The sequence below is a fragment of the Miniopterus natalensis genome, chromosome 3, assembly GCF_054644295.1.
Source record: "Miniopterus natalensis isolate mMinNat1 chromosome 3, mMinNat1.hap1, whole genome shotgun sequence".
Taxonomy (NCBI): domain Eukaryota; kingdom Metazoa; phylum Chordata; class Mammalia; order Chiroptera; family Miniopteridae; genus Miniopterus; species Miniopterus natalensis.
The window spans coordinates 35,002,607-35,130,389 of NC_142083.1; the positions used below are offsets into that span (position 1 = coordinate 35,002,607).

The following is a 127,783-nucleotide window of genomic DNA, read 5'->3' on the forward strand; positions in this document are numbered from 1 at the left end:
TCACTGCGGACTCCAAAGGCTTCAGTAAACTTCTGCGTGCAGTGCCTTGGAGCGTCCGATAGGTGGTGCTGTGGGACAAGCCGAGACTCAGCAGAGGGCTGCTCTCCCCGGATTCCCCTGGGCCAAGATCGTGTCTGGGGTAATGCGTAACAACCAGCATGACTCTGAATTTTTAAAATCAGAAACCTGACCAATAGATTCACAACACCTAGGTACAGTAGTCCTTGTGACGCATGAGCCTTCGTATGCATTAATTCGTCACCCTTCTCAGCTCTGGCCTTCTGCCTTATTCATATCTCAGCTGTGACACTTGTCTTCAGCCTCTCTGTCATTGTCATTCTTGGGCGGCAAAATAAGCCACTTGCCAAAGCAACTGCTCCTTCGCACCCCAAGTGTCCTGCCTCATTATGCATACCCTTTGCCTCTGGACTCCTGGGCTTGGGGGGCTCTCCCTAAGCTTTATCTCCCTTGATTTAAATAGTAATAAATAAGAACAAAACCAATCAACTTTTTTTTCCTGCACAATTTTAGGCCAGAATCTCAAATACAATTGTCTCTGGCTCTCCTCCCTTTCCCACAGCTAAAGGAGATTTATATTTTGCTTCTTAAATGATAATTACTTTATAGCTAGCTCTTCCTGACAAATTTTGCCACTCACCGAAGCTGTAAGTTTTGGTTTCTTTATTTCTCTTACTGGCTGTAGATTTACAAGGTCCATAGGGAATTTTTGTTCCTCACCAAGGAATGCCTACACCAACTCCATAGATTCGGGTAACTCTGCTTCTACTGAATGTAATTCAGGTCTCAATTCCAGGAAAACTTTCTAACATTAGGAATTTATACACCTGTCACATCCACTCACTTTTGGCATAACTTGCCTCTTCCAAAACACTGTGTGGGGTTTTTTTCTAATGCTATTACTCCACCCAACAACCTGGGTTCCTTTTTTTAAGTTGGGTCTAGTCTAGCTGACAAAAAATGGGGGGTTGAGTGGGGGAAAAGCCACACTCATTCTTGCAGTGACTTGATTTTCAATAGGAATAGCATGCACCTGATTCCAAGTATACGCCCTACCTTGGTCCATTACATGCAGTTAAAGAACAAAAGTCAAAAAAATTAAAATTAAAATTAAATAAATAAATAAATAAATAAAAATAAATAAATAAAAAAAGAACAAAAGTCAACCAAGTAAATTTAAAGGCTTAATTGGCTTTATTAAACAATTCATGAATGGGGCAGAATCCCATCTAGTAAATAAAAAGGTGCTCTTAGGAGCTGCACAAAATGGAAGGTTTTTTATAGGTAGAAACTGGAACAAGAAGATTATTTCAGACATTACCTCCCCTTAGGGGAAAGCGGGTGTCTTATCAGGCAGGTTACCTCACTAGGGCCGACCAGGAAATTCCAGACTGAATGGTTTAAATTTCACTCCAGGAAAGAGGCTGAAACTCTGCTTGGGTTAGGTAATGAGTCTTGGTGGGACTTAGCATAAGTGACTCCTGTTTTGTGTCTGTTCTTTTCAGCAAGGCACAGGCCCCGCCAATATCTGATTTACTCTGGTCATTTTGTTTATTTGTGTGATTTTTCTAAAGTAGCCTCTGTCCTAACTTGATCTGCACTGAGAATAGGGGGTGGTGCCTCACAACACTTCCCATCTGTCCCAGTTCTTACACCAACTTTCTAGACTTCATCTTTCCGTCCTTTGAAGAAAACAGAAATAACTTACTTTATATTTAAAGTAACTAGTAAGCACTTATGGAAACATCTTTCAATTGTTTATCTCACAGAAGAAAGAGTAGCACCTGGCTAGTTAGCCCTCCAACAAAATCATTTCTATGGTTTCAAAAATGTTCTCAGCACTTCCATCATTTGTGTAAGTGAACACTCTTTCCACCCCATACCACAGAGTGGAAAACCTTCAAAGGAATACTATGCAATTGATTGGACATACAGATTCTGAAATGTTTATTTTAAATTTCTTATATTCATAGCACATAATTTCTTAAGTAGCTTATAAAAGCAGGGAGTGGTACTCTAGTGATCCTTGTAATCTATGGCTATCAGGCAAATTACAGAGCTTATTTGCTGAAAAGGGAAAAATTTAAACTTTGTGGATTCAAATTTCGCATTCCGGCCCCTATTCAAGCCAAATTTACTAACGCTGTGACGAAACTGTGTGCTGGGAGGCCCTCCAGATAAAACAAGTAAGTACCTCTGTTTCTAATTCATGCATTTTAAACATAGATGCAGCTTGTGTCACACCAGAATGAGAGAGAAGCTTCCAAAGCTGGTGAAATTGCTGCTTGAGAAAGCATAAAGGTGTTTGGTTTCAGGGGTAAAAATAAATAAATGAACACCTTGAGCCCAAACTTGCTTCAAGAAAATTTGCAGTGAGATTTAAAACAAACAGCAAACAAAAGCTGTATAACAGATGCTCCAGAGTTGGTTTCTCATTAGGGCACCAAGGGTGCTAGGTCTCTCCAAACATTCATTCAAAGAGGCCTATGAAGGCTTACCCAATTTGTGACTGCTAACGGTGCTCATCTCCTGATGTTTATAGTAAAAATAAGGCCAAGATTATAAAGATAAGGGCTTTGACTGGGGTTCTATGAGATTATATCATATAATCTTATAGAGAATTTTACTATGTTGACCTGCTTGGTCAACTTATAAATAAGTTGGAAAGCTTAATACTGTACAAATATAGTTTTTTGGTCTCTCATTAAAAAAAAAAAAAAAAAAAACCTCCCTATTTTACTTTTGTTCTTTGAGAAGCTAAAATTCAGCTTGCCTTACTTCAGCTTAACCAAGCATCTCTCCGCTCACACCCACCATGAGGAGTTAACTGATGTATTGTTAAAACACAATGCCCAGTGCACAAGAATATCTGTGTGTGTTTTCATGTCAAGGCAATGTCAGGTTACCTCAAGTACTAGGGGATTTACTGTAGGCTACATATGAGATTAAGAAAAAATCAGAATCTCAGCTACATAGCCAGGTATCATGGGGCACAGTCAAGCTGAACAGCGGGTGCCACAGAGCCTGGGATGCAGTTCCCAGGACCGGAAGGCACCAATGCAGCTGCAGGGACAAGGGACCCTAGGTTACCATGCTCGCTCCTCAGCAGCTGTACTCATTGACTCTCCATCACTATAGTGATTCCACAATTCTCTCTCTCTCTTTCCCAGCTCACTGCTATCAGCCAGCCAGCTCACTCTGAGTATCATTTCTCTACCTCATGACTCATGTTACTCACAGCTTCTGCTAGTTCATGGTCGTCCTCTTAGCATCTATGTACCTCTTAGCATCATCTGTCTGGGGAACCCAGATCTACTTCCATGACCAACTGCCTGTCTCTTTCTCTTTGTTGCCAGTATAAATTCTTCAGAGAGAAAACCTGATTGATTTAGCTAGTAACCATAGGCGGCCTCATTTGGCCTCTAGCCCAGTGGTTCTCAAACTTGGACACAAAATCACAGGGAAGGTTTACTAAAACACAGATTCCTCCAAGCTACCGCACAGTTGCTGATTCAGTATAGCTCCAGTAGGGTCCAATAGTTTGTATTTCTAACAAATCCCCAGGTGATTCTGATGCTTTTGATTTTGAGATCACACGTTGAAAATAACTGCTGTAACTTTAGGTTGATGGTCCTTAGCTAAGATAATAAGTTATATGATTTAGAATATGACCACCTATGAATAAGGAACTTTCAAGTGCCATTCTCCTCAGCAAGAGGACCTGGGCATAAAATGTTTCATGTGGACCATGGGCAGGCAAGCCACACTCTGACATTTTCCCTGTCCACTCTTTTTCTAAGTGAGGCTCAACAGCATTTGCTGAGTGCCTACCATGTGCCAAGCCTTCAATGTACTAAGCCCTGGAGATACAAAACCAGATAATAATCAAGGACTTATCTAGGCGATTTTAATAATTTGTGAAAATCAGGATAAATGTTTTGGTTCTCTTTTGAATATAAAGACACAGTAAAAAAAAAAAACTACAGAAATTCTCAAAAAGTCTCCACTCCAATCATATTGTGATGGAAACAGAGGAGCAAGCAAGAGAAGCACATTCAAAAATTAATTACTATAAAAGAATTAGTTATGAACTACTCAGAATGCCTAACTCTGAGTTAAACCAAAAAAATACTATAATGAAACACACTCGGCTCTGCACTCTGAAAATCCAGCTGCATGCAGAGGAGTAAAGTAAGCTTATCCGAACAGGAGGAGGTATTCAGCAGATCTGCTGGAGGCAGGACAAAGCCAAGCATATGGTGGCTTTAGGGAAACTCATACGGAACCAGCCTGTGAAGTGGGTTCTTGGAAGAACAGTGTGCACAATTTTTCCGCAGAAGAAAAAGGCCACAAACCTGCTCCTTCCTGAGTCGCCCCGGGTAGCAGCCCTCTGCCTTCCCTTTTCTGGCTTTGGCCACACGCTCTGCCCAAATTCATCGTGGATTGTGTTGTATTATATCGTCCTCTAGTGGTTTCAAAAATGTCTTGTCTTCCTTTTTTTAAGGCAGTATTTTATCAGAGGGCCACACAAACACATGGTGCTTAACAAATGCCTGTTAAGGGGACTGGAACAAATGACAGGTCCTCTGGGATGACTGTGACTGGGCAGGAGGACTTAGCGCTGCTTCCCCGGGAGGATGGGTAGTTATTGCAGGCTCGGGCTACTCAGGCCATCATCGACTTTCCTTAAAAGCAGATGATGCGATATAGTTCGCCATTGCCTCTTGCACAGTTTCAGGAAACCCAATGTAACTTTTTTGGGTACTATAACCTGGGAGCACAGAAGTTCTAAAAATGGTAACTATAGCCCTGGCCGGTGTGGCTCAGTTGGTTGAGCACCATCCCGTGCACCGAAAGGTCGCCAGTTCAATTCCTGAGCAGGGCACATGGCCAGATTCCAGGTTCAATTCCTGGTTGGGGTGCATGCAGGAAGCAACCGGTCAATGTTTCTCTCTCACATCAATGTTTCTCTCTCTCCCTCCCCCTCTCCCTTCCTCTCTCTGTAAAATCAATAAAATCATTTTAAAAAAATAAAATAAAAATAGCTACAAGTTCCCTACTGATAAGCACAAATACAGTGAGTTGAAGTGTTTAAAGCTGCTCTCTATTCCAGGGTATTGTGTGTAGTCACAACCTCAGTCATCTCCAAAATGCGAACACCTCATTACTGAGTAAGAAACTATGTAAGCTTATGGTTCCTTGGTCTTTCTTTGTATTAGCTTAGTATATTGTATGTTGGGGTTTTTTTCTTCTATGTATCCATTCAACAAGTGTTTGTTGCTTCTGCTATATGCAGTTTGGGAAGGGTCGGGGAAGAGGGATGAGTCATACGTTTACTCTCAAAGTGCTTACTGTGTAAGAAGAAACCAGAGTACACACAGTTTTTTAAAATAATACCTAAATGTAGCAAAAAGAAAAGTGTAAATGCTACAGAAACATGTATAGTGAAAACCAAGCTCTTTTATCTTTGACTTTCTCTCACTGCTACTTCTTTCCTTTTACCCTTTCAGACATGTTTTCTGTATACACACAAATCAATAAATCCTTATGTTCTTTACACACAAAAAGAAGCATAAAACAACACATTGTTTTATGTGTTTTTTGCCTCTAGCATTTCATTAACTACAAGTAGACCTCCTCATTTAATTGCAGTGTTCCATTGAGTGAATATCTCATTAATTATTAGGAAGAATCTCACTAGCTGTGTAATGTTGGGCAAGTTACTTATACTTTTCGTGCCTCAGTTTCCTCATCAGTAAAGAAGGGATAATAATAGTACTATCTCATAGAGTTGTTGTAAAGATTGAATTGTTATGTAAAAAGTTGCTTAAAGAATGCTTTAGACCTTATAAAAGCTAAATAAATGTTATTATTCTTATTAGCACATATTATAGTCTTTTGCTAACAATTATTGCTACAATTAATATCCCTATATTTATGTCTTTGCATATTTGTGCAATGTATCTATAGGTTAAATTCCTAGATCACATACATATTAAATTTTGATATTGCCAAGTTGCCCTTGAAAGAGATAATATGAATTCATAATTCTGCCAGCAATGCAAGAATCCTTGTTTTCCCACACACTTGACTATAATCTATCATGAATTTTATCATACATCTAATAAAATAAGTGATATTATTTTTGTGGGTAGATGTGTCAAGAACTGTGAAGGGACAAAGATTTTTCCCTGCTTGCAAGCTCACAATTACCTTGCCACCGTTTCCTGGAAGCTGACAGACGGTCCAAGACTCCTGGGTCAGAGATAAAGGATTTTGTCACTCATGAGTAGCATCAGTTTGCACCCTTCTGCCTTGCTTCCCTCACCCCCAAATCATGCATCCCATGGTGATGGCAGCCCAAGTAGATGATAAGCGGGCAATTGCATTTAGGAGACTCCCGTATTTTAAAGAAGCTGCTAGCAAACCGGCCCAACCTTTGTTCTAGAGGGAGGCATTCTAGAGAGAGAGACCTAGCCTTTCCCCTGGATAATCGGCAACCCTTGAGGCAGTAGAAGACAGTAGCCCAGGCCTGACCAATGGTCCCACGGTCTGGACCTCTGCAGCTAAAGATAACATCTTGACCTAAGTTATGCTTCAGTGCCTAAGCCCTAAAGCAGAATGACCTCCTGGCTACTTTCCCATGGGACCAGACAGAGGGACATTGGAAAACACCTCAGAGCTGTCCTCAAGACCTGAAGAAATGATTCATTACCCTTACTTCACCTCCAACCAATCAGCTCTCAGCATGAACCCAAACCTCTACCTACGGTATCTTGTGATTTTGCCCTATATAATTTGAAACCTACATGCCATCAGAAAGTTCAGGCTTTTGAGAGTTAGCTTCCTGTCCTCCTGGATTGTACCAGTCACAATAAAATAGCCAATATATCTCCACTGCGATTCTCGATGTCTAGCATTTGGCTCCGCTAGTACTGGTGGACAAACCCTGTTCTATAACATGATGAGTTTAGAGTAGCTTTCTCCACAAAAACGCAACATATTAGATGACTTCTTTGAACATTGTACTGCTCCTTAGTCTGAAATAAAATACATTTACAAAATCTATGAGCCACTTATTGTTACTCAAGGTTTGGAGCCATATCACCAGTACCATTCAGTGTTCTTAATTACAAACAATCTCCACTCTGACTAGTTCGTGCAGAAATTTATTAAGGGATATTCGGTAATTCACAGAATCTCATGGAGGACAAGAGAGCCGGGCTCTGAAGCTAAACAATCAGAAGCAAGGCCCAAACACACAATGGAGGCCTCTGCCCAAAATACAGCTGCCACTGCCACTTGGCACCACTGGTGCTCAGGAATGGGCACCAGAAGCTCTGTGACTGCTACTTGCAAAGTACTGCATGCCTCCTTCACAGTGGAAGTCCATGTCCCCATTTCCTGCAACCTTAGCGGAAGTCACACCTGGATGTGTCTGATTCGTCAAACCCAGGTCACATGTCAGGACTCTAGCTACATTCTGGGAATGTGAATTTTCTGGTTTCAGCCTTGGGAAGGTAGAAAACATAATGTGGAAAATGACCAAAATATACGCAGCCTTGCAGTGGACACTGTCAGTATGTCCTTTGCTCATATCCCCTTGGATCCCTTTCCCATTTTTACACCTGCCAGGAGCACTCCTAGCAGCAGCACCTTCTCCTCTTTGTGAGAGAACTGCGCCCAAAATACGCATATTCCCTTGTGCAACGGTCTAAATGTTTGTGCCCCTCCCCCAAGATTCATATGTTGAGATCCTATCCCCCAATGTGACAGTATTAGTGGTGAGTGGTGGGCCTTAAGAAGACTGTTAGGTCCTGCAGATAGAGCCCTCGTGACTGGGATTAGTGCCCTTATAAAAAAGACCCCAGGGAGTTAGCTTGACCCTGCTGCCACGTGAAGACACAGCAAAAAGGTGCTGAGAACCAGAAAGTAGGTCTTCACCTGACACCAAATATGCCTTCACCTTGATTTTAGACTTTCCAGCCTCCAGAACGGCGAGAAATAAATGTGTTTATAAGTCACCAGTTTGCAGTATTCTTTTACAGCAGCTCAGATGGCCTAAGACACCCTGCCACACCCTTGCTTGTCTTCCTTCCCATCCCATTTTCCCACTCTCCTACAGGTTTTTCCTGGGAACATTTACTAATAAACCACTTTCACAAAAATCCTTCTCTCAAAGTTTGCTTCTGGGAAACCCAACAAGTACCTAGAAAGGGACCTAACATATGGTACGCACTCGATAAATATTCATTGGAAGGAAGGAAGCCAGTGCAAAGTTGCCACTCATGACAATGTCCACCACACTCTCTGATCCAGATTCCTGGAGGTGGCTTAAGAGACAGGCCCTCCCCATCTGGTTCTCTTACATCACTGGAATCAGTAGTTGTTTATGCTGTCAGGAGGAGAGTCGCAAAACAGCTGACACTGAAGTGCGCTTTGCCCATCTCAAGGGTGATCTTGCCTTATTAGTTATATTGTATATGTATATACATATACATATATATACACATATACATACACACACACACACACACATACACACACACAACCCTTTTGAGAGTTAAACTGTAACAGAAAATAATGCCAACCTTGAAAGGATTTTCTAAAAATTAAACAAACAAGCCCGGCCGACAGGGCACAAACAGTACTTTTGTGTGTTGGCTGCTCCACTGTCCTCTGTCAGCCGACAGGAGGAAAAGCAAGGCTTCAGAGGATGCTCCTTCAGAAGGAAGCAGCCCTAAGAACACCCCAAACCAAGATGAGTGAGGAGAAGTCCCAATAAACATTTTGAATTAGAGGAGGAGGAGGAAGGGGAGAAGGGGGAGGAGGGGGAGGAGGGGCAGAGGGAGGAGGGAGAGGAGAGGGAGCAGGGGGAGGAGAGGGAGGAGAGGGAGGAGGAAGGAGAGGGGGAGGGGGAGGGGAGGAAGGGGGAGGGGGAGAAGGAGGGGGAGAGGGGAGGGGAGGGGAAGAAGAAGCCGACAGTCACTCTTCCGTGGGCCTTACTTGACCCATCCCACTCTGAACAATGCGTATCGTCTGATGCAGGCAAAAGATATGGACATTTTTGTACAAATTTAATAATGTTATGAAACATTCTAAATTTAGAACCTCAATATAGCTGGGGAGTATTGCATATTTGCTCTCATTTGCCTCAAATAGAAAAATACCCATCATTAGCTTTTAAAAGGCAGGCCTTCCTCTGCGTTGCACACGGGACTGGGCTTCCCACCACGCCAGGTCCAAAGCGTCGCCGAGCGCCAGGTCGGTTCCGCCCGCCGGTGAGCCTTCTCTGGCTCCACGCACCACACCTCCCTTGGGAAACCTTTAACGTGAAATGTTGCCAACCAGGCCTTGCTCTCAAATCGCTAAATACGTTCCCGAATAGATTAAGAAGCTCCAGCAGGTACAGACTGAGATTCTCATTCTTTTATATGTTACTAAGACCGCTTATGTATATTCAAATTGAGTACTGTAAACTAATCATAATTTACACTACTCCAAACCCCATTTTTTTTCCTAAATCTCAGTTCTCCAATTTCCCTATGAGTAATAACAATTTATAGATTACTATATACCATTCACTGCTCTAGGCAGTTTTCACATATTAGCAGATATAATCCTCCCAATTATCCTATGATACAGATATTACTACTGCTATTTTACAGATAAGAAAATTGAGGTACAGAAAGTGCAAGTGGCACAATTATTAAATGACGGGGTTCGGATTCAAACCAAGACAGACACAGGAAGCCACGTTCCCAGCATTTTAGCAACAGAAAAACCACCCTAATAAGGCCTCGTCCGCCCTCTGCGCTACAAGAACCCGCTGCACCCCCGAAGGCCCACAGGTGACGCTGCAGCGACAGGGAAGCGCGCGGACCCGGGCGGCGGGGAAGGTGGCCTGGGAACCGGGTTGTCACCGCAGGGGGAGGAGCCTAAGAGCCCGGACGGCGAGAGGCTCGCGCGCAGGCGCGGCGCGGGCGCTCCCGCGGGAGCGGAGGCTGCTGGGCCGGATGACGTGGCCTGGCAACGTCCGCCCCGTGCGCCTCCCGGGAGCCCGGCGCCGCCGGAACTGCCCGCGGCCTAGTCCCGACGCGCTCGTGCTCGTGAGGCGGTTCCGGGGCGGCGGCGGCCGGGCCAGCGGGGACCGGCTGGGCCACTGCCATGGGAGAGTGACGCGCCTGCGCCCGCGGTTCCGCGGCAGCGGCGAGACATGAGGAGACCCGGCGGCAGGGGCAGCGGCGGCTCCTGAGCCCCGGGATGGAGGACAAGTACGGCGGGGACGTGCTCGCCGGCCCCGGCGGCGGCGGCGGCCTGGGGCCGGTGGACGTGCCCAGCGCTCGGTAAGGGCCCGACGGCTCCCGCCTCCGGAGCCTGTCTCTCCACGTGCCTGCGCTCGCGGGCGCGCTCGCTCGCCGACCTGGACGGCAGCTCGGCCGCGCGGGACACGCCTTCCCCGGCCGCCGGCCGGGACGCCCCGGGTGCGCGGGGCCGGCGTCCCTTCCACCCGCGACAGCCCGGAACGCCCTCCAAGCCGAGCGCGTGCCCTAAAGCCTGCGTCCTCTCGGCTCCCAGGCTGCGTCCAGCTCCCGGGGGCCCCCCGGTTCGCCGCCGCGGAATGAATGGTCTAAGATCAGAAAGGTCCCGCTCGAACCCGTGGTCCTCCGGGCAGACCGTTAGCCTTAGAATCGCCGGTCGGCGCGGCGAGCGGTGTTTCTGATCGAAGAGAAGTGTTTCCGTTGGCTGTTTCTCCCTAAAACAGTAGCTTAGTGACTACTGAACCTTTCTGACGCCCTCCTGCGTAAATTAGGGAAGGTGTCACCCCCCAGTCTGCAGGGGAAGAAACCAAAGTACAGACAGGTGAACCTCGATGTTCAGGTTAACACTGCACATCAAGAATGCAGCCCGTCATCCCTTTTCCTTTTCCTTTCTTGCTTTATTTTATTGTTAAATAAGAGCTGTGTGCTCATTGTAAAAAAATCAGACAAATTAAGAGTAAAAAGCGACTATTCCTCTTTACCCTCCCGCCAGTGCCCCCACTGGCCCCCAAGAGGTGATTACAGTCACCACTTCTGAGTGTGTGTGACCTGTCCTGAGTTCCCAGGGAGTGTCAAAGATGCATGAAGTGTGGGCCAACAGTTGGGTGGAACCGTGTTGATTGCCTTCATTTCCATGAGGTTAAGGTTTTCTCGTTCTTGAGTACTTCTGGTAAATTCTTTGAAATCGTAGGAAAAGCTTTGCTAACAACTATTTTTTGTGAAAAGGAAAGAACACAAAATGCTGGAACAGAACTTAAGTCAACTGCATTTTTGTAGTACAAGTTTGATTTTCTCATCTGTTTTGAGCAACTCGTTTTGTAAATAGCATATTTGCTGTGACATGACAGCTAAATGCAGTAGGCGATTCTGGTCTGGATTTGGTACTAGAGGAGGAAAATGCTATAAAGGACAGGACTAGGGCAATTGACAAAATTGGACTATGGACAGTAGATTAAAGTATCATTGTTAAATTTGCTGAAGCTGATAACTGCTGATTTGATAAGAACGTCTCTTTTTGTATTAGGAAATACATAAAGGAGCATAAGGTATGTAACTTAAATAGTTCAGAAAAAATAATGTATTTAGAGAGAGCTGTAAGGGAAATGGGACAATATGTTAGAGAATCTAGGTAAAGGGCGTACTATTCTTGCAACTTTCCTGTAAACAGTTTAAAATTGTTATTTACTCAAGAGCTTATCGTCTTAGGTCGATGCCGAAAACAGTCCTTTGGTATCTTAGTTGCATTATTTACCTACCAGAGCTGCCCTTCTATCATAGTCATTGCAGAATCAAATTCAACTCAGGACTGGTGGGATTTTGAACAGATTCCAGGTTTTAAGAGTTTTCCTTTATAAAGACTAAAAAATCAAATACTGGTTATAATCTGCAACAAAAACTAATTGACAAATTCTTTAATTGTGGATTTTTTTATGCATGAATTCACAAATATGAATTGTTTTAAATGTTTCTATTTTGGTGTGAATAAGCCCTCTGCAGAAATGGGCAGAGGGTGACAGCCAACATTTGTTGAGCTACTCCTATGTTCCAGATGCTTTGAGTACAGCATCTCAACCCTTTCCACAGTGCTGCAGACTAAGTAGCAAACCAGGAAACGAAAATGAGAAGTTCACACACCTAATAACTAAACTGGGAGTCAGTTATCCCAAACCCCATGCATAGTGCTTCTACATAGTATACACTTGAATATTTATTGAACAAATTGTATTTGAATTACGCAGGTTTTTGTTTGTTTGTTTTTTAAACTGGAGAACTGTGAGTTATTTGCAGTGGTCAAAGCCCAAGGAACAGGTTTGAACCCTAGCCCAAATTTTAGTAATTCCAGGTTTACAGAACCAGAGATTTTTCTAATCTTTCACAGAAAAGACCAGTGATAACAAAGGCAAATAACTGTTTTTAAGTTGGGGAGGTGGATTGACTCCCCCTCAGTAGCCCAGAGAGTCAGTGAGTGGCTCAAGGGTCACTGCCCCTATTCAAGAGTCTCCCTTTCCTCTCCCCCCATCTCTTCCTTTTTTTAAAAAATATATTTTTACTGATTTCAGAGAGAGGAAGGGAGAGAGAGATAGAAACATCAATGATGAGAGAGAGTCATTGATCGGGTGCCTCCTAGACGCTCCCTGCTGGGGATAGAGCCCACAACCCAGGTATGTGCCCTGATGGGGAAGCAGCGGAGATCTCCTGGATCATAGGTCGATGCTCAACCACTGAGCCACGCCATGTGGGCTCATCTTCCCTTTCAGTATATGAAGCTGTATATTGTTTCCCTCTGCAATATAAACTAGGAATGTCTACTTAGCAGTGTATGTATGGTTACTTGGCCTTAGCTAGTGTGTCATCTTTAGCCCAACAGGAAGACTTTATTGAGACTTTAAAAATCAAATTATCCAACTTTTTAAATTAGAAAATAAAATTTCTAATTTAATATGGTAACAAGAGGTCTTCAATATATATTGTTAAAAGTCACATAGCAATATCAAAAAATGTGTACAATTGTGAATATGTGAATGTATTTGAAAGATATATGTCACCCTAGCCAGTTTGCTCAGTGGTTAGAGCATCAGCCCTTGGACTGAAGAGTCCAGGTTTGATTCCAGCCAAGGCATGTACCTTGGGTGCAGGCTCGATCCCCAGCCCAGGTTGGGTCACATGTGGGAGACAACCAATCGATGTTTCTCTCTCAGTTTCTCTCCTGCCTTTCCACTCTCTCTGAAAAGCAATGGAAAAAATATCCTCAGCCCGGCCATCGTGGCTCAGTGGTTGAGTGTTGACCTAAGAACCAGGAAGTCATGGTTCGATTCCTGCTGGGTTTTGGGCTCAATCCCCAGTAGGGGGCATGCAGGAGGCAGCTGATCAATGACACTCTCTCATCATGTTTCTATCTCTCTCCCTTCTTCTCTCTTTAAAATTATGTGTGTGTGTGTATCCCCTCAGGTGAGTATTTAAATAAATAAATAAATAAATAACGTGTGTCAATGCATGGATATGCGAAGGTAAAGGTTTGGAAGGATGTACATACCCAGCAGGTCACCTATGGGGAGGAAGTTGGAGATGACTTTAAAACTTGTAACAACCAGCTACTCTGGAATTGCTTTTGTAATCTCTGGGGGGGGGGGGTGTGTGTGTGTGTGTGTGTGTGTGTGTGTGTGTGTGTGTGTGTGTGTGTGTGTGTTTGTTAATTAAAAAGGGAATAAAGAAAATTAGTGTCAGATCATAACCAAGAAAAATATTTAATATTCTGTATGACTAAAACTTGCCATTAAAGTCCCAATTTTATTTTTTTACTTTATTGTTGAAAATATTACAGATGTCCTCTTTTTTCCCCTTGACCCCTTCTACCCTATACCCACTCCCCACCCCAGGCCTTCACCGCACTATTGTCTGTGTCCTTACTGACTTCTGGTCATTTTGAGCATAATCTGGTGAACTGAGCTTAAATACACTCATTTCTTCAACAGCTCCTTCCTAGTACTAGCATTTTCCATATGCTGCTCTCTGTACTTTGACGTACCCTTTCCTTTTCCTTGATTTGGAATTCCTACTTAATCCTTGTATGCACACTTACACATCTCAGACTCTGAAGGTGATCTTTGCTTCCCTAGCTAACAATTACATAGTTGCTTCTACATCTAGTCTTTTAAATTGTTGCTTACTTGGGTCACATAAATACTTATTTTCCTGCTTACCTTTCTAAGACCTCAACTCCCTGAGGACAGGGTCTCTTTTATGTATTTAGTGTCTTGGAATGACACTAAAATAGCACCTAGAAATGTAACCAGACTCAGAAAGCTTAAAACGGATAGGGACAGCCCAGCAGGCATGGTTCAGCGGTTGAGCATTGACCTATGATCTAGGAGACTGAGGTTCGATTCCCTGTCAGGGCACATGCCCAGGTTTCGGGCTGGATCCCCATTCAGGGGCGTGCAGGAGGCAGCCAATCACTGATCCTCTTATCATTGATGTTTCTATCTCTCTCCCTCTCCCTTCCTCTCTCTGAAATCAATAAAGACATATTTTTTAAAAAAAAACAAAAAACACAGATAGGGACATATCCTTAGGTCAGAGAAACCATGGGTTGCCCTGCCAGGTAGCTCAGTTAGTTCAAACCTCTTATATACTATACTGCACTATATATAATACTGTACTAGATATCACTGTATCTCATAAGTATAATTGTAAAGTTAGCACTCTTTCATTTGGTAAATGTTTGCTGAACACATATTATGCAAGTCCCTGTGTTAGGAGCTGAATAAACAAAAGATTTCTAGCTCAACTATTATTTTTATTGACTAATTATGAATTGCTACCATGACAAGAGTATTTAATTAGCGTTAATATAGTTAATTTATTTACATCTTTATGGCTTTTTTTCTCTAGCTTAAATGGGTCAATATCTAAATTAATCTTAGGTTTTAATATGCATTTTTATTTCATATTTAAGATTTTACTGTTAGGTAGACCAATGTGAATGTGTAATTAAAAACAGTTTAGAAAATGGGAACCTTCAAAGCCTTTGGATGAACTTTGGTTTTCTGTGTGACATATTAAAAAGAGCATACTTAAGAGACATGGGCTTGACCCTAGCTAACTCCGTGGGCTTCAGCTTCTTTGGATTTTTGTTTGTTTCATTTTTGGTTTATGTATGTTTATAATTTTTATAATGACCCCTTATATAATAAGAAAGAATAAAGATTGCAGACTTCCTTGTGATTTCAATAATAATGAAACTTGTTTTCTGCTTTATTTTTCAGATTCTCGAAATACATTGTGTTGCTATGTTTCACAAAGTTTTTGAAGGCAGTGGGACTTTTTGAATCATATGATCTCCTAAAAGCAGTTCATATTATACAGTTCATTTTTATATTAAAACTTGGGTGAGTGTGTATGGTTCTTTTTTTCATTAATTTTTTTTTATTTCTTTGAAAATCCTGTTTGAACTGAGTATCTTTAGGAAATTTTACATGGAATATTTTGAAATAGAATACCTAAGGTTAGCAGTACAAAGAGATTGATTTAGAAAAAAAAAAAAAAGGCCCTGGCTAGTGTGGCTCAGTTGGTAGGAGTGTTGTCCCATGGACTGAAAGGTTTCGGGTTCAATCCCCAGTCAGGGCACGTACGGAAGGCAACAGATCAATGTTCTCACATTGATGTTTCTCTCTCTCCCTCTCCTTCTCTCCCTTCCCCTCTCTCTAAAATCAGTAAGCATATCCTTGGGTCAGAATTTAAAGAAAAAAAAAGATTGTTGGATTGTTGTACTCTAATAGCTTTCCAAAACAGAGTTTACCTTAGCTTGTGTTAATGAGGTTTTTGCAAATTTCTGGCTTAATTTAAGACAGCTAGATCCTCATTTGACTTCAGCAACAATGTGTTGCAGTATTTTCAGGTCAGCTAGGCTCTGAGAAGCTCCGCTGTACACCCTGGAGGGAGTAAGAAGCAAGCAAATAATGTATAATAAAACAAAGTTTTTGTATAAAAATAGTTCTGACCTCACAGACTCTCTAAAAGGGTCTCAGGGGCCCTAGGGATTCCCAGACCATACCACTGGTGCAGTCCAACTTTCCAGCAGGTATAAAATGTTACCTGAGATTTGCCTTGGCACAGATGTTCCTTATTTTCTAAATTAAACCATGCTGGGCTATGTTCACATGTTTCCTTCACAGTACAGGGTCCTCATATAGTGTAAATTTTATATTATTCTGCATATAGTAAGAACTCTAAATAAAGATTTTTGGACCTTGAGATTGATAGTGATCACTCTCTTTGTTAATAAAAATCTGTTAAACACTCCTGGAAGTGTAAGTTTAGTAATAATTATGGAAAGTGATACTTGACTAGGAAATTCTAAGCACTCTTTGTATGCATTTTTATATAACTATTTTGGGAATGTGAAAGGTAAGGACATAATTAGTACTTTCTTCATTTATATTATTTCAAGATTTGTTACTGAATTTTGAAGAAGATTGGAATTATTTTCTTTGTTATCTCAAAGTATGAAAAAATATTGAGAATCCTTTTCTTTTGTGACTTGTGAACTGGTTCAGAAGGCAATTACAAAAAAAGAGTTCCCAAAATGATGTAGTGGAAGCCCTATTAAAATAAGTATTCTCCAGTATAATTTCTTTAGAGGCTATGTGCCTTTCAAGTTCTAGTATATGTATTTGTCTAAAATAAGTATCTTTACTTAAAATCACACCTTGTATTTAAGATTGATTAATATATTAATATTTCAATATTCACAGGACTGCATTTCTTATGGTTTTGTTTCAAAAGCCATTTTCTTCTGGAAAAGGTATTACCAAACACCAGGTGAGTTTTTTGAAGAATTTTTTTTTCCTAGCTACTTCCCATTCAGTGGGCCTGATGACAATGCTCTTTCCTTAATCAGGGTTACTTAATGAATAATTTAAGTACAAAGCAGAACATTTCCAGAGTTAGCTTGTCTATTCAGAATTGGAGCTTCTAGAATAAACTATGAAGTGCTAAGATAATGGAATGTTTAAAAATGCAGAAGGGAAGGCCTGGCTGGCACGGCTCAGCAGTTGAGCATCAACATGTGATCCAGGAGATCAAGGTTCGATTCCTAGTCAGGGCACATGCCCGGGTTTCGGGCTCAATCCCCAGTAGGCGTTCAGAGGCAGCCGATCAATGACTCATCATTGATATTTCTATCCCTCTCTCCCTCTCCCTTCCTCTTTCTGAAATCAATAAAGATATATAAATCAATATATATGTATATATCAATGTATATATATATATAAATTTTATATATATATTTATATATATATATATAAATTTTAAAGCATGCATATAATTATTTTCTGTATATGGGATCCTTATTCTGAAAGATTTACAAATTAGACATGGAGACATGACCTAGAGCCCATCACAATGTCACTGGGAGGCAGATAAAGCATAGGGGTTAAGAATGAGGCCTCTGGAGTTAGTTCATGTTCTGTCTGTCCTATTTACTAAATTTTATTTTCAGCAAGTTACTTAATTTCTCTACCATAGTTTTCTCATCTGTTAAGTGGAGATAATAATACCTCCCTTCCTTAGGAATAAATGAGTTAACATGTAAAGTTCTTAAAATAAAATAGTTCCTGGCATATAGTTATTATGCAGTACATATTAGCTGTCACCCTCATCATTGTTATCATTATTCCCTTAAGGCATCTGAGGTTCAAGATGCATACCAGAAATGTCCGTCATTCTGCACAATCATCTCACATTATCCAGTTATACCCTGCTACGTGTTTGCTTTATGCCACAACTTGGAAACCTGTGCCGTGATTTTTTATTAGAATGACAAACTTAAGTACCTCTGTTTTAGAGACCAAGGTTGTTTTTAAAAATAGGATTAATACTTTAAACCCCATCTTAACATTTTTTTCTCTTTTCAAATAAATGAAGCACTGAATATTCCTGATAGAAAAGAATTTAAAGACTAAAACATTAAGTGTTCCTGCAAACTACCAAGAAACTAATGGGGGTAGGGTGGGGAGGGCAGGAAATTGCACTGTAAAGAAAAAAGTGTCATGATTTAACAGACAGGAATATAGAAAATGGAATACAGAATACTGTCTTGCAAATTCAAATTTAGTCGAGGGATCTTAACATTTTCTATTTCATTTTAAAATGTGTAATTATTTAGCCTTTAAAATATTTGTATTACCATTATTATTTCCCTATGTGTATTACTTAAGATTTTCAGATATTTAGCAAAATATATATTACTGAAATTTTTAATGTTTTGTTTCCATTTATAGTGGATCAAAATATTTAAACATGCAGTTGCTGGGTGTATTATTTCACTCCTGTGGTTTTTTGGCCTCACTCTTTGTGGACCACTAAGGTAAATAAAATTCCATATTTTGAGTGCTTATTTATATTTCTTCATTTTGAATGTTTGTTTTGTTCAATTAGATTTTATGTCACATATTTGCATCAAATTCTGTACAAATGCTTCTGTGACTTCTATAGCACTGGGTACAACTCAACAAATATATGTAAATATATTGAGTACCTATTTAGTTTGTGGACTAGTTCTTTGGTGAGTGCTATTAACATTATGACTCACAATCTGTTATAGATATTTTACTAATTAGAATTCAGACAGTTTCAGAAAAATATTTAGCATAAGTGGATTTTTTTAATTTCATGGGTGCTCCCTTTTAGCCGCAGTTTTTAGAAACTAAAAGGTCTAAAGTGGTAAATAAAATCAACCAGTAAGGAAGAAAGCAAAAATCTTTAAAAACTTTTTTCAACACAACTCTGAAAGTACTTTAGTGCCCACAGAAAATTCTTGAAAGATATGATTGCAAACAAATGTCTTGGGAACAGTGTGTCAATAATTAGGTGAATTAACTCTTATTTCATATTCCCCTAGATCTATATAGAGTAAGCTTTTTATGTAAATAGGCCAATTCAGGGGTAAAAATGTTTAAGGGCCACTTAATAAGAATTATAACATGGGCAACTGCATAAGCATTCTTTTAGTATTTCTCCATCTTAAAGGGTTTTACTTATTGAGTAAAAGTATAAGAAAAAGTACCTTGCCATTGATGAGGGGGGACTATGAGGATGAGAGGTAAGGAGTAAGATGAAGGATGTTCTAAAGAATCTCACTCAGAATAGTGGCGTGACAGAGTAGAAAGTGACAGGTGGGAATAGTGCTTTCCCCTCTCCCAGCCACTAGAACCACCTCTGGGTTTGGTTGCCTTTGGCTTGTTTACCCTATACTTTGTCAGATGCAGAGTATGCATAATTCCAAATGTCACATCCCTGTCTATGACAGCACAGCATCCTGGAGTGGTGGGAATGCTGGCTGAAATTTCTCAACTTGGGGAGCGCCTTTTCAGTTTATGCTTGAGCATGATTGGTGGTGTTGCTTATCTTTTCTAATATCTTAAATTTCTTATCCATGATATATTGGTCCATATGTTACTAAATCACTGTCCCTATGTTAGAATAGGGAAGGAAGGGGGAAAATTCTTAAATTCTTACTTGCCTGCCCTTAAAACCTCTCACACCACTAGCTCCTCTGCCAACACTGCCCCTCTCATTCTTTCACTAAAATGATCACACAATTTCTTGATTAGAAAGATTCCTTTGGCATTTCATAGACAGTCTTAATTTAGGTTAGTATTCTTCTACTGATATATTTATTTTCTTGAATTGTAATCTCCCAAATATTAATAGGACTACAATTATCACTGCTATGTTCTCATTAGAGATTTTGGGGTAAAGAGGAAAAATGAAAAAAATTTTAATGAGCAACTAAAAATCTGTCACTATTTAGATTCTATAAGGTCCCTTTGATTGGTGATAATGTTTTTAAATTTTTTAAAACTATTTATACTTATAAAGGAGTAATATAAATAAATGTTTAAATAATAAAATGAATATTCATGCGTCCAACACCTAGACCTCAAAATAAAACCTTACCAATCAGTACCTTTGAAGCCTCCTGATTGTATCCCCCTCTCCCCCACCATTGGATGTAACCAGCCTCTTAAGTTTTGTTTTTTTATTCTCTTGGTTTTCTTTATAGTTTTACCACATATGTTCATATTTCTCTTTTTAATGTTTAACTTTGCAAGTTTTTTACTTGCATGTGTTTTTCTGTAGCATAGTTTTTCCATTCAATATTATGCTTGAGATTTGCCCTTTTTGATGCCTGTAATGTCTATGTGTATATATATGTGGTTCAATCATTTTTATGGCAATTTTTTGAAATATAATTCACATACCATGAAATTCACTCTTTTTGTCTTAGTCCATTTGGGCTGCTATAACAAAATACCATAGATTGAGTGTCTTATAAACAGCACATTTATTTCTCACAGTTCTGGAGGCTAAAAAGTTTAAGATCAAGGTGAGATAGATTCAGTGTCTGGTGAGGGACTGCTTCCTGATTCATAGGCAGCTGTCTTTTTGCTGTAGCCTCACATGGTAGAAGGAGCAAGGGAGCTCTCTGGGTCTCTTTTATAAAGGCACTAGTCCCGTTCATGAGGGCTCTACCTTTATGACCTAAGCACCTCCCAAAGGCCCTACTTCCAGATACATTAGGGATTGAGTTCATTGTATGAATGGGATGGGGAGAGCACACAAACATTCTTTCTGTAGCACTTTTAAAGTGTACAATTCTGTATTTCTTAGTATATTCATGGAACTCCATTCTTACTGCTGTATAATAGTTTGCTAATTGGATAATCTGATTTATATTATCTAATCAGTGGACATTTAGGTTGTTTCCAGTTTTAGGCTACTGCAAACAATGCTAATGTCTTATAACCGTTCCTGGGTACATAGATACAAGGGATCTGTATGATATAAGTCTATGAGTAGTAGTGTTGAGCATTTGTAGCTTCAGCCTTTCTAAGGTAGATAATGCCAAAATATTTTCCAGAACAGTTGTACCTATTTATTTTTCTCATGTTTTATGAAATCAAGGGGAAATGTTTCTTTTCTTTTACTCTAGTTGAATTAATGCTTTTTGATAAAGATCAGACACATTTCATGAATGACAATGTTTTATTTTTGTAGGACTTTGCTGCTATTCGAACACAGTGATATTGTTGTCATCTCACTACTCAGTGTTTTGTTCACTAGTTCTGGAGGAGGACCAGCAAAGGTAGAATTTTCCATTATTAGCTACTTGAAAATTGAAAGTATACATGTGAAATCTTATCCAAAGCAATAAAATAGTATCTTTTACCATTCAAAAGAAAGCAAGGGCTTTTTCTACTAATTTTAAATTTTTCTTACAACCTCTCTGTTTTTTTACTTTTTGTCATCGTTATGTGTTCCTAGGAAGTTGCATAAATAGTAGAGTGGTCTTTGTGCCCCTCCCTCAGTTTCAGTGGTAACTTCTCACCCAACTCAGTTATACTGTCAAAACCAGGAAGATGACATTGGTACAGTCATAGACTTAAAGTCTGATGAACATTTTTTTATGAATATTTATACAACATTTTGCCAACGAGGCATCCCTATTTGTCTTAAATAATTTAAATATTATCCATTTTTGGTAAATGAGTCTTCAATCTATAATTCCAGTTCTCACAACTACATTTTTATTTACCAATTAAATGTTTCCTGTGCGTGTGATAGTCCCTTAGGCTTTCAGGCTGAGTAACGGAGATGGGTGAATAAAACAAAGGGAGCAAAGTAATGTGCCAAGTAGAGCAACAAGGCCATAGAGGCCGTGTCGGATCACTAGTATTGAAGCCTATGTCTCTGTTCCAGCTTTTCCCTAACTCACAGTGTACGCCAAAGTAAATGGCAAGTGGGTTGAAAAGTTTGGTGGGAGATGTTTGTAAAAACATAAAATAAAATATAGGTGGATAATTACTCTGGGCAGAGAAGAACTTTCTAAGCATAAAAGCAGTGGAAAAAAATCACAAAGTCACTTCATAAGGTGTATTAATGTCTAATCACTATGTTGTACACCTGAAACTAATGTATTTTGTCAACTGTAACTGAAAAATAAATTTGAAAACTTAAATAATTTTAAAGATCACAAAGGGAAAATTCAGTACATTTACTTTCATAACAATTACAGGCTTCTGTATAAAAAAAATCATTGTGCAGATAACAAACTAACGGCAACAAACTGCCACAAATAAAAGCTTTACATTTCTTTAAAATATATATCAGTTAAGAAAAATGCTTTAAAAAAAGAGAGAGAAAAGTGCTTAACGTCCTCAACAAAAATGAGCATACCGGGAAAAACAACTCACAAAAGAAATACAGAGGACTCAAAACATTTAAAAAACAAATTTTGCTGCACCAATAATCAGAAATGAAAGTGTAGATCTTGCATATCTTCTCATTAGTGTGAGTAATGAGTCTCGGCATTTATCCAGGACTCAGTGTTTTTTCCCTTAGTTTTGACTAAACACTACAAAATTCTCAGTTACCCTCTTTGTTAATAAAAGATTAGATTACATTCTCCATATATGAGTGTTGTTGATGTTGCCATATGCTGATTCAATGAAAATTATGAAATTTAAATTGTGTGGTTTATGTATACTGACTTTTGTCAAAATATCTACCACAGTAATTTATTAAGTATAGTGGTAGCATGCAACAGACTGATGTATAGCAGATGGGAAGGGGAGAGCAGGAGTGCCTGAAGAGATTAACCAAAGAACTTATGTGCGTAACCCATGGACACAGACGATAGTATGGCAACAGCCTGGGGAGGGGCAGGAGAAGGGGAGAGGAGGGGGGTCAGTGGATGCGGAAGGGGGAAGTATAGTGGTAATCGCGTAATGAGTAGAATAGGGTCCTCACTTTTCATTTTAAATTTTTATTTAATGGAAGTATTTGGAATTAATACCTGTAAATTTGTAAATATAGAATGTATAATGAATAATGCTGTTTAAATTGCTTTTGTATAAACTGAAGTATTTGTATAAACTAAGATAGTATGTCCTTTCTATAATTTTCTTTTGTCAAAATCCTTTCCCTGGAATGAGAGCCTAAAAAGTTTATCAGCTTTTAAGTGGCTTACACCTTTACTAGATACTAGAAATAACTTTGCTAGTTTTCTTAACATGCCCCCTCAGTTCATTTCCCTAGTAGAGTGGTAACTAGAATATTGATATTATTGTAAATTTACTGTCTTCTCTATTACTTATAGGTTGTAGAATAAAATAAATCCTTACTAATTATTCTTTACCTACTTAGGCTTTTCAACCAGAAGCAAAGTAACATTTGCAAAGGTTAATTCTATAAACAATAACAGTTTGGGCATGGTAACATGGCTAGCCATATTAGTAAGCAGACAGTTTAAGTTATCATTATTATGTGTCTTAAATACCCTTAAAATATCCTGCAAAATTTGTTAGAGCTCTTTACTTTTACCTTATTGTTAATACTGTAAATTTATATTGTATAGTATAAGGGCTCTAATGTCAGGTGTTATTTTACTTTAAATGTTTATTTGCAAAAAAAACTTTTAGCATTTGTATAATCATGGTCTTAAAAATTAATTATTGAAAAAGCCATTTTTAGATTATTCTCTTTGTTTTCAGACAAGGGGGGCTGCTTTTTTCATTATTGCTGTGATCTGCCTACTGCTTTTCGACAATGATGATCTCATGGCTAAAATGGCTGAACACCGTATCCTTTTTCAATCGATCAGAGTTATTTATTGTTGTGGAAAAATAAAAGACTGGCAGAATGGGAATGGAGTGACTGAATTAAACTGTCAGAAATTTAGGGACAGTAAAAGTATTTTAGATTGTCCTCATGCTAAAAAAAAAAAAATGATTTGCCACTCAACAAAATCAATCTTTTTGCTTCCTTGTAATTTAACAGTTTAAATGGCTGTTTTAAAAGTCACTGGCAACTATTAAATACAAGCTTTTTGAGATTAAATGAAAAACATTTGGCATCTTCTTGCCAGAAAAAAAAGTTCAAATTCTTTAATTTGATATTCACTGTCTTGCTCTAAATTATTATTTCTAACTCAGCCCCCACTCTTTTCTTATGTAAAAACAACTTCTGAGTCAAATATGTCTATTCATTTTCCTCTACAGACATAACTTGATCTTTCTTATCCATACATATTTCTTTGTCCATTTAGCAGAACTCAGAACACCATTTTTTATTCTTCTGGTTACAGATACTCATTGCCCAAAAACTTCTTAGTTATCTAATACTGATTTACTTTGTTACAATGAAAGAGGGTGCCATGGCTTTGAAAAACTGCAAGTTGCTTGTTGAGACAGCTTTTCCCACCCCCACCCTACCCTCATCTGTTTTTTGCTTGCTTTGATGTGGTCAATGACTTAAAAATGGATTTAGGACTGATTTTAAAAGTCATTCTAAAAGAGCAGCCTTATTTCCATTGGATGGAAGTGCTCCAGGGAGGGCCCTTGCTCTTGTCCCTTTGTTCTACTTACAGTATGTATGTATGTATGTGTCTTTTGGAGGTTAAGTACTAAAATTTAACAGCTATATCCTAAGTACTATTATAACTGTTTCGGAGACAACAAAAGGAATACAGACCATCCAACTTATTAGTCATATCCTGAAATTAAATTATTTTTGTTTTGTTTTTAAAGGAAACTATCGAGGGTAGTCAGGTTTGGGGCCTCCAGACTAGTCTGTAGTTAACCTAAAATAATGTACCAAAAATTCCAGGAGGACTTCAGGGTAGTGAGCTAATATTTGCAATTTTTTCCTTTACTCCAACTCACTTAGCTGAAGGACATCATGACAGTGCTCTAACTCACATGCTTTACACAGCCATTGCCTTCTTAGGTGTGGCAGATCACAAGGTATGTTCTTTTCTTTGTTGCAAATGTGATCAAAGATTCTGAAAAGTTACAGCAACTGTAACTTTAAAAGTGTGTTTAAAATAAGTTACCAGTAACTTACAATACTGCCTGCTATTTAAGTAGTTCAGGAATTTGGGATATGGAAAAACATACTAGTTCATCTCTTCAAATATTATGTATTTAAGCATTGAATATTGGACTGTGTGTATTTCTAATGAGACTTATCTAATTTTGCTCATAGGGTGGAGTATTGTTGCTTGTACTGGCTTTGTGTTGTAAAGTTGGTTTTCATACAGCTTCCAGAAAGCTCTCTATAGATGTTGGAGGAGCCAAACGTCTTCAAGCTTTATCCCATCTTGTTTCTGTGCTTCTGTTGTGCCCGTGGGTCATTGTTCTTTCTGTGACAACTGAGGTAAGATCAGGAATTTATTGGTAATAAGAAAATGAATTGCTGTTACTTACAAATTTTAGTTTGGTACATTGTATTTTACTTCAATTTGAGGTTGCAAGTGACTTAAATTATCTTTGCTTTTTCTTTGTAGTTTTTGAAATTTTTTTAGAGTTAATTTTATTATTTATAGAAAAATCAGAGCAAGTACCATTACATTTATACATCCCTCCCATGCCTATGCCTCCAAGGAATCAGTTGAAACAGTTTAATACCCACCATGTGTTAGGCACCAAGATTATGGGTCACCTATTATTTATAAAATTATTAAACCATAATGCTTTTGTTTGTAATATTTTGGGGAATATTGGAGAAATGTGTCAGGATCTTATAGCTCTTATATTTGGTCATTTTACAAATCATATTGAATCATTAGAATATTGGTTTATACATAAAGGATTAACTTAAACATCTTAAAAGATGTGATCTTTATGCCTGTATAATATTGACCAAAAAAAATTTTTTTTTTAATTCCTAGAGTAAAGTCGAGTCTTGGTTTTCTCTCATTATGCCTTTCACAACGGTTATCTTTTTTGTCATGATCTTGGATTTCTATGTCGATTCCATTTGTTCAGTCAAAATAGAAGTTAACAAATGTGCCCGCTATGGATCCTTCACCATTTTTATTAGTGCTTTACTTTTTGGAAACTTTTGGACACATCCAATAACAGACCAGCTTCGGGCTATGAACAGAGCAGCACATCAGGAGAGCACGGAACATGTCCTGTCTGGAGGAGTAGTAGTGAGCGCTGTGTTCTTCATTTTGTGTAAGCATTTTTCTCCTTAGCAGATTTCTTAGCATCATTCATTCAGTTTGGGAATTTGTTCAGTCCTTGCATTTAGTTCTGACAGATACTGTGTTGGGTTTTGGTAGCTTAAACTTTTAAACTTCTATAATGTTATTTTTTTCTCTCTCTTTTTAGCTGCTAACATCTTATCATCTCCCTCTAAGAGAGGACAGAAAGGTACCCTAATTGGATATTCTCCTGAAGGAACACCTCTTTATAACTTCATGGGTGATGCTTTTCAGCATAGCTCCCAATCGATCCCTAGGTTTATTAAGGAATCACTGAAACAAATTCTTGAGGAGAATGACTCTAGGCAGATCTTTTACTTCTTGTGTTTGAATCTGGTAAGATTTTTAAATATTAGTGACACATCTTAAAAGTTTAATCTTTTAATTCTGACAATTCTAGTATAATTTTAGTAATTCCCAAATTTCTGGTAATTATAAATGGGCTAAAATTACATTTTCTCTAAGTAGTAGAATGATTACAGGATCATATTCAGACTACTTAAGCAAACAGTTTTTGAGGTATTTTAGAAATGTTGGTTTAGTGTTGTGTTTCAAATCAGTAAATATAGTAGCTTCTTCCCGGCTGGCGTGGCTTAGTGGTTGAGAATGGACCTGTGATCCAGGAGATCACAGTTCAATGTGAGGGTTTCAGGCTTGATCCTCAGTAGGGGGCATGCAGGAGGCAGCAATCAGTGACTTTCTCATCATTGATGTTTCTTTCTCCCTCCCTTCCTCTCTCTGAAATCAATAAAGGCATATAAAAAATACATATATATACATACACATATATATGTACATGTATACATATTATATATGGTAGCTTCTAAAGATGTTATCTACTCTATCTCCTTTTAAATAATTTATGAGATGGACATATCTGATTAGTCTAGTTTCTTACAATTTATATGAAGTGCAGTTTTAGTAGAAGTGCCAGTTAAATAACTAAGGAGGCATTTATATCTTCAAGTAAGGATTGAGTATAATTAAGGTTATAATTTGGGTTAATTGGGTTAAAATCCTCAGGGCTAAATTCTCATCTCTCTTGAAACAGTATTTCCCAACACACTCCCCCTTTTTTTGTTTTTTAACATATTTTAGCTTTTTACCTTTGTGGAATTATTTTATGGCGTGTTGACCAATAGTCTGGGTCTGATCTCAGATGGATTTCACATGCTCTTTGACTGCTCCGCTTTGGTTATGGGACTTTTTGCTGCCCTAATGAGTAGATGGAAAGCAACTCGGATTTTCTCCTATGGGTAGGTACACTGACTGTCAAGGTGATATAGTACAGTGAAAAAGTCTTAAATGCAAATTCCATCTTAGGGAATGAAATTTTATTATTCTTAATACAAATAATTTTTCAGAGTTTTATTTTTCTTTAATTTGAACTAGATAAAATGAACCAAACATGTAATAAATACTGATTGGCAGTAAGCAAATCTGTTAAATATTGCTCATCGTGTTTCTTTGAGGCTATGGAATGTACATGGAGTCACATCTTTGCTGTTAGAAGATTAAAAATGAAGGGGCTGTACATGAAATATCCTTTCATTAAGTGAATAATTCAGTCCAACAAGTATTAGAATTGCCGATTTGTATAGGTATTTTGATAAGACCTGGATTAATAAATTCAGCCCTTATTGTCAACTGTTTATATTTTGAAAGACCAATGAGCAAAAAATACAAATGATTTCGGGATAAAGCAGAATCTATGTGCTGTGACAGAGATACAGAGCACATTAAGGGCTTAAAGGAGAAATAACTTCTTGCTAAGAAATTAGGAAAGGCTTTGTGTAAAAGAGGGAACATTTATATAGTGATAAATATATAAAATTTCAACAAACACATGTATGTCCAGAAAGTACCTTGGAACGTATTAGTATGATGTTTAAAATCTTGGTAATTTTCTAATCTTACTATTTATGTAGTTGAAAATTTGAACTTGTTCCCTCATTTGGAAAGTAATAATGTTATACTTTTAAAATATTTGTCATTTTCCTTTTCTAAAAATATACTGTACATTTTTAGGTATGGCCGAATAGAAATCCTCTCTGGATTTATTAATGGACTTTTTCTAATGGTAATAGCTTTCTTTGTGTTTATGGAGTCAGTGGCTAGATTAATTGACCCTCCGGAACTAGACACACACATGTTAACAGTAAGTCTATTTTTCTATTTTAATTTCTGCTCATACTCATACAGTTTTTTTTTCACACATAAAGTATAACTATTTGTAGTTACTGATCTAAGAAGGTTTTACTTCATTTTTTATTTAAATTAGCATAACTTTCTCTCGTTATTTATAGTGCTCACTCTTAGAAATTCTTTTCCCTCTCAGGCTGTGCTGGGGCTCTGGAGCCTGGATGCTGCTTAGTATGTACACATTCCCTGATCAACACCCCTCCCTCCACTGCCCTGTGGAAGATCCTTGTCTTTTGGCCCTGCCCCTGAGCTGCTGAGATACACTTCTAGGCGTGTCTTTTTTGGAATGAGCCTTCCCCCCTTCTCCTCCTCCTCCTTCCACCCTCCAGTGCCCAGGCCTCACTGGTGTTTGGGCAAAATTTTTTTAATGTAATTTCTTTTTTTCTGATTCTTAGAATTAATCCTTTTCTCTAGTATTTTAGTAAGTCAAAATATTAGATGACATTCTAAAACATACAGATTTTTTTCTGACTTATTAAATGTTTTTGTTTGAAGGTGTGTTTTTAAATACCTGAAGAAATTTGTTAAAGAATCAGAAAAATATTATTTTTAAGGCTTTACGCCATATAATACTGCTGTAGTAGCTGTTAATGTTCTATCTATACGTACAGACCTACCTGTTTCTTGTGGTTGGCCTGCCCTTCCCTGACTTTTGACATTCAGCCTTCCTCATGACTTTGCTTCTGTCTCCTCTGCTGTCATACTTTCCCTTCATCCCTCTCTTTTCTCCTCAAAGTTTGTTAGATTTCCCTTTCTCAGTATTCCTATAGCAACATTGAGTTACAACTTGGTTAATTTGTCATTCTTCCACAATTAAGATGTAAGTGAAGTATCTTCAGGACCTGAATTGTGTATCATTAACTCTTAAATTCTAGCACCTGGCTTGTAGGAACTCAGCAATTGATTGATAAATGACTAAAAGCAATTATGAGTCTTGTTGATGGAAGTATATATTAGTAAAATGTTTTTGGATTACAGTTTGGAGATACATTTTGAATTTTAAATGCTCACATCCTTTGATCTTTAATATTTAATAAATATTCACACAAGTGTGCAGAGGTGTATGATTCATTATACCACTGTTTATAATGGTGGGGGGGAAAACAATGGCCACCAATAAAGGACTAGTTAAATAAATTTGTCACGTATAGAATACTATGCAGCTACTAAAAAGAATTAAGTTGGCCCTAGCTGGTTTTGCTCAGTGGTTAGAGAGTTGATCCTCAGACTGAAGGGTCCTGGGTTCTATTCCAGCCAAGGGCCCGTACCTCAGTTGCAGGCTCGATCCCCAGCCCCAGTAGGGGCGCGGGCAGGAGGCAGCCAGTTGATGTGTCTCTCTCACATCGATGTCTCTCTCCCTCTCTGCCCGCCTACTCTCTTTGAAAAGCAATGGAAAAAATATCCTCAGGTGAGGATAAATTAAATACATAAATAAATAAACAAATAAAATGGTGTATATGTATGTATATTATTAGTATGTGCGTAGAAAATACACCATTCTCAGGAGTGACTAACTTTTGGGGGTATGATTATAGGGGACTTCCATTTTATACATTATTTTTATGATGAAAATATAAAGATGAAGTATTTCTCAGTAGGGAAGTATTTACGAGGTGATGGGATCTGTATAAGCAGTATTTGGTTTCACTCAAAATTCATTAACCCTCTTCAAGTTCATAAAATTAACTGAAATATTTATTTATTTATTTATTTATTTATTATTTATTTTTTAATCCTCACCCAAGGATATTTTTTTCTATTGCTTTTCAGAGAGAGTGGAAGGGGGAGAGAGAAGGGGGGGGCATTGATGTGAGAGAGGCACATGAATTGGTTGACTCCTGCATACGCCCCAACCGAGCCTGGGGATCTAGCCTGCAACCGAGGTATGTGCCCTTGGCAGGAATTGAACATGGGACCCTTCATTCCACAGGCTGGCACTCTAACCACTGAGCCAAGCCGGCCAGAGCAAAGAAGAAACTAATAGATAGGGAAGGCTCAGAGACCACAGAGTCTCTCTACTGTGTTGACTGTAACTACTGAGAAAAACTGGCTAGGGCTAACTGAAATTTTTTAATCTGACAGACAAATGGTCTGAGTTGCAGGAAGAAGTAAATAAGCTCCATACGTCTTTACTAAAGTAAATCCCTTCTCTTACTACATTTGAAAATTAATTAAAATTCTCTCTCCCCCTTACTTTTATGTGTTTTTATAAAACAAATGGATTTCTCTAAAGGAGAAATTGTAGACGTGTAAATTAAATAACACCCTGAGCTACTATTCAAAATAATTTGGTAAAGGGATAATCTAGGATAAGTAACTGTTTATCCTTTGGGGTGTTATTGTGGCACCATTAAATCAAGATAATTCCATTTACTTTGTTTAAAAAAATAAAGAGAGATTACTATATATGTTTGCTTTTCCATTGTACCTTTTTTACTTGGGAAATTTTTCTGTAAGACAGAGTAGACTATATTTATTTGGAATCCACTAATTAGTAAATTATAATCATTACTTTACAAACTATTGAAATTTGCCTAATAGTGTAAACAAGATTTCAGGTATAGTGTATACTTGCTCTAATAAGCAGTATTTTCAAACTGTTTATTTAAATAAAAGAAAATGTTTGCATCATTTATTTATTCATAAGTCATGAACCAAGTACATATTCTTAATCACTTAATTAAAGCAATTCCAAATCCCTCTACTTATCAACACTTTGGTAATTTTAAAAATATTCTAAAATTTACTTTTTTTAAAGTTTGGATTTACTTAATGAATATAGTAAGTTTTCACTATGAATACTTTCAAAACTGTAAACAGAAAACATATATAGCTATATACTAACTTTTAAGCAACAAGTTTATTTTTCAAATTACAAATTTAAGGTTTTCTTTTCTCCCTCTTGCTAGCCAGTCTCAGTTGGAGGACTGATAGTAAACCTTATTGGTATCTGTGCCTTTAGCCATGCCCATAACCATACTCATGGAGCTTCTCAAGGAGGCTGTCACTCATCTGATCACAGCCATTCACACCATATGCATGGACACAGTGACCATGGGCATGGTCACAGCCACGGATTTGCAGGCGGAGGCATGAATGCTAACATGAGGGGTGAGTCCTTGCCAAATATTGACCTACTTTTCAACCATGTTTTGAGTTGACACTATTTGTATTAGATATTGGGCTTCTGGTACTATTTTATTTTTGAAAAACAATCTGTGGCTAAAAAAAGATTTTTGAAATCATCTGCTATAGATAATGCTCACATTTATTCATAAATGTCAATTATTGTAATTATAGAGTCCTTTTCATAGTAACAGTTACATAAATATTATTTGTAGGGGAAACACTGAGTATGCCATTATGAATTCCTACTACAAAAGAACCAAATTTTCATTGCACTGTAAAAAAAAAAAGAAAAAGGAAGTGTATTTTATCTCTATATTGAATTACTTATTGTGAATGTTTAATATAAGTTATTTGAGTAATGTTAAGACTTGGCTCATGTGCAGTTTCTAGGAAGCCTTCCCAGATAAACCACACCATCATAAAGCTCACCACACTGTGGTATAGTGGCCCAAATCCTTGCCTTCTTACTACTAGGTTGTGAATTCCTTGAGGGTAGTGACCATGTTTTAGTCAAGTTGAAGTACCAGCCCCTAACAGAGTGACAGGTGTGTAGTAAGTACCTAGTAATATTTATAGAATGGATAAAAGAACTAAATTAGATGTGATTTAATTTTTAATGTGTTTATGTTTTACTTATAGGTGTATTTCTACATGTTTTGGCAGACACACTTGGCAGTGTTGGTGTGATTGTATCCACAATTCTTATAGAACAGTTTGGGTGGTTCATTGCTGATCCCCTCTGTTCTCTTTTTATTGCTGTATTAATATTTCTCAGTGTTGTTCCACTGATTAAAGATGCCTGTCAGGTTCTACTTCTGAGACTGCCACCAGAATATGAAAAAGAATTACATCTTGCTTTAGAAAAGGTACTGTGTGTAATTCCTTCACTGTCTTTTTTCCTCTTAAAATAGCATTTGAAATTAAGTTGACCTAACAAGAAATGTGCAAGATATGAATGAACAAAATACAGTTTTATTTAAAGGACATAAAATAGGGACTGAATAAATGGAAAGAGATATTTTCTTGTCTAGGAAACTGTATTATGAAGATGCTCATTTTCTTTCATTTAAATCCCAATGTAGTTTCCTCTCTTTTGGATTTTTTTGTTTGATTGTGTTTTGGGAGATCATAGATAATCCAATATTACTTGGAAGCTTATTTGGAAGAGTTAATACTTAAGAATAAACAAAAAATACATAAATTTACAGAATTAACTAATTGATTAAAAGGATTCATTCGGTGATTATAAAGTTACAGAATTAACAACTGTTTTGTTCTTGCACAAGAATAAACACACAAATTCTGATTTTATTTTAATTGATTGATTGATTTTTCAATCCTCACCTGAGGCTTTGTTTTTATTGTGGGGGGTTTTTTAATCCCGAGGATATTTTTCCATTGTTTTTCAGAGAGTGAAATGGGGAGAGAGACAGAAACATCAATTTGAGAAAGATACACGGATTGGTTGCCTCCCACCCCTACTGGGGCCCGGGATCGAGCCTGCAACTGAGGTACATGCCCTTGGCTGGAACTGAACCTGGGACCTTCAGTCCCCAGGCTGATGCTCTAACCACTGAGCAAAACTGGCTAGGGCAAATTAATTCTGATTTTAAAAATCACAAACAGACCCAGGAACTTAAGAACTTCACTGTATACCAAAGATGACATGTCAGGAAAGAAAGGGTTAACCTAATTAACATTTCCACTTGGTGGAAAAGAAAAGCTGTATGTAACTATACCATAGCATATAAAAATATATTTCCAGTGGACTAAATATTATGACAAAATTATAAAACTACTAAAGTAAAGTAGAAGAATATAGCACAGACATAGGGAAAACCTTCTTAATACGATGGAAGTAAAACCAGAAGCCAAAAAGGGAGGGGGGGAAATCTGCATATTGGACCAATTGGAAATTGTCCATTGGCAAAAGATCCATAACAAATATGAAATATGAAAGTCAGATCAGGAGAAAATACTTGCAGCACATATAAACAGGCAAAGGCTTACTATTTATAATTCTTTAAATCAAGAAAAGGACAGTCTTTGAGAATATAAACAGTTCATAGTTTTTTCTATAAATTAGAAAAATAGAATGTCTTTCAGCTTGTGGCTTGCCATATTAAAGTAATTAGGATCTGCTAATGAAAAGTTAGCATCTTGAATATTTAAGGAGTAGCATCTTAACCCACTATTTCCATAAATAAAATTAGTCTAGTTTTCTCATCTTCTCATAATTAGTGAATACTACATCCTTCTTAAAAAGGGGGGGCGGGGGTATCTCAAAATAATACATGTCTATTACAGAAAATATCAAAATACAGAAAAGTACAAAAAAGGGGGAGAAATCACATATAATTCCACTACCTGAAAAGAAACACTTAAAGGTTGTTTTCCTATATAGAAATATTTAAAAAATAAAAGTGCAAAAAAAAAACACAAACTTCTGTACCGCTTTTTAAATGTTTCCTCATTTAATTATGTCATGTTGATAAATACATTTTTAATGACAATGTAGTGTTACATATGGATAGTCTAATTTATTTAACCAGCCCTCAATTGTTGAATATGGAAGATGTCTTTTAAATGTGTAATAACACCCCTAGCTGGTTTTGCTCAGTGGTTAGAACGTCGGCCCTTGGACTGAAGGGTCCCGGGTTTGATTCCGGCCAAGGGCATGTACTTCAGTTGCAGGCTCCACCCCACACTAGTCAAGGCGTGTGCAGGAGGCAACCAATCGCACATAGGTGTTTTTCTCTCTCTCCCCCACTCTCTCTGAAAAACAATGGAAAAAATATCCTCTGGTGAGGATTAAAATAAATAAATAAATGTGTAATAACAAACAGTATGCAAATGTGTGTATCAGTTTAAAGGAAACCATGAAGTTTATTGAATGTATCCACTGTTTAGAATAGGCAGAGTACATCTTACATGTAAAGTGAAAATTGGTGTGAAATTGTGGGGTATAGAGACACCTTTACCCCTTTCACTTCCTATTCAGAGCTACCTTCCATGACATCACTCCTCGGTCAAAATATTTTTGGCACCTTTACTTGAAGCTAGTTGGCACTCTACTATTCCTTTTTCACTCTGGGCTCTTCTTATTATCTTTTTTTAAAAATAGTTAAATAGTGGTTCCTGGACCAAAAAGATTGCTTTGTGTTAAGTAAATTATAACCTTTTAGTCCATTTATATCACCTCAGCTTTTATTTAACAGATACAGAAAATTGAAGGATTAATATCATACCGAGACCCTCATTTTTGGCGTCATTCTGCCAGTATTGTGGCAGGAACAATTCATATACAGGTGACATCTGATGCGCTGGAACAAAGAATAGTACAGCAGGTAATCTTTTGTTTTTCATTTTAGTTGAGGTAATTCATGCATAAAATTGCATACATTATAATTTACACAGTTCAATGGTAATTTAACTGTTTGAAATTACCAGACTTTCAGCTAAGGATAACATAACATTTTTTATTTCTAGGTTTTCTTTATAGCCAAAACTGGTTAAAATAAAATCAAGTTTTAGTATTTAGAGGATCAGCTTAAATTAATATGAAATAAAATTTATTTATGATCCACTTGATTCCTAATAGATTATCAAGAAATAAGTTACTATAAATGTAGCCCTAAATTAATAATATTAACATTGGTAGGTATATGGTATATGCTGTGGTTGGAGATAGGGATCCGAACAGTTCCCTGTATCCCTATTCTAGACATACTGAATTGGAAACAGTAGCAGTTTTGCTTTACTACTTTGAAAGTGAGATCAGAATTTACTGGTTGTCTAAAATCCTAACTGCTCACTTCGGCATCACATATACTAAAATTGGAATGATACAGAGAAGATTAGCACGGCCCTTGTGCAAGAATGACATGCAAATTCCTAGTGTTCCATATAAAAACAAAACAAAATATCTAACATTATTTTGAGGATTTATCTTTGACTATCTGTAGCTATAAAAATTGGGATATCAATTATTTAAGACATGTGCATTAAATGCATTAATCTAAGTGCTTTAAAATGTATGGATTTTTTATAACAGGTTACAGGAATACTTAAAGATGCTGGAGTAAACAATTTAACAATTCAAGTGGAAAAAGAGGCGTACTTTCAACATATGTCTGGCCTAAGTACTGGATTTCTTGATGTCCTGGCTATGACAAAACAAATGGAGTCCATGAAATACTACAAAGATGGTACTTACATCATGTGAGATAACCAGGAATTATCCCTGGGGTGTGAACAATGAAGATTAAATGACTAAGTAGTCATAATATTGCCAGAAGGAAGAAAATTGCACACAATTGTACATAAACATTTTGCCATATTTGAGAAAAAGTGTAAAGTTCCCTACTATTAGATCAAGGAATCTTTCTTAAAGGAAATATAAATACAGAATGAAGCATTCATTGTTCAAGTAAAATCATTATTTGAATTACATGTATAACAAGAATCTTGAAATTTGAGTGAACATGATGTATCACATCATCTTTGAAAATGAACATGTAATGATGGAATCAAGTGAAGACCAAAATTACTTCTGTGTTTACTTTCTGTCTGAAAGCATCTCCATTGTAAATAATGTATTTACATGTTTATTACAAAGATCCAAAAGAAAAATTTTAGTCAATTTTTTTGCATAGCCCTAGGATAAAAAAATAAAAGTTCTATATTTATGAATTTTCTGTATATAAAACTAGTTTCTAATTATAACTTGAATCCATTAAGTATACTCTGTATTGCCACTTTAAATGTAAAGTAAATTATTTAGGAGAAACTTCAACCACTGATACAAAGACAAGCAGTGAGAATAGGGAAGTATAACTACAGTTTTTGATGTATTACAAAAACCAACCACTCTGTAAAATAAATTTTTTTTACTTTTGGTAATATTTGCAAATGAATATTACTTTATTAGGGTAAAGAATTTATACTAAGTTGTGTCCATGTTACTCATTCACTTACCTTCTGCCTCTGAAGTAGAATATTTCATTTCTTCTTATGCATCTGGTGTTCCTAGTTGCTTATCAAGCTGGTACCCAAGCAGTGCTAGGCTTTTCATCTTTTCATTTAGCTCCATATGTTGTGGAATAGCCAGTTGAGAGAGTCATAAATAATTGTCAACCCAGAGTTGAATTTTCTGCCTATAAATGTACATTTTCTAAAATTTTTGGTACATGTAGATACATAAGAAATAGGTAGATACATAAGAAATACCTGTACAAAAGCATAGGTAGTTAAAGTTTAATAAGGAAATTTTGTTTATAAACACTTGGCACCATGAAATCACAATACCCTATAACTATTTTCTATAAATATATCTAATTTATATTTTTTTAATTTCTGATTTAAACTGAATATACAGTCTGGAAAGACTGTATGATAGATATATAATAATATATGCAGTTTTATAAACACCAAAGAATGTTGTCCAAAAGAAACTTTGAATACCTATTTATAAGAACCTGAATATTTTAATTCTTATGCTAGGAATTTTGATAAGTAGGATGAATTAATTTTAGTATGGGTACTATTTTCTTATCTATAAACTAATGGCAGATGTGTACTTGTAAATCATATTTTTGTCTTACTAATTTTAATATGTGAGAGGTTTAGAAATTTGTTATAACTTATTTGGATATTCCTTGTCTTCTCTTTACACATTATCTGGTCCAGAATCTTCAATACATATTAAAATTTTTTGAGTGGGAAAATAAATGCATATTGGTGTTTCAATGCAATTTTTGTACATTAAAAATTTTTAAGTAGATAGGTACAATGAATAATGCACCACTATTAAAATTATTATTTCCCTTAGAGGGCATATAAACAACAGGAAAATAAAATTAATGTGACAGAGAGAAGGCAGGGGCTGAAGGTTAAGAGGGTGCGGATGGAAAGTAGGGAAACTCCAGTATTGAAAAGCACCTGGGTACTGGTTCTAGCCCATACAAACCATGTGACTTTAGACAAATCAGCCTCTCTGGGTATCTTTTTTTTTTTCCTCTCATACATAAAATCAGAATAAAATCTCAAATTCACAGGGTTATGAGGAGCAAAAGAAATACTGTATGTGAAAATGAAAGTTGAAAAGGGCTGAATAAAGTTAAAGAATTGTTAATATTTTAAACTTGACTTCAGAGGTAGCTTTTATTAATTTGTCTCTTTTTTTCTATTGAAATTGGCATCTAAGGATTAGATATTAAGTGAACAAACAAGCTTAAGATAGTATCCAAAACAGAAGCCTGTTTATAGTTCGTTTGCCCCAAGAAAGGTGGTGGTGGCTCCTTAACAAACTTAATGATTTCTCTCCCTTCCCATTTCTCTCCCTTCCCTTTCTTTCCAAGTATTTTTTTCACTCATTACCATTTTAGGCTCTCATGATTTCCACTTAGAATAAACTTTATGTTTGTTATGATATAGACTTATTATTTCTATTACATGATAATTGATCAAACTTTAAACTTTTGTAATCACAGCAGAATAATGAAGCTATATATTATTAGATATGTGGAATCACATGGTATTTGTCTTTGTCTTATTTTATGTAGCATAATACCCTCTGTTGCAAGTCGCAAAACTTCATTCTTTTTTTATGGCTGAGTAATATCCCATTGTGTTTGGGTACATATATACCACATGGTATATCCACAAATGCATATACTATATCCATTTGTCTATCGATGGAAGATGGACACTTAGGTTGCTTCCATAGCTTGGATATTGTAAATCATGCTGCAATGATGCCTTTTTGAATTAGTGTTTTGGTTACTGCTCAATTTCATTAGTTACCTTGATCTCCTACCCCAAACCTGCTACCCCTTAAAAGCTGCTTATCTTTTAGTCTTCTGTGTTTCAATGACTCACAAAACCTGAGTCATCCTTTATTCCTTTCTCTCTAAACATGCAAGTCACCAGGACCCATTTCTAGAGCCCGTGCCTTTCCGCCTAGCACTGCCAGAACCACCCAAGCCATCACCTTTTGCCTGGCCTCCTATAACAGCCTCTTCAAGGCTCCCCTGGCTTCACTTTTTTCCTCTGCTTCCCTCCCTCCTCCTCCTAGCTTACATAATCTCCACAGTGATTAAGGTTATCTTTTTGAAGAATAAATTATGCCACACCTTGGTTTACAAGGACTTGTATAATTTTGTCCTTTCCAATTTCATCTCATCTGCACTGCCCCCTTCCCCAAACTCGAGCCACACTGGCTTTTCTGAACATGACAAGCTCATTCTTGTCATTGGGTCTTCACCGGCTATTTTCTCTATCTGGAATGTTCTTGTCATTTAGGCCTCAGCTTAAATGTCACCTTCTGAGACTGTCCCTGAACACTGTCTAAAGTAGCTACCAAGTCACTCTGTGTCACTTTTTTTCATTCTCTGCCTACCACTTAGTACTAGCTGATTTTTTTCACTTTACTTAATTACTTGTTTAGTCTCTCCTCCTCCTACCGAAATACAAGCTTTATGAGAGCAGGAATCTTGTCTATTTTGTTCAGAGCTGTATTATTAGCACCTACAAAAATGCCTGGTATGTACTGTCGACACTATCAACTTGGCTAAGGGAGAGAACACTGAGTAGTTCACTGAGGAGAAAAGTCAAGTTTTTAAGTGTTATAAAGAAAGGAGGTAATCCATGGTACTTATACTAATTAAGCATAACTAGCATTCTGTATAGAAATGAGTCTATATACATAGTTGTATGAAGTTAGCATGATATCTTAAGCTTCACACTCTAACCACTGACATTTTGGGGTGGAGAATTCTTGGGGGGTGAGGGCTGTCTTGTGCATTGTAGGATGTTTAGCAGCATCTCTGGTCTTTGCCCACTAGATTCCATTAGCATCTTCCCAGTTGTAACAATCAAAAATGCCTCCAGACATTGTCAAATGTCCCCTGTGGGATAAAATGTCCCTGGGTTGAGAACTACTGGATTAAAAGAATTTGCACTGTGCAATGGTCAGGGAGGGGTCTTCAATTAAATCTGGTAAAGGCCTGGCATCCTAGGGTCAAAATTTGTTTGTTTTTGGTTAATCCTCACCTGAGGATATTTTTTTCCATTGATTTTTTTGGAGAGAGTGGAAGGGAGAGAGTGGGGAGAGAGAGAAGCATCAATTGGTTGCCTCCCGCATTTGCCCAGACCAGGGCGAAGATCGAACCTGCAACCCAGATACATGCACTTGATGCCTGAGCCACACCAGCCAGGGTAAAGTTTTTTTTTATCAGCTTCAAGCTAGTTGAAGCCTATGGCAGTGAAACACCAGTTTCAACAGTTCCTAAGCAAGTGCTATGGTGAGGGAATGTGAAATCTATGGAGAAATTTGATGAGCATGGTCTTAAATTTATTAGCAGACAATTAGTTGCAATTTAAAAAAACTAGTAAATGTACAGTGAAGAAATCAGGCAAAATCTTAACCAAGTGGCCAAATTTAATCTCACTTATGATGGACAGATGAACATCATGTGTCTGCAGTGTTGATCCCCTAAGAAGAACATGTCTATCACCTGTGTCATGGTATAACAGCTAAGAATGACAACCTTGATTTAAATCAGAAGAAACCACCATACACAAAATAAAGTTTTATTTTTAAAAAGTAGCAGAGGGTACTGTATCCTTTAAAAACAAATGTTGTAAAAGACAAAGAAAAGCTGTGAGAACTATTCCAGGAGGCTACAGAGACATAACATCTGACCTTAGACTGGATCATGTACTGGAGGAGGGAAAATGCTATAGAGGATATTACTAGGTCAACTGACAAAAATGGGTTATCAACTAGGTTGAATAAAATATAATAAAGTAAAATTTTGAAGTTATTAACTGTATATGGATATGAAACAGAAAATCTCTTTTTCTTAGGATATACACACTGCATAATTAAAGGATAAAAGGTCGTAATATATAACTCTGCAATGTTTCTGGGGGGAAAAATTATATACAGTTTATCCATAGAGAGAGGAAGGAAGTGATGGAGTAAATGGGTTAAGACGTTAAAGATAGCTGAATCTGGGTAAAGGGTATACGTATGTTTATAATATTTTTGTTTACAGTTTTTCTATTTGAAATTATTTCAAAAAGCTAAAACAAAAGGTTTGGCTTTGGAAAACAATTTGAAGTAATCTGGCAGCTTAAGAAATTGGCAATATCCTTATGATACAATTAGCATTGTGGAAATATCACGGATTCCACCCCCACCCCACCCCCCAAAACACCTACATTTTTGTCCCCACGGTACTAACTTGTGATCCTGGGAAAGTCACCTAAAGCTTCTCTGGGCTTCAGTTCCTCCGGAGTGCAGCTGGAAAGAGCGAGTGAAAAAATGCGTATCACAGCCTTTCTGGTTCCATCCACATGTATATGTGGGGAGAGGGGGGAGCGTGTATACATTATACTTAAAGTGTGAGCAATAAACAGGCCTAGAGACATGCTGCCCCTCCGGCTTCTCAACCCGCGGCCGCTCCACTGGCCCCCTTCCCGGGCCTCGCGGCCGTGCCCTGGGCTCCAGCAGGCGGCGCGCAGGCTCGCCTCGCCCGGCCCGAGGGCGCAGGCGCCGAGCCAGACCCGGGGCCGCCCCAACCTCGCTCTGGCCCCGCCCCCTCTCGAACTCCGTCGCGGGATCGCCGTGGAAACGCATTCTCGGGGAACCGGCAGCCGCCAATGGGAAGGGAGCGAGTGCCACGAACAGGCCAATGAGGAGGGAGCGGTGCGGAGTTTAAATCCGAGGCCTGGCCCGCATCGCCGGGCGTGCTGCGGAGAACGGTTGTCGGTGTGTGTTGGGTTCAGGTCCGGCTCCTCCGGGCCGTCCCGTGTCCTGCTTCTCCCGACTGAGCTGCTGCCTGGTGCAGAGGAAGCCATGGCGCTGCGGGTCACCAGGGTGAGCTGCTGCGACGCGCGACAGACGCGGCCTTTCTCGCCGCGCGTTCTCTCCCGGTCTCGCCAGCCGGAGCCCCCCGGGCGGGAGCACACCCAGGCCGGGATTTGGGGAGGAGGATAGGGGTGTCGGTGGGCCCCTGGCATGGTGGGGCGGTTTGGAGGTATGACCGACGGAGAGAGGAGGGGACAGAGGTCTGGAGGGGCCTTGGATAAATATTGGGGGAGCAGGGGGGGAGGGTCGACGGGAAGCCTTTTCTAAAAGATGACGGAGGTTCCCTGTGTGGCTCCCACCGACTGCCTTAACTCCCTTCCCGGAGAGAACGAAGGTGCGGGCAATTGGAGACCTTTTTTATTTCCTTTCAAATGTAAATTCGTGGTATTTCTGGGCCGGCCGGGACTAAACGAGCAGTCCCCCTATTCGCGGGTGTAGAGGTTCTGGGAGGAAACTGACTTGTCACAGTCTTAGCCTAGACCCTGCAACCCGGGTTTCCTGGTTCACAGCCGACTTCCCTCATTAAGAGCCTCCCTTTTGGCTCGTCTTAACCCCCGACTCACCCTAACCTGTCTGGGCCAACTCTCTACGTGGTCTTGATTTTTTCAGAACACGAAAATTAATGCTGAAAATAAGGCGAAGATCAGTATAGCAGGCGCAAAGCGCGTGCCTGTGGCCACTGCTGCAGCCTCCAAGGCCGGACTGCGGCCAAGAACAGCGCTTGGAGACATCGCTAACAATGTCAGTGAACAGCCACAGGCCAAATTGCCTCTGAAAAAGGTAACTACCTGCCTGATCCAACTTATCTGTAAAAGTCCACCTTCCAACTGTGATCCTGACGGAGAAACATTCCATTCTCTCCCATTCATCCACAGGAGGCAAAAACTTTAGCTGCTGGAAAAGTTATTGCTAAAAAGCTACCAAAACCTCTGGAAAAGGCACTGGAGCCCATACCTGTGCCTGTGCCTGTGCCTGACCCGGCACCGGAGCCAGAACCTGAGCCTGTGAAAGAAGAAAAACTTTCTCCTGAGCCTATTTTGGTAAACTTATTTTACTATTTTCGAGTCTGTTGATTGTTTCTTTCCGAACCTCATTTTACTGTAATGCACGGAATAGCATCTGAATAGTGATAATAGTAGCATTTATAGAGTACTCTGTGAAACACTAAATGCATTAATTCACATAATCTTATACTCTCTTAGCTAGTATTCTACTTTGTAGGTAAGTATGTTCTAGAGTCATGTCTAATCAGTGGCACATAGTGGATTCAAGCCCCGGCTCCTGCAGCTTCACAATCTGTGCTTTTTTGTTGTTAAATCCTCACCCGAGGATATTTTTTCCATTGATTTTTTTAGAGAGAGTGGAAGGGAGAGGGGCAGAGAGAAAGAGAGAAGCGTCCATGTGAAAGAGAGACATCGATTGGTTGCCTCCCGCACACGACCCTTCTGCCCACGGGCTGAGCTCTACCCACTGAGTACACTGGCCTGGGCACAACCTATGCTTTTAATCACTTTGTTCACGGTATTAAGTGGTAGCTTCCTGGACCAAAGATTGAGCTGTCTTTGGTACAAATCATCTCTGACCAGAATTTATTGACTGAAACACAAATTGTTCTCTTTAATATATTTTTTACTCACTAATTAATAATTAATAAGCCTGTAACATAATGGTGTAAAGCAGAAAGAAAATATAACTCTTCAGGGAATAGGTGAGAAGATGAGTTAGTTAACCACCTCAAAAACCAAGAATTAAGCAAATGTATCTACTGTGAAGGAAGAACAAGCCATTTGGGAGAGGCTGCTTTGCTGAAATTACAATGAACTGCATCCTGAAGCTCTAATTTTAAAAGTTTAGTAAAACCAGTTGGGAAAATCTGTAAATGTCATTCAGCCTGGCTTATATCTAAGGGTATAAGATTGAAGGCTATTGCTTTAATATTGACCTTCTGGACATGGCACATGAAACCTGTAGCATGCACAGTCTTTAATTGGTCATGCCACACTACCTGCGGTTTCCTTGAAAGTCCCATACTATACTGACTCTTGCCTTTGCTTTCACACTAGTTGAAAATGCCTTTCCCACTCTCTTTCTTTTAGCTAATAATCTTTTAAGCCTTCAAAATATATCCGATATCAACTCCTGAAGCTTTACCATACTTCCCCCACCCCAATTACTGTTCCTAGAATAACTGTCCTTATTTCATTTGCTTCTCCTAAATCCAAAGCCCCTTGAGGACATCATGAAGTCAGTGCCTAGCACAGAGCTTGGCTTGAAGAAAGTGTTCAATGAATGAACAGTGGAGTAACTGGAGTTTGAAGGAAATGGTTAATGAAGTCAGTTAATTAGTAGTCAGGACAGAATTTGTGCTCTCTTGAGCAGTGACACGCAGCCCATGTTTTGAAATAAAGATGAAAGACTGATGTGTAATTCATTTGGAGTAACTTACAGGACACTAATAAAGAGATTTGTTACTTATCAACTTCCTTTGGAGGAACGTCCAGAATGTGAAATTATTTGCTTCTCTGTTTCACCTGTTCACATTTAGATTGTGCTGACTTCAAATTGGCTCACTCAACTTGGCATTTCACTTCATATAAATTATTTTCTGAAGAGAAATCTAATAAATATAAAAAGATGATACTTTTCTTTAAGGAAATGAATTACATGACTATTCAGCGAATGATCTCTTTAGTTAGAACCAATAATCTGATTTTTATTCCCAGATTGTATGCTCCTCTTTACTATTGATTCAAAAGGTCTCTCTGTTTCAAGGTTGATAATCCCTCTCCAAGCCCAATGGAAACGTCTGGCTGTGCCCCTGCCGAAGAATATCTGTGTCAGGCTTTCTCTGATGTAATTCTTGCAGTGAATGATGTGGATGCAGAAGATGGAGCTGATCCAAACCTTTGTAGTGAATATGTGAAAGACATCTATACTTATCTGAGACAACTTGAGGTCAGTATTATGATTAGGATCTTTGTTTTTTCTAAACTCCATCTAGGATTATTAAAGATATTTTCCATTAACAGTTTACAATAACTCAAGCAGGATGTGAGAAAAACATTTAACAGTATATTCCACTTTCAAATTCTCCTTCATGGAATATGGGGGGGGGGGGAGTCACTAAACAAACCAATGAAGTCTTTATTTGCCATTTTGAACAAGGAAAGTTGATAGTGAAAGTAGATACTACCATGGCTCTTTCTAAGGGGAAGTCCGCAGATTGAATGATATATTTATATCCATCACAGTTAGGAGCTGGCAAGTCCCAGACTCTGGGTTTAAGGAGGATAACAGCCAGGAGGTAGATGGTAAAGGAGGAAAGGATGGAAAAACTGTAGCCACCCCAACATAGGCGTTGGGGGGTCAGTGTGGCTGATCACCCCAACACAGGCGTTGGGGGTCAGTGTGGCTGATCACCCCAACACAGGGCATTTGGGGTCATTGTAGCTGATCACCTCAATACAAGGCATTTGGGGGTCAGTGTAGCTGATGTGCATGCAATATCAGGGAAACTATTCTTTGTGTCCAAGAGTACACTCAAAAACTAAAGTATTTTCTTTTATTTCATCCCTCTTTTGAAACTTTCCATTAGTGGCATTTGTCCTCCCCCCCTCCCCCAACCCACCCCAAAAAAGGAGGCATTCTGTATGCTAATATAAGCTATACAGTTACCAGATGTACCCAATTTTTTGTAATGTGTGCTCTTCCTTTGGCATCATTAACATCATCAGTCTCTGGCCTGTTTCTTTGGGGCATCTCCATTTTCTACACGATTGTCCTGCAAGATGACTTCCTCCTCGTCAGGACCAGCTTTCTGCTTTGGTTTTCTTCTCCCTTCTGAAAGTTCGTTCTAACTTTAGAGAAGTGGATTTAGCAGATGTATGTGCTGCTCCTTGATGGTTCATTCTCCTTATCTATGGTGTTTTGGGGGATTAAACCATGGGGCAGGAGAAGGGTAGCACATGGGTTCCAGCTGACCTGAGAGCTGCTGCTATTCTCTACTTCATAAAGCTCAAGTTCTGGGTTTAGAGTTAGAAGAGATTGGAGATGATAGTAGGGGATCTCTATTGGGGAAGAAGTGGGTACAGGGCGTGGGCCAGTAGCGGCGATGGGAAAGTGAATGTAGATCAGCCAATATGAAAAACCTGTCACACTGTGCTACTTAATGTCTTTGTACTTTTTCCTTCAGTGATAGAGCTGTTTGTAGTGACCATATGAATAACTGAGTTAATTACTGCTAGATTCTAAATGCTCCAGAGCTATTCTGTGGTGACTAATATTTCTGCTCAGAAATGTCACCTGGAGTCTTGCTTCTAATAAAAATCAGCATTTCTTCTGCAGGAAGAGCAAGCAGTCAGACCAAAATACCTTCTGGGTCGTGAAGTCACTGGAAACATGAGAGCCATCCTAATTGATTGGCTGGTGCAGGTTCAAATGAAATTTAGGTTACTGCAGGAGACCATGTACATGACTGTTTCCATTATTGACCGGTTCATGCAGGTGAGCTTAATTCCATAATTGAGGGTTCTTCCTTCCAGGGGCCTGAGTCATAAAAAAACACCTTTTCAGCTAAAATCTGTATCGGGTGTCATAGAGATTTTGCTCTGGCAGTATGTTTTCCCACCTCTTTCATAGCTCTGTGTCTCCTTCTCAAATATATATTACTTACTCATCCAGTTGAACTTCCCATTGCAGAATAATTCTGTGCCCAAGAAGATGCTGCAGCTGGTTGGTGTCACTGCCATGTTTGTTGCCAGCAAATATGAAGAAATGTACCCTCCAGAAATCGGTGACTTTGCCTTTGTGACTGACAACACTTACACTAAGCTCCAAATCAGACAGATGGAAATGAAGATTCTGAGAGCTTTAAATTTTTGTCTGGGTCGCCCTCTACCCCTGCATTTCCTTCGGAGAGCATCTAAGATTGGAGAGGTATAGATCTCTTGAGGAACGTTTGGTGTGGTACATTAGAGAATCCTGCTGACCAAGCAGATGTAATTCAACTGTCTTATACCTAACTAGATGGGAAAGGGACACAAGCATATTCTTTATTTCCATTTAGGCTATATGTTTAATATTATTAAGGCCTTCTATGGGTAATTGCACTTGAGAGTTTATAGGAAACCATTTGTAGCTACAGTTATGGGCATACTGGTTATTGCCAAGGCAAAGTTTTCTGACAGAAGCTCAGTGACTTGTGTGTGGATTCTGTTCCAGGTTGATGTGGAGCAACATACGTTGGCCAAATACCTGATGGAACTAACTATGTTAGACTATGATATGGTGCACTTTCCTCCTTCTCAGATTGCAGCAGGAGCTTTTTGTTTAGCGCTGAAAATTCTCGATAATGGTGAATGGGTAAGCTCTGTCCCACAGACTTAGGTTGCCCTAAGCTTTTAAATTGTAAATAGTATTTGCCTGAATACAGAACTGTTTTCTTTAAAGGACAATTCAAATGGTTCCCAAATATGGCATCTACAGAGGGAACGATTAAAAATGATATCCCATTTGTGATGTCTTCATAGAATGTTTTCATTTCATTGCCTAGTTTTATCTTTCTATATCCCTTTGAGAAAGGCAGAGCAGCTGCTACTCGTTACAGGTGGAGAAGTACGAGCTGGTCAAATGATATACTAAAAATTTATTCACATTTGTTGATTGAACAAGTATTTCTATGCCATGTGCTACTCTAGGCCCAGGAATAGAACTATAAGAAAGTGGGCCTCAAGGAATTTGGAGTCTAGGTTTGGGATGGACAAGTTAGCAATTACAAGTGTATCGGTTTGAGCACATTAGTGTATAAGCACGGGATCCTAGAGAAGCATGAAAGGAGTGCCCAGGGAAGAGGGGGTCTTAAGCTTGTCTTAAATTTCAATTCTAAGCATATACAGTATCCATCTCCATACCGTACTCTTGAATAACATCTAAAAATGTTATGAAAACCATTGTTGATAAGCATTATTAACAGTAACTCTTATTGTCAGACACCAGTTCTACAGCATTACCTGTCATACACTGAAGATTCCCTTCTTGTTGTCATGCAACACCTCGCTAAGAACATAGTCATGGTGAATCGTGGGCTTACAAAGCACATGGTAAGTCAATCAGTGACAGGATGTTGTGGGGAAGTGAAAATAAATAAGACTTCATCCCTGCAAATGCATAGCTTATTTTTAAGGACTTGGTGTTTTATGTGAATACCTGTACCACTGGATCTTATGTTTTCCTCTTTTCTTTCATTAATTAGTATTCTTTTCTCTTCCAGACTATCAAGAACAAGTATGCCACGTCTAAGCATGCTAAAATCAGCACTCTAGCACAGCTGAATTCAGCACTAGTTCAAGATTTAGCCAAGGCTGTGGCGAAGGTGTAACTTGTAAACTTGAGTTGGAGTACTGTAATACCTGCAAATGCAATTGGCACCATGTGCTATCTGTATATATTATATGTTACATTGACTTACTTTTAATAAAGCTGTGGTCCTTTTTACCTATACCTTAATTCATTTGAATGTGGCTACTTCCTACTCTAGGATACCTTAAAAGGTGTGTTAAAGACATGGTGGGGAATATAGAATATAAAAAGTGCTTTCAATTAACCTGGGGGACCCAACTAATATATATAATTGTTGCTTATATGGTTTTTGTTTTATGTACCTGGCTTTTACTTTAATATAAATAACTGAGGTCATGAAGGCATTCAAAACTCTTAGTTCCATAGGGCATACTGCATGTAAGTCCAGTGATCTTAGAGAATCTGCTGCCTGCTTGGTTCTACTCAAGTAAAAGTCTGCCACCTCATCCCCAGTCCCCCTGTCTTCTGTTTCTTGTGGTGGTTGCTGCCAGTAATTCTAATAATCTACTTTTACCACTATTTCTTAAATTACCAAATTTAGTATCAATTTTTTAACTTTGAAAAATAAGAACTTTAATTCTAAACCTAACCTACTTGACTTTTTATTGGTTGAGAAAGTAAAAGGGGCTCCTTAAATATACAAAAGTACTATATCTTTAAAAGTTTATTTTACCCGTGGGCCCCCCCCCCCCCCCCAACTTCTCAATTTCTCTACCTGGAGGATGTTAACAGTTGGGATGTATCCTATCATGACTTCTATAAACATAGACATGGGTGTAAATTGTGGAGGTGTTTAAAAATGGAATCATTCTACATACTCAGCAATTCTTTCTAACATGTATAGGCCTTACCTATATTCCATAGTATGCTATAATGTATTCAGTCTCCTGTTGACATTCAGGTTTTTTCTGTGCCACTATAGACAATGCTGTTTATCGTTAAATACCATGTCTTTTTTTTATGTACACTTGTGTTCTGCAAAGAGTGTGTTCTCATTTCTAGCGGATGCTGCCAGATGACTTTCTCAATGTCATCAATGTGCAAAAGTGCTTGTTTTCTCTCCAGTCATGCCAGAACTAAAGTAATCATTCTCTTCAATTTCTGTGAATTTGGCAAAAAAAAATTCTACCTTGTTTGCTGTTTTATTTTATGCTTCTAATGGCTACTTGAATAAATTGTTGTCTACTAACATCAATATGTAAGGCTTTGCCGGTTTGTCACTTGCCCTTTGACTATTTTTGCTGTCATTTGCCATGCAGACACTTAAAGTTTTTATATGATTAAGTCTACTTTTTTCTGTAGTTGCTTTTGGATTTTCAGTGTTAAGGTCAACTCCATCTGAAAACCCTAAATACCATCTAAAACTAAAAAATTTTCCCATTTAGATCTCTAATCACTGTGGTATGAGGTAGGATTCTTCCAGATGGATGCCTATTCATGCCAGAACCATGTTATTAAAATCACCTCCAACTGAACTGAAACATCAATGCCCATCTGCTGCTCCCTGATCTTATCTTTCCTGTGATAAACTTAATGTAAAACTATATGACCTGGTAAGATGAGGCTACCACTATTTTCAAATATGTGGGGGCAATTTTCAAACATATGAACTTTAATATTAGGTTGTTACCAAGAAGCTTTTGAGATTTTGCTGTACATTATGTATATTATGTACATTATGCACTGGTTTCAAATGGACTGACATTGTCCTCCTACCCGGAAGCACTTTTCTACATCAAGTCTAGTTGCATACCCTTATATACAATGTCAGAGTTTATATAATTGCTGCACTTTTCTTGCCAAGTTTATTTTTTTTGTCTACCAATGGTTTAGCATCAGTTTCTCCACAAATGAATGTTGAGTGATGGGTTGTCAAGTTTATTATTGGGTTTAAGGTTTTTTTGTCATTATTAAAAATAGAATCTAATTTTCACTTTATTTTTATTGCTAGTTGAATTTTTCTTACCCAGCTGACATCAATTTTCTTTCTTGATTTGTTTTTAGTGGAGTTTTCTAGGCCTTAAATCCAAAAATTTTATTTTTTAATGTTTATGGTATTTGTTATATTAGAACCTCCAAAATAATCATTGGTAATAGGTAGATCCGTGTCTTGTTCCTGGATTGGACATCCCAAGTTTTTTTTCTTTTTTCATCATTATTTTTTAAAGCAAGGGTAATAATGTTGAAAGTAAATAGGTTGGTTTTTTTTTTTAATTTTATTGATTTCAGAGAGGAAGGGAGAGGGAGACAGAAACATCAATGATGAAAGTCATTGATCAGCTGCCTCCTGCACGCCCCACAACTAGACCAAGCCGGCAACCCAACCATGTGCCAACCAGGAATCGAACCTCTATCTCCTGGATCATAGGTCAATGCTCAACTACTGAGCTATGCTGGTCCGGCCTAATATGTATTCTTAAATCATTTATTCGCCATAGTAAGAGGGGACATCACAAGTATTTTTACCATTTAATATTTTTGCTGTTAGTCTTTAAGTATTTTTCTATTCATTTAGAGTTGTTATAGGCAAGCTGTGGAACTTCATTTACATTTTCAGCTTATGATATCTTTAGGGTTTTTTCTTTTGATATAATATTCCATGTTAGAGGTTTCCTAAAGTGTAATCAATTCTTGCTCGTGATATATAATCTGTTAATATTTCATCTTTAAAATTTTGCATCTCATTTGGGAAAATGGCTGTTTTTGTTGCTACCTTTTTTGGTTTTTGTCTATTTTACCATCTTAAAGGTAGGTTAAAGAGATTTTCATCTTCAAGTCTTTATCATTTGAAATCCTTGTTTGTTCATTGAAAACTGAATTAACTATAAAGTCATTTGGTACGGAGCTGCTTAAATGGTAGTTTTCCATGGTCTTTTGGTCAATTAGGGATTTTTTTTTTTCTACTTCTATTATCCATTCTGGATTTTTATATCAGACATGGTTGGCCAGGGCTGTTCTTTATCATGTTTTGAAAGAATCGATGTTTTTTTTCTTTTCTTTTTTTAATCCTCACCCAAGGATATTTTTTCCATTGCTTTTCAGAGAGTGCAAGGGAGAAAGAGAGAAACATCAATGTGAGAGAGACACACAGATTGGTTGCCTCCCACCTGCCCCGACTAGGCCAGAGATGGATCCTGCAACCGAGGTACGTGCCCTTGGCCGGAACTGAAGCCAGGACCCTTCAGTCCACGGGCCGATGCTCTAACCACTGAGCAAACCAGCTAGGGAGAAAGAATCAATTTTTGGCGTCATCATTTCTACCACCTTTGTTTTTATAGTTTTAGCTTTTATGTTAACTTACCATCTATTTTTCTATTGGTTATTTTCTAATTTAAATACTTAATGTATTTTAATAATAAAAGCCTTTATACATTTTTCTCTGAGATAACTTGCTTCTGAAAGTACTACTTTTCAGCAGTTTCAGGTTATACCTTTTGTGGTCCTTTTTGATCAAGAGGTTAAGTGCTCATTTCCTAATTTATTTTTAAAATTTTTTGTAAGACATCTTTATGTTGGTGATTTTTAATTGCATTGGAGATTAGTTCTGTAAATAGCCTTTTTAAAACAGTTAATGTTTTCTCTGTGGATAAGTACTTGATTGGCTTCTATACATAGTTCTAGTGATTTATGTAGGCAAATATTAAACCGCAGCTGAAGAGAGAGAAAAGTGGGGGAAGGATTATAAATGTGTGATAAATGTGTGGGTGTACAGCAATACATTCCTTTTTTTCAGAGCTATTTGAAAGCAAATTTCAGGTGTAAATATGTCACCTTAAAATACTTCATCAACATGTAAGAATTAAGGTCATTTTCCTACATAACTACAATCTTTAAGAGAAATGAACAAATCCATATATAATATGCAGTACATATTCAAATTTCCTCAATTGTTGCAAAACATCTTGAACTTTTTTCCAGTCCAGGGTCTCTAGATTCATTTTTTTCCTTTTAGACCAATTGCCCTACTTTTTGTTTTTCAAGGCATGGGCATGCATTGTCTTGACCTTTGTCTTGTAAAATGTCCCTCATTCTAGATTGTCTGATTGATTGTATAGTCAATTTCAGGTTATGCACTTTGACAAAAATATAGGGCATCTGTACAACTTATGCTCATACTGGAATCATGTATCAGATTGTTAAACTACTGGTGACACTAAGTTTGATCAGCTGGTTAAGGTGGTAACCATCAGGTACGGCTTTGCTGTAAAGGTGTTCTCTTTCTAGTTTTAGTATCCATAAATGTTCCTTGCTTTGAATCATCTCACTGCGAGTGGCGTAATGATAGTTATGTAATTCTATTATTCCTTCTATATATTTTGGATATTCTCTAAAGAACACCTCCCCAGCCACACCTTCACTTTTTTTTACTCTGGATTTTTTTTTAAATTAGTTAAAAAATCCATTACTGCAGTGGTTCTCAAAGTGTTATCCCCAACCAGCAATATCCTTATCACCTGGAACTTGTTAGAAATGCAACTCAGTAATTTAGGTGCCTAACAATCTGTTTTAACCAGCCCTTCCCATGATTCTGATGAATGCTCAGTTTGGAGAACTACTGCATTGTCTTTGTCCCAAATTTGGCCAGTGGACACCTGATAGGCAACAGCTTAAAAGTGTGAGGCTGACTTTGGAAGACATCTGGGTAAAGTGGAAAAAACCAATAGGATCACTTTTGGGGAGAGGGGAGAAAGTGTTCTTACAGGAATTTGGGGGTTGGAGTGGCGAACCTTACATTTATATCCAACGGTGCCTTTTGAATCTTTTACCAGGAACTGTGTTTGATAATGGAGAGGAAGAGTGGGGAGCTGTGCGATCAAGTATAACTCGGGAAACTAGCTATAGAAGGGAATGCTCATCTCGTTAAGAGACTCGAGCTGCTGGGCTTGTGCCGCTGCAAGGACATGGTCTCTTACACCACGGTCCATAATGAAAAAGTAGCTCAACCAGGCATTTATAAGCCCTGCATTTTCTCCATTTCCCGCTCACTGCCTAAGAAAGCTCAAACGTAACCTGCCGAATCAACAGGCTGCCACTTGGGGGCACCCAACTCTGCTAGGACTGCGAATTTTACTAATAGCGGAGGAACACGCTGCAAGTCTGGGGTTCGGGCATCTGCACTGCCTCGCAGGTGGCCTCCCGGGGGTGTCTTTGAACTTGGGCCACTCGTTCCTCCGCCAGACGAGGGGTCTGAACTTTATAAGCTCAGGTCAAAGTCTTCGTAAGCCTCTTCTATTTCTCTTCCCCAGCCTACCCGGCACACCCGTTTCCCGAGGCCTCGCCTGGAAAGAGTGCCAACACGGGTCAAAACGCGGCTGTTCCGCAGAGCCAAGGCCGAGCGGGCATTGGAGTCGGGGTTTTACCGTGCAGGCGGCGGCAGCCGACAGCGCCGAGCGCGTCGCGGACAGCTCGGGCCCGCCTCTAGCCCAGCCCCGAAAGAGCTGACTCTTTAAGTTCTTCGAACCTCTTGTACTAGTAGTTTGTACACGTTTTAAAGCACTGCAGCCGGCATAAAAGGGTCGGCGGTAACTGCGGCAATCGAATAGCGAGACGGAAGGGGCGGGCCTTAGAGCGGAAAGGGCGGGGCGCGCGCTCACCCGCCCTTTCCGGGCGTCACTTCGGCGGCGGGAAAAGCGGTCTCTTCCGAGAGCGTCCATCGGTCGCCCGCTGTAGTTGTTCGCCGTCCACAGGAGCCGGGATGGAGCCGCCGCCCGAGGAGCCAGCCGCCGCCGAGCCCGCGGACTCCGGAGAGGACCCCATGACCCTGCTGCTCAGGTGGTTCCCTCTGGCCCGCTGGGCCCGAACCGAGAGCTCGGGGTGGCCCGGAGCCCCGCCTCTCCCCCTGAATGGCCGGAATGTTTTGAATTCAGACTAGGTCCCCGAGTGGCTGACATCACTTAATCAAGCTCGTTAAACCCCGTTCTTCGTCTCCGAAAAGGAGAGAGGAAAAGGACACCCTCCTGTCACAGTTGCTAGAGGGGTTCAGTGAGGTTTGGGGCGAGCGTTCCGCGTAGTGCCCAGGGCCCTTTGAGCCTTCGGAGCTGTGGTTTCCCCGCTTTCTTACCCCTCACTCCCTGGTGCCGCGGTTTTCAAGCGGGTCTGCGGGGTGCATCCAAACCCTCGAGCTACTGGAGGTAGGCTGCCCTCCCCTTTATTGTATAGCGGACACCTACGGCCCTTTTCAATCCAGAAGCTTCGTACGTTGTACGTGGGCCGCTGCCTCCCGCAGCAACCCCGACCCACGCACCCCCACCGGGATCAAACCCGAACCTCAACCAGTCGAGCCACCCAGGCCAGGGGCAACGGAGTGATTTTTATACCTTTCCACTAAGCAGTTGCTAAGGGAAGGTTTGATGAGAAGGGGCATGGGTCTTCTAGACCAGTGGGCAAACCACAACCAAGTTCCCCTTACTGCCTGTTTTTCTGTGACCACCCTCAAACTAAGAATAGTTTTTATGTCTTTAGGGCTGGGGAGGAAATTACAAGAAGAATATTTAATAACCCCTGAAAATTATATAAAATTCAAATTTTATTGCCCTTAAGAAATTCTTACTGAAACACAGCTTTCCTGCTGCAAGGGCTGAGTTGAGTACATCGAACAGAGACCATATGACTCAAAACTTGAAATATTTGCTACTTAGTCCTTTACAAAATAAGTTTGCAGACTGTTCTAAATCATAACAAGGCTATTTTTAAAATAAGCACTGTAACTTTCTCAGGTTCACCACTGCTTTAAAGGACTTTGGCTAATAAAGCTCACCCTCACTTAAAAATTCCCTCCTACTTGTAATATAAAATCCTAAAACATTAAAGATATAAGAGCTTTCCCATCCCACCTAAAAAGGAACTAATCTTTCAGGCTGTCTTATAAAATGCTAGCCTAATTAACATCTAACAAATTGCTATTTTCATTTGGAATTTTGAAACAAGGAACTGTGTATGGAGCTTTAGAAATTTGTCTAATGTTTCTTAGCTTGTTTGTGACTTTGTCACAAAGCAACAGTTTCAGATTTATGAAACTACCATGTAAGTGTGAAACATCTTATAAGTACAACTTAGTAACTAATTACCATTTACCCATAGCTTTTCTACTTAGTTCATGTAAGATTTTTAATTAAGTAGACTAAGGACAAACTATGACTTATCTATCCAAGAATTCGTATCTTTGTTATGTTTCTCGATCTCCTGAACGTGTTACAATCTGGTTGTAACTCATTAGTGTTTGTGACTTCCCCATTTTGATCTAGTTCTTTGTGTAGCAGTTCTCATTAACCATGACCTATTAAGGATAAATTTAAATATGCAGACGATGTATTCTAGAATCATACACCTGAAACCTATATAATTTTATTAACCAATATCACCTGAATAAATTCAATAAAAAAGTAAAAAATAAAATAAATAAATTTAAAAATCAAATTTTTAACTTTTCGTCACAGATGCTGTATTCTGCCGTATTCCATTTTAAAGAAAATGAGGCCAAACTAGAATAATTTTTGTTTTTTTAATCCTCACCTGAGGATATATTTTTCATTGCTTTTCAGAGAGAGAGAAAGACACATTGATGTGACAGAGACACATTGATTGGTTGCCTCCCACATGCACCCCAACCAGGGCCGGGGATCAAGCCTACAACTGAGGTAGGTGCCCTTGGTCGGAATCGAACCCAGGACCCTTCAGTCCACACGCCAAATCTCTAACCACTGAGCCAAACAGGCTAGGCCCAAACTAGGACACATTAATGCTGAGTTTATTTATATTCATTTTGTTGCATTAGCTTCCAAAAAATGAGTTGCTTTATCATACAGTGATGAGTAAAACCTCAATAAATACATCTTTCTCTTTTTCTTTGTTTTCAGGCTGAGGGCACAGACACAACAACAACTCTTGGAATATAAATCATTGGTTGATGCAAGTAAGTTTTTGCATTTTCAAATAAGGTTTTGTGTGTGTGATGATGAGCAGCACTCTGGCGAAAAGAAAATCAACTGTACAAAAAATTATTTATTTTGGGAATAGGAGTGACGGCATAATGCTATACTATACCATGTGGGAAGGCAAAAACAGCTTGCCCTGGCCATCCGGAACTAGTTAGGGATTCAGGAAATAGATATAAAACAAATAACAATACAAGACAATTAAGTTCTATTGGTCAGAGAACTGAAAAATCCCAGTGGGCTTAGGAATCCTAGAACTTGCTGTACCATCAACAACTAACTTGAAGATTGAATTAGCACATCAGATAATTATGAAGCTAGTGGTCTGAGACCTATATCTTGAAAAGCACTGGATAATGGGGATCTTTTTTTTTTTTTTTTTAAATATGCTTTTACTGATTTTAGAAAGAGGAAGGGAGAGAGAGTGAAACATCTATGAGAGAAACATTAATCGGCTGCCGGCTGCACGCTCCCTACTGGGGATTGAGCAGCAACCTGGGCTTGTGCCCTGACCTGGAATGAACAGGGCACCTGTATTGACTGGGATTTGATTAGGATCTTTAGATCAATATGGGGGAAATTGCTATATTAGCAATACTGATTCTCCCAATACATGTACATAGTATATCTTTCCGGTAAAATACTTGGTAGTGTTCAGTGTAGAGGTCATACACGTATTTTGTTAAATTGATTCTTAAGTATTTCATGTTTTTTAATACAGTTGTATATGGTATTTTTAATTTCCAATTTATATAGACATAGTTAATTTTTTATATTGCTCTTGTTCATTTATTACTCCCTTTTATTTTCTACAATTCTAAAACTGTTCTGTACAATGTGGTAGCCGCTAGCTCTGTGACTGTTTGAACACTTGTAATGTGGTTCGTCTTCATTGAGAAGGGCTGTAAATGTAAAATGCACACAGAAGTAAAGATTGTGAAAGATTGCATTAGCGCTCTAGCAGGTTTGGCTCAGTGGTTAGAGCATCGGCCCTTGGCCTGAGGGTTTGAGGTTTTATTCCGGTCAAGGGCACCTACCTCAGTTGCAGGCTTGATCCGTAGCCCCGGTCAGGGCGAGTTCGGGAGGCAGCCATAGATGTGTCTCTCTCACATCTATGTTTTTCTCTCTCTCCTCTCCCCTCCCCCTCTCTTCCACTCTCTCTCTCTCTGAAAAACGATGGAAAAAATATCCTTGAGTAAGGATTAAAAAAAGAAAGAAAGAAATATTTCATTAGTAATTTTAAGTTGATTACATGTTGAAATGATACTATTTTGAATCTATTGGGTTAAATAAGCTGTATTAAAATTTTTACTTGTTTCTTTTGTAACGCGGAAACTAGAAATTAAAAATTATATATATGGTTTCTATTTGTGGCTTACATTATATTCCTGGACAACACTGTTCTGAAATGTTGCTAACTTCAAAAAATTATTTCTTTGTAGATGAAGAAAAAACTCCAGAAGAAATCATTCCAGAAAAGCAAATTGAAACGTATGTCATATTTTAAACTTTATTTGTGGTTTTCACTAAAATTTAATAATATCCATCTTATAATATTGCCTTCCTCCCTCCCCCCCCTTTTATTTCCCAAGTAATTTGTCATGCATGTATTGAAAACTTGCTGGTATGGGATGTAGACTTACATGTACATGGATGATCTTTTTAGCACTTTTGGCATTCCCCCATAAACAAGATATTTATCAAAGTATTTTAGGAGGCATCAGTTTAGCAAATCTGTAAGTGCATTGATGCTATGAGCCTATAGAATACTTAAATTTAGATAGAGCCATGTTACTTTTTTCAAAGGCTTACTTTAACATTTATTCCAATAGTGACTTTTTCTGATAGTGCTGAAATTCTTTTGTTTATGCTTCTTTGACAGTAAAATTGAAGACCTGGAAAATGAAATTGAAGAGGTGAAAATAGCTTTTGAAATGAAAAAGCTTGCATTAGACAGGTAATTATTACATTTCAGATATAAGTATTGTGAACTGAATGCAAAATGGGTATGGTTTGAGGTGGAGAAAATATTTTAGTCTAAATGATTTAAGCAAAATGATGATTAGATAATGGTCACACAAATTTTGAACCCTGAGAGAAGTCACACCATTCATAACTCCATTTGAAGAAGCTGCATAATACAGGGTTAGTAAGGAAATGTCAAATCAAGACCACAGAAAGGTGAGGTTAAATCCCTTTCAGTGTTGAAAGGATTACGTGGATTTATTTATTCCAGTAACTTAATTGAGTAAAAGAATTGTCATTGAGTTTAAAGTAAATATTTTTTAATTATAAGTTTTTTGTCTGTGTTTAAAAATTTATGCAACAAATATTTGAGTGCTTGCTTTGTGCTAGGCCTCTTACAGATTTTGTGATCTGAATTAATCTCAATTAAGTAAATGACTTCTAAAACTACTTTCTTGTATTTCTGGCCTTCCTAGATTAATTTCTTCATACATTTAACTGAAAAGTGGTTAAAGCACTTTTAATTGCTTCAGCAGTGAGCTTTTCCCCTCATCTCATATGCTGGCCTGTTATATAGGTTATATTTTTTAACTAAGGTGACTTTAGAGGTATTAAGATACCACCTTTTAATGAATTGAATTTTCTTGTGTGTGACAAAAGGGAAGAGCTCTAATATTGCTGAGTTGATTGCTTTTTTATTATTACGTATTTACTAGCTATTTGCATTTAAAAGTGATTTATGGAGCTTGTTTATATGTAGGCATATTTTAAAGTTTACAGTTAAGCGTGGCTTTGTATTTCCTAACTCTCCATTTCAGGCCCTTGTTGATCTTTTTCATTCTTTTAATTTTCTTTTCAATGTACTGTAAATGTTATCCATGTTTTCTAACACAAACTTTTTCTCTCTCATAGGATGCAACTTTCCACAGCACTTAGAAAAAAACTGGAGAAAAGTAACGTTCAGACTAGGTAGTATTTTTTTCTGCATTTGGTAAGGATGGTAATAAGAAAGGGGATCTGCATAATGACTTTAGTTTCGTGATTTTTTATTATTATTCATTTAAGGGAGGGGGAAGGGAAAGGAAGAGAAAGGAAAGCATCAATGTGATAGAGAAACATTGATCGATTGCCTCCTATATGGGCCCCAACCCAGGATTGAACCTGCAACCTGGGTATGTGCCCTGACTGGAAATCGAACCTGTGACCTTTTGGTGTACAGGGTGATGCTCTAACCAACTGAGCCACACCATCCAGGGCTCATGATTTTTGTTTTGTTTTTTAACTGTCACTGCCAACCAGCTTTATCTGGGGAATAAGAAAAGTGATGGGAATTTTTGTGGACCTTTCTCAGCATTACTTTATTTATTTATTTATTTATTTATTTATTTATTTATTTATTTATTTATTTATTTATAATCCTCACCTGATTTTTTTCCCCATTGCTTTTCAGAGAGAGTAGAAGGGAGAAAGAGAGAGAAACATCAATATGAGAGAGACACATCAATTGGTTGCTTCCTGCACACGTGCCCACCGGTTCGGGGATGGAACCTGCAACTGAGGTATGTGCCCTTGACCAGAATCGAACCTGAGACCCTTTAGTCCTTGGGCTGACACTCTAACTACTGAGCCAAACAAGCTAGGGCAGTTACAACAATTTTTATAGTCCCTCTGACATCTTGTTCATACTGCAGTGCTAAGAAGCAATTTAGGTTTTAACCATATAGTCTGATAATTTTGAAGGAAGGTTTGAAATTTTATTTTATGCATTATTTACTGAAAACCAGGAACAATGCTATCTCATTTAATCTAACAACAACCCAATGGTAGATAGAAAGTATACCCTTTATTTTTCATTGGTAAAAATGAGCTTGTATACGTTAAACAGCTTGCCGAGGAATATAAAATAGAGACTGGCAGTCAAGGTCCTCTATAATCTGGTTCTAAATATATGGCCTTAGGAGCCTTATCTGTGATCTTGTCTCCCAAAGCTCTAAAAATCATGTAATATAAAAATCCCCTCCCATGAGCAGTAGAAAAATACTAAGATGGATCTGGGCATTTCCCCTATCTTGACGTCTTAGTTTGGTGTCTTAGTTCAGACTTATTCCCCCAGTGTTCTGTTTAAATCCAGGGTTACAGCACAGCTAATGTGTCTCAGTGGTTGAGCGTCGACCTATGATCAGGAGATTGTGGTTCCATTCCCGGTCAGGGCACATGCCTAGGTTGCTGGCTGGATCCCCAGTAGGGGGCATGCAGGAAGAGGTGGCTGATCAGTGACTCTCTCTCATCATTAATGTTTCTATCTCTCCCTCTCCCTTCCTCTCTCTGAAATCAATAAAAACATAGGTTAAAAAAAAATCCAGGGTTACATAAATTCTGAAATATGAACTTGAGCTCACTAACTACTGCTCCCCCATAAATGAGAGCTTGAAACGTTCTTGAGTTAAAGGGATACAGGACAGGTTCTTCATAAAGTTTACAACCAAGTATAGCTGTAACCAGCAGAAAATGAGTTCAGCTCTTTCACATTTATGTAAACATTCCCCATTTTCAGCCTCCAAAATACACTCCTACAATATCACAATAATTCATAATTTCACGATCACATTGCTGGTCCCATCCCAAACCTACTGACTCTGAATCTAAAAACCAAGGTACAGGGTTGGCAGTGGGGCTTGGTGGGGAGGGCAGCTGGCAGTCTACATTTAACAAACCTCTCAAGGGATTGTGGCAGTTTGAAGTAGAACTGTTTTTCACACCCTTTGGCTCTAGCCATCCCAAACTACTTCACTTAGGTAATTACTTCATGTCCTTCAAGATTTGAGGGTGTCCCTTGCTCCACTCTGCACAACTCTTAACAATGGTTCATATCCATTACTTATTGTAATGGAACCATACTATAGTTGTGGATTTATTTTTCTCCCCAACCAGGCTCTTTTCCCTTTGAAAACAGGTACTGTGCTTTATTCTGTTTTACATTCCTACTGCCTGGCACAGTTCTTGGTATGTAGTAGGCACTGGCAAATCTTTGTTGAAGAAAAGGGGTTAAAAAGCAGCTAATTCAGTGAAACTATTCTGTATGATACTGGAGTGGTGGAATCATGTTTGTTAAATCCATAGAATGTACAACAAGAGGGAACCCTAATGTAAACTATGGACTTAGTGTGATTATGATGTGTCAAATAAATATTTATCATTTGTAGCATATGGACCTCTTTGGCAGGGGGGCGTTGATAGTGGGAGAGGCTGTGTGTGTGTAGGAGCAGAGGGTACATGGACTTACTTTCTATTCAGTTTTGCTGTGAACCTAAAATTGCTTTAAAAATAAAGTTGTTGGTTTTTTTTAAAAAGCAACTTATTAGCAAGTTTTTAAGAGTTTTATTTTCTCCCTAAATATGAGATTTTTAGAAATGTTCTTACATGCTTAAATTTGATATTTTTTATTGCCTGTGACCAAAAATTTTTCCAGGCAAATGCATCTTTTTTAAAAAAATATGTTTTATTGATTTCAGAGAGAAGAAGGGAGAGGGAGAGAGAGAAACATCAATGAGAGTCATTGATTGGCTCCCTCCTGCACTCCCCCTACTGAGGATCGAGCCCCCAACCCAGGCATGTGCCCCGATGGTGAATCGAACAGCGAATAGCGATGTCCTAATTCATGGGTCGATGCTCAACCACGGAGCCACGCTGGCCAGGCCATCTGTATTTTTAAACAGAAATTTAATTTACATCAAACTTTTCCAGATGTAATTTATTAAATGATGGCTTTTTATTGAAGTGTATTACTGAAAGTGAATATGTTCTAATTGATTCCTTCATTAATGAGGTTGATTACTTTTAACTAAGGTTAACATTTTTTTTATTCCATTTCAGTGAGCTCATGGACAACATGAAACACATATTAGAGTTAAATAGGATAATAATGAAATCACAGCAGGTAACTTTGCACATTAGGCTGCTTATGCACTCTCATGATTTCAGTGACACTTTCTTGCTGTTATATATGATTAAATAGGATTGTCCAAAGGGACTGGTATGGTTGGAATTCACTGTCCTTAAGTTTTCGCTCTTTTTCATAACTGTTATTTTTTGCTTATGTTGCTAAGTGTCTCCTTATAATTTAAGCTGCTGTCTCCTCTTTTGTTGTGTGGAAGTGAAGGAATTAAAAACTGGAGTTTTTGAAAACAAACTAAGATAAAATTCAGTGATTTAAATATTACAGGTTTGTTCTTAGGTAATATGCCTTAATCTTTTTATTTCTAATAACAGGAATCTTGGAATTTGGAGAACAAACTGCTTGATGTTAAAAAGAAGAGATTTGGTATGTAGAACAGTGTTTAGTTTTTTTTGTATAATACGTTTTTACTTACTATTGAGATTGTTGAGGCCACATCTCTCAACTACTGAGAAATTTCTTAATTTTCAAATTTCCTTAAAATTTTAGATGTGGCAATTTTAAAAGTTGTATATAAAATGCATTTTGCTTGATATATTTTTGTTGGTTTAGAACATTAAATCACAAAAGTAACCAATTCTCAGTGGCAGAAAATCAAGTGATACAGAAAAGTCTAATGTGAAAGTCATGCCTCCTTCCTGTGTGACCACAGTTAGACATATTTATATATTAATTTTTAAATGGTCGGTTGATACATATAGTTCTACAGCTTCTTAACTTGAACATGAGATGGCTTTTTGCATTGAAATTATTGAAATATTTATTTCAAAAGTAGTACACATTCTCTAGAAAATTTGGAAACAGAAAAGTATATGTAGGAAAAGTTAAATATTTTACCAATTAAGAGATCTTCAGTGCTTATTTTTTATAAAATTGGCATCACTTTATTCTGTTGTATAATGCTTTTTTCATTTAACAGTGTAGTCATGATTTATATTTTTAAATATACAGTTTTGTCTGGTTTTAAGTAATGTCAGGGTCAGAAGTAGTCTTGGTCATCTGATCTAATTACCCTTTGGATGCCTAATATTTTTCCATTGCTTTCCAACCTACTTTTGATACATTGGTGTCAAGGAGCCAAGCTCCTGAGCCATGCCCATTTATGTTTTCAAGTAGTTTCATTCTTTGAACATTTCAGGAATTATAAAAATTGGTTGGTGTTTATCCCTAGCAAAGGGAACCTTACTTTTCACTGAAAATTTAACTTGGTGATATGTCATTTTATAAATAAAGGAGGGAAAACTGTTTGTTTACATATTCCTCCTTCCTGTTTTCGTACCCAGAGTAGGTCCTCTTTGACACAATGCCACTTCAAACACTTGTTGACAGCTATTATTGTCAACATAAAAACCTTGAACATTTGCATTGCTAAGTATAAAATTAAGATACTGGTATTTTGCACCAGGGAAGTCATATTCAGATCAGAATAGAACTGCAACCTAAAATGCTCTTCTTCATTAAAAATTTTCACTGAAGTAACTATAATTTTTAAAGATTCTTGTTTGTAGGAGTTGTCATATATAGTATATTGTTTTATTTTTAACCTCAGAATTAAAACGAGCTTCAGAAAGTAAGTTTTTAGAAATACAGACTGAAAAGAACAAACAGAAAGATGATTTGGACAGTATGGAAAATTCAGACAAGATAAAGACCTTACAACAAAAGCTACAGACGGAGATACAAATTACTACAGTTATTCAACATGTATTCCAGGTAACATGTATATAAACTAAGAAGGGAGGTAAAGAACTGTTTTAAAAATGATTGATACTATTACTTTTAGACTTACTTCCAGTTAGTGGCTCAGTGGATAGAGCATTGGCCCAAGAACCAAAGGGCTGAGGGTTCGATTGCCTGTCAAGGGCACATACCTAGGTTGCATGCTGGAAGCAACCAATTTGATGTATCTCTCTCACATCTATGTTGCCCGCTCTCTCCCTCCCCTGCTCTCTCCCTTCCTCTTTAAAAAAAAAAATCAATGGAAAAAATATCCTTGGGTGAGGTTTAACAAAAAAAAAATAATTATGTACTGAAAACTGGTCTGTTTACATATATCTGGAATTCATGTGTATTTAATGTTTAGGGCTTTGATTTTTCATTATGGCAATTAAAATGGAATGATTTTTAGCAGCTCTGTGGTAGAATGATATAATGGTGGAGAGCATTAGACCCCAATTTGGGAGTTGGGGGAAAACATGGATGGGGTGATGGGAATCTAAAGTTAAGATCCTGACTGCTACCTAATAGTTGCTGACCGTGAGCAAATAATTAACTTTTTTTTTAAAATCCTCACTCGAGGATATTTTTTCCATTGCTTTTCAGCGAGAGTGGAAGGGAGAGAGGGAGGTGGGGGAACATCAGTGTAAGAGAGACACATCAATTCGTTGCCTTCCGCATGTGCCCTGACAAGGGTTGGGGATCGAGTCTGCAACCAAGGTAGGTGTCCTTGGCCAGAATCAAACACGGGACGCTTCAGTTCACAGGCCGATACTCTAACCACTTAGCCAAACCGGTTAAGGCAAATTATTAACTTATCTAAGTGTCAGTATCCTTGTTTAGAAAGAGTGCTTTCAAAAACTAAAGAAGATAATTCATGTTAATCCATTTAGCATAGTGTCTGCTCCAAGTAAATTCTCAGTAAATGTAGGTAGTTATTATCATGTCAGGTTTTAAATCTTAAGTGTCCCATTCCTTTATTCTGAAGGGTGTTTTTTTAAGTTTTGAATTATAAAATGTCTCTGGAACTGTTGTAATACTTAAATTACCAGTTTCCAATTATGAAGATGCACAGTTAAAACTATTATATGTAAAGTAAATGCCTATTATTTGTAAAGTACATCCTTGTAGAAAATGAGGTCTTATGTCTCACCATAAATTCTTCCCCAGGTCTTACACCTGCTCTAGTAGCAGTGGGTGATTCAATTAGGAGTAATCAGATCCCCTAGGCTAACCTCAAGTGGAGGATTTCATCCTAAGAATCATTTTAATTTTTTTTGGCACACATTTCGTCCTACTGCTTTGAAACTTCAGTTATTCTACATTTCTTAATTTTTATTTATATTCTCTAAATTGGTGTTAATTTTGATTTAATGAACTCATTGCATTGTTAAACAGAGCATAGATTTGACCAACTTGGGAGCTCTCTTTGTTCCTAATGGAAGATCAGCCTTCCAGGGTTGTCATGTTTGAAAGCTTACGTCCATCTTCCTTTGTAAATTTGACTGAATTTATATACCCTAGCCCTTTTATTCACTTGTAGCAAGAACGTGTCTTATATAGGCCAAAGTTTTATATGTAATAATATACCACTAATATTCTAAAATTGGTTTTAACAATATTTCAGTTACTCAGTATCATATAGTTTTTCAAAGAATAATGTCCAGAATTTTCCTTAATTATGACCCTAATCATTCCTCCATTGTCTACCACAAAAAATGTTCTTCACCTTTTTCAGGGTCTTGAAAACTTTGCAAGGGCTGAGAACTAAGCTCTTCTTTTACCTCATTTTAAAAATAGGACATATTATTTAGGCTTAAATTTTTGTTCATCATAGAAGTACAAGTGAACTCTGAACCACAGCTGCAATCTTTTTCCTTTAATCTTGGTCACCACTGCAAGTATCCTAAGTAGGTAAAACTACCCACAAAAACTGATAAAGCATAAAAACTTGTCAGCATTGTAAATACTCCCTAGCATTATGGGGATCAAGGCTGAAGCTTTGCTGAAAATGGAAATGATGATACAAGAATGTATTACTTGCCCTGGCCAGAAAGGTTGCTGGTTTGATTCCCCATCAGGGCCCACGCCTGGATTGTAGGCTCTATCCCCGGTAAGGGGCCTGCAGAAGGTAGCTAGCTGATCTGTGTTCCACTTGCACATCTATGTTTCTCTCTCTCCCTCTCCCTCTAAAGTAAAAAATAATAGTAATGTATTACTATTTTTCTCATGATCACAGATTAATCTTCACACCTAGTTAAATAATTATTTAATAAGATTCGTGAAAGGGTTTTGCTTTTTTTTAATATATCTTTATTGATTTCCGAGAGAGGAAGGGAAAGGGAGAGAGATAGATAGAAACATCAATGATGAGAGAGTCGTCATTGATCAGCTGCCTCTGCACCCCCTCCCCCCCGACCGGGGATCGAGTCCACAACCTGGGCATGTGCCCTGACCAGGAATTGAACCTCGATCTCCGGGATCCTAGGTTGATGCTCAACCACTGAGCCACGCCTGGTCAGGCTAAAAGAGGGTTTTTTAAGAGCTTGTTAAGTTTTTAAAAGTACAAAGAACATATATGCATAACCTAAGACACAGACAACAGTGTGGTGATGGCCAGAGGGAAGTGGGGGCAGGGGCTAGGTGGAGGTGGGCAAAGCGGGGAGAAATGGGGACATTTATAACAGTGTCAACAATAAAAATAAAGTTAAAAAATACTGAAAACTTTAATTTGAAAAAATTTTTTTTGTATTATAGAACCTCATCTTGGGAAGTAAAGTCAATTGGGCAGAGGATTCTGCCTTGAAGGAAACTGTTCTGCAACTTGAGAAGAATCTCACTATGATCTAATGAGAATTCTATTTTGGCATTATTTGTTTCTGTCTTTGATGTGTCATTTAAATAGCAAATTTCAGGTGAAATGTGGTTTTGGTGGTTTTTTTGGTGGTTTTGGAACTTATACTGCAATTTTTTTTTAAGCTTAACACTATCAAATGGACTCTGTTGTTTTAAATATGATATTAAAGTGACTGGCATACTCTAAAAAAAAATGTGAAGATCTTAGCCTTGCAAGGATCTGGAAAGACATCATCTAGTCCACTCAATGTGGACATTTTTCTACATTCCTGGAAGTCCCAACTCTCATTTGGAATACCTCCCTGCATTTCTTTGTCAACCAAAATACTAGAAAAAATTAGAAAAGCATATCCACATCTATTTTTTTTAACTGTCAGCTGTATTTTACTCAAATCTTATTTTAGATTTATCTCACTATAGATTTTTTTTGAGATATAAATGATACATAACGTTGTGTAAGTTTAAGGTTTATAGCGTGTTAAATTGACCACCGTGGCTTTTGCTAACATCTCCATCGTCACATAATTATTTTTTTTGGTGAAAACATTTAGGATCTAGTATCTTAGCAACTTTGAAGTATATAATATAGTACTATAATCACAGTGCTGTGCATTAGATATCCAAAACTCAGATTCTACCTGTAAATTTGTACCATTTGCCCAACATCTCAGTTTCCCCACCCCACCCCCATCTACGTCTTTAAACAGAGACCCAAATAAAGCAGCTCAGCCTTTAAGAAAAAGATATCCAGAAGGTTTGCAGTTTTGGTTATTTAGAGGAATTGTGACTTTTTTCTTTTGTATGTCTGCATTTATTATGCATTACTTTTATAAGTTAAAAAATAGAACTTGCCACTTTTTTACTTTTATTCCATCTTGATGCACTGCAGTTGGTACTAACATTTGACATTTGTTCTTTAGATCAATATTAAGAATACAGAGATTTGCCTAAATTTGTATGCTAAACACTTCTTGGGAATATTTATAGTTTTACTTCATTTTTGATAAATTATAATTTATTTGTAATTCTTTTTGCCAGATTATTCTTGGAAATTACCTACATAAATTGCTGTAAAACAAGTCATATTTTTCTTCTAGAAAAACATTCTGTAAAATGTTTTACTGCTCCAAAGGTACAGCACTAAATAAATCATATGCACACTATATTAGTGACTCCCACCTCAATGGATTATCAGTATCTGAAAAACTTGTTGTGTTTTCCTGGGATTCTATTATCCTGTGTGTTCCCTCTTACAGTCCAAAAATGAGAGAGATATTGTGTTAGCTTTTTCTGAAATCCTACTGGATAAAAACCCCAAACCATTATAAAAAAGTTATTTCTATCCTAGATTCATGTTTTGGCGGATCGTTCTAGGAGCCAGGCTTGAAGGAGCAGCCACTATTTGAAACTCTCATGGCTATGAGGAGGCCAAGTCACATTACACAAGCACATTTAAAGTTTCTATTTGGAAGAGGTGTATGTTCTATCTACCCAGGTTCCACTGACCAGCCCAACATCAATGGGGCTGGAAAGTGATTCTCCCCTGGCAGGGGGCATGCTGGATTTCAGAGTGGGGACAGAAAATGGATATTTGTTGAAAAGACTACAGTCTCCCAGTCTGCTATTTTGGTCTCAAATATTAACTTCCCTTCTGTGAGTAAAAGACACATCCGTTTGCAGGGAAGATAAGCTAACAATGTCATCCAATCACATTTTCAAAGTTCAGGATCTCCTGATAGTCCACATCAGGGTCAGATGTGGCTCTTGATATGTAGACCTATGAACTGAAAAGTTCTATTGCTGCAAACAATAGTGGACAATGTCTGGAGCAATTCTGAAATATAGCTTGGCAATTGATAGAAGGTGCTCCTTCCTAGGGATAGGGAACATCTTCAGATTAGGCTCTAGTGCTCTGTGGAAGCAGTTCTTCATCCATGGTTCTTCATTCTGCCTGTTGGGAGCTTCTCCCTTACCATTACCTTGGCCATATCTAAAGAGGGCATTAGAGAGTATGCCTTTCTGAGCAGCTTTCTCATCTGGGAGCTGAAAGATATTTTTATATCCGTCTTTTAAAATCCAGGCTAGTGGTGCTTTTGTTAAAATATTTTTCACACAAACGTTGATGGTGGTAATGGTGGTTTTGGTTGGTGGTTTCATCAATATCAGAGCCAATAAACTATGGCTTACCAGCTGCCTATTTCTATAAATAACGTTTTATTGAAACAAAACCACGCCCATACAATTACATAATATCTATGGCTGCTTTCCCTCCACAATAGCATAGAGTTGAATTGAACTGAGTAGCTCCAACAGAGATGATGAAGCTCTCCACCCCATTTTTCTTAGTCACTGACTTGAGAAACACTTGCCCTGTAGGAAGCTCTCTATTCTGATCTGTCTACAACTTTCTGTTCTTGTCTACCTTTCATCTCTATATTCCTGTAAACTAGAAATTAGATATAACCACTTTATTTTTTATTTTTCATTGTTTCTGTTTTTTTGTTTTTCTCATTTTTAACTGCTTAATTTTTTTAATATGTTTTTATTGACTTTAGAGAGAGGAAGGGAGGGGGAAACATCAATCATGAGAGTCATTGATTAGCTGCCTCCTGCAGGCCCCCTACTGGGGATCAAACCTGCATACAACCCAGGCATGTGCCCCTACCAGGAATCAAACATGGACCTCCTGGTTCATAGAGTGATGCTCGCTACCACTGAGCCATGCTGGCTGGTCAACTGCTTTTTTTTAAAGTTTCTGTTACAGTTGACAGATCTATTTTATAAAACGTAGTTTCATATTCTTTTATCAAGAAAAGTTAAAAGTTGTACTGGGTACTTTATATTGTATTAATCACATCAGGAGGCTGTCATGCATGCTGAGTTCCACCTGACAAATCTACAGCGAGTGTCAGCAACAGGGTACATGGAACAAGATAGGAGTCAAAGGCCAGGTAAGATAGGGACTTTAAGAAGACACAATACAAGAAGTAGAATCAGATGGCATGTTCCAGGTCCATGAAAATAGCCAAATAATAGTATTGAGAATATAGACAAAAATTGGGGGCCCTGAGTGGGGTGAGTGAGCAAATGATCTGACGACAGAAGGCTAACTGAAATTGAGCAACAAGAAGAGAAGGCAGGATTTAGGGCCTCAGCTTCAGCTACTTTTATCATTATCCGAGAACTAATCCAAGAGAGGCCTGGATAAAAACTCTGTGAAGGAGTATGAATGCCAACATTTAGAAATAAGCTTTTTCAGAGAGAGAGCAAGGGAAAGAGAGAGAGAGAAACATCCATGAGAGAGAGAGACATCACGTGGTTGCCTCCTGCTGGAGCCTGCAACTGAGAGGTACATGCCCTTGGCCAGAATCGAACACCAGAACCTTTCCGTCCCCGGCTGGACCCTCTCACCACTGAGCCAAAACAGCTAGAGCTGAAAGCTTTTTTAAAAATAGGTTTCTGGTCTCCATAGACATACTGAATTAGAAGAGCACACATTTGGGCTCAGTTACTTACATTTCTAAAAAGCTAGAAATAACTGACCTAGATCATCAAATTTGTCACTCTAAGTATAATAGCTTAAGGCTACATTACCCACAAAGTTATGTAGAATAGCCACAACATACTGTGTATTAAAAATTACAACAATGTAAACAATACTTATCATAGAATTTACTATCACTTTGGAGGATGATATAGATGGCTTATGTTTCAAAAAGAAAAACTTGAACTTTTGAGTTCTCCCAAATCTGAAGTAGGCAGCAGTTTAATGTCAAGACAAATAGTGGAAAAAACAATTCCAAATCAAGCCATGCCAATAAGGGCATGCGGTGGTTTTGTACAGACCGTTATCGACCACTCTTCCTTAGCTTGCCATTAACTCCCAAGTTTAAACAAAACTGTTGTATTACTTGTATTACTTATAAAATTTTCAGTTTAAACTTGGACTATACTAAAATTAGAAACTGGCTTTCTGAAGAGGAAATGGCCCTAAGGAGCAAAATTAACCTAACAAACATTCGTCTGCAAAACCAAACAACGGGAAACACGTGGCTTCTAGGCGGGAAGAGGGGGGGGGTCAGGCAAAGAGCTAGTGCCATGGCGGAGGAGGATCCCCGCTCGCCCCGCCCCCTGACGTCACAGGAAAGGCCCGCCCCCCGCTGCCCGCAACTCCTATTATTGCTGCGCCTCTCTAGCGCCCCGGAAGCTGCCCCTTCTCAGGGGTCATGATGGGCAGCAAGATGGCGTCTGCTAGCAGGGTCGTTCAGGTAAAGAGCTTCGGCAGCCTTTCCGCAGAGAGGGCGGTAGGGATGGTGCAGACCACGGCTAACGCGCTGGGGAGAAAAGGCGGTGGCGGAGACTGCGCGGCGCCCGCGGCCCTCAGCAGGGCCAGCGGCGCCGCCCGGGGGTGTGTGTGAGAATTAGACCTTGAGCCCCTTGGGTCGGGTAGTAAGCCGGTGACCGGAGCTGAGGGTTCGAGCCAGGCCGCGGGAATGTCGCATCTCGGCAGGTAGGCACAGAGCCGCGTTGGGGTCCCTGGACTGTCGTCCGCGAGGACCTCCTTAGCCTCCTGGGAGGCCGGGCGAGGCTGCCCGGCTGTAGCCTGGCCAATCGGCGTCTGGGATAGTCCGGATTTCCCGGATCAGCCAATCAGAGGGAGGCGGCGGAGGCGAGTGAAAGGCAGCGGGCCCTGCGCTGACCCGGTGTCCCTTCAAGGTCTTGGGAACGGCGCTAAATTGGCTGCGCCCTCGCAGGGGTTCGGGTCTCCCCCACCAATTCAGCTGTCTGGTTACAGGCCCGATGGGAGGGAATTAAAAGGGAGAGAAAAAAGATTAAGTTTAACTGTATGTATGTTTGAGTGTTGGTTTCCCAAGCCTTTGTCCTGAGTTTATCCACGTTAGTTACTAACTCCCGGTAGCTTTTGTGTTTGCTTCTCCAGCTGTGGTCTCGAGCTTAAATAGGAGAGGCAGAACTGGATATGAAGGAACACAGCCTCCACCTTTGTGGTTGGTTTACACGATTTTTTTAAACTCTTCAAGTGTATTATGATTAACTTTGATATGAGAACTGCATTTCCGTTTGCATAAGTATATTTCTTAAACGACCTTTTCTTAAAATTGTGTCAGCCTACCCTAGCCGGTGTGGCCCAGTTGCATCAAAGGTTTCCCGTTCGATTGTTCGATTCCGTCAGGTCACATACCTGGGTTGCTGGATCATCTCCAGCCCGCCGTCCGGGAGGAACAACCGATCTCCATGTTTCTCACATCCATGTTTCTCTCTCTCTTTTCCCTTCTCTCTGAAATCAATAAGCATGTCCTCGGGTGAGGATTTTTTAAAAATTGTGTCACTCTGAAAGATAATCCTAGATCCCAGTCTTTGGTCCCACTGCAACAAATGATCTTCACTAGTTATTGAGCATTAACTTAAGATTCTGTGAGGATAAGGCGAACATCTGACAAAGAACTGTTGTTCATAATATATAGCCCAATTTAAAAATGGGTTAGCCCGGCTGGGCTGGGCGTGGCTCAGCGGCTGAGCGTTGACCTAGGATCCAGGCAATCGGGTTCCATTCCCATTTAGGGCACATGCCCGGGCTGCAGGCTCGATCCCCAGTCGGGGGCGTGCAGGAGGCTGCGGATCAATGACTCTCTCATCATTGATGTTTCTATCTCTCTTTTTCCTTCTCCTTTCCTCTCTCTCAAATCAATAAAGATATATTTTTTAAAAAATAAAAATAAATGGGTTAAAAAAAAAGATACTGCACAACAGAAGACATCCAAATGAGCAATAAGCCTGTGAAAAGTTGGTTAATATCATTACTTGCCAGGAAAATACAAATGAAAACCAGGAAGTACAACTACACCCACCTAATGATTAAAATGAAAAAGACAGACAATACCAATTGATGAGAATGTGAAGCACCAAAACGCTTATACATTGCTGGTAGGGGTATAAAATGGTACAGCCACTTTGGGAAACTGTTTTGTCCATCTCTAATAGTTAAACATACCTACCCTTTGACCCAGTAATTCTACTCCTAGGTTTATACACAAGAGAAATGAGTGCATATACCTATATAAAAAACTCATAAAAGTGTTCATAGCCATGTTATCCATATTAACTCCCAAACCAAAAACAATCCAAATGTCCATTAGCAGGATAAAAAAAATTGTGGTAATTTGTTAAAATGGAATAGTACACAGTACTAATAAACTACTGATATATGCAAAAAAAAGATACTGTGAGGTATACAATAAGGAATGGTCTGTCTCCTAACAGCTGCAAAGACTGGTTCATATTCATAATACAAAGCAGTCTGTGCTAGCATGTAGTAATTACTTATTAGCAAAATTTATCGAGGACCACTGTTCCACGCCTACACTCAGCGCTGGGGACTGCAGTGCCAGCAAGACAGACATGGTGCCTCCATAGAGCTTGGAATTTGGCTGTTGATCCATAACTTGAAGAAACGGTAGTATTTCAACAGACTCACTGGCATAAATTCATGGAAATTCACAAAGCATGGTGTCAACATTAAGCAGAGAGATTTGGCTGGACTGCAGGGTATTCAGAGGTAATTTTAAAAGAGTAAGTTACAGGTATTAATTAAATGCCCACTGAATGCCAAGCAGTATATATTTGATATGTTTGGGCTGAAGTAAGAGCAGAGAGCTGAGTTTGTCATTTAGGAAATCTTTTGGCTGCATGAGACAGGGGAAGATGGATGGATGGGTTAATTCAGGGGTTGAGATTTGCAGGTGAAAATAAGCCTCCAGCGGGGGGCGTTGAGAGTGCTGGTAAGAGAAGGCTGAATGAACTGTGTTTTAGGCTTATTTCTCCCTCATAGAGGTTATACCGTTTTGCATTCCTATAGCAACGAATGAGCACCTGCTTCCCTGCAGCTTTCCCGAGTCTTGCGTTACCCAACTTGTTCATTACAATCTAGTAAAACCTAATTGATGAAAATATTGCTGTGTAGTTTGAACCTCTCATTTCTCTTCCTATGTGTGAGGCTGGCCGTCCTTTCATACGTTTAAGAGCCACTTTCATTTATTAGCTGGGAGGACATACAAGTGCTGTATATAGTATGGCTTTTAACCTTTGGCCTGTTATAAAATTTTTTTAACTAGTTGGTTTTTTTAAGTTTGGATATGCTATATATTTTTTTTGAGTGAAAGGTCTTTTTCTTTTTAGTGTAGTCCAAATTATCAACTTCTTCCCCTTATAGGGAAAAGGGTGATAAAATAAGATTGACTATTTCTGTTGAAGTTGTGTAATGTGTTTATCAGGGCTTATTATCCTACTCTCTCTACTTTTTTGTATTTTTTAAATTTTCTGTTAAAAAAGGGGAATCCCAATTAGTGTGAGAATTTAATCTGTAAGAGCATATTGCATTATAGTTTTAAGTGTACAAAAGCAATGTTGAAATGGATTCTTTCTCTCTGGTGTATGTATGTATGTATCCTTTATTCTTGTATTATTATTTAATTATTGTATTATTTATTTGTATTTCAACTGTAAACCTACTTTTGCACATCCCCTGTATTGTTAAGTGTGTGTATACATACTCACATGTGTATATACTTAGTCCTACCTTACCAATAGTCTATTCACTCATTTGGCAGATGTTTCTTGAGCATTTACTATGTTATGTACCAGGCACTGCTGCAAAAGTGCTTGATTCTCTAACTCTGCCTTTCCAGGAGCTTAGCTCTCCTGTAAAGCATTGGCTCATTTATCAGTCAGCTGCACAACATTCTTAAGATGTTCAGGATACCGTGGAAACTCAGAGGAGAAGTATTAGATTTTGGAATCGGGAAGTTGCTTTGAGAGGAGTGATATTTGAACTGTTTTAAAAGATAAGCAGTCAGCCTGGCCGGGCATGGCTCAGTGGTTGAGCATCGACCTTGGATCCCCCTGATCACCATCAGGGCACATGCCCGGGTTGGGGGCTTTATCCCCAGTGGGGGGCATGCAGGAGGCCAATCAATGATAACTCTCTCATCATTGATGTTTCTATCTCTCTCTCTCTGAAATCAGTAACGATATATTTAAAAAAAAAGATAAGCAGTCAGTTGAAAGTGGAGGCATGGAGATGGGTGGGATTAGAGAGAGATTTCCTGGCAGAGGACATAAGCTCTAGGTTGAATGGGGATGAAAATGGCATGATGAATTAGGTCAATAAGAAGTACATATTTCTGTGGGTACAGGAAAAAGACTAAAAGGGCTATCAAATGTTTAAACCTATTTTATGTAGGTTTTGGGATTGTAGATTGTAGATAGTGTTTTCCTCTTTGTGCTTTTCTGCATTTTTTCCAAATTTTTTACGCAGAGCACAGGTTACTTTTGTAGTTAGAAAAACTATTTTTTTAATTACCTAATTTTCAATATGTTTTTTGACCTATTCTAAGCTACTAGATATTAACAGAGTAGGAAAACAACACTCAATACAAGTCAGGAAGCTTCCAATTCTTATCAATCAGCAGGGTGATATATGTCATGCAACATAAAGTCGTGTCATCTTTTTCATAGGGTCGACTTTGAGGTCAGTTGGCATTACAGTAAAATGTCTTATGATGTATAAAGTACAAAGTTATGAATAGCAGATAAGATAAACAAGTTAATAATTCATAGACTAGCCTGGCCGGGCGTGGCTCAGCGGTTGAGCATCGACCTAGGATCCAGGAGATCGCGGTTTGATTCCCAGTCAGGGCACATGGCCAGGTTGCGGGATCGATCCCCAGCAGGGGGTGTGCAGGAGGCAGCCGATCAATGACTCTCATCATTGATGTTTCTGTCTCTTCTCTTCCTGCCTCTCTCTGAAATCAATAAAGACTTTAAAAACTAAAAGTAAAAAATAATTCATAGACCAGCCTTGGTTGGAGAAGAATAAAATAGTAAAATTTAAAATCGCTGTCAAATACTAAGTAATTTTATTGTAATGAAGGGGTATCTGTGTGGCTCAGATTTTCTTATATATCTTTATATAATGAGTTGATTTTAGTGTTTCATCTTTTTTTATGCATTTTATTTTTCCTTTAGGTAGTCAAGCCACATACTCCATTAATAAGATTCCCTGACAGGAGAGACAATCCCAAACCCAATGGTAAGTTGCACTTTAGATTATTTTTTGTTTAATTTTCATTTATTGATTTTTAGAGAAGGAAGGGGGAGGGAGATAGAGAGAAAAATATCAATTTGTTGTTCCACTTATTTATACATTCATAGGTTGATTCTTTTATGTGCCCTGACTGGGATTGAACCCTCGGCGTATCGGGACAGTGCTCTAACCAACTGAGTTACCCGGCCAAGACATAGATTTTTTTTTAAAAAGGTGTACATGTATAGTTATACATGAATATCCTATTACAGGCCATATTTATTATTTTAAAATCAGGTAGATTCTGTAGCTTAGATGCATGCAAGTAGAAATTAACTTCTTACCTCCATTTAAAAAAGTAATGTCTCAACAGATGTCTCTGAATTTTTAATGACTTCAAGTTTATTATGAAGGGGAATTTTTGTTCTACATTTCTTTCCTTCTATCCTTTAGAATAATCTCCCACACTTACATTTGCAGATATTGTGAGGAATAACCATTTCTGCATTACTCTCCCAGCTAACCTTTTCTTTCACTCACTTATTTATCTGTTCATTCAATCAGTAAATATTTCCTTGATTGCTGTAGACCTTAGCAATCATAAACTAACTGAAGATTCTGAACAAGTCCTGTTTTTCTCTGACCTCTCCATTTTACCAGAGCCTCTGTCCCTGTCTTTATTATAAGATATTTGATTCTTAATTCAGGGAGAGTTTTAACAAATTTTATACAGATATTTTTAAGTTATTATAATTCTTGAAGAATTAAGATATAGGTGATAAACAAGTATAAAGGTATTGAGAAAATGAATTTCATCTATAGTTACCAAAGTTCTTATTCCCCATTGTAAGATATTACCTATCCACCATATGACAAAACTTAAGTAATGTAGGTTATCTATATTATATGGCTTGAACTCCACTACCTAGAAATTTCATTATTTTACACACTTGTTCAATTTAGTAACTCACTTAACTAGCTCCTTGTTTTAAAACTTTATGAAATTATATATAGCTCTACCCAACTGTTACTCTCCAATACTTACCTCTCAGAATTACAATACTTATTTCAAGAATGACTAGATTATTCAATAATAGAGAATGCAAAATAGTATTTTAAGACACCTGCACAGTTTCTCTAATTACATTTTTTTAAATTTCAGTATCAGAAGTTTCAAGATCAGCAGGACTACCATCTCACTCTTCTTCAATTTCACAACATTCTAAGGGAAGTAAATCACCAGATTGGCTGATGTATCAGGGTCCACCAGACACTGCAGAAATAATAAAAACTTTACCTCAGAAATATAGAAGGAAACTTATGTCTCAGGAAGAAGCTGAATATATCCAAGTATGTTGTTGGTCTTTATCAATATATTATGTAAAACACCTTAACATTTTTGGCTTTTAGAATTTCATATGCTGATTTACATGCCTTTCCCATTGTCTTGTCATGGTGTGTCCATAGCTAAGACACAGATGGTCTGATAGGCCAGGACTATGAGAAATAAACCATGTCCAAGCCCTCAGTTAATGTGCATGAAGGAATATATGTGTAGAAACCATCAGTATAACCACATGAAAAAAAAGCTCTTTAGGGTTCTCAATTTTTCAGAGTGTAAAGGGCTTCTGAGACTATGATATTTGAGGACCACTGATCTAGATCAACCTGAGTCCCTTCCAGATCTGAAATTATTTATAACATTTCTATGAGTGCCCAAAAGCAATGAGAAAACCCAAAATTGTTTTCAAAAGCTAAAGATCATTTGCTTAAAATAGTGTAAATTTGTATAGTAGCCATGAAAACATTTTTTCTGTAAACTTGACACCTAATCTTGTTTTATTTTTTCCTTTTCAGCGTGGAGGTCCAGAATAATCACTGACACTGTGGCTGCTGTTTGTTATCAAACAAAAGAATAGTCTTTACAATAAAGGACTTCCAAAATGACAGATGAGAAATTATACATTCAACAACTTTAATAAATATTCTGTGAAAAAAAAAAGAAAAAGAGAAAATTTAGATAGACACTTGTATCTCTTAATTTATGTATCTTGGTCAGCTCCACAAGCTTACCTAATTGTTTATATACTTTATACTTATTAAAGTACACATTTAAAAATGTTACTATTAATTTACTTTTGATTATCAAGTATTACCAGTGTTGAACTATTAAAAGCACACAATGTCTAGTAAACCACCATAGGTTTCCCATCATTTCACTTTTGTTTCTGTTTAGACATGAGCTTATCAGGCAGAATTGCTTTTTGGAAGTGATTTCCTGAAATTGAATGAGGATAAATGAAATAATGACTCCATTAGTTGGTCTTAATTCTCTTAACATTTTTTTCATTCACAAAGTTACTGGAGTATGACTGGCTTAACAAGCACATCCTACTCTAAATAAAAATATAGGCAAGGGAAATCCAGTGACTTTGTGGTATTAAGACTGGGGAGTTAACACTATTTGATTATTTGTAACCTATTTTCAGAAAAAAATATCAGTATAAAATCAGATCAAAATGAATATAGCATAGGTATAAATGTTTGGTTAGAAATTGCAATTTATTATGTTTTCAGGGGTGTTAAGAAAGTCTTTGGTTTACTTTACTGTTTTGATTGTAATAATGTATCCAAATCGTGGTAACCATTAACTTTCTCAAACTTAATGTCTGAAAGCTTCATAAAATCAACCTAAGTATTTACCTTGTTAAGGAAATTTATGAAACTTTAAAAGGGTCTTCCTGTGCCAAGGGTATATTATTATTGTGAAAGTGAAGCCTCACAAAGCTAAATAAATTCTCTTCCATAACTTTAATGATTTCTAGAATATGCTTTAAAGAAGTTATCCCTAATAGGAAAGGTAGCCTATAAGCAATAGATGAGTAGAGTTGTTGAGTATTGCCCAGTTGTTTATGGGTTAATCTTTAGTTTTTTGGGGTTTTTTTACTATTCCAAAGTTGATCTGCTTCTCTTGTAAATTCTGTGTTGTGGCCTAGTATAAATGTTGCCCAACTTGGATTTGAGGTAGAAGTCTAGTGCTAGCAATAAGCTGTCCTGGTGACTCAGAAAATACATGATTCATGTTTTTTTGGTATGGTTTTTAAATTTTATTTGGAAAATTTTCTTAAAAACTAGCACTATTCTTTTTTTTCCTTAGCTTTTGCATTTCAGTAAAAGGAAGCCCAGGGCTTTTTTTTGTTTTTTTGTTTTTTCCTCCTTTTAGTAACAGTGGGTTCAGGTAATAAAGAGTAGCATAAGTAAGACTGTGGGCCAGCAGTTAGAAACACTAATACTGGATCTGTCTGGGGGTCACCTGTACTACAGCTGCTACCATAAAAGTCAGAATGAAAAAATATATCACTTTTACAGAATTTGTAAGTACAGGTAAGGCAAAAAGGCATGTCAGTGGAAATTGCTGTCATAGGATGAACTCCCAAGGAGGATGGTGTCATAAAAAGAATTCTGGGTTGGCCCTAACCGGTGTGCTCAGTGGTAATGTCAGCTTGTGCACCCAAAGTGTCATAGGTTCGATTCCTGGTCAAGGGCATACCTGGGTTGCAGGTTCAATTGCCAGCCCCAGTTGGGGCACATTCAGAAGGCAACCAATCCATGTGCTTCTCTCACATCAATGTGTTGTTTCCCCCACCTCCTCCCTCCCTCCCACTCTAAAAATCAACAGATTGGGTGAGGATTAACAACAACAAAAAGAATTGTGGGTTGGCTCAGAGTAAATGGCCTGTTTTAATTTACAGGTGCTTAAATATATGTAAGCATCAACAAATTGCTTAATTTGTCAAATTTTAGGTTTTCCTCTCCAGTACTGTCTATTTGTAACAAGTCACCCCAAAACTTAGTGGCTAAAAGCAATAATGATCACTTAATAGCTTGTTTTCTCTGGGTCAGGAATTCCTGAGCAAGTTGGCTGAGCAATTCTGCTCAGTCAGAGTCTCTCGTGAGGTTACAATCAGCTGCTGCCTGGGGCTGCACTTAACCTGAAGGCTTGACTGGGGCTGGACGATCTATCTCCAAGGTGGCTCACTAACATAGCTGGCAAGTTGATGCTGGCCGTTGACAGGACTCAGTTCCTCTCCACAAGGCTGCCTGAGTAAATTCATGACATGATGGCTGACTTCCTCCAGAGTGAGTCATCTAAGCGTACAAGATGGAAACAGTAATGCCTTCTACAATCTAGACTCAGATCTTAGACACACTTCTGCCATATTCTATTGTAAACATAACAGCTTGTTTCATTGTGGGAGGAAACTACACACTCCGTTAATACCAGAAGGCAAGAATCATTAGGCCATCTTGGAAGATGGCTGCTACCAATGTGTGAAAGAGCCTTGTAAGCTGTAAAATGCTATACAGATGTTGAATGGTATTTTATATATACAGTGACCTAATGAACCCAGAATATCACCTAAACACCTTTGTTAACCTATTTAAAATATCCACATATAGGAATTTATTTGTCAGCAGCATGGCATAAGGTAGTGATTATCAATTCATATACCATAGGACACTTGGGAACCTCAAGCCTCACAGGTATACCATCAAATTTAGCTCACTACTTAGCTTATTTTTACTATAAGTGAGGTTAGAGTGTTACAGTGATGTCTCAGAAGGAATTTTGGCCTAAGTCATGTGACACCGTGGATCATTAGGTATGACTTGCCACAAGTAAGATTTAAGAATTAAGTGGTGCCCTGCGGAGGAGCTCAGTCATTGGATTTCGGGTCAGCGCACATGCCCAGGTTGCCGGCTTGATCCCCAGCAGGGGGCGAGCAGATGACAGCTGGTTTGATGTTTCTCTCTCTCCCTCTCCCTCCCTCCCTCTGAAATCAATAAAGACATACATAAAAAAAAGAACTAAGTGGTTAAGAAGGTGTGTTTTTTGCAATGTATGAGAATTTTGCCTATGAACGTATCAGAGCTCAGTAAAGACCCAAGTAGTGAAAAGAGCTGAGAGGTAACCAATAGTAGTTATGGTAATGGCTAACATAAATTGAGCACTGTCAGACACTTTTCTAAGGGTTTTTGAAGTATGAAATTATTTAAGCCTTGCAGCAACCCAATGAGTAGCTTCTATGACAGAGGAGGAAACTAGGGACAAAAAGGTTAAATAATTTGCCCAAGTCATAAATTCAGTGATTGAATACTTGGGTCAGTAGTCAATGCCGGCAGTCTAGAACCAGAGCAAGGACTCAACCCTGTACACTGTATTATCTTTACTAAACTATGAGCCTTGGTATTCTGCCTTCTTCAACATGCCTCTGAAAATCAGGATTCTCAACTCTTAGAAACATCAAATGACCCAGGTTCAAAACTATAGAATTATGCTTTCCTTACTCGGCCCCCAACACATACACAGTCTCAGCATATCCTATTGGCTAGAAGCCACCTAACACAGCCATCTGGATTACTGCAATAATTCTTTATCCCGCCTTCTTGCTTCTCCTTGCCCCCCCCCCCCAAGTCTATAGCTTGGTCTCTCACAACAGCCAGAGTGAGCTTTTGTAAAACATGGTCAGGTCCTAGGATCCAGGCGATGAGGGTTCGATTCCCGGTCAGGGCACATGCCCGGGTTGCGGGCTCGATCCCCAGTTGGGGGTGTGCAGGAGGCAGCCGATCAATGACTCTCTCATCATTGATGTTTCTCTCTCTCTCTCTCCCTCTGAGGCCCTTCCTGTCTCTGAAATCAATAAAGATATATTTTAAAAAATAATAAATAAATAAAACATGGTCAGGTCGTATCTGTCTGCTCAAAAGTGCAGTGGCTTCTCAGTGATGTCTTTCTTTTCCCACCCTATTTAAAACTGAAAACCCTAATATCTCTATCCCCTTTCCCTGCTCTATTATCTTTATAGCACTTACCACTGTGTATCATAACATTTTTTTATCATAACATTTTACTTATATACGCCCTTTTTTTTTTTTCTTTTTAATCCTCACCCAAGGATATCTTTTCCATTGCTTTTTAGACAGTGAAGGGGGTGGGGGGGAGAGAGAAACATGGATGTGAGAGGGACGCATGAGAGATCCACCGATTGGTCGGTCCCGCACTCGTCCCAACCAGGGCAGGGGACTCAGCCTACAACCCAGGTGTGCGCCCTTGGCCGGAACTGAACCCGGGATCCTCCAGTCCCCAGGCGGACGTTCTCAACACTGAGCCAAAACGGCTAGGCCTATCGACTCCCATTTGAAGGCCTTTGTCTTTTTCCCCCGCCAATTTCTCAGCCTTCAACAGAACCTGGCACACAGTAAGCCCTCAATAAATATTCATTGAGTAAATGAGTAATATGGTCATTTGTTGATCTGGATGAAAATTTATGAGAAAGTTGGGTACTGGTCACAGTTAACACCTAATTGAGCATTTGCTATGTCTAACCTTTCTGCATGTCTCATTTAATCTTCACAACCACCTATGATGTAGTCTATTATTTCCGCTTTACAGAGTAGAAAACTGATGATCATGTCTGTTGCACAGCACGAAATTCACTTGACTTGGGCTTTGTTTCCCTGGGCGTGCTTCTTCATAAAAGCACTGGACTAATCAGTAAGAACGGCTCTAGAACCAGCGCTGAGGCAGCGGGCGGGCGCCTAAGTAACCGGAGAGCGCGGGGCTGGCGTCCACAGTAAGCGCCGCGACCGAACCAACGCCAGGACCTAGGACCAGGAAGCGAGAGCAGGGAGAAGGCCGCGCCTTCCACACGCATACACACCTATCAAATCCCGAACTCAGAACCGCAGCAGAACGCGGACCCGTCGCCGGTAGTTAAGAAAATAATCTAAGTTAAAACGGTATCAAGGAGATTCAGACGGGTATCGCGGAAAAACACCCGGCTTCCCGCACCTCCAGGCGATCACGTGAGAAAAAAGCCTAGGAGACCCACCACGCGCAGCTTCCGCTGGTCCGGGCTGATTTAACCTTGTCCCCGCCCATCCCGGAAGTGGGGGCGGAGCTAAGAAAGCGTCGGCGCCTTGTGAACGGAAGTGGCTGTTGGAGGCTTTAAGGTAGCTTTAAATTCCCTCTGCAGTGGGAGCCGGCCCTTTTCTGCTGGAGCCGGGCCTCGCGTGACGGATGGCTGTGGACGTGAAGTCGCGAGCAAAGCGCTATGAAAAGCTGGACTTCCTCGGGGAGGGACAGGTGAGGCTCTCGGGGACTCGGGGCATCCTGAGGGGAGAGCGCCGAGTCGCCTCCCATCTTCACAGGCTTTCTCGGGGCAGCCGCAGGACCAGCCCGGCTGCTGGCCGAGGCTCCCGGGACGCAGCTGCTGCGCCTCTGTCCGCCCTGGCGGCCCTCTCCTTTCTGAGTTACGGACGGGAACGGGACGTGGCTCCCCGCCCACGTTTCAGGCGCCCGCGCGAGTCCGCCCCAAGAACCCTTGAGCTTTGCTTCCCAGAGTCTGAAGTGAAAAGACCAACACAAACAAGATAACTTTCCACAAACTCATGTGATTTTTGTTTTTCTCTCTAGTTTGCCACGGTTTACAAGGCCAGAGACAAGAACACCAACCAAATCGTCGCCATTAAGAAAGTGAGTTACAGTTAGTTTTTTTCCTGAGTCTCTTGGGGGATGTAGGTATGTGTGAGTTAGTGGGTGGCATTTTACTAATCTTGACCTTGCTCTGGTAATGAGGAGTTACTTATGTCATTTTCAAAGAAAGAATTTGTTAGTGCCTTGTGTTCCAAGATAGAGCTCGGGTTGAACTAGTTTTTATTGATTTTTAGGGAGAGGGAGAGAGAAACATTAATGAGAGAAACATGGGTGGGCTGCCTCCTGCGCGTCCCCTACCGGGGGTGGAGCCCGCAACCGGGTCATGTGCCCTGACCAGGAATCCAACCCGCAATGTTCCCGTGCACACGGGAGCAAGCCCAGCCAACTGAGCTGCCCGGGTCGGGGCTGAACTAGTTTTCTGTTCCATTAATTGAGGTTGAAATGAAGAGTAAGCTGTACGTTGGCTTTATAAACTCAAGTTGGCAAAGGGGATAATAAGTGCCAATCTGTTGGGTCCTCAGAGCCAACTATTTAATCATTATCTTCCCCGGTCACTATTTCTGACTCACCTGTATCATATCTATTTTCTGTGTACAGATTTACCATAAAAGGCTTTCACCAACATTAACAACATTGATGTGCATGCATTTTTAAAAATGATTTAAGTATCTTTATTTGCATTCATTCAAGAAATGTTCTATTTAGCTAACTTTCTATATGCCAGGCACCTTCACCTACATTTTTTCATTTAACCCTCAAAACAGCCTTGTGAAATAGGTAAAGTGTCTCTGTTTTACACTCGAGGTCCCTGAGGCTAAGAGACTTTAGGTGACTTGTCAAGATGATATAGATAGTAGTTGCTAAAGCGAGGATTTACATCCAGGTGTCCTGCTGCCAGGTTGATTGCCACATACTACTGAAATCAATAACCCTCTCAACAAGAGGTGGTTTTTCTCGCACTTCAAGACCTATTGATGGGATAAGTGACTTCCCTCCCTATTGTTCCTGTTGCTTCTTTGAATTTGTTTCTCCTTCAAAATCCCTCACTCCTTTGAAGTATATCTCCCTCATTCGCTTAACTCTTGGCTCCCTCTCTTCCTTTGTATAGTAATTCCTGCCATTGTTATCTTTTTTACCTTTTCTGACTTCTCTTGTTTTCCAGCGTGTGTTCTATAATCCAGCACTCTAGCTACTCCTTTAAACACCCTTAACTCTCCTGACCGTTTCTAAAGTTATCTTTTCAATTCTACTCCTGGTTTTATATATTCTAGCCACACTAACCTTTCTGTTCCTTGAACACTTTAAATTCATTCCAGTCCTGGGATTGTTGCATTTGCTCTGCCTTCTGGCTAACATATTTTTCTTCTAAAACTTGGCATGGCTGATTATTTATCATTTAGATCACACTCAAATGTCTCTTCAGCTAGAGGGCTTTGCTGGTCACTCTAGCTAAAATAGGCGTGCCTCCCTCCTTCCCTAGTGTTCTTTAACATATTTCTCTATTATCTTCATAGCATTTATCAAAATCTGAAATCCTTTTATCTGTGACTTTATTGTCTATTTACTTCCACTGGAATCTGACTTAGAACTATGGCTAGTACATTTGTAGACACATTAAAAATGTATTCACTTAACTGACTCTCTTCAAACTATTGGCATATTGAGTTGTATAGTTGTTTGAAAGTCCAAGTGGATTTTTTTTTTTTTTTTTTAATCTTTATTGATTTCAGAGAGAGGAAAAGAGAGGGAGAGAGAGAGGTAGAAACATCACTGATGAGAGAGTCATTGATCAGCTTCCCCCAACTGGGGATGGAGCCCGCAACCCGGGCATGTGCCCTGACCCGGAATTGAACCCCGATCACCTGGATCCTAGGTCAGCGCTCTACCGCTGAGCCACGCCCAGCTGGGCCCAAGTGGATTTTTTTGTTTGCTTGCTTTTAATATAAATTAGGGTAGAATCCATCCTGTTTCTCTATGATATACTTTTACCCCCTTCAGGGTGACTCAAGCCAAAAGTCCTAATTTAATGTATGGCTTTGATTTAATATGTAGCACCAGCATTCTGTTCAGTTTTTTTACAGCATGCCCTGTGAGCCTTAGCCCTTTCCCTTACTAGTCATTAACCCCCTGAGGCAGCCAGAAACAATGGTCTATGGGTTACAACGTATGTGTTTCTGGTAAGTTAAAGATAATATCTTGACCTAAGTTGTTTCAGCTCCTGAGCCCTAAGGTGGAACAACCCTCTGGCTCCTTTTCCGGGAAACCAAACAGAGGAATGCCAGAAAAGACCTCAGAGCTGTCCTCAAGACCTGAAGAAATGATTTCTTAACCCTTATCTCACCTCTGACCAGTCAGCTCCCAACACGACCCTTGACCCCCTAACCCACGGTGTCTTGTCATTTTGTTCTGTATATTCTGTAACCTACACACCATCGGGGAGTTCGGGCTTTTGAGCATTAACTCCCGCTCTCCTGGGTGGTGCCATTTGTAATAAAATAGTCAATCTTTCTCTACTCTAGTTCTTTAAAAAAAAAAAAAAAAAAATGTTCTCATTGATTTTAGAGAGAGAAAAACATCTGTTGGCTGCCTCCCAAACGCTCCCCTACCAGGGTTCTCAAGCTCAAAACCTGGGCATGTGCCCTGACCAGGAATCAAACCAGCGACCTTTCAGTGCATGGAACAATACTCAACCAGCCGAGCCACACAATCCAGGGCTTGAGTGGCTTTGAATATGTAATTCAAAAACTTAAGAGACAAAGAATAGTAGGTACTTGATCCTTTATTATACTACTTTTGCCTGTCTGATTCATTATTACCCACTCCTTTTTAAGTATTTTTTTTTTTAACATATCTTTATTGATTTCAGAGAGAGGAAGGGAGAGGGAGAGAGAGTTGAAATATCAGTGATGAGACAATCGTCACTGATGGGCTGCCTCCTGCACACCCCAACTAGGGATGGAGCCCACAACTTAGGCACGTGCCCTGACCATGAATCGAACCGCAATCTCTTGGATCCTAGGTCAATGCTCAACCGCTGACACCACGCCCAGCCAGGCTACCCACTCCTTTCTTGTCTACTGATTAGTACTAACTACATATGAGTTGTTACATGTTTTTGCTGTAGCTAAGTTTTCGAAGTATGCGGTGTATCTCATGTTCATTAAGTCTAAATAACATATTTTTAATGTTTGTTTTCTTTTTTTTCCTCTACCAGATCAAACTTGGACATAGATCAGAAGCTAAAGATGGTAAGTTATTTCATTTAATTTCACAGAACAGGAAAGTTTTTTATTCCCACTGAGGTAATGAGCAAAGTATTAATTGAAGTTAACAATGGTTCTAGATAGAGTTATTGCAGGGTCCCAGGAGAATAAAGGTAGACTCAGGATAGAGACAGGATACTTGTGACTTCCATCATTTGGGTGTAGAGAGTAACATTCAAGTCAACTCAATAAATGGAAGGCAGTAAGGTTATTAGTGGTTTATCGAGCTGATATTAATGGCTTATCTAGCTGTCTTCATTACTGTTTTAGGTGTTGTTATAAGCCATTGTTTCTTCATTTTTCTGAGTTTCTAATTTGAAAATTCAGGCTATACCTTCATGGAAGTACACAAAGCTGTCTATGGAACTTCATCCCTCTTCCAAAGCCTTGTTTGAGCACTAACTCCTGTTTAATCATGACGAAATAGTTCTTATAAGAAGGACCCATCATCTATGTTTCTTGGGGTTTATTTTGGTTAATCCTTACCTGAGGATATTCTTTCTATTGATTTTTAGAGAGAGGGGAAGAGGGGAGGGGAGAGTGAGAGAGAATCAGTGTGAGAGAGACCTGTCAACTGGTTGCAGGAATTGAACCTGCAACCCAGGTCCAAGCCCTTGACTAGAATCAAACCCACGACCCTTTTCGGCCAACACTCTAACCACTGAGCAGCCACCAGGGCTCCATCATCTATGTAACAACTAGTACCAGATCTTATTTTTAATTTTTAATTCTAGCCTTTGCTTTGGGAAAAATACTATCTTATCACTAGTCTGCTGTTAGCATAAAGAACTTGCTGTTAATATTTATAGGGCAAGAGAAGGGAAGCTATAACTTAGTGTCTATATGCTACACACTTATACATGTTGTTATTCCAGCAGTCTTTAGATATGATATGCCACAGATAAAATGAATACTTCTTTCACCATTTATCGTGGTCTGTGTAAGCTATTTTAAAAATAAAGCAATATAAGCCCTTGCCGGTGTGGCTTAGTTGGTTGAACATCATCCCCTGCATCAAAAGGTTGCTAGTTCGATTCCCAGTCAGGGTACATGCCTGGATTGTGGGCTCCATCCCCGGTAGGGGTGTGCAGGAGGCAGCCAATCAATGCTCCGCTCTCACATCCATGTTTCTCTTTCCCCCTCTCCCTCCATCTCTCCCTCTCCCTTCCTCTCTCTCTAAAAATCAATAAAATTTTAAAAATAAAATGATGCAGTATAAAGATTGGAGAATTATTTTTCACTTTTTGCTTTGCCTTTTTATATAGGTATAAATAGAACAGCCTTAAGAGAGATAAAATTATTACAGGAGCTAAGTCATCCAAATATAATTGGTGTAAGTATGATCTAAGTTGTTTCTGAGGTTTGAACCCTGCGTGTTCTGTTATGTTGACTGAAAGTCCAGCAAAATGAATTGTTCTAAGCAAGCCTTGCAGAAAAGCTTCAAAGTTTATCAGGCTAAAATGTATTTTCTATCCTAATTGTTCCTGTATTCCCTGTCTTTTAAAACTGTACAACTGATGAAATAAATATTGGCATACAGGCTAATTTTGTCAGAAATCATTTTGAAGCCTAGAAAGCTCTAGCATATGTAAGATCTTGAGCACGTTCCCTCACAATTCTGTGCCATAGTCCCTACCTTAGACAGTCGTTGTGAGACTAGCTAATTAAATACATGTAAAGTACCTGGAATAATGTCTGGCATAGAGAATGTGCTCATTCAATAAATGACATCTGCTACTGTGGTTTATAAGATTTTCTTAGGTAGAATTTTTCTGAATTGGAGACTAAGGTGAGGTTTTCATCAATTCATTTTTAAATTATAACTCCCAAAATTTGGGGGGAGAGGTTGAGTAGTGTTTTTTTTTTTTTAAGTTTAATATTTTTTTGCCTCAAAGTACAAATTCCTAGCAAACAAAAAAAGATAAATATCAAATTTATTACAATTACTTAAACTTTACAGGGGATTATCAACTGTCCAAATGCTTCTTTAAATTTTTAAAAATTAGTTGATATAATACTGCGAAGTATTTCATAGAGAATCACATTTTGATTTATTTGAAATTTTGCTTTGCAGCTCCTTGATGCTTTTGGACATAAGTCTAATATTAGCCTTGTCTTTGATTTTATGGAAACTGATCTAGAGGTAAGATTAAGATTTCTAGAGGAATTTCTTTTCTCTGTTTATCAAAAGAGAACCTAAATGTTTATTTTCTACTTACGAAGATAGTGGTAGTCAAAAGAATGCTTAACTTTGAAATCTGGATATATTCTTAAATCTAGGGTCTTCTGAATCATTTAGTTATATTCCCAGTGGTAAATACAGAGATTTGGATTTCATTAGCATTGGCCTACCAAGTTATACTATACCAATAAAATATTGACATTATTTTTAGAGAAATTAGTGTCAGGCCTGTGAAAATTTAGAGCTGCTTTTCCATGTTATCACAGAATATCAATCAACCTTTTGAAAGCCAAGTTTCTTTTTGAGAAAAATAAGATCTTACGTTTTTCATTAATATTAATTGAATCTTAAAAACTGACAATCCAAGGGTATGAAACAACTGGAATTCTCATGCATTGCTGGTAAGAATGCAAAACGGTACAGTTACTTTGGAAAATTTTGGGCAGTTTGTTATACATCAAAAATATGCATTTAAGGTATTCTCTAGCAGTACTGCTGCTAGGTATTTATCCAAGAGAAACAAAAACATATTTACACAGGAATCAATTGGTACACAGATATTTAGCTTTTCATAATTGTCCAAAATGGAAAAAACCTGAATATCTTTCATTCAATGAATGCATAAACTATGGTTTATCCATACAATGGAATACTATTCGAGAATAAATGGAAATGAACTAATATGTGCAACAGTATAGACGAATCTCAAATACATTATACTAAATGAAAGAAGCCAGGTTCTAAAGGCTAATATGTTGTGTGATTCCATTGATATGATATTCTGAGAAAGGCAAAACTAAAAGAACAGAGATCAGTAGTTGCTAGGGTAGGAAGTACAATGAAGAATTGAGTATAGAGGGTTCTGAGGGAATTTGGAGGGATTATAGAACTATATCTTGATTGTGCTGGTGGTTACACAACAGTATGTTCATTAAAACTCATGGAACTATGCTCTAAAAGGGCACATTTTATCTATATTTGATGTTTTTTAAAAAAAAAAAATGGTAGATTTTACCTAGCCGGTTTGGCTCAGTGTGGTTAGAGCTTTCTCGCTGACTGAAGGGTCCTGGGTTTGATTCCAGCCAGGGGCACTTGCCTTGGTTGCTGACTCAATCCTCGGCCCCAGTCAGAGTGCATGGGAGAGGCAAGCAATTGATGTGTCTCTCACATCGATGTCCCGTGTCCCCCCCCCCCCCCCCAAAAAGCAGTGGCACAGATATCCTCAGATGAGGACTGGGGGGGGGGAAAGAAGCATTTTTAGGTCATGTAACTGTTAAGTCTAGGAATGAACTGGTTTTAGACACAGTTCACAAATAATGCGATCAGAACTCAGTCTTGCACTTTACCTCACTCTATTTTCTTCTCTGTTGCCTTCATTTATGGGCATAATTTCTCAATATAGTGGCTTAGATACTTTCAGGCTTATATCCTTAGAGTTTAATAATCTCTGAGGAAAGGAAGTTCTCTGTTCTTTTTGATTCTAGCACAAATACTTGGTTTGGTTGATTGGCTTGACTTGGATCACATGTCCACCCCTGAACCAATCTCCTGGACAGCAGGCTGCAGTGGTGATTGAATATGCTTGGGTCATGAGCCTAATTCTAGAGGCCACAGGTGGTGGCTAGTCCATTTATGTCTGTAAATGATTTTATATGGCGGCACTTACTTGTAATAATAAAGTTACCCATATATTGTATACTTATTTTACAGGTTATAATAAAGGATAATAGTCTTGTCCTGACACCATCACACATCAAAGCCTACATGTTGATGACTCTTCAAGGGTTAGAATATTTACACCAACATTGGATTTTACATAGGGTAAGGTTTTTAACCAAGTGTGATAACTCCTTTATGTTATTAAGTTTTATGTAAATAGTTTATTACATAAACGGTCTGAACATGTAAATTGTGGGTTTTTTGTGTGTTGTTGTTTTTTAATATATCTTTATTGATTTTAGAGAGAGGAAAGGAGAGGGAGAGAGTGAGATAGAAACATCAATGATGATAGAGTCATTGATCGGCTGTCTCCTGCATGCCCCCAACTGGGGATCGAGCCCGAAACCTGGGCATGTGCCCTGACCGGGAATCAAACCCTGATTGCCTGGATCCTAGGTCCGACACTCAACCGCTGAGCCACACCCGGCCAGGCTGAACATGTAAATTGTTAAATAAAGATGTAGCTGGACTATTTTATCCCACCTCCTTCCTCAGTGTGTTCCCTCCAGTTGTTCTACCAGGTGGTGCTGTGAGGACTGTAAATTACTATGTGAAATTTAAAAATGGAAGATACTCAATCCTTAATATTTTTCAGAAATGATTAAAAAAAAAAGAAATAGAAGAATTAAATTGCTGAGTGAACTGACTAAGGTTACATATTTTTTTCAAGGTCAAAGCTGATAACTGACAGTATTAGAGCCAAGATCTTTTGGCTTTAAGTCCAGTGTTCTTTGTTATACCATTGTTAGTGGGGGGAAACATACAGTGAGATTCTGGATTAAATTATACAATGCTAAAATACCTGTAGAAAAAAAATATTTCTAGTAGTATAAAGTCCTATGAAGTAATGAAATAAAATTTCTGAAACTGCGGAGTCATTGTTCCAAACATTCAGCTATTGGAACAAGACTAATAATTTAGGTAGGTAGATGTTCTTAGGCACCCTATTTAGGTAAATAGCTAAGAATATATAACTTATGGTTGGTAACGCTCTTTTTTTTTTTTTTTTTTTTTAATATATCTTTATTGACTTCAGAGAGAGGAAGGGGAGGAGAGAGAGAGAGAAACATCAATGACGAGAGAGTCATTGATCCGCTGCTCCTGCATGCTCCCCACTGGGGATCAAGCCTGCAACCCAGGCACATGCCCTGACCGGGAATCAAAGGGGGATCTCCTGGATCATAGGTCGATGCTCAGCTGCTGAGCCTCTCTGGCCAGGCAGTAACTTTCATATCTTAAACTTGGAATCCCTTTTAGGTTATTGCTAATATCTTCTTAGCATAGATTTTGAGACTATGTTCCTCATTCTTTCTAAATATATAATGTTTTTATATACTGAAATTCATATATATTACTGTTATTAAAGGCAGAAACTATTTATTGAGTGCTTACTGTGAGCCAGTCATTACACTAGGCTCTTTACAGAAAATATTAAATATAAGACTCACAGCAACCCTGTAAAGTAGGTAAATTGAAGTTCAGTGAAATTAGGTGCCTTGACCCAAGGTCTCACTAGGTAATATAACCAGTCTCATGTTGCTTTGATAGGATTTTACATCAATGAAAAAATATTGATTGTTGTTTAACTTGGGGTGTTACCCTGTTTTTGCTAAGTGTAAAGTTTAGCCAACTAAATGTATTGTCATTGTAGTCTCCCCCATCCTGCTTACATGTTTGTTTAAAACCTCCATAATATAGGATCTGAAACCAAACAACTTGTTGCTAGATGAAAATGGAGTTCTAAAGCTGGCAGATTTTGGCCTAGCCAAATCATTTGGGAGCCCCAATAGAGCATATACACATCAGGTTGTGACCAGGTAAGAATCCCTTAAATAACTGAAAATTTATATTGTGCAGGATATTAATCATAATGAGTATCATTTGGCTTCTCTTGGCAGAGTTCAGAAATCATTGGTGTTTTGTTTAAAATACAGCTGTTTTTGTTATGTATATCTTACCCCAGTGGAAAAAAAATACAGCCCTTCTTTCAAACAAGAGTTGAATTAAGTCCTCAGACATTTATCTAGTAACTTTTTAAATATATATAATTGATTTTTAATTTATTGATTTTAGAGAGAGAGGAAGGGGGAGGAGAGACAGGCATTAATTTGTTGTTCCACTTATTTATGCATTCATTGGTTGCTTCTTGTATGTGCCCTGACCGGGAATCAAACTGGAACCGGTGGTGTATTGAGACGACACTCTAACCAACTGAGCTACTGGGCCAGGGCTAGTAACTTTTGAAACTAATTTATGCTTCTTTTACATTTTAGGTAGGTAGTTTTGGAACTTTAGTGGCTATTTTACATAATTACGTGGTTTTTGCATGGGGGTGGGGGGCAGCTATGTTTACTTGGTAGGTCAGTCCTGATTCCATACTTTATATCATTCAGTGTGAATGAAAATTCTCTAAACAAAGTAGTGCATTAACATTTGGATTTTTCGTGTTGTTATACTTGTATTTTATGTTTACTTTTTATGTATAAAATTAAAAATCACATTAAATAGATAGGGACAGTAAATTTTATAATTCTTATCAGGATGGCATTTGTTGATTTCCAAGACTATTTTAAGGACCTCAGATCTTCATTTTCTCTATTCCTTTAAATTACTTTGTCACCTTCTTCCAAATAGATCTCATTGAGTGTCACTACCTGAGCCCTGAGTAAGATGTAAGGGATATAAATAGTTATTCATGTAATTGCTGGAAAGATTAAGACCATCATTCAGGAACTTAGGCAAACAGAGTCCCACATACAAGAGTGCTGTACACAGTGCTTTTCATCTACCAATTTCTCATATTTCCTCTTCATGCAAATCAAAGGCTACTAATAGGTTAAAGTGAGCACTGAGAATTGACAGATTAGTGATGTGGATATCATCGTTAACCTTGACAAGAGCTGTTTCAATGGAATGATAGGATGAAAGCCAGATTGAAGAGTTTGAGAGAGTGAGAGAAGAGGAATTGGAGACAAGAACAGACAGCTCTTCAGACTAACCATAGAAGGAGGAGGTAGCTGTTAGGGGAAGTAAGGTCTGAAGAAGTTTTTGTTGTTTGTTTCTTTGGTTTTTAATTTATTTTTTAAAGCCAAAATATAATGGTATGTTTGTACATTGGTGGTAATAGTTTAATAAAGAACAAAAAGTTGATGTAGGAGAAAGAGAATTAGAGGAGCAATACCCTTGAAAATAAGCCAGAGAGCCCATCTGGTATGGCTTACCGGTTGAGCATCGACCCATGAAACAAGAGGTCACTGGTTTGATTTCCGGCCAGGTTACATTCCGGGTTGCATACTCCATCCCCAGTGGGGTGGGGGGAGGCAGTTTCTCTCTCATCAATGTTTCTTTTTTTCTTTTTTTAAATATATTTTTATTGATTTCAGAGAGGGAGCGAGGGATAGAAACATCAATGATCTCATCAGTTTCTAGCTCTCCCTCTCCCTTCCTCTCTTTCTAGAATCAATAAAAACATATTAAGAAGAAAAAGCAAGAAAATAGGCAAGAGAGCATGGTATCTAGTGCCTAAGTTGATAGATTGGCTTTAAAAGCAATCAAGGATAGCTCTGGCCAGAGTGGTTCTCTCACATCCATATCTATCCCTTCCTCCCTCTCCTCTCCTCTCCCTCTCTCCCTCTCCCTCCCTCTCTCCCTCCCCTCCCTCCCTCCCTCCCTCCCTCCCTCCCTCTCTCTCTCTCTCTCTCTCTCTCTCTCTGTCTTTCTCTCTTCCCCTCTCCCTCTCCCCCTCTCCCCTTTCCTCTCTCTGAAATCTATTTTTTTAAAAAACAGTCAAGAATAGTTACAGATGGGAAGGCAAATTGTGAGTCTGTAGAAAAAAGTGAATTTCATCAGTGGGATAATGTTTTGCTGAGGAGTTTTCTCTAAGAAATATTGTAATAATTTCATTCTAAAGTGACTATTTCTTTTTGTTCTTCAGATGGTATCGGGCCCCTGAGTTACTATTTGGTGCTAGAATGTATGGTGTAGGTGTGGACATGTGGGCTGTTGGCTGTATATTAGCAGAGTTGCTTCTAAGGGTAAGTCTTGAGTTACTGTACACACTTCAATATTGTTATAGGTATTTTTATAATCTGTGGAGAAATTATCTTCCCAGAGAGGACCACCATCCTTACAACAAAAAGCCAACAAACAAGCCAATTAAAACAAAATCCCTACCCCTAATGCAACCTTTTTATTATTGCTAATGTGAGATGAGAATACCTCCCATTTAGGACAATAAAGATTTTATTATCGATCATTTCTATGTTCTGAAATATAACTATAGTAAAACCCCCATTGGGTTGTATTTGGTAATATCGTTACAGTAATTGAATGTGTTAGGATGAACTTTTGTACCCCTGGGACTTCGTTTGGGGCTGTTTAAATGTACACTTTAAGAGCTATGTAACACCAACCACTGCAGCTGCAACTCTGTGTAACTAACTTTAAACCTTGTGTGAGGGGATCATTCTAGTTCTCTTGAAGCAGAGCAGACACTGTGGTCCTAGACCATTTCTCTGACTGAGACCATTGTACAGTAAAACATCCTCTCCCAGCCCTCATTAGAGATGCTGACTCGGAAACTTTTTTTCATAAAGTTTAGGTTAGCCCTTCTGAACGATGAAGAGTAAGGAATTTGGGGGAATCCTTCTGAAGCTGAGTTTTTTCTCTCTACATTCCAGATTCCATTCCTTACTCTCCCTCTTTCCAAGCCATATGTGTTTAAAGAAACGTAAACCCAAAGACACAAATATAGCTATTTATTTCCTTAAAGATAGAAAGCAGCTTCTGTATACCAGAGCGAAAAGTTACCTTCTTAAACATCTTTTCTAGTTTACTGTAAGCTTTGTGCATCATTTTGAGAAGCTCTTCCCTCTGATACTTGCAGAAGAAACCCTCACATTTAGACTTGAAGATGGCTTGGTAATCTCTGTTGCTAGTATTGGGTCCGGTGACTCGGCTGGCATGACGACTCTGCTACTTACAAGAACACGGAGTTTACCACAAGTTCACATTTGACAGTCTCTCAGCAGCCAAAGCACAGTTCATTCATGACCAAGAAAAAAAACAAAATTCCCTAGCTCCTAATGTTATGACTGATCAATCAGTCCATGGAGAAAGTAAAAGGAGAGAACAGTTGAGAATAAATGGTTTAGAAATTGGACCTGATTGACGTCATAGTCGGAGTCTTATTATCCATTGGCATTCTTGCTGGAATTATAAAATTATGAAGAAATGGACAGGTAACCCTAATTTGTGAAGAATTGTACCATTTAGCCATATTTTTTGTCCTGCACAATTGAAGAAAAATGTTTCCTTTCTTTAATTTTCTTAATCCTCAGTCAATATTTTTTTTTTTATTGTTTTGAGAAGGTGAGGGAAGAGAGAGAAACATTGATTGGTTGCTTCCCGTACGCACCCAACCACACCTGACCAGGAACAGGCCCGAAACCTAGGTATGTGCCCTGACTGGGAATTGAACCTACAAATATATATATATATATATATATTTATGTACAGGACAACGTTCACCTGGCCAGGGCAAAATGTTTCTTTTCCTATTTTAAACTGCCCCTTTGCTCATTTGAAAATATGATTGATGGAAATGCTGTCTGTACAGTTCTAGGTCTGTGGTGAGATACTGTAGTCCAAACAGATAATAATTGAAAGCAGAATAATTACATAGTATTGTTATATGTTAATTATAAATTTTATAAATGTTGTATTGTGTTATGATATTACATAATACTGATAGTTCTATAATATTGAAAGAATAGTTAATAGAAAGCTTTGCTATTATAATAAGCATTCAACCCTTTTTAAAGTGTTGTTTTTCTTTTATATAAATTTTCTAAAAGATTTTAAAAGCTACTTAAACTAGAAAACAGGAGCAATAATAAGTAAGCCTATATTCAACCAAAGTAATCAATGTAGTTCAAATCATTTTAGAAGAAAATTGATCTGCATTCTGAATCTCCTCTGTTATTATTAAATGAAAAGAAATAATAGGAATATTTATACCAGTGATAACAGTTTATTAAAGATTCGTGAGTGGTACTTACCTAGTAGGGCAAGACTTATCCATTGCACCCCTGTGGTTTCCCCAAATGTGGGTTACTCAACTGCATAATTTGTGGCATGGGGGGACTGCATTTGTGCTCCCCTGGGGAACAAGAAAAGATTAGTGGAATGAATAAAATGGGCAGCGTGGTGCTATTTGCTAGTTTAGTAATGGCAGGATCTAATGTCACATCCAGTATGCCTCAGACTACATTTTAATTTTTGTTACAGTTTAGTTTTCCTCATTAAATTTATAGTTTTATTTGCATAATAACTATTACAAACCACCTTGAAATAAATAACTGCCTCTCACTTTCTTTTAGGTTCCTTTTTTGCCAGGAGATTCAGACCTTGATCAACTAACAAGAATATTTGAAACTTTGGGCACACCAACTGAGGAACAGTGGCCTGTAAGCCTTCATACATTTTCTTTGAAGTTTAGTTAGAATTCTATATACTGTAGTGCTGTCATGTAACTAGTACTTAAAGAAATGTATTCATTGTCTTAATTTACTGGTGATTTACTAGTAATTTAAGTTGGTAAATTTTATATATACAGTTCAGTAGAATATCCTCACTTGTTTATTCTTTTTCTTAAAAAATTTATCTTTTGATTTCAGAGAGAGGAAGGGAGAAGGAGAAAGTTAAAACATCAATGATGAGAGAGAGTCATTGATTGGCTGCCTCCTGCTCGCCCCTTACTGGGGATCAAGCCCACTACCCCGGGCATGTGCCCTGACTGGGAATCGAACTGCAATCTCCTGGATCCTAGGTCAATGCTCAACCACTGAGCCACGCCTGGCTGGGCTCACTTATTTATTCTTAAAACTTTATACCTTTTTATTTTCCTTCCTATTACAGCCCCATCTCCTAGGGAATAAATAAGTATTGGAAAAGAGAAATTTTAATTAAATTACCTTCTGCAATGAAATGATCTGAAGCTGAATTTAAGTCTAAGGAGTTTCTTTTCTGCTATTACTTCCTCAACTTTCTAATTGAAAGTTTGCTCTATGTTCGAATTGTAAAACATACCTTAATAGCTATCATTTATTGATATCATTTATTTATAGCTGTGATCCTTTTTGAGTTAGTGTTTGTATGAGGTATGAAACTTTTTGGTCAGGGTCAGTTTTTAAATCTTGAAATCAGGTAGACTGATTCCTCTCACTTTTTATTTTTTCAAAGTTATTTTAGCTCCTTTGACTCCCGTATAAATTTTAGAATAATCTTATATAATAATTTTGCCAGAATTTTGGTGAGAATTGCGTTAAACCTATATATTAATTAGAGGAGAATTAACATCTTTATGATGATGAGTCTTCTAATCCATGAACATGATAAGCCCCACCATTTATTAAGAGCTTTCCTCTATTTCATCAGTGGTGTGTAGCTTTGTTAGATTTTTACCTAAGTATTTCATTGTTCTTTTTGAGCGATTCTAAGTGACATTTTTAAAATTTCAGTGGCCACATGTTCATTGCTAGTATATAGAACTACAGTTGATTTTTTATGTATTTATTTTATATCATGCAAGCTTTGCTCTACTCACTAATTGCAAGAGTTTTTAAATAGATTTCTTGGGGGGGGGTGGGATGGGGTAGAATGGGTCATTAGGGAGAAAAGGGGACATCTGTCATATCTTTTTTAAAAACCCAAACAAAAAAATAGATTTCTTGGATTTTTCTACATAGATCATCGTATCATCCATATGACAATTTTATTTCTTCATTTGAGATCGATATGCCTTTTAATTCTTTAAGTTTGAATTATAAACATATTTTTACAGGACATGTGTAGTCTTCCAGATTTCGTGACATTTAAGAGTTTCCCTGGAATCCCATTACAACATATCTTCATTGCAGCAGGAGACGACTTGCTAGCTCTCATACAAGGCTTATTCTTATTTAATCCATGTACTCGAATTACAGCCACACAGGTATTTTAGCTTATCTTTTTTATATTAGGAAATATGAGGATCATCTTAACTAGCATTGATAAGATAAAAATAGAATTTCATAAGATTTTCTAACATTCTTTAATATACTGGACTGGAAAGATGTGGTTTGTTTTATAATTAATTGGCTTTTAAGTAGTCTACCTAGAGAGGAAAAAAATAAGGTTTATATTTGTTAAGACACTGATATATTTCAATTAAATGTTATGTGTAATTTAAATCTTATGCCAAGCCTAATGCCTAAAGTGTTTTGTTTTTCCCCATGAAATACTGTCCAGATATGCACACTGGTAATTATAACAGAAAGTGATGATGGAGAGAAAATGGTGTAGTCCAGTGTAGCTGTGTGCTGACGAGACTGGAAGATGGTCCAAATAGAACAGACTCTGAAACTGACCGTCATTTAAGGGAAATAAGAATCAAACTCAAGAAAAATTTGAAAAACCAAGTATATCTGCTCTCATAAAAGGAAAAAAGAGAGAAATGTTATTCAACACAAAAATATAAGAACTATAGATTTCAGGAAAAAACACAAACACATTTTCTTTTTTTAAACAAGCACACAAAAATCAAGGGTGGAATCACAAACACTTAAAATTGGGGCAGGGATATGTAAAAGTGAAACACAGTGCAGTGCTTTGGCTTCATAAAGGAAGAGACTGATTAAAATGAAGTGTCAAGTCTGTCAATTTAACAAAACTTGTTAATGCACAATATCAAGGATACAAAGTGGATTCCCCCCACACACACTTGTTTATTACAGACTACCAAATCATTGTTTAATGCATTTGCTTCTATAAGCCTTCCCCTTTTTTTGTAAATGCTACACTAATAAATACCTGCTAGATATTTTACCATTAGAATTACTCTTCTAATTTCAAACAAGTAACTTGCTACCTTTTCACCCATATATATATACATACTGTCTCTGTCATAAGAAACTTTAGACCAGGTCAAATTATCTAGAAAGTTGTTTTCATTAATAGTAAAAATCAAAACTTACAGAAAAATAGTAGTTGTGATAACTGATTTGGGTTATATTTTGATAGAATGAATTTTTAAAAATGTGTTTTGGCTCTGTCGTAAAGTTGGAATGAGGTGTTCTTTCTCTTAGATCCCTGTGTAGCTCAGAATTAGCATAATTTACTTAGGGAACTGCTATGATTTGGAAGTAATACTTTAGAAATGCAACTATTTGGAAGTAAGGACTCTCTAATCACTACTTCAAGTAATATAATGTTGGGGGTGGAATGCTTGAAGAGTTTATATAGATCTCTTTTTGACCTTAAGAGGATTATCCAAAAGGAACTATCTTGAATTATTGTGGCTGTTAAATAGTAAAGTATGAACTTAAAAAATATGTCACTTAGAAAAAAGTAGTGTTTTTATGGAACTTTGGACAGAAGTAAAGTATCTTAAGACAGACCATCAGACTGGTAGTACATAGAAATAACTTGGGCAAGTCCTCCCAAGTATCATTTCTGTCGGTTTGCAGTGGATTGTTGAATTTCAGTTCCGGGTTTCCAACCTACTGCATCCTTTTAAAAGCTTTATTTTTAAGAATTTATATTTACATGATTTGGAATTTCCGGGTGGGGCAAATTAAGTTTACAGTCTGGGTACATGAAACAGAGTTTATTCTTGTATTATTATTTATTTATGTATTATTTTCCAAAACTGCTTTTGCTCCACCCTGTACATATAGATGTTGTGATAAATAAACTTGGAATTTCTTTTTAAGCAAGTTTCTCTCTTTGTGTTTTGAATTCTAAAGCCCATAATGGGTAGAGAGCTGAATTACACAATATCTTACTAAGGATATTTCATATTTAGTAGAGACTATTGTGGAAAAATTAGAAGATAGTGTCTTTCTTACAGTAATAGAATTATCAGCCAGTTTTAGGCTGCTAGATGTTTGCTTATTGGTGGTAATTTGCTTGTCCAAATACTTGAAATTAATTTCATTTTGGAAGCAGGGGTCTTCACATAGTATTTTTAATATTCCCAACAATTTTGGAGGTTAGATTTTCTTAAACACAGTTCAGATACTCATTTAAAAGTTTGCTTTCTTTGATATGTTCTTTTAAAAGGCATTGAAAACTAAGTATTTCAGTAATCGGCCAGGGCCAACACCTGGATGTCAGCTGCCAAGACCAAACTGTCCAGTGGAAACTTTAAAGGAGCAAGCTAACCCATCTCTGGCAACAAAACGGAAGAGAACAGAGGCCTTGGAACAAGGTAAAACTCTCATTTTTATAAAAAATGTAGTGAATTCAGATAGAATTTGGTGTTTTAATTTCAGCTGTATTTGCTCTCATTGAGAATACTTTTATATCATGCTCTTTAAAAGGACAGGACACTTTGAGTATACCTCAGTTACCAGACTACCCATGTGTACTGTGTTCTCGTCATAAACTCCTGCTGGTGCACTGTATGCTTAATGGTTAACAAATGCTGTTGAGAAAATCAAAGCAAGTAAAGTAAACGTAATGGGAATGCAATGACTGGTTAAAATTGCCATAAAATTAAATGTCAACCACCTCTTTTTTTTTTTCACCTAGGAGGATTACCCAAGAAGCTAATTTTTTAGTTACAGATAACACTGGACAGTATTTTACTACTGAAGGAAATAGTAAAAAAGCAAATAATAAAAAAAATAAACATTAAGTAAATGCTGTAGAAGGAATTGTAAATATCCTTACACATGTAAAATATGTAAAACTGAATTATTTTTATTAAACGTATTTTAAAACAAACTTAATTTTGATTTTTCTGATCAGAGTGCAAATGTAAAATAAGTTCAGTTATCTGAAATGCATTTAGGAAATCTTAATAAAAGTAATTACCAGCTATTTTGATGATCTGGCCCATATAACATCACAAATTTGTAGTAATAAAGCAGTATTTAAAAACAGAAAAATAGTAGTAGTAAGGTAGCAAATACCTACCCAGACTTAACAAATGTTAATATACTAAATAGGAAAAAAATAAAAAAAATATTCCAGATAAAATTGAGGTCCCTTTCCTGTGTCATTCCATTCTGTTTCACCCTACCCACAGGATAATGACTCCCGGAGATGAGTGTGTCTTCCCATGATTTTATACTGCCATTTTATAAGATTGCATGTAGTAACACACAGCATCATTTAGGGTCTCAAACTTTTATATGAGTGACTGTACATCTCATACCGCAAATTTTTGTACTCAAAACTTTTAAATTCTATGTTAATAATGTAAATCTAGTTTTTTAACTATCATATAATATATATAATGTGTACAATATTACTTTCACATGCTCTCTTTATTTTTCTTTTGCTGCATAAAAATTACCATAAATACAGCAGCTTAAATTAACACAAATTTATTAGCTCACAGTTCTGTAGGACAGATATGTGGCATGGCTTAACTGTTTTTTGCATAGGTCAAAATCGAGGTATCAGTGGGACTGGGCTCTTATCTGAGGCTCTAGGGAAGAATCTGCTTCCAAGCTCATTTAGTTCATGCTACTTTAATGCACTTGCCACCTGCCTTCAGCTTCTGAAGGCAGTGCACATGCCTTGTCACATGGCACTTTCCATCTGCAAGCCAGCAACAGTGCTTCAGTTTGTCTTCCTCATCAGCTACTAAGAGAGAAATCTCTGCTTTTTGAAAAAAGGAGTGGAGGGGCTCACCTGACTTGGGTTATCCATATATTTAAGTCAGCTCACTTGGATTTTAAATACATCTTAAAAATCTCTTCATGGCAGTTACCTACACCTTCCCTGGACGGGACTCGTGAGAATGGTCGTCTTTAGAATTCTGCCACATGGATATTGTTATTTTCAGTTTTACACAGTTATTTAAAAAATAGAATATTTATATACATATGCATTTTTAATTAGTGTTGATACTGCTGTATTTCTCCAAAGTAGTTGTATCAGTTCACACTCCCAATAGCTGTTCAGTAGTTCTTAAAAATGAAGAATCCCCTTATCTTACACTATATACAAAAATTAACTCAAGCCCTGGCCAGGTGGCTCAGCTGGTTGGAGCCTTGTCCTGTGCACCCAAAGGTGGTGGGTTTGATTCCCAGACAGGGCATATACCCAGGTTGTGGGTTCGATCCCTGGTTAGGGAACACATACAGGAGGCAACTGATTGATTTTTCTTTCTCACATCAACGTTTCTCTCTTTCCCCCCTTCCTATCTTTAAAAATAAAAAAATTTAACTCAAAATGGAACAAAGACCTAAATGTAAGACTTAAAACTATAAAAACTCTTTGAAGAAAATGTAGGGTAAAAGCTTCATGACATTAGATTTGATGAGCAATTCCTGGATATGACTCCAAAAGAAGAGGCAACAAAAGTAAAAAATAGACAGATTGGACTATATCATAATCAAAAATTTGTATGCATCAAAGGATACAATCAACAGAGTGAAAAGGCAACCTATGGTATGGGAGAGAGTACTTGTAAATAATATATCAGGTAAGGACAATATCTGGAATATATAAAGAACTCTCATTGCTCAGCAATTTTTAAAAATCCGACTAAAATATGAGTAAAAAACTCATATTTGACATTTCACCAAAGATGATATGGAAATGGCAAGTAAATATGAAAAAGATGCTCAACATCACTAATCACTGGGAAAATGCAAATCAAACCACAGTGAGGTATCACCTCATACCTATTAGGATGGCTACTATCAAAAGGAAAAACAAAGCAAATTAACAAGCGTGAGGACGTGGAGAAATTGGAACCCTGTGCATTATTGGTGGGAATGTAAAACCGTGTAGCTGCTATGGAAAACTGGTGTTTCCTCAAAAATTTAAAAATGGAATTACCATATGATCCAGCAAGTTCACATCTGAGTATAGACCCCCAAAAATTGAGTACAGGGTCTCGACTATACATTCATCAGCACTGTGTTAAAGTACATGGTTACCTCATCATCTCTAGCTGGGCACAAGACTGCACCCGAGGTACGTACCCTTGGCCAGAATCGAACCCCAGGACCCTTCAGCCCACGGGTCGACGCTCTGACCACTGAACAAAACTGGCTAGGGGTACAGTCCATCTCCTGTGAACTGTTGATTCAAGTTCTTTGTCAACCTATCAAATAGAGTGTTTCAAATTTTATCAGTTTATATGAATTTGTTTTATGTATATAAACAAATATATTGCTGGATCATACAGTAATTCATATAAATATATGCACACACACACACAGACATACATTTTAAAAAGAACCTTTATAGTTTTTGTAATTTGATTTCTTTTTACACTTCCAATTTTGGTATTGTTAGATAATCCCAGATCATTCCTTTCCTTACCTTTTATATGAAATTCTTACATAAATTAGATCTGTATATGTTCTTTATCCTATTCCATTGCCCTGCTGGTACCTCACTGCTTTAAATAATGTAGCTTTATATTATTATTATCAAGATAATGTATTTTAATATCTAATAACAGTTCATCATTCCTCTTTTCAAAATTTATTTGCCAAGTTTTCAGCTTTTATTATTTACTAGTGCCAACTAAATGCTCTCCCTTTAACACAACTATAAATGGTTTATATTGTTACCTTATACTCTATTGTTACCTATTTAAGTAGTATTCAGTGTAGCCATATACCTTTTCACTAGAGATAATTAGATAAGTTTTATTATAATTGCTGACAGTATAATGCATCTCCTTTGACATAATTGTGATGCTACTAATATAGCAATATTCCCAAAAAGTATTAAAGATTATTACTATGTAATATTTATAGAAATAGAAAATTAAATGGCCTAAAAGTCAGGATCAAAACCAAGAACTTCGCCCTGGCTGGTGTGGCTCAGTTGAGCATCATTCTGTGCGCTGAGAGGTCTCGGGTTCGATTCCAGATCAGGGCACATGCCCAGGATGCAGGCTCCATCCCCAGTAGAAGGCATACAGGAGGCCGCCAATAGATGTTTCTCTCTATCAATGTTTCTCTCTCTCTCCCTCTCCTCTCTCTAAAATCAATAAAAACATATTAAAAAAACCACAGTAAGTCAATTCAGACTGGTCTGAGTATGAGAATTCGGTGTAGATCTGGCTACAAAATGTCAGCACTTCAGCGAAGAAAAACTGAAGGTTACTAGCTGTGACTGAATATACTTCTGCTCAAGTCCCATTGTAATAACTTTTAATTGAAGTTAACTTAAGGAAACTTTAAAATACATGATAATGAAATGGCAAATGGAAAGTCCTGGAGAAACAAAACATAGATGTATTTCAAAAATTAACATTCCATCACTCCTAGGCATTGTTATTTCTTACAGCATTAATTTACATTATATTGTTGCTTGAGCCAGTCAAATCTAAATAGTCAATCTAAATAGTTACATAATTTTTTGTTTTTCTCAAAATATTTTTGGTTTTAAGATGTTGGCAAATAATGAAGATTTTATAAAATATAGTAATATAATTTATAAATAAAATACATCACCACAGAATACTAATAAATTTCTTGTAGAAAACATTTAAGTATTTAAGCTTCCTCCTAAAATTTAGAAATACCCAGAAAACATACAACTTGTGAAGATGTAGCAATGTTTACACAATCCTTTTTCAAAGTCTCTTGATATAAACAGCTCTCGGTTCTAATTTCAACTGGTTTGTCCTCAAAACATGATATTTGATGGCAAAGAATGAGATCTTTTCAGAGTTCTTGTATAGTTTTGATCTGTATGAAGACGCTGGATTGAACAAACACAGCCCACAGAATTAAAAATGTGAACACGTGAATGTACAGGATCATGCAGGACACAGAATTCTGAAGTTTTCTGCCTGGAGCTTTTTAATGGAAAATTGTCTTCCTTGGGATTTTTTTCTTTATTCTCTTTTGAGCCTGAGTCTTTGTCTTCCAGTGCCCGAGCAAGCATGTAACTAACTTTTCTTTGATGAGCCAAAGCTTCTTCTTTATCATTCAACTGCATGCACAGAAATTTAAAATGTGCCAGTTAGTCAATAAGTAACAATATAGAACTACAGTCAAAAGTATTTTATCAAAATGTTCAATCTTCAATCTGTTAAATCAACATGAACAAACTAATTAGATGTCTACTCATTCCCAAGCATTATACTACAAGTTATTGAGGATGTTTTTTAAAGTAAGAAGAGAAGACTATTCCTTCTGCTGAAAACTGTAAGTCATCTGAAGGGGGGAGGAAATACATATATGAGTATGTATATATAATCAATATGTACTTCTCTCTGTAAAAGAATGTTGAAGTTATACATAAAATTGTTTTTATTTATATGCAAATAAATAACTTTAACACTCTCCTCTAGATTAGATAAGTATGTTCATGAAATGTGAGTCTCCTAATTTGGTCATCTGTGAAATGGGGATAACAGGACTGATTTCAAGCCTGTGGTTGTGATTAAAGAATGTAATGTGTGAGGAAGTGGATGGACACTTTAAAAATTCCTGAATAAATGGAAGTCTTGTCATGAACATCGTATTTCAGTGCAGATGACAGAGATGCCGCGAGTTAATTACAGGGAGCCCCCTTTTTTCAGAGGTGACGCTTTAAACTTGCACAAGAACATGGATGGGGGAAGGTATAGTGGACGAGTTGAATTAATAAAAAGCAAAAAGAAAGCAAAGATACTAACCAAATCTATTAGCATCTTGAAGACTTCCTGTGGATTATCTTGGTCTTCAGTCCTCTTAGAACTGTTTTCTGAAGGGAGCATACCCAACAGTTTCTGCCCTAAGGTCTTCTTAGTCCTTTGTGATAGTAATCCTAAAATTAAACATGAAAATCCAGCTGAGACATGAAAAGACGCTCATTGATGTAGTACTTCCAGGGAAAGAGGTCAGTATGAACCAAGGCTAACTCACTCCTCAGTCAGTCAGGAGGTCGTCCTCCTCGGGAGACCTCTATCTAGCACAAGTGAGTCAGGGAGCACAGTAGAGTGGGACGAGCACAAGCTTCAGAGCCAGGATGGTAAATGCAAGGAGAGGGCCACAGTGAGAATCCAGAGCAACGCCCTGCCATTCTGTCGCATCACCGCTCTTCAGCTCGCAACAATGGCTGCCCCGTGGGAGAGAATGCAGCCCATGCTACCAGGTCATCTGTCTTCGGAGGAGCCAGCAGTCCAGATTTGTATGTGGCATCTCCCAATTTTAATGCCAGTCACTTACCCACATTATTTAAGAACGTTATGCAGACCCAACTAAACATCTAAGGCCAGTGGCCTCTGAACCATGCAAACTCTGCCTTAGAACCAGAAAGACCTGGACTTAATCTTCACTTAGCTGCTTACTAACTGCATGACCTTGGACACATTCTCTGAGTTTCATTTCTTCACGTCTAGAATAGGAATATTAGTACCTATGCCTCAAGGTTGCTGTGCCGTCAAATAGCACATCTGCTGTGGGAGGAGAGTGGGCAGTTGGCATTTAATGGGTACAGAGTTTCTGTTTGGGAAAATGAAAAAGTTCTGGAGATGGACGGTGGTGATAGTTACACAACAATGTGAATATGCTTAATGTTACTTAAAAATGGTTAAAGTGGTAACTGTTTTAGCACCAAGAAACAAAAAAAATACCACAGAATACCAAGGCTGCCCTCAGAATATACCTGTGACTATTTGCAGTCTGGCTTCTATCAAGGGCATAGCTGAGAGAAGAGGTGCCTGAGGAAGATCATCTACACATTTGTCGTCCGTGGTAGAACTGGATATTCTTAATGTTTTCCACTGATTCCTAAAAGGCTAAATACATGGACTGTGTTTTATTTCCCTGGCAAAAATCCTACTATGACTTGGACATTGAAGTTATATCTTCAGTTTCTATCAAGAAATTATAGAAAACCACCATATAGACATGGACTTTGTATTTACTATAAATTACTGTTGGGGACTTAGCCAGTATATTTGCTTAATGGCCTCCAAGTCTCATGTTCCAAAAGATTTTAGAAGCTAGTTTTAGGACAGTGTGGATGGAGTGCCTCTTTAAGGAGAGTTGAAAAACAAATTGTCTCGTTTTGCCCTAACCTCCACATGATGAACACTCTAAATATGCTTTCCTAACCTTTCTTTACCTGTGTTCACAGTTCTTACTTCCTACTTCTATTCTTAGTGTCCCTTGTAAGCTCCTTCCATTTCAGCAAAGGAATAAGTGAAGGTTAGCTAATGAAGCTAAAATCCACAACACTGGGCCCATGTACTATAACATACTATTTGAAAAGAAAAATCTCATTTTTAATATTACAGGATTCTTACTAGTCCTAAAGTTCATCTGAAAGTGAGATATATTGGAGTTAGGATTATTTCTTTTAATTTTAGACAATATTTAGAAATTTAGTCATCTCAGAATTTTAGTACTGAAACATTTTAACTTCTTATAAACTTAACTCTTTCTTGACTGATAAATGGTTTCACATTGAAATTTTAAATTGAATCTGTATGAATTCTGAATAATACTGATAAATGAAAACTGATACCTTTTAGAGAAACTAAAATTTCTTTTAAGACAGCTACTTTGTTTATATTGGACGATGTGCTTCAATTGTAATTCTCTCATGCCATTTTTATATATTTTGTTTACAGTAATACTTAAAAACAACCATGAACTTTTTTTGATAGGTTTGTGAACCTAAGCCTTAATTTCTGTTTTATTATAAGAATATTTTATTAATTTGTCTAACTTAAGATATTTCCTCTACCCCAAAATGTCTCTTCCAGAACCACACGTCAATCAAGTTTAATTTATAGATACATTTAATGTAGGATTTCACTGTCATTTTACTTCCTTTTTGGCAGTTCCCCTTTAATCATCTAGTACTCTAATTCTTTCTGCCACTAAATATGGTCTTTAAATGAAGTAGCAGAGTACTAAAGAAGATTCTTCTGTTATTTTATGGTTTTGTTGATCTCAATAGCTCATCTGCATATGCAACATCCAGTAACCTCTATCTTCCCGTAGATAATAAATTTTTAAATAAGTCGCAGCTATATATAAAATTTCAATTGTCCATTGTATTAAACGTGCTTAATCAACTTTGGTTATAACCTAAAACAAGTGAAATTACACCTGATTGCTGCCATTACAGTTCATATTTACCATCTTCTTTAAGGTGCTTCCAATTTATCCATTTTGTTTCTTTTTTACACATTTTTTCCATTTGTGTCAATCTCAGTGCCTGGTCATTTTTCCTCATTAGTTGTTGCTCAAATGCAATTCTGAATGCATCTGCCATTATGTAAGCTTCTTCTTTGCTCTTCTGCAAAAGCTGCAGCTGGTTTTGAAAGAAAGTTTGAAAGGTTTCAGAGGCAAAACCAGAATAATACTCGCCTGAATGCCGAGTCAGGTTAGCAAGAGCAGCCTCCCTGCCTAGCGTGGGCCTACTGTCTGTCTTTGGTCTGTTTTATCTGCTTTAATTAGTACTTGCCAGTTCTCTTTGGCAGTAGCTGCCCACTCTGAACTAGATGACCAGAAATTCCCGTTGTGGGGTCTGTCGATTCTGTTAATCCAATTCTTGGATTTCACTATCCTAGACTGGTACTGTGTGTGTTCTGCCAACTAGGAAAAAGGAAGGATGCCAAAGGCTGCATTTCAGTACTGCCTTGGGCCATTCCAGACAATACCACTGAAAATAATCTTGAATATTGCCTTTCAGATACCTCCTATAGTTGACCCTGACTCTGATCTGTGTAACTTTATGCTTCTCCTAATGAACTGCTTATGTTTAGCTGTTAGACTTTAAATTCCGTACCTTCAGTAAAGGTAAAAAAAAAATTTTAATTATGTCCCTTGCACTGTATTTGTTATTAAAACCTAATTATAATGGCAGCTACCATTTGATTAAATGCCGGGCATGTGCTAAACATATGTCTACTTCCTCTATTTCCTACAACAACCTTCCAAACTAGTTATTACCCTTCATTTAACGTGAGTCCAGAGCCACAGAGCTAGAAAATGATGAACCTAAGATTCAAACCTAGGTCTGGCTACCACCATACCTTGCTGCTTTTCTAATAAGCTCCATGTTTATCTCCCCACTGATCAGTGTTGCAGATCCTAGTAATTTTAGGTATAAGTGCACCTTTCCCTCTAATACATAGTAATTTTAGGGCCACTTATAAACAAAAGAAATAGAATTTAGGAAATAACAATCTTAGTCAAACAACTTTATGTGGCTAAGTATCATGCCAAGTATTATTTGTATTCTGGAGCCATGTAAACTTATAAAATAAGTTAATGCTATTGTTTAAAATTAAGCATGTTTTCCATCGCCAATAACTACCAAAATGAAGCTGGTAATTGCAGATATTTCCATTTGTTCTACTGACAGAAACAAAACCAAAGCTTTTACTGTTTTGATAGCACGCTACCTCCTGTTTGAGCTGAAGAAGCATTTTCTGAGCTGACGCTGCTGTTTTGGCACAAGAACAGGGGCTCCCTCCAGGACCATGACAAAGGCAGGCTCCCAGCACCGCAAGCTTTAAATCCAAAAGTACATCCCATTACTAAGTGTCCAGTGCTTAGCAGACACAAATGCAGGGGCACACCCACACATACCCATGCACATTTCTAGTCAAGCATCTGATCCAAAGAAACTGGAAAGGAAAACACAAATAGAAGAAAGCTGAGACCAATATTTCAGGATCCAGGTGAAGGCTGGTTACATGCATATGAGGAAAGAAGGTTGTTACTTGAAACAAAAACATAATGGAATTCTACCTTCCTTCTTTTCCCTCTCCCCCTTCACCTTTAACCGGGCACCAGTTTCCTATAGTTCTGAATCGTTGGCAGGAACTTGGCCTAATGAAGCAAATATTAGCATCCACAATGTGGACTTTCTGTACTGGACTTGGCCCTGCTGCCCAGCAGTCATTACTGCAAGCTCCTGCCAGGGAGAGTTGCATACTCAGAAATGAATGAATTTTAATGTTAATGAGAAAAGCTGTCCACTCCTAAAAACCAGTCTATAATTATGTCCTGTGAGACCCTACTAAAATAGCTTCTGCTAAAACTGTAAAAATGAGGAATAAAAGGAAGTGGCTGGCACATCCCTTAATCTCCAGCAATGCCATGCATGCAGGGTATGGTACCAGCAAGACAAGAACCGACCTGGGCAAACCCATGGGCCTCTCAGCCTCAAGTTGCTAAGTATGGTGCTCTCCTAGAACATGGAACAGATGGCGATGGCAGAAAGGAAAGAATTTCTACCCTGCTAAGCTTTCATACCTGCTTACTCACCTCAAGGCCCGAAACCTCTGTAAAGTCACTTTTATCACCGCACATGTTTTCCTGAACCATCTTCTGCTGTTTGATATCAAGCATAGCAAGGGCTTCCAAGTGCTGTTGATTCAAGCCTAGGAAGGGCCGTATAAGAACATGTTAGTTACGAGGGCTAACTCTGGCCTCGCCTAATCTTATTACATTAACACCTATGCTCATTCATTACAAGCAATGCATATACAACAGGCATTGTCCACAAAATTTGGCTCCACCCAGAAAATCTGATAGTGGGTATCGAGTGAGATAATACATGTGTAACACTAGATTAAATGTTATTTCAAATGTGGAAGTATCTTAACTCTGTAACTGAAATCTGGTCATTTACTTGTGGAAAATTTGAAGCATTTTCAAAGAGAAAACAGACAAAGGCAAATTATTCAGTCTTTGTAGATCATGAGACAACCAGATGATGGGATCTCATACTTGTTTTATGTCAAACATACCAGCGACCCTAACTCTATCAGATTTTTTTATTAAGAGTTTTCACAAGAGGATCTCAAACCATTTAGAACAAGGGCCCTGCTATCTACTGGAGAGCAGAAAACCGAGACTTCCCTCTTGCTGCAGGGCGGGGTGGGAGTAAGGGAGGGGAGGGGCGTGGTCGTGAGCAGTTCCGCTGGGAGCTCTAACCTAGCCCAGAAGTCTCCCCCGGCTCCAATCCCTGGTACCGGGAGGCACGGGTATGTGCTCTTCCCACCCAGGGCTCGGCCCGGCTCACTCAGCTACGCGACGTGCAGGGCCCCTCAGGCCATGACCGGATTCAGAATGTGTTTGTCCCCTTCAAGCCACCACTTTAAAATAGTTTCTGCCCAGCATGGAGAACTAAAGAGTTGGGTGTGCAGCTCGGCGGTCAGACCGCCGTATGCTTTACAGAGTGGCTCCCCAACCTTTCCAGCACCACCTGGCGCCACAGTCCCGCCGCGCTGCTGGCTGTTCCTGTGCTGCGCTCACTCCCCTGTGAGTCGCTGGTAACTGCCGACTGAACTGCTCACTTTTACTTTATTTTCTCAGTCACCATTCATCCCCTGTGTACCCTCTTCCACCTCCCCCACTCCCCCCCAGGACTGTTCACTTTTAAATGGTAATTTTGTTATGTGAATTTCACCTAAAATATTTTTAAATTAAAAAATAACTAAATGATGCATTTCTTCTATTATTCTTGAAATATATTACTTCAAAATACTAGCACTTTGTCTCTATTGATATGTGTGTTCTTAACACAGGACACTATATAAAATGAATCCTTTAACATAATATTTAAAAGAATCATCAAAATACCAGTCTTACGTGCATTTGCAGACTTCAGCATTTTAATTTCTTCTGTTTTCAGTTTCAAATTTTCTTTGAAGACTGCGTTTTCACAGTTTAGCCTGGAAAAAAGTATCCTCCAAATAACTAAAACATTAGCACTTTGTACTTAAACAATGTTTTCATCCCATAATTAGAGCACAAAAACCTCAATATAATTTTTCCTACTTCAAAACAGTCTGGGATTTATATGTCACAAAATAGACAGTTTAAAGGAGTGTGGCAAGGTTTTGAACATACTCTAAACCCTCTGTATAGCTGAGAAAGAATCGGAACCAGAAGTATCTCTGAGGCATCCATCTTGAAACTCAACCTCTTTACTAAAGTTCCAATTCAGCTTAATAACATTTGACTACCAACATATGTAAGGCTTAGGCCACTTTCAAAAACCTGCATAAAAAGATACACCGGAAGCTTTGTCTGTCGACTACAAACTAGAATTACTTACAAGAGTTCCTGAAGTGCCCAACATCAAAGGCTTAAACATTTTTTTTGGTAATTAAAACCAGTAGCCAAATTGTCTGGTCAATTTCTGACTTTAATAAAATACCTGTTAAGACATTTTGTAAGCAATGTTTGTGCGAAATGTTATATGCTGTGCTCAGGATTGGCCTCAGATCATTAAAACAGTGGTCATGGAGTTAAAGTCTCCCAATTTAAACGAAATGCAAACCTAGGCATCTGGTTCTATGAATTACTTAACAAATTAATGCAAAATGAAGTCAGGTTCTCACGCAAGGTGTGTGGCCCTTGAGGAATCAAGCACCTTTGTTAGTAACCCTCTTCCTAATACTCTAGATGAGTTTCCCAGAGAGTTCTCATTAACGCTGAGGTTATGAGGAAATTCTTCAGCTGCTCATTGTATTAGATCCACTTAAATCACTTTATAAATTACTTTATAAACTGTAATTTAAAAAAACAACTCAGTCAAATGCATTAGCTTTGCTATCTGGTTAACTATTTTTGTGCAGACCTTATAATGAAGCGTCTTCTGCCAGGTCTGCTTAATTGATGAGGGTCTGAAACGGCACTCTATCAACCAAGTGTAAATCTGTGTACGTGAATCAGAATTTCCTGGGCTCTGTGCAGCCAAAACAAAATACTACACGCCCCCCCAAAAAAATCCAAAAACAAAATTAGGTAAACAACACTATCAAAAAAAAAACAACCCAAAATATATTCTCTTGATGAGGCTGTGGGAAACAGGCACTGTCACGAGTTGCTGGTATGAGTTCAGAGAGGAATTTGGCAACATCTAATAAATCCACATATGCATTTACCTTCTGACCCAGCAATTCCACTTCTAAGAAACTACCCTGAAAATACATCTCCAACAACGCAAAGCACATGTGTCAAGGTTATTTACGGCACCTTTGTTTATAAACACAAATATTGGAAACAAGCTAAGTGCCTGTACACAGGAGAATGGTTGAGTTCACTATGTATGGCACATCTACACTAGAGTGATTTCCACAATATATTATTAATGGAAAAAATCAAAGTACAAACTAATATCTACTGTAAACTATCTGTTGTGTAAAAAAGAAGGGAAAATAATAAAACATGCATATATCTGCCCATGTGGGCAAACAGAAACACAGCAAAGATAAATCAGAAAACACTAAGATTGGTTATCTGCAGGTGCTGAGGGGAGGAAGCCTGGCAGGAGGTGGGGTGGGGCAGAGGGTGTGGTGAGTAGAATCACGCTTCTCTGAATATACCTTTCTGACTAGTTCTGACTTTTGGAAGCATGTCAATGTTTTACAAAGTCAAAAATAAAATAAGTCAACACTTACAGTGAAAAAAACCTAAAACAGGATACAAATAGAAACATGATCTTACATAAACAGCGTAACCATGCTAAAGAGAAGAAACTAACCGAGTAACTTTTGAACACAGGATTTTGACTACATACCCTCAGGCTACAGAGAAAACCATAACCGAACACTGAAACTCCGGCTAGTGGGTTTTCTTTCACAGTGCTCTGCACAGCAACATTAGGACTATTTCCGCATAGTCTACAATGGAACGACACGTAACAAGAACACTAAAACTAACAGAAAAACATGGAGCTGGCAAGCGGATAAGCAGTAAAAATTTTATAATATTTACACTTACCTCAAGAAAAAAGAAAGCCTGAGCTACATTTGAATTACACACATTTCAAAGATTCCCAAAGAAAAACTATGGAATAATAATATACAAACCTGTCATATTTTTGGATCCAAGATTCTTCTAAATTTTTAAATCTATTCTGATCAAATTCTATTTTCCATTGCAAGGCATTTATTTCCTATAGAAAGAAAGCAGCACTTTCATGGAAAATTTTACAAAATCACTTCAGGGCACTGTGAATAGCTGAAATAAATTATCTAATCATTTCACAGATATAAATAGGTTAAAGAAAAAAAAAACGAATTATTGCTCAAAAAAGAGTCTATGACATTTGTAAACCCATATAACATAGCTCTTTAGCACTCAAAATAGCTTTGCCAAAGCTTGCTTACTATAGGAGAAATTTCAAATTGTTTAGCTTACAAATTTGCTGATCCAAACCTAGATTTCTCAACATCCCCCACCCCCCAGCCCCGCAACCCACGCAGGCTCCACGAGCCATGTACACTCCTGGGGGTCTGAGCCCAGGGCCATCCCACGGGAACATGACTTTTGAAGGTGACTCCTACCTACCCTTTTAGTGAGGATGAGTTGGTCAGACAAAGGCAGGCCCAGGAAGCAGAGAAAGAAAAGAAGAAAAATAGAAAGTGTCAACTTGGAAAGCCTCCCACTACCTTAAAATGAGGAAATACAGAAAACCTGGACTCTTTGTCCATTTGACAGTCTGTCTAGATTATAAACTCTAGAAAAGGGAAGGAACCATATGAAGTGAAGCACACCTAGCAGAGGGTGTGCACCCATGAGTCAGGTGAACCTCACGGAAATTCTATTTGAGAGCTTGTTGGATTAAACGAGTCTGTGCTAAAAATGCAAATACCTTCTCCAAGGATCTCTTTTCGTCCACAATTTTTTGAAATACTGCCTGGGTGTGACTTGTGGCTTTGCCAAATATTGCCTAAGAAAAATAAAAATCATATCAGTACAAATTAAATTTCTAATCACTCCTATATGCACAATGAAGTTCACATTTTTATTTTAAGACAATAGAAAATTAATTTGAGATGAGAATTTCCACAGAGACCACCTTTTGTGGAGCGTTTGATAGTTCAAAAGTCAGAAGATCTTGGTTTGGGTCTTTCTCAATGAATGTGAGAATTCATGGGAGGATTTTCCACACAAAGACTTGTATACAACATTCATAATGGCCAAAAAGTGGAAACCCAAATGCCCGTCCATTGGTGAATGGAAAAACAAAGTAAACAAAATGTGCTATACCTGTACAATGGAATATTGTTTGGCAATAAAAAGGAAGAAAGTACTGATACATGCTACACCATGCTTGAACCTCAAAAACATGCTACCTATAAGAATCCAGATGCAAAAGAATCCATACATATTGTATGATTCTATTTATATAAAATAGAAAACGCAAATCTATAAGACAGAAGGTTGGGAATGGGAATGGGGAGTGGCTGCTAATGTGTATGAGGTTCCCTTTAGGGGTGTTGAAAATGTTCTAAAAGTAAGTTGTGGTGATGGTTGCACAACTCTAAGTTTAGTAAAAATGAACTGCATGCTTAAAACGAGTGACTTTCATAGCATGTAAATTATACCTCAACAAAGCTGTTGGCAAACCTAGACTCAAAAAGCAGCTCAGCTACATCGAGCACTGCAGCTTTTGTTTTAGAGCTAACACCACACCACTTGGTTGGGATGCCAAAGTGATGGTAGTTTAGAAACTTACCATGCTCTGCAGAACTTTCAGTGCTTCCTCTTTACCTTCACGCTGTCTTTGAGATGCCTCAAGTTCAGTTTTTAAAATTTCTACCTCCTGAGGGGAGAGATGAAATTAGTTTTCTTATCTGCAAGATGTGCAACCCCAAATGACCAAGAGGATGGTCTACATTTAAGCTCAACATACAGTGTGACTCAAAGCACTCTGCCCTTATAAATGAGGTTGGAAATTCCTAGAGGCTCTATAAGGGGACCAGAAAGGCCAAAATTGAGAGCCTCACTATCAGGTGCCATTTATAACTCAAAGCCCAAATCTTTTGCTTTTACCCATCTAGGCGACTCAGCTAAGAATTTGGGGGGGGGGGGAATCCTTAGGCCACATAAAATAAGCACATGACCATTCACACAGCTACAGTAGTTATTATGGGTTGAGTCGTGCCCCCCCCCAAAAGAAACATTCAAGTTCTAACTGTTGGTGCTGTGAATGTGACCTTATTTGGAAATAGGGTCTTTGCAGATATACTCAAGTTAAAATGAGGTCAGATTGGATTAGGATAAGCCCCAATGACTGGTGTCCTTATAAAATGAGAAAAATTTGGTCATAGACATACAGGGAGAAGGCCATATGATAACAGAGACAGAGACTGGAGTGATACAGCTACAAGGCAAGGAATGCCAGGGACAAGGACTGTCGGGGGCAGCTACCAGAAGCTAGGAAGAGAGAAAGGATTCTTCTCGAGACCTTGAGGAGGTAATGTGGCCCCTCGACGCCTTGATTTTGGAATTCTAGCCGTCGGAGCTAAGAGAATAAATCTGTGTTAAGCCCGCAGCGTGTGGAACATACACTAAGATGGGCTTCCTGTTTCCCACAAGATAGGCACCTGCCCCCACACAGAAATGCCTTCTCCCAGCAGGCTCAACAACCTCCTGGGACCCCCTGGGATACCTCCTGGTTCTCTGACTTCAAGTAGGTTAAATTAAGTCATTTCAAGCCACATACACAGGGAAGGCAGACGGAAGGAAGTGATAACTACTTTCTCCAGGAGAAGGCTGCGAAGGAGTAGGCTGGGGTGAAGGAGCGCTGGAGGGCCTGCTGACGCAGCCTTTCTGAGAGGGGAGGACAAGAAGCGAGGAGGCCAGCTCAGGTTTACCCTGTGGCTCACCCAGAACACCTGCAAAGCCAACATCTGCCTTCCATGCAACTTTAGGATCACTTAAACAAAATATCCACCAGTGGACCTTTATTCACATGAGAATTTTTACATTAGCCAGACCTACCTCTAATGCTTCATCAAGACGTTGCTTTAATTCTGCATTTGACAATTCTGAATTAGACTCTATTAGAAAAAACACACGTTTTCTTTAATTAAATAAGGACATTTGTTTATAGATTATCATATATAGATTTCCCCTAAATTGCAAAGAGAAAAAAATTGTAATAAACCAAAGAATGACAAAAATAAGTACCTTAAAATATTTCACAAAGAACCACATACTTTGAATAAAAAGACTTTAAAAAGGACCTAAAATACAACTTGTAAATAAGTTGGTTACTACATACAAACATAATACAAAAAACCATGGATGTTGGTGAGTGAAATAAATAAGTTTTGGTGTTTGGCTTAAGTTTGACGGATGTAGTGATGTGACAGCTAAGAAAGAACCCGAGTGTCATTTCTGTCCAAAGAGAAGGAATAGAGGTCTCCTGTAATTTCAACTATTCTCTCCTTATATGACCAACTGAGGCGTTACACTGAGCTTTCCAGGAGCTTCATTTCTTCGTGGTCTCCCGGGTGACAGAAAAACATGAACATGGTAAGTTATAAGCAAGAGGAAAAGAAGTAAAGGGAGAAAAAAAATAGCAAGAATATTTTGAGGGATATTAAACTTTTCTCAAAACAATTTTTTCCTTTGCTGTTCTGGACTTTCATCAGCATGACAGTATCCAAGGTAAAACTTAAATCATATTTTTACTCTGATGATATAAGGTTCCAAGGAGGGGCAGAAGTGACATTGGATTGACAGTGACAAGTTCTGTCTCATGAATACTTGTGATGGCAGAATAATGGCCCCAAACAATGTCCAGTCTTAATCCTCATAACCTGCAAATACACAGCAAAAAGGACTTTGCAGGTGCGATGTACTTGGAGACGGAAGACTATCCTGGGTTACCCAGCTGGGTCTGGTGGACTCACAGGTCCTTATAAATGAAGGAGGAAGGCAGAGGAGTCAGGGTCAGATTGAGGCAGCATCAGAAAGACTCGACCAGCCACTGCTGGCCTCAAAGAGGGAGCAAGGGGACCAGGGGACAAGGAATGCAGGTGGCTGCTAGAAGCTGGAAAAGGCAAGGGAATGGATCCCCTCCTAGATCCTCCAGAAGGAAGGCAGCCCTGCCGACAGCTTGATTTCAGCCCAGTGAGACCTGTTTTGGACTTCTGACCTACAAAACTGTAAGATAATAACTTTGTGTGGTTTTAAACCATTAAATTTCTGGTAATTTGGAAATTACCTTTTAGGAAACACAATAATCTTACCCAGAATCAGGTCAACTTTGATAAAAAGAAGTCCATAACAACAAAACAGGAGCTCATACTATTACTGCTGCATCTCATTTCTATCCCAGTGGTTTCCCCAGGTTTTTACAAAGGCATCTTAGCATCGTGTTCAGTTTTCAACATCTTGCTTGCAAAACAGTGTGCATTCCTATGCGTGGCACAGAGTTGGAGGAAAAGTGTATAAATAATCCCATCCTAATTTCAAGGAGGAGTCTGAGAGATGGGGATAGATCCCCAGCTGCAACATGCTGCTTGTAAATCTGAAACCAGGTTTCTTAAATTATTTTTGTGTTGTTCTAATTTGTGTTTGTTCCACTTTGGCAGGGAAGTTTTACAATGTGGGTTACAAAAGATTCAGCCACAAGAGCTGTGCCACGGCGTAGGCATGGACCCTTCCTCGGGTTCCCAACCACTGTGGAGTTGTATCATTCTATCACAGTATGATCCTGAACTTCATTCTTTCCTTAATGTATGGCATAATTTATTAATAGTTAAAATAAATTAAGATTAATTTTGTTTTGATAATTTTTGAGAATTTCATGGTATCCCTAAAATAATGTGAAGCATTCATGTTCTGCGGGTAACACTCCTCCCCCAGATAAGCACCAGGCTTGCGGTGCTCAATGTCACCTCCTTAGAGAGGCCTCCCCTGACCCCTGCCTAAAACAGCAGTGTGCTGGCCTCTCCAGTGGCTCACTATCCCCTCACTCACGCTGTTCTACAGCTGCTGATTGTAGGGTTAGTCTATCTCCTGGACTAGAATGTAAACTCCAAGGCATTAGGGCGTTTGACTATTTTATTCAATGTTTCCCAGAGTTCAGAACCGTCCCAGGCACCTAACAGGCACCCAATAAATATCTGTTGAAAAAGGAAAAAAAATGCCCAGCCGGGGTGGCTCAGCGGTTGAGCGTCAACCTATGAACTTGGAGGTCCACATGCCCGATTCCTGGTCAGGGCACATGCCCAGGTTGCGGGCTCGATCCCCAGCAGGGGGCGTGCGGGAGGCAGCCGATCAGTGACTCTCATCATTGATGTTTCTCTTTCCCTCTCCTTTCCTCTCTCTGAAATCAGTAAAAATGTATTTTTTTAAAAATAAAGCAAAAAGAATAAATGAAGAATACCACTACACCCCCCAAAAAAGCAAGGTAGGTAATTATTTACCAGTATCACTAACATATGTGTATCAATGCAGAATAACTAGTGTACTGCACGGCTGAACAATTCTTGGAAATAGAAACATCAATCACATCTGAACCATCACCAGTCTGCAGAGGGGAACAGCGGTAGTTTCCAAATGCTCCCTGGCGACCGCTGTCCCGCTAGGAAGGCGGAAGCGGGGGGGGGGGGGGGGGGGGGGGGGGGGGGGGGAGCGCGGGGAGGAGGGGCGGGGAGAGGAGGGGGCGAGGGCGGGGCGGGGCGGGGGCAGGGGGCCGAGAGGAGGAGGGGGCGGGGGCAGGGGGCCGAGAGGAGGAGGGGGCGGGGGCAGGGGGCCGAGAGGAGGAGGGGGGCGGGGGCAGGGGGCCGAGAGGAGGAGGGGGGCGGGGGCAGGGGGCCGAGAGGAGGAGGGGGGCGGGGGCAGGGGGCCGAGAGGAGGAGGGGGGCGGGGGCAGGGGGCCGAGAGGAGGAGGGGGCGGGGGCAGGGGGCCGAGAGGAGGAGGGGGCGGGGGCAGGGGGCCGAGAGGAGGAGGGGGCGGGGGCAGGGGGCCGAGAGGAGGAGGGGGCGGGGGCAGGGGGCCGAGAGGAGGAGGGGGCGGGGGCAGGGGGCCGAGAGGAGGAGGGGGCGGGGGCAGGGGGCCGAGAGGAGGAGGGGGCGGGGGCAGGGGGCCGAGAGGAGGAGGGGGCGGGGGCAGGGGGCCGAGAGGAGGAGGGGGGCGGGGGCAGGGGGCCGAGAGGAGGAGGGGGCGGGGGCAGGGGGCCGAGAGGAGGAGGGGGGCGGGGGCAGGGGGCCGAGAGGAGGAGGGGGCGGGGGCAGGGGGCCGAGAGGAGGGGGGCGGGGGCAGGGGGCCGAGAGGAGGAGGGGGCGGGGGCAGGGGGCCGAGAGGAGGAGGGGGCGGGGGCAGGCGTCCTCACCAGCGCTGCCGAGTCGTGGGCGGCAGGGAACCGCGGGCCCAGCGGGGGGCGCGTCTCCGGGCCCCGAGCCCCGGGAAGCGGCACCGCCCCTCCCTCCCCCTTTAGCGGGAGGGCTGAAGTTCCTTTCCTCTGCTCTTCGGGACGTAGGCAGCTGTGAGCCCGGCACTTCGTAAAGGCCGCCGGGCCTCCTTCCCAGGCCGTAGCCTAGGTCGCCGTCGGCCATGTCCTCGGCCGCCTCCCGGGCCCGCGCGCCCGCCTCGCTCGGGGGCCTGGCCGCCCCGCTCATCAGCCAGCTGCCGTCCTCACCATAAGGAGCGACGGGTCATCTGCAGTGAAGAACAGCGGTAGTTACAACACCGTCAGTAGAAGAACGTTGGGTTTCCCAGGGGAGAAAAGTTCCTTTTTGTGTAAGCACCGGCACACAAACGCCATCCAATTCAACATTTCAGGACTTTTTAGGTGAGAAAAATTCCCACTTCTTAGCTCAAAGATGCAGCGAATGGTAAGGAAGCAGGAAAGGCTGTTACTGAGTAATTTACTGACCACGATAAAGCACATGGGTCTCTGCCAAGGAAACAGAACACTCTGGATACACAAGCACATAAAGGAAAGAGTTCCATTTTCACAAGCCTAAGTAAGAGCTATATAAAATTCAGGCAAGTCTCTGAAAAACGAGCCTTCCAGTGACTAAGGTCATCCCGCCTCTGTCCTTCCACAGCCCTTTACTCAGCTAGGATGCTCAGGCCTTTGCGGTTTCTCCTACAGACCCACTTGGTTCACTTGCTGTTTCTGTGCAGACACTATTAGCAAGGGTTTTGAATATGGGACAGAGATAGGTGGGAGGGGCGCAGGTGCCCCACCTCTCTCAAGTCAGATTGCCCCTGGGTTCAAAAACCAAACTGCAATGCAACCAGATGCTCATCTCTGCCTGTCCCCTCAGCCTAGGCTGACTGCCCTGGCCTCCAGGACATTCCTGCCCAGAGCTTTGTGTTATGCTCTTCCCCCAGAGTTTCATGACCTAACATACTCCTTCATATTTTACTCATTTTTCAAATCACGCCACTAAAAGGGGGAAGGTAATGCAAAAGAGGGAGCCCAGTGAAGCTGAGTGGCTCCAGCCTACCTAGGGTGCCTCTCAAGAGGTAGGGCATCCTGAAAATGTCCCCCGCCAGAGTCCAAACCCGCTCTAGAAGGCCCTAAGAGGAATGTGAGCTCCACAAGGGCAGGCGTTTTCATCTGTTTGGATCACCACTGCATTCCTAGTGCCTAAAATTGAGACATAATTGGTGCTCAATAAAGACTTGTTTAATAAAAGAACAGCCCGGTCGGGTGGCTCAGTTGGTTGAGCATCGTCCTGTGCACCAAAAGGCTGCGAGTTCGGTTCCCAGTCAGGGCACATGCCCGGGTTGCAAATTCGATCCCTGGTTGGGGCACATACAGAAGACAATGTTTCTCTCTTTACCTCTGTCTCCCCTTTCCTCTCTCTAAGCATGTCCTCAGGTAAGGATTAAAAAGCAAACAAACAGGAACAAACAAAACCCCAACAACAGAAAGAATAAAACCAAGAAGGAATCTACAGACTGGAATCCACTTGCCTCTAGGGCAGGAAAACAAAAGTCGCCTCAGCAAGGCTGCACACTGGGCGCCACGGGCCTGCCCTTCCTGGGAGAAAGAGTCTCCAGGTAGACAGGCCCTACAGGGGAACCAGCACTGAGCCTTCTGGGTCTGAAGACCAGTTAGGCACCTACCTGGCGGCTGGAGAGCACCTGAAATGCTCAGCCTAGTACAGAGTGCAGTTAAGAGGGACTTTCACCACCAGATGTTTCAAAACAGCTGCCGCTGTAGTTATTTAGAAATATTCCCTCCTTTTCACAAGGCTCATTAAAAAAGAAGAAACGAAACTCATCTTACATATTTTTCTAAATATCCTGCTGTTTAAGTAGATGCTTACTAGGACTTTCAAAATAAATCTTAGGCTTTCAAAAGTAATTTAATCTCATTTTTCGCTAAGATGTCTCTTTTATTCTTCCACTATTAAAACCACACATAGACACCAAGCAAATCTGATCATGTAGGAAGGGCTTTCTGTTGTTTTTAGGGTCAAAGTGCCATATATTTTCAATGCGTGAAAACAAAGGCCCTTAAGCCCTGGCCAGTATGGCTCCGTTGGTTGGAAAGTCATCCCATACACCAAAAGGTGATGGGGTCAATTCCCAGTTAGGGCACATACCTAGGTTTCGGGCTCGATCCCCCGACACGGTGCATATAGGAGGCAAATGATTGAAGTTTCTCTCTCTCTCTCTCTCTCTGCCTCTCTTTCTAAACTAAAAAAATAAAACAATAAAATCAAAGGCGCTTAAAAGATTTGAGGTAATACATCATAAAAGAAGATACAGATACAGAGATGGAAAAAAAAATCATTAGTCATCCAGGAACTGTCAATTTAAACTACAATGACAGTCCATCACCTACTACTGCCAATTTCAAGTGTTGCTGAGGATGTGGACATCCACATACTCATACTGTTGGTAGGATTATAAAATGGCACAAACACTGTGAAAAGTTTGACAGTTTCTATTTACCCAAGAGAAACAAAAACATGCTCATACAGAGATGTACGCATGAATGCTCATAGCATTATTCAAATTAGCCCCAACCTGGGAACAACCTAACTGTCCATCAATAGGAAAATAGACAAATTATAGTACATCCATACAATAGAATATATTCAGCAATAAATAAAGAATTTCTGACATATGCAACAACATGGGTGAATCTTATAGATGTTATGCTAACCAAAGAACCACATACTGTATGAAATCCTGGCAAAATTAAAGTTCGTAACACAATAGATCAATGGTTGCCTGGGGTGGGAAGGTGAACTTCAAAGGGCACAAGAGAACTTTTTTGGATGATGGAAAAGTCATATATCTTGACTAGAATGGTAGTTTGTAAAAATGAATCCAACTGTATACTTACAATGGTGCATTTTATTATATGTAATAGTTACCTCAATAATATGACATTAAATTTTTTAAAAAACACACACACAAAAAGGGACTTTTAACTGAATTAGGGGACAAGATGAGAAGTGTGTTATTCACTTGTGCCCTCCTATATAAGAAAATTCTTAAACTGGATGCTTTAATTCAGCCATAATTTTTAGTGACATAATAGTATCTAGTTAGCACTTATTGCTTGCTTTGTGTTCTAGGCACTATTCGAAATGCTTTACTTGGATTATTCTATTTAATCTTTATAAACACTCTCTAAGACAATACTATTATTATTTTAATATAGACAGTTAAATAGAAGCACAAAACAGTTAAGTAACACAGTGATCAAGAGCCAGAGCCAGATTCTGAATCCAGACCCCTGATGTCAGAGACACTGTTACACTCTTAGCCACTGCTTTCTACCATTTGGAGAATTTCAATGAAATTAACATCAGAATAAACCAAGTTTCTATTACTTATGACACCTAATAGAACTGAAAGTAAAAGTCTAAAACAGCTAGTTTTAGCAACACTCAACACAGTATTGGACTCATTTTTCCCAAAAAAATGTTTGTAAAATCATCTTGGTTCCTTTACAAGTTGACTTCCTAAATTAGTAAGCTTGTTCTATTTTTATTTGCCAGGGTAGGAAATTATTATATAAGAGGCTGTGCTTTACCTCTAGTGCAGCAGATCCCTGCGTATAAATGCAACCTCACATCTCTGTTAAGGAAGGTGTGTCACAGTTAGGCAGCCAGTAGTGAAGAAAATGGAATTGGTCAACACAAAGGAAAAACGCAGTAAGAGGAAAGAACAGGAAATTGCAGGATTAGCTAAGACTATTTTTTAATGCAGCACATATATTCAGGTGTCATGGAAACGTCTTCCCAGCTACTGAGAGTTGAACATGATAACCTTTCACAGGATCCAATGCTCTACTGTTTTTTAAAATGTAACTTCAGGAACTGCTGGCTGTGCACCTTCCCACATTTTACATACTAATAGTAGTATTAGTATGGAATGCAGTGAAATTAAACTTGACTTTTAAAGCACATTACTAGCATTACATTCAACTAATTTCAAATGCATTCAGTGTTGACGAACAGGTGGCAGTGGGATGTGCGCAGAGAAGGCCTGGCTTCAGGAGGTGCGGGTTCAAATTTCACTCTACCACTTGCTGTTCTGTGACCTTGGGCAAGTCATTTAACTTCTTGGAGCCTGTTTTCAAGTCTCCGAAATGGGTTTCAGCAAAAGTACTTCACAGAGTTACAGAAACTCTGTGTCTGGGCACGGCTGACATATTTGGAATCAGTGTGCAGTGAGTTAGAATTGAAGCCTTAGCTTCTTCACTTGTCAGATGAAGGGACTGGGTAAGATTTTTATTTTTTATTTTTAAAGTCCTGGTTCTATACCAGCATTCGCCAAAGTGTGCCCCATGGAACCCTAGTTCTGTGAACTATGAGGTGTTGCTAGGAATGAAAGGGCCCTTCTAGTGTTATTAAGAGACATATTTTCAATGCCAGTCCAGGTATATATGATCAGCCCCGAATTATACAGGTGGTGGCAGAGCCAGCACTAGAAACCATCTCTCTGGCTCCTTGTTCTGTAGCACGGCCACTTAGGAAAGGTGGCAGAATGAACATACCGCAGACTGGGCAGACAATCATCCCACTTCTACACTAAAACGACTCTCTGAAAAGTGATCAGTGACTTCCTGATCGCTAAATCCAAGACCTCTTTCCTTCCTCAGCCACCTCCACTTCCGCAGCTGTGCCTACTGACTCACTGAGCGCGGGCCCCTGTCCATCCACCGTGGCTCCTCAACCCTTCAATAATCCCCGACTCTCTCTTATCTACTGGATCAGGCTCCTTTCCTCTTCCTGTCCCTTCCCTATAAGTTTGGTTTCCATTCTTAAAGAAACATCTGCAGCAGGGTATCCTGGCAGCAATTCAAACACAGCCTTTTCAAAAATAAATTCATTCCTCTCCCCTACTCCAGCTGCATCTCCTCCGGAGTCCTCTGCACATGTGGCAACCATGCTCTAAAATAGCCAGGCCCAAAACACTGGATATTTTTTTCCTTCTTTCTCCTCTTTGGTACCTTCAGTTGTCAAGTCGTCTAGATCCATGCTCTCCCAAAGCCATGTCCTTCTTTGCACCTGAACTTCACAAGCCTGACTGCATTTCTTGTTGCTTCTCCTGGCCTAAACCAATAGTTCCCTAACTGATCTACTCCAAGCTGTCCTACACACTGCTGCCGAGCACAGATCCAACGATGCCTGTCGCTCCCATGGCTCCCGTGGCATATATAATAAAAGTGTCGCCCTGTTTGCTACAAGAAGAATCCTGTTTTCACTTCCTGTTTCAACTGTCAGTACTCCCTGGGCATGCTCTGCGCTTCCATGTAAGAGGGACTGTACCTGCTCCCAGGGGGCCTCAGCCTGGTCACCTTCAGTCCTCGGCTGGGGCCATTCTCCACCCCAGGGATGCTTTCTTCTCTCAGGCCCCCTCAGTTCATGACAGCCACTCCCTCCAGGAGCCTTCCAGACTACCCTGGACCAGATGTGACTTCTCCTACCTCTGAGTCCTCCTAGTTCTGTATTACCTTTTAATAGGCCTTACTTTTTTAGTTGTCACCCAAGGGTGAGGATAGTTTTTCCATTGCTTTTCAGAGTGAGAGAGAGAGAGAGAGAGAGAGAAACATCAATGTGAGAGACACATAGATTGGTTGCCTCCTGCAGATGCCCTGACCAGGGCTGGGATCCAACCGGCAGCTGAGGTACATGCCCTGGGCCGGAATTGAACCCAGGACCCTTCAGTCCATGTGCGAAGGCTCTAACCACTGAGCCAAACTGGTGAGGGCTTATCTAATGGTTTTACCGAACACACCCCTAGTGCAGGGAGTATACGTGCCTCATTTGCTTGTGCATAACAGGTGTTCCAAAGATATCTAAGAGACAGATTTAAACGAGAGCCTGGCCCGCGTGCTCAGCGGTTGCACATCGACCTGGGATCCAGGAGATCCCTGCTCGATGCCGGTCAGGGCTCATGCCCGGGTAGCGGGCTCGGTTCCCAGCAGGGGGCGTGCGGGAGGCAGCCGATCAATGACTCTCATTTATGTTTCTCTCTCTCTCTCTCTCTCTCTCTCTCTCTCTCTCTCTCTCTCTCCCCCTTCCTCTCTGAAATCAATAAAGACATATTTGAAAAACTAAGCAAATAAAATAAAAGAGAAAACAGATTCCTGCCCGGAAAACCGGCCCAGAGGCATCCACACCCAGTAGCCTAACAATTCTTGGCTGAGCAAACAAGTTGGCCACACAAGCAATTCCTGTGGGCCCCGCCAAGGGAAAGGCCGCCGGCCTGAGTCTGGAGAACGGCCTGGGGCTCGGCGCCGCGCGGTTTTGTTCTCTAACTTTGCCTGTTACGAGGATTTCAGGTTCGCTGCACGCGACAAAGAGAATGCAGAGGACCGCAGACCCTCTGCCCCATTCACCGAACTGGGGAAGTCAACGTGACCCAGACCGCAGGCGCCCTGGAATTTTCCCGGCCTCTCTCCCGAGGCCCTTTTCCTGCTCCGGGACCCCACCCAGGCCCCGACCGCGGGCGGCGCGCCGAGCTGCGGCCCCAGCGGCCCCGAGAGAAGGGAGGAGGAGGGGCGAGAGGCAGGTACCCGCCGCCGCGCGCGTTTTTCCCGCTCAGCCCGGACATGGAGGCGGCGGGGGAGGAGCCGGCGTGCCCGCTGCTCCGCAACCTGCCGAGGGTCCACGGCGAGCACTGCCCCGCGCCGCCCCGCACCTCCCACGCGCGGCTCCCGCCTGCCGGCTCTGCCCGCCCCGCCCCGCCCCCTTCGCGAGCGAGGCCCGGGCGCGGCCGGGCTGCGGCATCGGGACCCCCGCCCCCCCCCAGCGCGCTCACCCGGAGCCGGCGGAGCCTCCACGTCGCGCCGCGTCCTCCGGCCACGTGACCGCCGGCGCACCGGGAGCGGGGAGGCGCCGCCCGAGCGGGCTGCGGAGCCCCCCGGGGGTCAGCGCGGGCGCTGGCTCCGTCCGGCCCCGACGGCGCGCTGTCCCCGCTGCAGCACGGACTCGGGAACAGAACTGGCCGCGCGTGCGGCGCTGCAGGCGACGCCGGGGGCTCAGACCCGCGTCCCGGACGAGGAGGGCGGCGCCGGGCTGCGGGGCGGGGCAGGCGGGCTTGGAGGTGCGGGCTGCGGGCGCTCGGAAAGGGCGCGGGCCCCGCAGGCCGCAGGAACGCGCGGGCGCTGGCCTGCCGGCGGCCGTGCGCAACCCGCTCTGGGTGTCCCGGGCCCACCCCGCGCTCCTCCACCCTCCCGGCGCGCTGGGTCGTTAGAGCCATCGCCTCGCTGGGATGGTTTTGGCCTTATTTCCTAATACCCAGTGTCCATGTGGAAAATGCCCACACCTGACGAGAATTTTTATGAGTTTATTTGAGCCAAACTGACCATCGTCCAGAAGCAGAATCTCTTCAGGATGAGAAAATGCCGGAGGATGGGAGCTTTGCGGCTTAGTTTATGCCTTAGAATGAAAGGAGGCGAGTTAACGGTGAGTACTTACACACGCGGACCTGGTATCTGGGAGAACACGGCGACCGCGAGGGCCCTGTGGTCTCCGCTGCGGCCGCTGTGCCCCAGGGGTCTGGAGGAGGAGCTCGGCCGCCCTTGCGAAGGCGTGTGTCTCAGACGCCCGGACAGTGCGCAGGCTTCCGGCAGGTAAAGACTGACCCGGGTCAAGGGCACTGCGGCCGCAGGACGCGACTGGCCCCCGCGACTCGCTCGTAGTTAGGAACTTTTGTGTTCAGAACAACCTATGTGGTCACTTTCAGTCTGAGCGTGTAAGGCCCTCTGTGC

General features: G+C 39.3%; 6 protein-coding genes and 1 non-coding gene across 12 annotated transcripts; 6 read left to right on the forward strand and 1 right to left on the reverse strand.

Annotated features, from left to right (window-relative positions):
• Positions 1 to 10,266: 10,266 nt before the first annotated feature.
• Positions 10,267 to 37,592, forward strand: SLC30A5 (solute carrier family 30 member 5). Its single transcript, XM_087815400.1, has 16 exons — positions 10,267 to 10,364; positions 15,326 to 15,448; positions 16,814 to 16,880; positions 18,341 to 18,426; positions 21,120 to 21,207; positions 23,615 to 23,702; positions 24,789 to 24,865; positions 25,107 to 25,277; positions 25,792 to 26,080; positions 26,237 to 26,445; positions 27,208 to 27,365; positions 28,138 to 28,267; positions 31,221 to 31,422; positions 32,080 to 32,306; positions 34,659 to 34,787; positions 35,495 to 37,592. The coding sequence occupies exons 1-16, from the start codon at positions 10,282 to 10,284 to the stop codon at positions 35,663 to 35,665; spliced, it is 2,298 nt and encodes a 765-aa protein (XP_087671526.1). The 5' UTR covers positions 10,267 to 10,281; the 3' UTR covers positions 35,666 to 37,592.
• On the forward strand, positions 35,248 to 35,352 carry LOC148093465 (U6 spliceosomal RNA). The gene has a single exon (XR_015714341.1). It is a non-coding gene; the product is annotated as a U6 spliceosomal RNA (small nuclear RNA).
• Positions 37,593 to 41,170: 3,578 nt separating the features above from the next.
• On the forward strand, positions 41,171 to 47,818 carry CCNB1 (cyclin B1). Of its 3 annotated transcripts, XM_016213916.2 has the most exons (9): positions 41,171 to 41,323; positions 41,924 to 42,094; positions 42,190 to 42,354; positions 44,087 to 44,269; positions 45,659 to 45,817; positions 46,013 to 46,249; positions 46,535 to 46,675; positions 47,302 to 47,412; positions 47,583 to 47,818. In XM_016213916.2, the coding sequence occupies exons 1-9, from the start codon at positions 41,303 to 41,305 to the stop codon at positions 47,688 to 47,690; spliced, it is 1,296 nt and encodes a 431-aa protein (XP_016069402.2). In that variant the 5' UTR covers positions 41,171 to 41,302; the 3' UTR covers positions 47,691 to 47,818. The 3 variants fall into 3 exon arrangements, with proteins under 3 accessions (XP_016069402.2, XP_016069403.2, XP_016069404.2); XM_016213917.2 differs by lacking the exon at positions 46,535 to 46,675; XM_016213918.2 differs by lacking the exon at positions 45,659 to 45,817.
• A 5,533-nt stretch (positions 47,819 to 53,351) lies between these two features.
• Positions 53,352 to 66,571, forward strand: CENPH (centromere protein H). Its single transcript, XM_016213913.2, has 9 exons — positions 53,352 to 53,443; positions 55,528 to 55,583; positions 57,048 to 57,096; positions 57,488 to 57,562; positions 58,483 to 58,539; positions 61,444 to 61,507; positions 61,840 to 61,891; positions 63,075 to 63,238; positions 65,999 to 66,571. The coding sequence occupies exons 1-9, from the start codon at positions 53,367 to 53,369 to the stop codon at positions 66,089 to 66,091; spliced, it is 687 nt and encodes a 228-aa protein (XP_016069399.1). The 5' UTR covers positions 53,352 to 53,366; the 3' UTR covers positions 66,092 to 66,571.
• Positions 66,572 to 70,271: 3,700 nt separating this feature from the next.
• On the forward strand, positions 70,272 to 78,012 carry KGD4 (alpha-ketoglutarate dehydrogenase subunit 4). Its single transcript, XM_016213889.2, has 4 exons — positions 70,272 to 70,365; positions 75,140 to 75,203; positions 76,360 to 76,547; positions 77,055 to 78,012. The coding sequence occupies exons 1-4, from the start codon at positions 70,324 to 70,326 to the stop codon at positions 77,070 to 77,072; spliced, it is 312 nt and encodes a 103-aa protein (XP_016069375.1). The 5' UTR covers positions 70,272 to 70,323; the 3' UTR covers positions 77,073 to 78,012.
• A 4,178-nt stretch (positions 78,013 to 82,190) lies between these two features.
• CDK7 (cyclin dependent kinase 7) lies at positions 82,191 to 101,155 on the forward strand. 4 transcript variants are annotated; one of them, XM_016213907.2, is made up of 12 exons: positions 82,193 to 82,344; positions 82,675 to 82,734; positions 85,910 to 85,943; positions 87,224 to 87,291; positions 88,033 to 88,101; positions 89,851 to 89,961; positions 91,558 to 91,676; positions 93,794 to 93,893; positions 96,240 to 96,326; positions 97,703 to 97,852; positions 99,961 to 100,108; positions 100,432 to 101,155. In XM_016213907.2, exons 1-12 carry the CDS (start codon positions 82,279 to 82,281, stop codon positions 100,458 to 100,460), a joined length of 1,041 nt encoding a protein of 346 aa, XP_016069393.1. In that variant the 5' UTR covers positions 82,193 to 82,278; the 3' UTR covers positions 100,461 to 101,155. The 4 variants fall into 4 exon arrangements, with proteins under 4 accessions (XP_016069394.1, XP_016069393.1, XP_087671529.1 ...); XM_016213908.2 differs by lacking the exon at positions 97,703 to 97,852 and having other exon boundaries at positions 82,191 to 82,344; XM_087815402.1 differs by lacking the exons at positions 82,193 to 82,344; positions 82,675 to 82,734 and adding an exon at positions 83,069 to 85,462.
• A 1,355-nt stretch (positions 101,156 to 102,510) lies between these two features.
• CCDC125 (coiled-coil domain containing 125) lies at positions 102,511 to 120,746 on the reverse strand. Its single transcript, XM_087815401.1, has 11 exons — positions 119,921 to 120,746; positions 116,574 to 116,632; positions 115,306 to 115,392; positions 114,439 to 114,516; positions 113,654 to 113,739; positions 111,426 to 111,508; positions 110,097 to 110,212; positions 109,229 to 109,336; positions 107,958 to 108,132; positions 105,503 to 105,633; positions 102,511 to 104,814 (listed from the first exon to the last, which is right to left on the reverse strand). Exons 1-11 carry the CDS (start codon positions 120,204 to 120,206, stop codon positions 104,506 to 104,508), a joined length of 1,518 nt encoding a protein of 505 aa, XP_087671527.1. The 5' UTR covers positions 120,207 to 120,746; the 3' UTR covers positions 102,511 to 104,505.
• Between the last annotated feature and the right edge of the window lie 7,037 nt (positions 120,747 to 127,783).

What these genes read in the sequence shown, in the direction of transcription:
- SLC30A5 (XM_087815400.1), top strand. Translation starts at nt 10,282, where the DNA reads ATGGAGGACAAGTACGGCGGGGACGTGCTCGCCGGCCCCGGCGGCGGC. An exon ending in ACTCGGATTTTCTCCTATGG is followed by an intron (nt 27,366 to 28,137) that starts GTAGGTACACTG and finishes GTACATTTTTAG; the next exon opens with GTATGGCCGAATAGAAATCC. An exon ending in TACATCTTGCTTTAGAAAAG is followed by an intron (nt 32,307 to 34,658) that starts GTACTGTGTGTA and finishes TTTATTTAACAG; the next exon opens with ATACAGAAAATTGAAGGATT.
- CCNB1 (XM_016213916.2), top strand. Translation starts at nt 41,303, where the DNA reads ATGGCGCTGCGGGTCACCAGG. An exon ending in CTTATCTGAGACAACTTGAG is followed by an intron (nt 44,270 to 45,658) that starts GTCAGTATTATG and finishes TTTCTTCTGCAG; the next exon opens with GAAGAGCAAGCAGTCAGACC. An exon ending in GAGCATCTAAGATTGGAGAG is followed by an intron (nt 46,250 to 46,534) that starts GTATAGATCTCT and finishes ATTCTGTTCCAG; the next exon opens with GTTGATGTGGAGCAACATAC.
- CENPH (XM_016213913.2), top strand. Translation starts at nt 53,367, where the DNA reads ATGGAGCCGCCGCCCGAGGAGCCAGCCGCCGCCGAGCCCGCGGACTCC. An exon ending in CCAGAAAAGCAAATTGAAAC is followed by an intron (nt 57,097 to 57,487) that starts GTATGTCATATT and finishes CTTCTTTGACAG; the next exon opens with TAAAATTGAAGACCTGGAAA. An exon ending in AAAAGTAACGTTCAGACTAG is followed by an intron (nt 58,540 to 61,443) that starts GTAGTATTTTTT and finishes ATTCCATTTCAG; the next exon opens with TGAGCTCATGGACAACATGA.
- KGD4 (XM_016213889.2), top strand. Translation starts at nt 70,324, where the DNA reads ATGATGGGCAGCAAGATGGCGTCTGCTAGCAGGGTCGTTCAG. An exon ending in CTGCTAGCAGGGTCGTTCAG is followed by an intron (nt 70,366 to 75,139) that starts GTAAAGAGCTTC and finishes TTTTTCCTTTAG; the next exon opens with GTAGTCAAGCCACATACTCC. An exon ending in AGACAATCCCAAACCCAATG is followed by an intron (nt 75,204 to 76,359) that starts GTAAGTTGCACT and finishes TTTAAATTTCAG; the next exon opens with TATCAGAAGTTTCAAGATCA.
- CDK7 (XM_016213907.2), top strand. Translation starts at nt 82,279, where the DNA reads ATGGCTGTGGACGTGAAGTCGCGAGCAAAGCGCTATGAAAAGCTGGAC. An exon ending in TAGATCAGAAGCTAAAGATG is followed by an intron (nt 85,944 to 87,223) that starts GTAAGTTATTTC and finishes CTTTTTATATAG; the next exon opens with GTATAAATAGAACAGCCTTA. An exon ending in ACACATCAGGTTGTGACCAG is followed by an intron (nt 91,677 to 93,793) that starts GTAAGAATCCCT and finishes TTTGTTCTTCAG; the next exon opens with ATGGTATCGGGCCCCTGAGT.
- CCDC125 (XM_087815401.1), bottom strand. Translation starts at nt 120,206, where the DNA reads ATGAGCGGGGCGGCCAGGCCCCCGAGCGAGGCGGGCGCGCGGGCCCGG. An exon ending in CCCACGACTCGGCAGCGCTG is followed by an intron (nt 116,633 to 119,920) that starts GTGAGGACGCCT and finishes TTTTTCTAATAG; the next exon opens with AGTCTAATTCAGAATTGTCA. An exon ending in TGGATCCAAAAATATGACAG is followed by an intron (nt 111,509 to 113,653) that starts GTTTGTATATTA and finishes ACTTTTTTCCAG; the next exon opens with GCTAAACTGTGAAAACGCAG.